The sequence below is a fragment of the Coregonus lavaretus genome (genome assembly GCF_964263955.1).
Source record: "Coregonus lavaretus genome assembly, chromosome: 18".
NCBI classification, from domain to species: Eukaryota; Metazoa; Chordata; class Actinopteri; order Salmoniformes; family Salmonidae; genus Coregonus; species Coregonus lavaretus.
Genome location: NC_140005.1, coordinates 6,862,400 through 6,982,286, shown reverse-complemented (window position 1 = coordinate 6,982,286; position 119,887 = coordinate 6,862,400). Strand labels below are relative to the sequence as shown.

Genomic DNA, 119,887 nt, shown 5'->3' with positions numbered 1-119,887 from the left:
ATGTGATGAAAGAAATAAAAGCTGTTTGGTTTAGCACCAGGTCCCTCAGATGTTTAAACCCAGCTATGCATCCACACCACAGGTGGCCAGAATAAAGTGGATGAAAATATTTCAAGAACAAAATGTTTCTCACCCTCACAAAAAATACAAAGGTTACTCCCATATATGCACAAATAGACATGATACTATTCTAAAATGTATTTGTGGTGCCTTGTGAATGATAAACATATTTACAGTGACTGAAGAAAACGGAAATTGATAAGCAGTTAATTTAGTTGATGGGCAGTCCTTTGTTGTCAATAACGGAAGTATTTGCAGATTTGAATTTTGCTATTGTTGATTTCTAGAAGTAGGAAGTTGCCCCGATGTGAGATGATTGAACAGATTGCTTGTGCCAAATTCTTCACTTATATTTGACACATTTAGTATTTTAGACGGTATTTATTAATGATGCTCTCATATTGTCCGATTTTCTAGCTTGTGCTGCGAATGATCTGTGACCTTGTTGTTACCATTTATGTCTGTGTTAATGTTGTCTTTTAAAGAGCTCAATAGAAGAAGAAAAAAATGCAGAATAAGGCCAATAAAGTCAACTGATAAATCAGCGCTGTGGGGTTATCTGAACAACAACAGTCATTTCCATTCTCGTCTGCCTCATGTTGTGAAGACATTTTGTCTCGTGACAACCCCACAGAGTGATGGATGGTTTGACCTAGCTGAATGCTAAATATTTCAGAGCTTCAATAAACCGTGAAACTCAGAGAGGGGATTGAGCCACATTACATTCAACCCCTGTGAAACAGAAACTAATTACCCTTACAATGAACTTTTTAACTAAGACGTCGAGAGAGTAGAAGCCCATCTGAAGAGGGCGTTCATCTTCTGAGTGTGCGTTTAAACAGCACAGTGCTTGTTTGCTTCTATCAAACTGAGTGGAACTACGCGTTTCAGATAAGATTCTAGGTTCAATTCAAGGTTATGGGTTGAATTCCCACAGGGATCACAGACTCATACTAAAAATGTATGCACCATTTGCTAAGTGGTATACATTAGTGTTATAAGATCATTCTAAACAGACTGAGAGCAACATTGCATTCTAAAAGAGTGTCAGTACTTTATGCCCAAATAGTCAGAATGATGACTGCGTGCTGTAGGCAAATGCATCCCAACTTCTGATCACAATGGCACATTGTGGTAGGGTAAACTACACGTGGTCCTCTGTAGCTCTATTGGTAGAGCATGGCGCTTGTAACGCCAGGGTAGTGGGTTCGATCCCCGGGACCACCCATACGTAAAAATGTATGCACACGACTGTAAGTCGCTGTTACGGATACAGGTATCCTGTGTCTTTTTGTGTTTTTCCTCTCCTTCTGCCCTAATCACAGGTGTCCTGTATGTTCCTGATTGGTGGTCGTTGAGGTGTCTGCTGATTGCTAAGGTGGACCAATCAGTGAACATTCCTCTGCATTGCACCACCTGTTGCTGGTTTTTCAATCACACATCCCATTGTTAAAAAGCCGGTCAGTTGTGTTTGTTGTTAGAGACTATTTTCGTATGGATACTGTGGTGTCCTGTGTTTTGTTTACTCACTAAGTTGCTGGTTACTCTGTTTGGTAACTTTGTGTGTTTCTGGGAAAAGGGGAGTTTAAGCAAGTTGCCCTTGGGCGTACATTACCCGTAGGAAGAAATCTGTCTAAAAACACTAGTTAGACCTGAGCGGACCACCCACTGTATTTTTGTATGATTAGCAGTAGCTTAGCGGTTCTTGAGGCAGGCAAGATCAGTTTAGGGGTGTTTTACACTATTGTTTCATTTCTTGGGTCCTGCTCAGCCCTTTTCCCAAACCTTTACCGTGTGTTCAGCAATAAACCTTTTATGTTTGACGGTAGTTTATGGTTGTTGTGTAGTTTTTGTTCTCACTGTTCCATGTCACGATTCTAATTTGCATGAATTATGTTACGGGTCTCTTCTCCATCCACCCTAGACGTTTAAAGCCACGGGGTTCGTAACAGTCGCTTTGGATAAAAGCGTCTGCTAAATGGCATATTATTTATATTTTACATCTGTGGGTGGCAACAAAGGTATCAAACGAGAAGTGTGCATACATTTGTCCTTCATTTTCACTTTAAGGCACTTCCTACTTCCACACAGGTGGGATATGTGGAAGGGGTATGCAGCTTTCGAAATGCATCTCTCTGGACCATCACAAAGATAGCAAGGCAATGTGCTCCAACAGGCTACAGGAAATGATTGACTGACCGACTCTTTGCCATGTGTGTACTGCCCTCTTGAGGCAACTCAGTAGAAGACGGGATGAGATATGTGATCACTGGAGACTCAACACATCAGTTCATGCCGTAATAGTAGTGTTCAACCACAGAGAAAGCTTTCAGTAGTGCAACTATAATATGGTTCTTTAATCAATCTTAAAACTGATAATCAGCTAATTTTATTGTCAATTGTATTGTCTTTCGTCAAAAAATGTTTTGTTATTGCCAGTAGGAAAATGTATGCACTCACTAACTGTAAGTCGCTCTGGATAAGAGCGTCTGCTAAATGACTAAAATGTAAAAATGTTGTTTTTGTGCACAATCATTTATTCTGTTCAACCCAATCAAGCGTACACAAGATTCAAACAAAAAATATTGTATAAAATGTCTAATTCTGAATTTGTTCCTGTGTTCTGAACTGTTTGTTTCCCTGTTCTATACACATTCTGTTGACCCCTGACCTCACAGAGGTATTGACTTACTAAATATCCTCATAATTTCAGCTGTTTCCTTATTTGGCATCAGCCAAGTTGGCATCGCAAACGTACCTCAAATGATGACCATTTCAACACGTGCTGTTGAAAACATGGGCTACAGTCTACCAGTGTTCACTTCCTCTTAGTGGTTATGTTAGTAGTGAGTACAGTAGCAGCCTGTGGGATCTCTCAGGCCCCGAGAATGGATGATTTGGGTGCTGTGGTTGGTCAGGACCTGCAGCTTGTGGATCAGCTGCAGAAGGTGAGGACTTTGTGCATCCAGGATCTCTAACCGCTCCAAATGCTTCAACTGTTGGAGGCTCAAGAACTCCCTCTCTGGTACATTGTAGTGTCTGAAAAAGTAGAATAGAAAAGTATATCAGTATACAGTGGGGGGAAAAAAGTATTTAGTCAGCCACCAATTGTGCAAGTTCTCCCACTTAAAAAGATGAGAGAGGCCTGTAATTTTCATCATAGGTACACGTCAACTATGACAGACAAAATGAGGAGAAAAAATCCAGAAAATCACATTGTAGGATTTTTTATGAATTTATTTGCAAATTATGGTGGAAAATAAGTATTTGGTCAATAACAAAAGTTTCTCAATACTTTGTTATATACCCTTTGTTGGCAATGACACAGGTCAAACGTTTTCTGTAAGTCTTCACAAGGTTTTCACACACTGTTGCTGGTATTTTGGCCCATTCCTCCATGCAGATCTCCTCTAGAGCAGTGATGGTTTGGGGCTGTCGCTGGGCAACACAGACTTTCAACTCCCTCCAAAGATTTTCTATGGGGTTGAGATCTGGAGACTGGCTAGGCCACTCCAGGACCTTGAAATGCTTCTTACGAAGCCACTCCTTCGTTGCCCGGGCGGTGTGTTTGGGATCATTGTCATGCTGAAAGACCCAGCCACGTTTAATCTTTAATGCCCTTGCTGATGGAAGGAGGTTTTCACTCAAAATCTCACGATACATGGCCCCATTCATTCTTTCCTTTACACGGATCAGTCGTCCTGGTCCCTTTGCAGAAAAACAGCCCCAAAGCATGATGTTTCCACCCCCATGCTTCACAGTAGGTCTGGTTTTCTTTGGATGCAACTCAGCATTCTTTGTCCTCCAAACACGAACGAGTTGAGTTTTTACCAAAAAGTTATATTTTGGTTTCATCTAACATTCTCCCAATCCTCTTCTGGATCATCCAAATGCACTCTAGCAAACTTCAGACGGGCTTGGACATGTACTGGCTTAAGCAGGGGGACACGTCTGGCACTGCAGGATTTGAGTCCCTGGCGGCGTAGTGTGTTACTGATGGTAGGCTTTGTTACTTTGGTCCCAGCTCTCTGCAGGTCATTCACTAGGTCCCCCCCGTGTGGTTCTGGGATTTTTGCTCACCGTTCTTGTGATCATTTTGACCCCACGGGGTGAGATCTTGCGTGATCGAGGGAGATTATCAGTGGTCTTGTATGTCTTCCATTTCCTAATAATTGCTCCCACAGTTGATTTCTTCAAACCAAGCTGCTTACCTATTGCAGATTCAGTCTTCCCAGCCTGGTGCAGGTCTACAATTTTGTTTCTGGTGTCCTTTGACAGCTCTTTGGTCTTGGCCATAGTGGAGTTTGGAGTGTGACTGTTTGAGGTTGTGGACAGGTGTCTTTTATACTGATAACAAGTTCAAACAGGTGCCATTAATACAGGTAACGAGTGGAGGACAGAGGAGCCACTTAAAGAAGAAGTTACAGGTCTGTGAGAGCCTGAAATCTTGCTTGTTTGTAGGTGACCAAATACTTATTTTCCACCATAATTTGCAAATAAATTCATTAAAAATCCTACAATGTGATTTTCTGGAGAGAAAAATTCTCAATTTGTCTGTCATAGTTGACGTGTACCTATGATGAAAATTACAGGCCTCTCTCATCTTTTTAAGTGGGAGAACTTGCACAATTGGTGGCTGACTAAATACTTTTTTCCCCCCACTGTATCTGCTTGGCTTAGATTAATGAGTTAAACCTTTGGAAAAGGTTAACATGTAGACACTTAATTATGATTTCACCAGTAATGTATTACTACATCTGGGTTCGTACCACAACACAGAAGTCAGTTACGGTTTTGTCAATTATGCCAATGTTAATATCTCACCGCATTTTAAGGGTCATGAGCTGGGGGAATAGTTTGGGGATCTCTCCGATGCTGCTGCCGCTTTTATAGCTGCATGGGTCAAAGTGCAGATGCAAGAGGCCTGAAGCCTGTTTCCCTAGAGTCTTCATGTCCTTCTGCTCCACCATCACCCGCTGCAGAGTCAAACTGGTCACTGTGCCGGGAATGGAGTGTGCATAAGCACTGACAGGATGGCCTTCTGGGAAACAAAACATACGACAGTCAGACATCCCCAATAGATGCCATAGGACAGTCAGGACGTGGGGTGCACTGGGGGATAAAAAAATGCACAGAACTGTCAGACTCCATACTGCTGCCCTGTAACCCCACCAACTGTCAGACTCCATACTGCTGCCCCGTAACCCCACCAACTGTCAGACTCCATACTGCTGCCCTGTAACCCCACCAACTGTCAGACTCCATACTGCTGCCCTGTAACCCCACCAACTGTCAGACTCCATACTGCTGCCCTGTAACCCCACCAACTGTCAGACTCCATACTGCTGCCCTGTAACCCCACCAACTGTCAGACTCCATACTGCTGCCCTGTAACCCCACCAACTGTCAGACTCCATACTGCTGCCCTGTAACCCCACCAACTGTCAGACTCCATACTGCTGCCCCGTAACCCCACCAACTGTCAGACTCCATACTGCTGCCCCGTAACCCCACCAACTGTCAGACTCCATACTGCTGCCCAGTAACCCCACCAACTGTCAGACTCCATACTGCTGCCCCGTAACCCCACCAACTGTCAGACTCCATACTGCTGCCCCGTAACCCCACCAACTGTCAGACTCCATACTGCTGCCCCGTAACCCCACCAACTGTCAGACTCCATACTGCTGCCCTGTAACCCCACCAACTGTCAGACTCCATACTGCTGCCCCGTAACCCCACCAACTGTCAGACTCCATACTGCTGCCCCGTAACCCCACCAACTGTCAGACTCCATACTGCTGCCCCGTAACCCCACCAACTGTCAGACTCCATACTGCTGCCCCGTAACCCCACCAACTGTCAGACTCCATACTGCTGCCCCGTAACCCCACCAACTGTCAGACTCCATACTGCTGCCCTGTAACCCCACCAACTGTCAGACTCCATACTGCTGCCCCGTAACCCCACCAACTGTCAGACTCCATACTGCTGCCCTGTAACCCCACCAACTGTCAGACTCCATACTGCTGCCCTGTAACCCCACCAACTGTCAGACTCCATACTGCTGCCCCGTAACCCCACCAACTGTGTAACCCGACCAACAGCGCACGACATGGAAAATGCGAGTTTACCAGCTGGCGAATCACATACTCACTTGCAATGTTGAGAACTGCCAGTTGAGGGAGTTCCCTCAGCCATGTTTTTAGGTGGCACCTGCTGGGATCTACGTCCCTGTCTCTGTAGACCACAGCTAGGCTCTGCAGGGAGGGGAGGCACTTCAGCGCCTCTTCAGATAAGGTGGGGTCCATGTAGTCAAGAAGCTCCAGACTGGTCAAGCCAGGTTGCCCGACCTGCGGATCTTCTAAAGACAGATTTAGTCATTATTGCTGAATTTAATAACATGCAATTTATGATGATATAGGCTAGTACAGACATATAACCATATTTCAACATGGACTTCACACACTAGCTATCTAGAACATAGTAGCCTAATCAGCTCGTGAAAACCATGTGGTAGGCTATGCTTACCTAATCATTAATTGTTTCAACAATGTTTTGTATGAGTTGTAAAAAAAAACTCAGGTTACAACCCAAGCTGTTGTCTTGGGTTGTAACTGTGTAAAGTGCCTCACCTGGAAAGCCATTTATTGTTTTAGAAATTTTAAAATAATCATCTGGGAGAGAGCCATGTTGTGTTCCCATTTTCAAAGACAGATGCTTCAGATGTGGCAAGCGGTTAAGCATTATGTGGAATGTCTGTCTTGGGATAGGATGATTGCCTTCGTGATAGAGTAGAGATGTCAGATGGGAGAGCTTTGAGACAAAACTAATAATATCTGATCTTGGAGCACAGTGCATCTCGCACACACTAAAATGAGTCACTTGCTGCAGAGGCACAATTGCATCAGACAGTCCCTGGCCACAGCGACAGCTGCGAATAGCCAGCCTCTTCAAGTTATGAAATTGCTTGAGAATTTCAAAGGCTTTCACGTCGAAACAATGCTCCACGGCTATTGTGGTGAGCCACGGGAGGGATAGGGCAAGCTGTTTCCATTCTTTCAAACTCGCCCTCTGTACAACAACTGAGCTGATTTTCCTGCGGCGAAGAGTTGTCCAGAACTGCGTGGTGTAGGCACACAGCTTTTTAAGCACCACCGTGTTGCCTTTCCAAAGGGCCCAGTGGTCAACCATTTTTTTGAAATATTTGCAGCATGATCTAATGTTTAGTTTGTCTGTTGTTGACAGAAATCCAAACACGTGGACCCATACCTCCGATGGTAGTTGTGCAGCTCCCACCGTATGAAGTGCCATATCTAAGCAGTTGCTGCTATTTTTCGTTTCTTCTTTCCTGCAGGCATTCGCATTAAAAATAGTTTAACAGCAAACGACTATATGCGCACATCTTTCATTTTCTTTTTTACCGCATGATCTAGGCCATCTCGGTGAACGGAAGTTCTTGGCGGAAGTGACGCATTTGAAAATGCCGTCCAATCACACGACATTCGAGGGAAGTTCAAATTACGGATCTCTGCGGTGAGTAACGCTAGGTCGCTAATTGTTTGCTATTTTACAGTTTATAATTAATGCATGAATTCACAAATAGTATGTCATATAGAATACATATATTGAGTAAATCAGGAATAAGCGCCAACCAAATAATTTACCTTTGAAACGACATAACGTTATGTCATTGTAGCAGCAAGCTGGCTAATGTTAGCTGGTTATCCAGTCGTTGGCTTTCCGTTTTTAGTACCGCGTAATTCAACGCTAGTACGATGTAAGCTATAGCAGCCAGCTAGCCTAGTAAAACCAGATTCCAGCAAATAAATAATTGTATTCTGTTCCCCTCATAGAAACCAGCAAACAATGGACCATTTTGAAATGATCAGATCGTGGTTGCATGTCGCTTGCTAGTTTATTTCAGTGGCTCCAGTTAAGATTTCTCTACGTGTCGTCCAAAATCGTGAAAAACATGTTTACTCCGTCAAGATACAACAGAGAAGCAACTTATTTTTATGAAGAAGACCCAGTTGGTGGAGACCGAACTTTTTTCCCTGCATTGAAGGCTTTGAGGACAAGCGAGCCGATAACCAGGGAACTCGTTGAAAGCCCAGCCAAGGTATTTGCGAGGATGAAATCTAGAGTTCAGGCAGAGAGAATACCGGTTGAGAACGAGAGGACCAAAACACCTAAACCCGTGAGAGAAAAACAGGTCAGAGAAAAGCGAGTCCAAGAAGAACATGGTGGAGTAATGAACTCGCCAAGAAAACAACATCAGCCTTGGGTGAACTATGAACAAAAGGAAAACGAGGACCTTGAATTCACTTACGAGGCAGAGGCTATGACCCTTTCACCAGTTCAATCGCCAAGCAAGGGTTTGACATATTCACACTTTATGGTCCACACACAAGACCTTCAACGACCGTCACCCTTGAAAGACATGGGTAGTAGTGCGTTCAAGCAAACCAACAGAAATACACAAAATAAAGGCCCAGCTCTGGATGCTTTCTCAACAAAGTCCCAAAGGAAAGCTTTGTCATACCCGCACACTCTGCTCAGCTCAAATGACATCCAACAACCAGCACCCCTCAAAGACTTCGAAAGTGCCTCCCAGACAACCAACAGAAGGTCAAAGCATAGGTCGAAGTCAACGGAAGATTGCAATGGGGCACACAACATTGTACATGATGAATCAGTTTACAGTAAGTTGAGTTGTTTCTCTTATCCTCAATTATTGTCAATCAAGGTTGCTCGGTTGTCAGAAATACTTTTAATTTAAGACTTTGAGAAGCAAAATGATTTGTTTCTGTTTTCTGCACAGGGTCACAAGTTGTTTTGGATAGACTGCCATGCCTGGATTCTCTAGCAAATAGGTTTTCTCTTCTGAAAGAGGGAAGGCGAAAGCGGGACCAACAAGACGGTTATCAAGTGAGCAGCCCACAGGATCCCATGAAAGGAGGTGAGGGCTAGAAATGTAGAGTAGGGACTGTTCTTCCATTATTCTGGTCCTAATTACCCAAACACCATAAGTCAACTGTTATCAACATGTGATGTCGACTCAACAAACAAAGCAATCTTTCATAACCGCTTTCTCTTTACAGGATGTACCCGTGTGCGCAGCATGTCGACCCCGGCACATGCCGCCGGGGGCACCGAAGAGGACGCCAGTGTGAACGTGACCTGTAGTGTAACCTCAGTGCCCACTGGCCTATCAGAGACCAGCGTTCCGTCGAGTCCAGATGCCGGCCTCAGCCAGTGTGGGTTCTACCGTGATGAGCCTCCCCCCAAGCCCCTCCCAGACCTGGTGCACGACCCCCTCCTGCAGGTCTCACCGAAGATCTCCATCCCCAAGAAGCGGGAGGCTGTATTCCAAGCCAAGCACCTAGCAGAGTCCACTGGATCCAATGTAAGTAGATGGTCTTGATGACGCTGCTTCCTTTGGATTTATAGGCTGATGACTGGTGCTGTTTCCTCTGAGTTTGTTGCTGTTAGCTTTGTATTTTTGCTTGGAAGTAATGTTCTCTTGTATGGCACTTCATTTTTCTATCAGGACGTGCATATCCATAGATATCTACCTAATATAACTATTAATGTCTATTGCTTGGTAGGCTACAGGGATTCACCTTAGACACTGGCTCCTGAAGAGTAGGAGAGGCCGGTTGTATGTGGATGGTGTCCGTGCGTAAGTAGAATTTGATTGTTTCTCGGAATCATATGAAGTGGTACCACAGGTTCACTAACACGCCATTATTTTTGTAAAAGCAAACATTGATTCATTTACTTAGACTGCCTCTATGCTTTCCACCAAGGGACAACAAGATGCCCTGGCACAGCAACCTCATCGCAGAGCGAATCTCAACCAACGTCCTGAAGACCGCTTCTGGCAGCATTTACATCCTGGTGGGAAAGATGACCCCGGATTTCAGCGGAACTCGTAAGTCAGAAATAATCAGCCATTTTGGAATATACAGTGAGCTCCAAAAATATTGGGGCAGTGACACATTTTTTGTTGTGGCTCTGTACTCCAGCACTTTGGATTTGAAATGAGATAATGACTGAGGTTAAAGTGCAGACTCAGCTTTAGTTTGAGGGCTATTTTCATCCATATAGGGTGAACCGTTTAGAAATTATAGCAATTTTTGTACATAGTCGCCCAGTTTTAGGGGACCAAAAGTATTGGGACAAATTCACTTATGTGCATTAAAGTAGTCAAAAGTTTAGTATTTGGTCCCATATTCCTAGCACACAATGTTTACATCAAGCTTGTGACTCTACACACTTGTTGGTTGCATTTGCTGTTTGTTTTGGTTGTGTTTTTGAAATAAATTAGGCCCTAATCTATGGATTTCGCATGACTGGACAGGGGCGCAGCCATGGGTGGGCCTGGGAAGGCATAGGCCCACCCACTCAGAATTAGTTTTATTACAGGGCTTTATTACAGACAGAAATACTCCTCAGTTTCATCGGGTGGCTGGTCTCAGACGATCCCGCAGTTGAAGAAGCGGGGTCTGGAGGTCCTGGGCTGGCGTGGTTACACATGGTCTGTGGTTGTGAGACCGATCGGACGTACTGCCACATTTTCTAAAACGACGTTGGAGGTGGCTTATGGTAGAGAAATTAACATTGAATGGCAAAATTTGATATAAATAAGCTTTTTGTGTGTATGGAACATTTCTGGAATCTTTCATTTCAGCTCATGAAACATGGGAGCAACACTTTACATGTTGGGTTTATATTTTTGTTCAGTATACAATGAAAGTGACTCTAAAATGACACAATACATTATTTACCATTCATTTCAATTGGGCACAAAATAATCTGAAACACAACCAAAACAAACAGCAAATGCATCCAACAAGTGTGTAGAGTCACAAGCTTGACGTAATCATTGTGTGCTAGGAATATGGGACCAAATACTAAACCTTTGACTACTTTAATGCACATAAGTGAATTTGTCCCAATACATTTGGTCCTCTAAAACAGGTAGACTATGTACAAAAAGTGCTGTAATTTCTAAACGGTTCACACGATATGGATGAAAATTACCCTCAAATTAAAGCTGACAGTCTGCACTTTAACTTCATAGTCAGGGCGGCGCACAATTGGCCCAGCGTCGTCCGGGTTTGGCCGGTGTAGGCCGTCATTGTAAATAAGAATTTGTTCTTAACTGACTTGCCTAGTTAAATTAAAGGTAAAATAAATAAAGATAAAATAGTAATTGTATCATTTCAAATCCAAAGTGCTGGAGCACAGAGCCAAAACAACAACAAAATGTGTCACTGTCCCAATACTTTTGGAGCTCACTGTATTGTCCTGTGTTAATCATGCACAGCCATAATACAGCTCATTATGAAGCTATTTTCTACTATACAATCCACCTGCAGTGAAGCCGCTCAACTATCCAAGACCCCCCCCCTCCGAACCACCATCCCCGCCCAATCCAAACAAACTTGCCAACAAATGAGAGAATAAAGAGACAGGAACAACAACATAACAATGGAAAACAAAAGCCATCAAAGATCAATCAAATGTAAAACAGCAAGGCTAACTGTGTGTCTGCATGTGTGGCACTATGTACGTGTGTGCCAGCGAGTGTCATAATGTCGTTTTACCCCTCACTCCCACTAATCTCCGGTTCCAAATTCCAACCCTTGGTTTCCCTCAGGTCATCCCACCTATTTCTGCTGGCCACCCTCTTAGGATTTCCACGCCTCATATCTTTCATCTATGCTGTGATGTTTAACATACAATTTGAATCTTATCTAATCAAATAGAATCCACCGATTTTACGAATTGAAGATAAATACTTAATAGTATTAATATTTTATCTATTTACTGACCAGGTCTCTCCAAATCTCCCAACAATGCTATTTCTAGGGTTCATTTTAGATTAATGTTATGCTTTTCAGCCATTCCTGAACCTGATACCAGAAGCAGGCAACCTGTGGGAAATACCAAAACAAATGGTCTATTGATTATGTATCCTCACAACAAGAGCTGCAATGGTTGTATTTGAGCTGAAAAGCAGAAAGTGTGAAATCTTGCGTCATTTTATATATCCGCTCATACAGTGCCTTCAGAAAGTATTCATACCCCTTGACTTTTTCCAAATGGTGGTGTTAGTCTTAATTCAAAATTGATAGATTTTTTCTCTCTCACCCATCTACACACAATACCCCATAATGACAAAGTGAAAACATGTTTTTAGAATTTTTAGCAAATGTATTGAAAATGAAATACATAAATACCTCATTTACATAAGGATTCACACCCCTGAGTCAATACATGTTAGAATCATCTTTGGCAGCGATTTCAGCTTTTTGGGTAAGTCTCTGTTCATTTTTTCAAATTCTTCAAGCTGTGGAAAGTTGGTTGTTGACCATTGCTAGACAGCCATTTTCAAGTCTTGCCATAGATCAACATTTTAAAGAATAAAGTTGCAGTTATATTTCAAGATTAAAGTAGGGGATTTGGTTAACCTCATGTCTCATGGTAGAGCACGGCGCTTGTAACGCCAAGGTAGTGGGTTCGATTCCCCGGGACCACCCATACACAAAAAAATAATAATGTGTGCACGCATAAATGTAAGTCGCTTTTGATAAAAGCGTCTGCTAAATGGCATATTATTATTTATTTTCATGTCTCACTTGCTCCCTGTTGCTGTGCGTGCCACCATTGAAATGCCTGCAGTTAGATGACCTGGTGAAACTATACTTTAGAATTGGCTTTAGTAACAAGGACATACTTTCTCTTTGAGCACAAAATAACCATATTATTATAAGTAGGCCTATTAGGACCTGGAAGATGTTGTGCCACAGATTATTTTCAGAAGGAGGAACCACTCGGATGAGGTAGAGACAGGTGAGGTGGGGGGGGGGGGTCTAATACACTCGTTCAAACAGGCGTCACACACACACACACTGTATCCCCAAAGCAATACCATTCTAACGTTCATGGCGCGTTGTCAGACTGCAAAGAGACATGGAGTTGTGTGTATCAAAATGAAATCACATTTTGATTGTCACATACGTCGAATACAACAGGTGTAGACCTTACCGTGAAATGCTTACTTACAAGCCCTCAAACAACAATGCCGTTCAAGAAATGTGTTGCCAAAATATTTACTAAATAAACTAAAGTATAAAATAAAAAGTAACACAGTAAAATGAAATAACAATAACGAGGCTATATACAGGGGGTACCGGTACTGAGTCAATGTGCGGGGGTACAGGTTAGTCGAGGTAATTTGTACATGTAGGTAGGGGTAAAGTGACTATGCATAGATAATAAACAGCGAGTAGCAGCAGTGTAAAAATAAACGGGGGGGTCAATGTAAATAGTCTGGGTGGCCATTTAATTAATTGTTCTTATAGCTGTTAAGGAGCTTTTTTGACCTAGACATGGCGCTCCGGTACCGCTTGCCGTGCGGTAGCAGAGAGAACAGTCTATGACTAGGGTGGCTGGAGTCTTTGACAATTTTTAGGTCCTTCCTCTGACACCGCCTGGTATAGAGGTCCTGGATGGCAGGAAGCTTGGCCCCAGTGATGTACTGGGCCGTACGCACTACCCTCTGTAGCGCCTTACGGTCGGATGCCGAGCAGTTTCCATACCAGGCGGTGATGCAACCGGTCAGGATGCTCTCTGGTGCAGCTGTAGAACTTTTTGAGGATCTGGGGACCCATGCCAAATATTTTCAGTCTCCTAAGGGGGAAAAGGTGCTGTCGTGCCCTCTTCACGACTGTCTTGGTGTGTTTGGACCATGATACTTTGGTGATGTGGACACCAAGGAACTTGAAACTCTCGACCCGCTCCACTACAGCCCCGTCGATGTTAATGAGGCCTACTTCCAATGAAGTAGCCTCATAAGCCTGTGTTTTATTGTCTTGTGAATGTAGGTCACGGATTGTGTGGAGAAGGATTGCACGTCCCTGTGGGGCTCAAGGACTGCCCCCAAACCCTTGTCATGGACCTTGCATAGCCACAGGGCAGGGGTTTGGATAAAGCCCCGTCTGAAAACTATTGCTATTACTTCATTGTTGGTTAAGGGCTTGTAAGTAAGTGTTTCACTGTAAGGTCTACACCTGTTGTATTCGGCGCGTGTGGCAAATAACATTTGATTTGAGACAGTAATTTTACATTCCATTATTTTAACCTAACAGCCATCCAGTCTAGCCATTATCCTCTATAAGGTGAACCAGTGGGAGCCTAAATTAGCGGTATAGCCGAGACAAATAGCCTGTAACGGAGACGATGCCCCTGTTTTGGGAAAACCTCCTTCATTCCTCCCATCCTTGAAGACATCACCGATAGATTGTTAGCTTTTTCAAACAGAAATTTGCATCCTGTAGCACTAACTCCAAAAAGTTTTGGGACACTGTAAAGTCCATGGAAAATAAGAGCACTTCCTCCAAGCTGCCCACTGCACTGAGGCTAGGTAACACTGTCACCACCGATAAATCTACGATAATCGAGAATTTCAATAAGCATTTTGCTATGGCTGGTCATGCTTTCCACCTGGCTACCCCTACCCCGGCCACCAGCTCTGCACCCTCTGCTGCAACTTGCCCATGCCCCCCCTGCTTCTCCTTCACCCAAATTCAGATAGCTGATGTCCTGAAAGAGCTGCTAAATCTGGACCCCTACAAATCAGATGGGCTAGACAATCTGGACCCTTTCTTTCTAAAATTAGCCGCCGAAATTGTCGCAACCTCTATTACTAGCCTGTTCAACCTCTCTTTCGTATCGTCTGAGATCCCCAGAGATTGGAAAGCTGCCGCGGTCATCCCCTCCTAGATTCAAACTGTTACAGACCTATATCCATCCTGCCTTTAAAATGTATTTGAAAGCCAAGTTAACAAACAGATCACCAACCATTTCGAATCCCACCGTACCTTCTCCGCTATGCAATCTGGTTTCCGAGCTGGTCATGGGTGCACCTCAGCCACGCTCAAGGTCCTAAACGATATAAAAACCGCGATCAATAAAAGACAGTACTGTGCAGCCGTCTTCATCGACCTGGCCAAGGCTTTTGACTCTGTCAATCACCGCATTCTTATTGGCAGACTAAATAGCCTTGGTTTCTCAAATGACTGCCTCGCCTGGTTCACCAACTACTTCTCAGATAGAGTTCAATGTGTCAAATTGGAGGGCCTGTTGTCTGGACCTCTGGCAGTCTCTATGGGGGTGCCACAGGGTTCAATTCTCGGGCAGACTCTATTCTCTGTCTATATCAATGATGTCGCTCTTGCTGCTGGTGACTCTCAGATCCACCTCTACGCAGACGACACCATTTTGTATACATCTGGCCCTTCATTGGACACTGTGTTAACAAACCTCCAAACGAGCTTCAATGCCATACAACACTCCTTCCGTGGCCTCCAACTGCTCTTAAACACTAGTAAAACTAAATGCATGCTCTTCAATCGAACGCTGCTTGCACCAGCCTGCCCGACTAGAATCACTACTCTCGGCGGGTCTGACTTAGAATATGTGAACAACTACAAATACCTAGGTGTCTGGTTAGACTGTAAACTCTCCTTCCAGACTCACATTAAGCATCTCCAATCCAAAGTTAAATCTAGAATCGGCTTCCTATTTCGCAACAAAGCCTCCTTCACTCATGCTGCTAAACATGCCCTCGTAAAACTGACTATCCTACCGATCCTTGACTTCGGCGATGTAATTTACAAAATAGCCTCCAACACTCTACTCAGCAAATTGGATGTAGTCTATCACAGTGCCATCCGTTTTGTCACCAAAGCCCCATATACTACCCACCATTGTGACCTGTACGCTCTCGTTGGCTGGCCCTCACTACATATTCGTCGCCAAACACACTGGCTCCAGGTCATCTATAAATCACTTCTAGGCAAATCCCCGCCTTATCTTAGATCATTGGTCACCATAGCAACACCCACCCGTAGTATGCGCTCCAGCAGGTATATCTCACTGGTCATCCCCAAAGCCAACACCTCCTTTGGCCGCCATTCCTTCCAGTTCTCTGCTGCCAATGACTGGAACGAACTGCAAAAATCTCTGAAGCTGGAGACACTTATCTCCCTCACTAACTTTAAGCATAAGTTGTCAGAGCACCTTACCGATCACTGCACCTGTACACAGCACATCTGTAATTAGCCCACCCAACTACCTCATCCCCATATTGTTATTTACATTATTTATTTTGCTCATTTGCACCCCAGTATCTCTATTTGCACATCATCTTCTGCACATCTATCACTCCAGTGTTAATACTAAATTATAATTATTTTGCACTATGGCCTATTTATTGCCTTACCTCCATAACTTACAACATTTTGCACACACTGTATATAGATTTTCTATTGTGTTATTGACTGTACGTTTTTGTTTATTCCATACGTAACTCTGTGTTGTTGTTTTTTTTTTACCGCACTGCTTTGCTTTATCTTGGCCAGGTCGCAGTTGTAAATGAGAACTTGTTCTCAACTGGCTTACCTGGTTAAATAAAGGTGAAATAAAAGTCATGTCAGATCAGTGATTATTTCTTTATAGCCTATCATCATTTATCTAATAGACCTGTATTTAGACCAACCATGAATATATTCAAACAGCGCCTCAGATTAGCTGGTTTGCGCCTGCAGGGAGTGGTCCTTGAGTTGCCTTCTCCCACAGACACTTGTGTAAAACCCTTGCTTTCATTGTTCATTCCTCCCGCAGCGGTTGGATAGGTACTTTCACTTGACCACTGTGTAACGTAAGATTAGCCTACAGGTTTAAGGTACTCAATCTAGTGGGCCGCTATTTGGTTTATAGTGTGCTGAAAATAGCGTTGTTGCAGCTAATTTGGAGAGCAGTTTGACATGTGATACATACACACGCATAGCCAGGATCCAAAAGATAATTTCCATTACGCACAGATTTTTTTTGCAAGGTGTTCAACTAGGCTACGCAGCAGAACTTTGTAGCGAATTCGGAGGGCAGACTGACAGGGACTCAACCCAAGCTCTTTGCGTTCAGTGCCAATAAAGTTTTTGTTTTGTTTGTGATCATACCACACCATGGCCGTTAGAGGAGTGCATGCCTAGTCTGAAATTGCCAGGGGGAAACCTGGTGGTGTACGTGCAAGTTATTAGATTGATAAGCGTGAGTGCACAGTGACGCCTGTTTTGAATGAGTTTATTAGATCATTACGTCGATAGCCATTTGTTTGTTTTGCCCATACGTTAGTTTATTCTCAAAAAAAGAATGCCTCTTTATTGTCAAAATATTGCAATTTTTTTTAAGGCACTAGCATAAAAAAAAAAAATGATCCAAGTACCGCCACCCCTTGCTGTTTAAAAAAAATGTATTTTATAATACTCTTCAGTATTATTGTGTGTAGGCCAGTGACACAAATCTCAATTTAATCCATTTTAAATTCAGGCTGTAACACAACAAGATCTCGAAACAGTCGAGGGGTATGAATACTTTCGGAAGTCACTACACCCTGTGCCATGGAATCGGTACATCAAAAATCTCTGTATGGCACAGCTGTCAACATCCTGGTCCTCAAATGAAACTGCTATACTTTCCTATTTATGTTATTTGTATTCCTCTGCCAGTTTTGATCCTTTATATTGGGCAGACAGACCAGTTCCCTACCTCCTCCCACTGCCACCTGCCTCCTCCATTTTTGGGGTAATGCTGTAATCAATTGGTTGAAATCTTGTATTGAGCAGACCTTCCCATACATATCCGATAGCTCCATGTAAGACAACTCTACCATTCCAATTTACAATTTAATTTAAAAAACAAAACTCCCCTTTCAAACACATTTTCCATAAATACAGGTATTTTATCAACCAGTACATTTGAGTTCAACCATAATATTAGTTGTAATGTTTATTGTATTTTCTGGGGGATAACAATTATTTTGTCACCATCTCTGTATTGCCTGTTTGACAAAGAGATACTTTAAACAAGGTTTCATTTTCAATTAACCGAAAATGAGTTAAATAAATAAATTATTTATTCTTGTTTTTGTGCCTTTCTCCTCGTCCAGAACTCCCAACATGGCTGTTGAAGAAGTTTCTCTTTGGCTTCCCAAAGAATTGGAAGGAATACCTTGAGCGCTTTTTGTCAGAGCCGAATGGGTAAGTTGTGTCTCTGTGGTCAGGGCCGATTAGGATCGGGTCCCCATGTGACCGAAAAGGCCAAACTGATCCTAGATCCGCGCTCCTAATCTGAGATGCTTGATACAAATGGCTAGTGATGGGGGGGGGGGGGGGGGTCGATAAGTTACATAGGATGTTATTTTCAACAGTATCCACTATTATTTTTGCGCTAGTCAACTGTACCTGCACCAAAACTGTGAGTAGGACCTTTAAACAGGTCAACATTCACAAAGCCCCAGGACCAGATGGATTTCCAGGACGCGTACTCAGAGCATGTAGTAAGACCTTTAAACCAGTTAACATTCAGAAGGCCCCAGGACCAGATGGATTACCAGGACGCGTACTCAGAGCATGTAGTAAGACCTTTAAACCAGTTAACATTCAGAAGGCCCCAGGACCAGATGGATTTCCAGGACGCGTACTCCGAGCATGTAGTAAGACCTTTAAACCAGTTAACATTCAGAAGGCCCCAGGACCAGATGGATTACCAGGACGCGTACTCCGAGCATGTAGTAAGACCTTTAAACCAGTTAACATTCAGAAGGCCCCAGGACCAGATGGATTACCAGGACGCGTACTCCGAGCATGTAGTAAGACCTTTAAACCAGTTAACATTCAGAAGGCCCCAGGACCAGATGGATTACGAGGACGCGTACTCAGAGCATGTAGTAAGACCTTTAAACCAGTTAACATTCAGAAGGCCCCAGGACCAGATGGATTACCAGGACGCGTACTCAGAGCATGCGCTACCAGCTGGAAAGTGTCTTCACTGACATTTTCAACCTGTCCCTGACTGAGTCTGTAATACCTACATGTTTCAAGCAGACCACCATAGTCCCTGTGCCCAGAAACGCCAAGGTAACCTGTCTAAATGACTATCGCCCCGTAGCACATACATCTGTAGCCATCCAATGCTTTGAAAGACTGGTCATGGCTCACCTCAACACCATCATCCCAGACTCCCTGGACCCACTCAAATTCGGATACCGCACCAAAAGATCCACAGATGACGCAATCTCTATCGCACTCCACACTGCCCTTTCCCACCTGGACAAAAGGAACAGCTACGTGAGAATGCTATTCATTGACTACAGCTCAGCGTTCAACAGCATAGTGCCCTCAAAGCTCATTACTAAGCTAAGGACCCTGGGACTGAACATCTCCGTCAGCAACTGGATCTTGTACTTCCTGACGGGCCACCCCCCAGCTGGTGAGGGTAGGTAACAACACATCTGCCACACTGACCCTCAACACGGGGGCCCCTCAGGTGCATGCTTAATCCCCTCCTGTACTCCCTGTTCACCCACGACTGCATGGCCACGCACGAATCCAACACCATCAAGTTAGCAGACGACACAACGGTGGTAAGCCTGATCACCGACGACAATGAGACCTGGCAGTGTGGACAACAACCTCTCCCTCAATATTAGCAAGACAAAGCAGCTGAGCAGCTTCGAGTTCCTTGGTGTCCACATCACTAAGGCCCTATCATGGTCCAAACACACCAACAGTCATGAAGAGGGCATGGCTGAAAATGTTTGGCATGGGTCCTCAGATCCTCAAAAAGTTATACAGCTGCACCATCGAGAACATCCTGACTGGTTGCATCACCGCTTGGTATGGCAACTGCTTGGCATTCGACCGCAAGGCACTACAGAGGGTAGTGCGTATGGCCCAGTACATTACTGGGACAGAGCTTCATGCCATCCAGGACCTCTATACCAGGCGGTGTCAGAGGTAGGCCCTAAAAATTGTCCGACTCCAGCCACCAAAGTCATAGACTGTTCTCTCTGGTACCGGAGCGCCAAGTCTGGGACCAAAAGGCTCCTGAACAAGCCATAAGACTGCTGAACACTTAATCAAATTTGCTACCCGGACTATTTGCATTGACCCCATTATTGTATTATAATTTTTCGCACTGACTCTCTTTCACCGTCTCAGTGTACACTCACTAGACTCTAACCACACACTCACACATACTACAACACACACACGTGGACACCCACACAAAACAGATACACACATTCACATTCCTTCACACTCTTCACATACACTGCTGCTACTTTTTGTTTATTATCAATGCATAGTCACTTTACCCCGACCTACATAAACACTGCTCCAAAAAATAAAGGGAACACTTAAACAACACAATGTAACTCCAAGTCAATCACACTTCTGTGAAATCAAACTGTCCACTTAGGAAGCAACACTGATTGACAATACATTTCACATGCTGTTGTGCAAATGGAATAGACAACAGGTGGAAATTATAGGCAATTAGCAAGACGATCTCTCTCTGTTCGGCTACTCGGCTTTAGCTAAGTGTTGTAGTCATATCTGTTGTGTTAACATCCAGTGTTTCTGCTTTGTCTTCAATTGTTTTTAATGACAAATGCAGTTCAGAAGCTGAACATTCTAAAAAGGGGAGTAAGGACCTGGCAACACCCCAGAACCAAAAACACCTCTCCACCAAGAAGCAGTCTTCCACATCCCAAATGCCAAACGCCACGAAGACACGTGAGTCCAAAAGTTGGCATCACAAATGCTCACTGTATTTATACTGGTAGTACTCATGTCTCTTGTTTTATCAAAGATTTGATTGGTTGGTATTTCTCTGTAAAGGTAGCGATAACCATCCTGTTTTATGTTTAATCTACCTTGTCCTACAGCTGCTCCTTGCAGTGCCACCAGTGCGGTGAGCAGTGCTAAGGTTTCCCGGAGTGGCCGGCTTCTCAAAGCCCCTCTGGAGTACTGGAAAGGGGCCAGAGTCATCTTGGATTGCGACATGAACGTCACCATTCATGGGGGTTATGACCAGTCGTCTATGCTTTACTCTGTAAGCTGCTGCTCCGTGGTGCTCTGCTTCGTTTAGTTTTCTATTGTAGAGCACTGTATCCCCAGCCATTCCACTTATTTCATGTATTGCTGTTCTAACACAACTGAATCCACTAATCACCAAGCCCTTCGTTAGTTGAATCAGGTGTTCTAGTTGTGGAATACATCCAACAAGCGGAACGGCTGGGCGAAATCAGAGGTTTGGGACACAATGTTGTAGAGTGATACCAGCAGCAGACCACCCTGCATCCCACTGCTGCCTTGCCTCTGAAGCTAAGCAGGGTTGGTCCTGGTCGGTCCCTGGATGGGAGACCAGACCACCCTGCATCCCACTGCTGCCTTGCCTCTGAAGCTAAGCAGGGTTGGTCCTGGTCGGTCCCTGGATGGGAGACCAGACCACCCTGCATCCCACTGCTGCCTTGCCTCTGAAGCTAAGCAGGGTTGGTCCTGGTCGGTCCCTGGATGAGGGCCTGTAGGAGGCACTCTTTCCTCTGGTATAATAATAATATCCCATTGCCCCAGGGCAGTGATTGGGGACAATGCCCCAGGGCAGTGATTGGGGACAATGCCCTGTGCAGGATGCCGTCTTTTGGATGGGACGTTAAACAGGTGTCCTGACTCTCTGTGGTCACTAAAGATCCCATGGCACTTGTTGTAAGAGTAGGGGTGTTAACGTAGGTGTCCTGGCTAAATTCCCAATCTGGCCCTCATACCATCATGGCCTCCTAATCATCCCCAGCTTCCAATTGGCTCATTCATCCCCTCTCCTCTCCCCTGTAACTATTCCCCAGGTCGTTGCTGTAAATGAGAATGTGTTCTCAGTCAACTTACCTGGTCAAATAATTAATTGATATGCTATTTCCCTACTTTCTCAGCAAGTCAGTACACCTGTAGCCAGAGCATTGTTAGACGGACCACCAAAACCGGCCAAGGTGTTCTTACCTCCAGCGGAAGGTATGTTGTTTTTCTATACATAAGCTTGGGAATGCATTTATCCTCATATTCCAGCTGCAACAAAGATGGGGACTACATTGTATTTGACAGTGTGATGTTCTACAGAGAGGCTGCGAGGTGACACCAGTGACGAGGAGACTGTGCCACTGAGAAAGGTGAAGGCTCATCACAGGCCTCTGAGGTCGAAGCCAGAGGAGAACCCCCCTCACACGGCCCCTGAGTCTTGGCGGTGTAAGGCTGAAGACAACGCCCTTTCCAGGGGCCCCGAAAGGCCCAAGAAGGCCAGCCCAGAGCCTCACAGGTCCATGTCTTTGGAGAACTCCTCTCACAGGGGCAGAGGAAGACCCAAGAAAGCCAGTCCAAACTCTCAGTGGTCTATGCCAGAGAACCCCTCTCACAGGGGCAGAGGAAGACCCAAGAGGGTGAGCCCAGCATCTCAGAGGTCCAAGTCTGATGTGATCCTCTCTCCCAAGCACCGGGGACGGCCCAGGAAGACCAGCCCAATGTTTCAGGGTGCAGCAGCGCCGGCCGCGTACGCAGACCCTGCCCCACAATTCCCGACCCGTCCACGTCGCTCTCGCCAGGGCGCTAACAAACAGAGCGCCGATAACAACTCGGACAACGCCAATACATCCTCAGAGCTGTTACCAGGGAAACGAGTCAAGGGTTCAAAAAAAGTAGGCCCTCCGAGAGTGCTTGATATGTCAAAGAATAGGGTCAGTCCTCAGAAGAAGCTCCCAGCGAAACTCTGGGATGACATCGTGATGGAAAGGAAAGACACAGGGAAACCTGCGCCCACAAAGACCGTTTCAGCCTCCGTGGGTAGGAGTAGGAACGTTCAGGACGGTGGTCGCGGTACTGCCGGAGAGTCCCAGTCCGATGACGACTTCACACAGAAGAAAAAACCCAAGGCATTCAAATCGGGACCCATAAAGCCACGGGGTAAGAGGACACGTGGAAGGGTTCCGGAAGACTCCAAGGCAGCATCGAGTGATTCGTCGACTTCCCAGGACGACTGGAAGAGTGAATTGAGTAAAAGGGCCGGCCCGCAGACACTGAGGGGAAAGGGCAGCAAATTCCTCAGGGTTCAGCAGAGAGAAAACGAAGGAAATGGAGATCAGTGGACAGAGACACAACTGTTGAGACTACATGAGTAAGTTTGCTACAATTGTCTACATATTGGCATTTTGTACAAGCAAATGGCAGTGAGCAGCCAAATAACCATAATATTTGAAGTAGATGAGAAAGTATGTTATCCAATGCATTGCGTGCGTCACATGCATCACTCGGTTTACTCAACTCTGGTTAAACAATAGCCTCCTTTTTTATAATGCACAATGTTGAAGAAAAGTTTCAAATTAGCTAGCACGTTTAAATGTGTGGCAATTGCCTTGTTTATACAGAAACACGAGTGTATGTCAACTTCTTGTGCGTACGTTTGGCTTTCAGGGCTGTGACGTCACTTCCCAAACACACAAATGACTTCTGGGTGAACGTTGCCATGGTGGTGGGCAGCCGTTCAGCTGAGGAGTGTCAGAAGCGGTACAACGGTCAGGCCCCCACCTCGCTGCCACCTACCAAGGCCACCAAGAAAAGAGAAGTTCTGCACAAGAGGGATCCATGTAAGTTACCTTGTCTAGCATTTCTATCCATAATAAATCTGTAGAGGGATCTTGATGTCTTAGTGTAGGTCTCCCATCCAAGCTCTAACCAAGTGTTCGTGGCTGTTACCATTGTGGTACCGCATCTTTGGTCTTTGAATAGAACTCTATGACAGAACACGTTGGGCTCTCATTGATTTACACATTTTTAAATGGTGAACTTTCAAAAAAAAAAATGGGGGGGGGGGGGTCACATCTATACAATCTGTACATTCAATAAGAATTACAGAGAATGTATGTATTTGTATTTATTATGGATCCCCATCAGCTACTCTTCCTGTGGTCCAGCATAATTAAGGCAGTTATAACATTACAATACATTCATTACAGAAATCCCAACCCATTAAGTGTGTGCCCTCAGGCCCGTACTCCACTACCACATATCTACAACACAAAATCCGTGTGTACGTGTGTGTGTGTGTGTGTGTGTGTGTGTGTGTGTGTGTGTGTGTGTGTGTAGTGCGTATATTTGTATGCATGCGTCTGTGCCTATGTTTGTGTTGCTTCCCAGTCCCCGCTGTGACAATGTAATATATTATATTTGAACTGTAGTGGTGGAACCGCCTCGGATAACCGCGAAAAAGGGCACACTGAAGCGGAAGCAGCAGGTGCGGAACCTCCTGGAACACATGCCCAAGGATGACCACGATGACATCTTCAACAGCTCGCCCATGCAGAACAAGCGGGTCAAGGTGCGTTTCCCCCCGGGCTGCGCCGTTTCAACCACTCAGCAATGTTGCCGGGTTTGAGTTTCTTTAGGAAAATATTGCATTTTTTTTTTTTCTTCATATATGTACATTATGTGGTGCTGGAGGTCAAAGAATACAGGTCAAAGAATACATTCAGCAAAATTCAAAGAAGTCTCCGCACACTGCAGTTTTGTATTCTTCCGACAGCTGTGTCGTTAAACATATAGAGATAGATTGTCATGTTGCTCACATGTGCAAAATGTATATTTAACAACAGCTGATAGATTGCTTCTCTCCCATGTCTAAAAGCTTGGGTACCAAATTGATATTTCAAGATGGCTGACCGCTTAACAACAATCTTGTAGCAATCAGAAATGGGGTGCCCCGAACTGAATGGGGTGCCCCGAACTGAATGGGGTGCCCCGAACTGAATGGGGTGCCCCGAACTGAATGGGGTGCCCCGAACTGAATGGGGTGCCCCGAACTGAATGGGGTGCCCCGAACTGAATGGGGTGCCCCGAACTGAATGGGGTGCCCTGAACTGAATGGGGTGCCCTGAACTGAATGGGGATGGCCCTGAACTGAATGGGGTGCCCCGAACTGAATGTGCTCTCTTGTGAATCAGTTGCCCACAGTGTCTCCCAAAGGGAAAGAGGATGTGTTCATGCGCTCTGAGCAAGACCCACAAACCCCCAGCTCATCACGCTTCCCATCGGTGAAAACTCCTCAGTGTCTCCACATCACCCCAGGCATGATGGGCTCGGTGAACAGGTAAATGCAACTATCCCACTGACATGGTGGTCCTCTATAGCTCAGTTGGTAGAGCATGGCACTTGCAATGCCAGGATAGTGGGTTCGATTCCCGGGACCACCCGTACGTAAGATGCATGCATGACTAAGTTGCTTTGGATAAAAGCGTCTGCTAAAATGGCATATATTCTGAAAGGAAAGGTTAACCCAATCACTGCTTATAGTAATGAGCGATTTGAATACTGCATTTCATTTGTAATGTGCGCTGTTATGTTCATTGAGCACGGTTACATGCACAACAATATGATTATTGTGGATAGTCAGATTAATATTATAGTTGGTTTAAACGTTTACATGCGCAACTCAATATTAGGAAGGTGTAACTCCATATTAGGAAGGTGTAACTCCATATTAGGAAGGTGTAACTCCATATTAGGAAGGTGTAACTCCATATTAGGAAGGTGTAACTCCATATTAGGAAGGTGTAACTCCATATTAGGAAGGTGTAACTCCCTATTAGGAAGGTGTAACTCCCTATTAGGAAGGTGTAACTCCCTATTAGGAAGGTGTAACTCCCTATTAGGAAGGTGTAACTCCCTATTAGGAAGGTGTAACTCCATATTAGGAAGGTACCGGTGCTAGCACATATACAGATCAAATACACTGCTGGAACGGCGATTAAGCTCTTTATGTCCTAATAGTTGGAAAGGTTATGTCCTAATAGTTGGAAAGGTCATGTCCTAATAGTTGGAAAGGTCATGTCCTAATAGATGGAAAGGTCATGTCCTAATAGTTGGAAAGGTCATGTCCTAATTGTTGGAAAGGTCATGTCCTAATAGATGGAAAGGTCATGTCCTAATAGTTGGAAAGGTCATGTCCTAATAGATGGAAAGGTCATGTCCTAATAGTTGGAAAGGTCATGTCCTAATAGTTGGAAAGGTCATGTCCTAATAGATGGAAAGGTCATGTCCTAATAGTTGGAAAGGTCATGTCCTAATAGATGGAAAGGTCATGTCCTAATAGTTGGAAAGGTCATGTCCTAATAGTTGGAAAGGTCATGTCCTAATAGTTGGAAAGGTCATGTCCTAATAGATGGAAAGGTCATGTCCTAATAGTTGGAAAGGTCATGTCCTAATTGATGGAAAGGTCATGTCCTAATAGTTGGAAAGGTCATGTCCTAATAGTTGGAAAGGTCATGTCCTAATAGTTGGAAAGGTCATGTCCTAATAGTTGGAAAGGTCATGTCCTAATAGTTGGAAAGGTCATGTCCTAATAGATGGAAAGGTCATGTCCTAATAGTTGGAAAGGTCATGTCCTAATAGTTGGAAAGGTCATGTCCTAATAGTTGGAAAGGTCATGTCCTAATAGTGTGAAAGGTCATGTCCTAATAGTGTGAAAGGTCATGTCCTAATAGTGTGAAAGGTCATGTCCTAATAGTTGGAAAGGTCATGTCCTAATAGTTGGAAAGGTCATGTCCTAATAGTTGGAAAGGTCATGTCCTAATAGTTGGAAAGGTCATGTCCTAATAGTTGGAAAGGTCATGTCCTAATAGTTGGAAAGGTCATGTCCTAATAGTTGGAAAGGTTATGTCCTAATAGTTGGAAAGGTTATGTCCTAATAGTTGGAAAGGTCATGTCCTAATAGTTGGAAAGGTTATGTCCTAATAGTTGGAAAGGTCATGTCCTAATAGTTGGAAAGGTTATGTCCTAATAGTTGGAAAGGTTATGTCCTAATAGTTGGAAAGGTCATGTCCTAATAGTTGGAAAGGTCATGTCCTAATAGTTGGAAAGGTCATGTCCTAATAGTTGGAAAGGTCATGTCCTAATAGTTGGAAAGGTCATGTCCTAATAGTTGGAAAGGTCATGTCCTAATAGTTGGAAAGGTCATGTCCTAATAGTTGGAAAGGTCATGTCCTAATAGTTGGAAAGGTTGCTCAGAAAACCAGGTGTTTTAATCTGCGTATGCTTACTTCGATTATGACCTTACGCCGAGTAAGGTAAGCAGAGTAAGGTAAGCAGAGTAAGGTAAGCAGAGTAAGATGTTTACATGACTGATGCCATACTTGGCCTTCTGCTATAATCAGTTTAATATTAAATTATTAGTGTGCTTGTAAACGTACTCATTGACATGTTTGTTTGTTTGTTTTTTAAATCAGTCACTCATAGTAGACTGTTATTACAAGACAGGTGGTACTACCGGTAAATATGTTGGTTTTCTCACACCATTGTAAAATCAGAAACTTTTCATAAACATTTTCAGAGACAACGATGACAAGTATATCTACCAACTTCAAAAAAGAATGAAAAAAGGCCAAGCGAATCTGCATAAATTGGGGGCCGCTTCAAAGGTAGGCTGTTCCTGAGGAGCTTATCGACAAAAGAAGGGCTCAGTCATATATACAGTGTGTCTGGGGCCATTGTGAAAATGAACTCGTCTCAAGGATGTAGCTCAATTGGTAGAGCATGGCGTTTGCAACGCCAGGGTTGTGGGTTCGATTCCCACGGGGGGGCCAGTATGAAAAAAATTATAATGTATGCACTCACTTAACTGTAAGTCGCTCTGGATAAGAGCGTCTGCTAAAATGACTAAAAATGTAAAAAAAATGTAAAGGATGCCAGGAACAACTGTCTAGTGCAGTGCTCTGGGGAAAAGGTGATCGTCAGGAGGGGAGATCTTTTTAAAGTCGTTCACTGTTTTATTGTTTTGTCATATGAATATGCCAATATAATTATTATTGTTAAACAGGATGTATATACCACAGGAGGTTGGTGCCACCTTAATTAGGGAGGATGGGCTCGTGGTAATAGCTGGAGCGGAATGGTATCAAACACATGGTTTCCATGGTTTCCGTGCGTTTGAATCCATTCCATCCGCTCCGTTCCAGCCATTACTATGAGCCGTCCTCCCCTCAGCAGCCTCCACTGGTATGTACAGAATGTTATTAAATGTTTTTCTGCGTTTTCCATCTAGTACACGCCAACGCCATCAGCCAAACGTGTTTTGAAGAGATGCAACACCGGTCAGTGTTCTTTTTTTTGAATGAAGATTTTGTATTGATGTATTTTACACTTGCAGAACTTGAGAATTTGGAAACCTTATTCACTCAATAATATGTTTACTTGTGTTTCAGCAGAGAATGATTCTTCTTTTGTGGTGTGGGAAATGTTCCCTGACAAGGAGGACCATTCAGTGGAAAGTGGGGAAGAAGAGGACTATTATTTTATGGATGATGACTGAGCTGCAGATTTATGGGTCTCTTTACTCCAAGCAGGCCGGAAAGGGGAGGGACATATCTGAGTTTGTCTAATAAGAAACGCTAGTTTTTGTTGCAAAACATTTAGCTATGGTTTGTACTTATACACCCTGTTTGGATGATTACGTTTTAAAACAGGAAATGAAATGCTGTAACAGTGTCAATATTTTTATATCTATATACACTGTGTAGTTGTCAATTACGTTCTGTGATTCAATCCCCACTGCTGTTGTTTTAAAATGGGTTTAAAATGTTTTGTTTATATATTGTGCCCCCTGAATGCAGAGCCTTTTTACAATAAATGTTAAGACGACAATTTTGTTCATGGTGGTTGTTTCCGTATACTTTTTCACAGAGTACAGGCAAAGATAAAAAAAAAACTCTGGTGTTCTGTAATGCTTGAGTTTCAGAATTAATTTACTTGGCTTATTGCGATCTAGCGACCCCTTGTGGCGGGCCGGGGCGCCTGCAGGGTGACATCGGTCGTCAGTTGAACGGTGTTTCTGGGTTAAGCAGGTGGGTGTTAAGAAGCGCGGTCTGACAATGACAAACCAGAGTGTGTATGTAGCCTGTCACAAAAAGGCTTTTTGCATGTTAATAATTTGGCAGGCACGACTTGTAAGTGCATTAAACTAAGGTAGGGGAGACGACCACATATCATCATCGTAAGTAGGCTAAAACCTTTTCTAAAAACAGCAGCTCGAAGCAGCCACAAAGCTAGTGAGTGAGGTACCTAATACCAGTGCTACAGTATGTGGTCCTCTGTAGCTCAGCTGGTAGAGCACGGCGCTTGAAACGCCAAGGTAGTGGGTTCGATCCCCGGGACCACCCATACACAAAAAAATGTATGCACGCATGACTGTAAGTCGCTTTGGATAAAAGCGTCTGCTAAATGGCATATTATTATTATTATTATTATATACTACCAGCGGTTCATCTTTGGCTACTAACATACCACTTAGAATGCATTTGTAAGTAGTACGCTAGTGTGGATATTGGAACAAATTGTACGATATTTGTTTGATATTGGAACAAATTGTACGATATTTGTTTGATATTGGAACAAATTGTACGATATTTGTTTGATATTGGAACAAATTGTACGATATTTGTTTGATATTGGAACAAATTGTACGATATTTGTTTGATATTGGAACAAATTGTACGATATTTGTTTGATCATAGAGATGAAGACCATGTCAAAGATATATTTGTATCTAGCTCTATGGCTTTGATAATGACTTCTCAGGTCGCCACGAGTCCCAGGAGCGCTTCCTCCAGTGGATGCTCAGCAACATGATGGACATCCCGTGGGTCCACACCATCAGCTACAAGGACGACGAGGACAGCCACCTACATGATGCGCATCACCACTGAGTTCATGAAGGACGGTGTCCGGTAATTTATACTTTTAATAACTTTTACAAATATATTCATATATATAGTATTCTTTGTTTATATCTGTGTCCATATTCTCTAAAGTTTCTAGAGGATAGACCATATTTCATTATTTCATTTTAACTGTAACTCTTCCAACTATTTACTTTTTTCACAACCCCAACCAGTTTGGCGTCAAAACAGTTACAACAAAGTCATATTGACATAGTAAAACAAATGTGTAACAAAATAATATACATGGTATTCACTAAGTTGATGGTTTATATTTAAGATAATGTTTTACAGGTTTGTCATTCAATTTTTTTTATTTTTTTTTATCATCTTATTTGATTATTTGATATAGTTTAAATGTGCTAAGGCCACACAGAGGTTCGTCACTAGTTACCACAGTCATAAAGCCTGCCTATTTCTACTATTGATCTTCTTAAAATCTGATTCTAAACCTGAACTTAACCACACTGCTAACCTTAAATTCAGACCAAAAAGCTCATTTTAGTTAATGCATTTTTACGATAAATCCAATTTTGACTTTGTGGCTTTGCTATCTAGTGGAAAATTAGACACGTGATAATCTGAAGTACACCCAAAAGGCCACGTTACAAAATTCAAATCAAAGGAGCTAGAAATAGGGTGACCGTATCGGTTGGCGCCATCTTGTTGTAAATTACTCCCCCAAAAAGTTTACTTTGAACGTTTCCAGTAATATACCCACCCTTTGCAACCCTATCTAGACTACTTGAATAGTGTAAACCCAAGCAGGTGTGGATGTTGTAAGAGGTGAGGTGGCCTTGGTGTCTGTGGTGATGTCATTTGTTACTCTGGTAACGTGTGTGTAGAATCATATGAGTCAGGCAGGCCTATGAAACATTAACACTGCACCATGTTTAACTGAGTAAACTGAAGCCGTGGTGAGTGGATAAATTGCCTCTATCCTCCGTTCTATTGGTGAATGTGCAATCACTGGAGAATAAACTGGATGAGCTCCGTTCGAGACTATATTATCAACGTAATCTGAACTGTAATTTCCTATGTTTCTCTGAGTCATGGCTGAACAAGGACGGGAAATATACATTTAGCTGTTTTTTCTATACATCGGCAAGACAGAACGGTGGCGTCGGGAAGCTCAGGGGAGGTGGTGTGTCTCTGTCAACAACAACTGGTGCGTGATCTCGAATATTAAGGAAGTCTCGAGGTTCTGCTCGCCTGTTAGAATGCCTCATGAGAAGCTGTAGGTACTATTTACCAAGAGAGTTTTGATATATATTTTTCATGGCTGTCTATTTACCACCACAAACCGATGCTGGCACTAAGACCACACAACGAGCTGTATAGGGCCATAAGCAAACAAGAAAATGCTCACCCATAGGCGGCGCTCCTAGTGGCCAGTGACTTTAATGCAGGAAAACTGAAAACTGTTTTACCTCAATTCTAACGGCATGACACCTGTGCAACTAGAGACGAAAAAACTAGATCACCTTTACTCCACACACAGAGCATACAAAGCTCTCCCTCGCCATCCATTTGGCAAATCTGACCATAACTCTATCCTGCCTCCCGAGTGGCGTAGCGGCCTAAGGCCTGGGTTCGATCCCGGGCTGTGTCGCAGCCGGCCATGACACGAAAAAGGGGTAAAAGGTTATAAAAAATAATACATTTCAAAAAGGCTATCCTCCTGTATTGAGTGCGTCCCTGGTACTTCCTGTGAGTTTTTGCTTGTAAGCAGGAATCAGAAGTGGTCTGATGAAGTGGATGCTACTCTACAGGACTGTTTTGCTAGCACAGACTGGAATATGTTCTGGGATTCATCCGATGGCATTGAGGAGTTTACCACATCAGTCACTTGCTTCATTAATAAGTGCATCGATGACGTCGTCCCCACAGTGACTGTACGTACATATCCCAACCAGAAGCCATGGTTTTCAGGCAACATCCGCACTGAGCTAAAGGCTAGAGCTGCCGCTTTCAAGGAGCAGGACACTAATCCGGACTCTTATAAGAAATCCCTCTATGCCCTCAGACAAACTATCAAACAGGCAAAGCGTCAATACAGGCCCAAGATCGAATCCTACTACACTGGTTCTGACGCTCGTCGAATGTGGCAGGGCTTGGAAACTATCACAGATTACAAAGGGAAACCCAGCCGCGAACTGTCCAGTGACGCAAGCCTACCAGATGAGCTAAATACCTTCTATGCTCGCGTCGAGGCTTGCAACACTGAACCATGCATGAGAGCAACAGCTGTTCCAGACGACCATAGTCCCTGTGCCCAGGAACGCCAAGGTAACCTGTCTAAATGACTATCGCCCCGTAGCACATACATCTGTAGCCATGAAATGCTTTGAAAGACTGGTTATGGCTCACATCAACACCATCATCCCAGACACCCTGGACCCACTCCAATTCACATACCGCCCCAACAGATCCACAGATGACGCAATCTGTATTGTACTCCTCACTGCCCTTTCCCATCTGGACAAAAGGAACACCTACGTGAGTGAGAATGCTGTTCATTGACTACAGCTCAGTGTTCAACACCATAGTGCCATCCAAGCTCATCACTAAGCTAAGGACCCTGGGACTGAACACCTCCCTTTGAAACTGGATCCTGGTCTTCTTGACGTGCCACCCCCAAGAGGTGAGGGTAGGCAACAACACATCCACCACACTGACCGTCTACACGGGGGCCCCTCAGTGGTGCATGCTTAATCCCCTTCTGTACTCCGTGTTCACCCACGACTGCATGGCCATGCACGACTCCAACACCATTACGTTTGCAGACGACACGTCAGTGGTAGGGCTGATCACTGATGACAATGAGACTGCCTACAGGTAGGAGGTGAGATCTGGCAGTGTTGTGCCGGGACAAAAACCTCTCCCTCAACGTCAGCAAGACAATGGAGCTGATCGTGTACTACAGGAAAGAGCGGGCCGAGCACGCCCCCATCCACATCGACGGGGCTGTAGTTGAGCAGGTCGAGAACTTCAAGTTCCTCTGTGTCCACATCACTAAGAAATTATCATGGTCCACACACACCAACACAGTCGTGAAGAGGGCATGACAACGCCTCTTCCCCATAAGGAGGCTGAAAAGATTTGGCATGGGTCCTCAGATCCTCAAAAAGTTCTACAGCTGCACCATTGAGAGCATCTTGACTGGTTACTTCACCGCCTGGTATGGCAACTGCTTGGCATCCGACCGCAAGGCGCTACAGAGGGTAGTGCGTACGGCCCAATACATCACTGGGGCCGAGCTCCCAGCCATCCAGGACCTCTACCAGGCGGTGTCAGAGAAATGCCCTAAAAATTGTCAAACTCCAGCCACCCTCTCTCTATCTGCATTGACACCTTTTGCAGTAACTCTTGACTCATCACATACGCTGCTGTTACTGTTTATCTATCCTTTTGCCTAGTCACTTTATTCTTACCCATATGTACATAACTACCTCAATTACCTCCTACCCCTGCACATCTACTCAGTACTGGTACCCTGTGTATATAGGCAAGTTATCATTACTCATTGTGTATTCATTCCTTGTTATTCATTTTCTATTCTTTCTCTCTGCATTGTGGGTAAGGGCCTGTCAGTAAGCATTTCCCTGTTAGTCTACACCTGTTGTTTACGAACGTTGTGACGAATAAAATCTGATTTGATGGTTTGTCACCTGAGCGAGTCATCGATACTGCATACATGGAGTGTCTGAAAGTAGGCGTGTCAACAGAAGTGGGTGTATGGAAAGCGAATCTGCTAATTGGGCAAATTTGTTGCCATTCAAGACCGTTTTGCATGGCTGATTGGGCTGCACGACGAGTCGATTGTTGACAACTGTAGCATTTTTGCTAAGTCTAACCCTTTTTCTAACCTTAACCTTGTTCTCCTAACCTGCTATGTTAAACATTAAGCTGACCCGGTTGCACCTGGCTATCGCCGATCTAACCAGTAATGGAGCACTGGTGTTACACCTATCGCTGTTGATCCAACCACTTCTTTTGATACGCCCACTTTCAGACACATGCCAAGTATGCAGTTACCCATACTTGGAGTGAGCAGGTCCAGGGGAAGTGTTTCTGCGCGACACCCAGTCACCAGATGGGTAACGCCTAACTACCCTGCTGGTGGAGAAAAGAACACCTGGGGGGGGGGGTTCTGTTTAGACAAATGGAACAATGTTCAGATAGAAATAGTGTCAGCTCTATTAGCTACATTTCTATCTGCAACGTTTAAACTTCTGAATACACACCTGCCTGCTGATATGGTGCAAGCAAAGTCTCCTTTCTCCCATTGTAAATGTCACCGGACAACAAAAATGTCTCAGGTTGTTTTAAGGACAGACTAATTTAAGATGGTCAATTATGTACATTTCTGCATGTTCTGAGATATTTCTGCTCAAAGAGTGGTAAAGTTAGGCCTGTGCTCTACATTTCTCACCTGCATCTTGGACAAAGAGTTTTACACGAGGAGAGAAGAAGCATCTCCCATGTTGTAATTGAGTTCAATCACGTTCTAGTGTTCTGCTGTGGTTGCACAAAGGCCTATACCAAATACGTAACGATGAGTCTTGATGCGCTCATTGAGTAAATTGATTCTGCACTTGTTTTTTCTTTAATACATTTTAGGGAAATGTGTTGAACACTGGGAGAAAAAAAAAAAAGTGCATTGATTGTAAACATTGAATAGATTTTTATTTTGAAATATAGGGTCCACTCTTCCTGTCAGTGCGTATTAACTTGAATTTGATTATTGGTCTTTAGGAAATTAACTATGTACTGGTGAGTCGCTCTGGATAAGAGCGTCTGCTAAATGACTAAAATGTAAATGTAATGTAAATTTTATTTCCATATCTGCTGTACAGAACTGAAATTAAACTAAAGAATGACATGACCAAGCACAAAGGGATGGACATCGGACTAAAGAGCAAAAATCCACACGGACCATTTACTGAAAATACCGGTCATATATTTTTTACATGGTACAACATTTTACAAGTTCCTGTCAACCATTTTATTAAAATGTTGGTACCAATTTGGAACAGTCTCTACCAATGGGTAAATGTCACATTCAAAATGACTTTAATCAATTACAACTTAACACTACATAAAATATGAATTCTGAAACAAAATTCTAATAAGTGCTTGCTAATGGGCAGGTTTGTATTGGCAACTTATTGGGAAGGTACATTTTAGCAAAAGTTAATGCTGCCTGTACAATACATTCTAATGATGCAACTGAGCACCACTTCTGGTTGTATTGTGTGTTCAACTAAACAAAGGATTTGATGGACATGACACGATGTGCTCTCTGGCCGTGCAGGGGGGAAAATAAAACTGTTTAATCCGTTAACACTACTTAAATTACATTGCTATTATCTACACAATTCCAATATATCTGTCCGTAACAATTATACAAAATGAATACCCCCCCCCCCCCCAAAAAAAAAACTAAACATTTTACAAGGGAAAAAGCAGGGAGGTACAATAAACAGCAAATTCTCCATGTAAGAGTTATCACAGATTTCTCTGGGAAAACACACATAAAACAGCTCAGCCAGAGAAAGTGTACAACATGCACACTTAGAAAAAACGTACAAAATTAAAAAGCTATTCTTTCGAGATGCTGATGGAGAAGAACTTTTAACTTTAAATGTCGATTCTTTCTCTTTGGGTGCTGCAGTTCTTAAATAACTTTTTCTTTTCGGGTACAGGTCCAAGAAATCAACATCTTCCCAAGGAGAAACTTTATGCTTTTCCTTCAGGATCGTGCCAAGATAAAAGGGTAGGAGGGGGGAGTGAAGCATCTTTAGAGTTCCTAATCATCTCTGTACATATCAAAAAGTCAGTAAGGTCATTCTCTCAAAACATTTTCCTAGAAACAATACAAAGGGGATTTCATAGCTCTTAGGGGGTGTGACGCTTCTGCCGTGGTGAAGATATGATATGGGGGGGGTATCCTCACGGTGGTTGGTTGGTTCAGTCACTGATTGTTTTTAGCTTTAGCGTGTGTGAGGATGTGAGACTTGAGGTTGGTGGATTGGGCAAACTTCTTGTTGCAGCCGTCGAATGGACAGACGTAGGGTCGGTCTCCAGTGTGAATCCGCACATGCGTGCGTAAGTTAAAGTCCAGGGAGAACCGCTTTCCGCAGCCCTCAAATGTGCACTAAAAGAAAGAGATTTTATTACGAGGCTGCATTGCTGGTTGACAACCTGGGCCCCTATGGGTGTCTGGGCAGATACAGTTGAAGTCTGGAGTTTACATACACCTTGGCCAAATACATTTTAAACTCAGTTTTTCACAATTCCTGACATTTAATCCTAGTAAAAATTCCATGTCTTAGGTCAGTTAGGATCACCACTTATTTTAAGAATGTGAAATATCAGAATAATAGTAGTGATTTTATTTCAGCTTTTATTTCTTTCATCACATTCCCAGTGGGTCAGAAGTTTACATACACTCAATTAGTATTTGGTAGCATTGCCTTTAAATTGTTTAACTTGGGTCAAACGTTTCGGGTAGCCTTCCACACGCTTCCCACAATAAGTTGGGTGAATTTTGGCCCATTCCTCCTGACAGAGCTGGTGTAACTGAGTCAGGTTTGTAGGCCTCCTTGCTCACACACACTTCAGTTCTGTCCACATTTTCTATAGGATTGAGTTCAGGGCTTTGTGATGGCCACTCCAATACCTTGACTTTGTTGTCCTTAAGCCATTTTGCCACAACTTTGGAAGTATGCTTGGGGTCGTTGTCCATTTGGAAGACCCATTTGCGACCAAGCTTTAACTTCCTGACTGATGTCTTGAGATGTTGCTTCAATATATCCTCATGATTTTCCTTTCTCATGATGCCATCTATTTTGTGAAGTGCACCAGTCCCTCCTGCAGCAAAGCACCCCCACAGCATGATGCTGCCACCCCCGTGCTTCACGGTTGGGATGGTGTTCTTTGGCTTGCAAGCGACCCCCCTTTTCCTCCAAACATAACAATGGCCAAACAGTTCTATTTTTGTTTCATCAGACCAGAGGACATTTCTCCAAAAAGTACGATCTTTGTCCCCATGTGCAGTTGCAAACCGTAGTCTGGCTTTTTGATGCCGGTTTTGGAGCAGTGGCTTCTTCCTTGCTGAGCAGCTTTTCAGGTTATGTTGATATATGACTTGTTTTACTGTGGATATAGATACTTTTGAATTGTTTCCTCCAGCATCTTCACAAGGTCCTTTGCTGTTGTTCTGGGATTGATTTGCACTTTTCACACCAAAGTACGTTCATCTCTAGGAGACAGAACGCGTCTCCTTCCTGAGCGGTATGACGGCTGCGTGGTCCCATGGTGTTTATACTTGCGTACTATTGTTTGTACAGATGAACGTGGTACCTTCAGGCGTTTGGAAATTGCTCCCAAGGATGAACCAGACTTGTGGAGGTCTACAATTATTGGCTGATTTCTTTTGATTTTCCCATAATGTCAAGCAAAGAGGCACTGAGTTTGAAGGTAGGCCTTGAAATACATCCACAGGTACACCTCCAATTGACTCAAATTATGTCAATTAGCCTATCAGAAGCTTCTAAAGCCATGACATCATTTTCTGGAATTTCCCAAGCTGTTTAAAGGCACAGTAAACAGTGTATAAACTTCTGACCCACTGGAATTGTGATACAGTGAATAAGTGAAATAATCTGTCTGTAAACAATTGTTGGAAAAATTACTTGTGTCATGCACAAAGTAGATGTCCTAACCGACTTGCCAAAACTATAATTTGTTAACAAGACATTTGTGGAGCGGTTGAAAAACAAATTTTAATGACTCCAACCTAAGTGCATGTAAACTTCCGACTCCAACTGTACGTGCCATGTAGACATTAAGCTGGAAGTGTTGTGATTCAAACTAAATGTATACAGTGAAACTAATTGTTTAGACAAGTACATCTCTCAATATGAAGCCATTTTGAAAGGGGTTGGGGGGAAACATACTTGGAAAGGCTTCTCTCCGGTATGAACAAGTTGATGCCTCTTCAGTTTGGAGCTTTCGACAAAGGCCTTTCCACATTCGGCGCAGACGTGAACACGTGGTCCGTGCGTGTGTAAGTGCTTCCTCATCGCAGAGTTATCCCTGAACATTTTAGTGCATCCCTGCAGAGGCAAAGGTAGCAATAAATCACTTGTAACTTCAGAAATGACTAAACCAATTGGTCCACATCAGAGCACTTAATAAGCTATAGGCAACCTCAGAGCATTGCGGCTAATTGACTACCATTATTCACCCAAACAACTGTTCTAGTCTTACCATTGTGTACTAGTGGCTGCGTTACCATTGTGTTCTAGTGGCTGCGTTACCATTGTGTTCTAGTGGCTGCGTTACCATTGTGTTCTAGTGGCTGCGTTACCATTGTGTTCTAGTGGCTGCGTTACCATTGTGTTCTAGTGGCTGCGTTACCATTGTGTTCTAGTGGCTGCGTTACCATTGTGTTCTAGTGGCTGCGTTACCATTGTGTTCTAGTGGCTGCGTTACCATTGTATTCTAGTGGCTGCGTTACCATTGTGTTCTAGTGGCTGCGTTACCATTGTGTTCTAGTGGCTGCGTTACCATTGTGTTCTAGTGACTGCGTTACCATTGTGTTCTAGTGGCTGCGTTACCATTGTATTCTAGTGGCTGCGTTACCATTGTGTTCTAGTGACTGCGTTACCATTGTGTTCTAGTGGCTGCGTTACCATTGTGTTCTAGTGGCTGCGTTACCATTGTGTTCTAGTGGCTGCGTTACCATTGTGTTCTAGTGGCTGCGTTACCATTGTGTTCTAGTGGCTGTGTTACCATTGTGTTACCATTCTCTCTAATGCCAGTTAGACTAGTAGAGCATACGTACTTTGTGGGGGCAAGCTATCGTCCTGGGAGAGTCGTCCTCCTTTATTTTCCGTGGCTTCATCCTGCAAGATATGACAGATCGTGCTCCACTGTAGATCAGTTGGCAGAGCATGGCGCTTGCAATGCCAGAATAGTGGGTTTGATTCTGGGACCACCCATGACTAAGTCGCTTCGGATAAGTGTCTGCTAAATGGCATATATTATACACTGTATAAAATTGAGCACACAGACATGCAATCTTCATAGACAAACATTGGCAGTAGAATGGCCTTACTGAAGAGCTCAGTGACTTTCAACGTGGCACCGTCATAGGATGCCACCTTTCTAACAAGTCAGTTCGTCAAATTTCTGCCCTGCTAGAGCTGCCCCCGCTCAACTAAATGTTGTTATTGTGAAGTGAAAATGCCTAGGAGCCACAACGGCTCAGCCGCGAAGTGGTAGGCCACACAAACTAGAATCCACTAATTTAAAGGGGTGTCCACATACTTATGTATAAATTGAACAAACAAAACAGGCTTTGCCAAAACGTGAGTCTGTATGTCCCCTCAACAAATCTCAGATCAAAGCAGACAGAGTGCTCCTTTCACTTTATTTTCCTAGGTAGTCACCCATTGAAGTGTCCTGGAGTAAGGAATGTTTTGGGGGATGTTCAAGTGCCTCAGCTGAGCAACTGAACAATTGTTTTGTTCAAGCTGAGCTGAAGCGCATTTGGGAACACTTTCTTTCCATACTTGTGGAGAGTTCAACAAGAAACAGTTCTAATAGTACATAGGCCTACATGGGGACGCAACGGGAAATGTTTTTCAACAGAAAACAAAAAAAATATTTAAATATAAGCCTTCCACAACCATAAAACCCACTAATAATTTATTTTATCTAAGTAGTTTAACCTGTTTTTTGCAATAATCACTTATCTGGCTTTCAAGTCGGTCTATGAAAATGGCATTTTTGTTACACATTTCACCAGAACCATGCATAATGCACATTCACTTCTTGTAGCAGGCACTATAGAAAATGAACACAAGACTCATAAACCTTCTCTCAAGCCCACATGCTAGTGAGTAGCTAGCTAATATTTATATTTCGAGTTTAGCCAACTTGGATCTATTTGCTAGCTAAGAAGGCAGAGCAGTTGGATTGTTATGAACACACCCTTCTATCCATCCCCAACTGTTTGAACAGCATGCTAGCCTGTCCACTTTGTTCAGATGTTGAAATAAATTCTCAGAATGAGAATGAATTGTCAATTCCTTATAAGTGTTTTATGCTTATTGCACATTTATAAAACACATACTAGACAGCTAGTATAACAGTCTTTGGCTAAAATGCTGCTAGTGGTACCCCAATGCCACGCATGACAAATTGAGCATACATTTTCCAGAATCAATGTTAATTGAACTCCCGTTTTAGTAGCGTCTGCTCTGCGCACAATTTAAGCAGTTGAGATATAAGGGTATCGTTAGAAAAGTTAAGTTCTCCTCTATTACAGTAAAAACATGTCTCAATGTGTTTCGGTGTACATATGACCGATTCTGTTGGACCAAACCTCAAATGCAAATAGCGAGTTAAAACTCAGGAAGAAGTGATCTCTCATCTTTGTTGTTGTGAGTGGCAGGGGGAGGGGCTTGGTGCGTGTAGCAGAGAGGAAGAGATGAAGGAGAGGTTTCACTCTTGCCAAAATCTATTCAAAATAATCCAGTTTCTATGGACTTATTTTGGACCTAAGCTTGTCGCCTGCCTTCCAGCCTTTGGGACAACGACTCCCATTGTTAGGGCGGAGACGTGAGCATCTTGACATACACAGATCTCTGGTGTAAATGAAAAGGTGCACAGCACAAGCGGACAAACACTCATAAAATAATTATTGTGAATATCGCGCAAAAACATATGGGACAGTTTTATGCAATAATATTGAGATGATCTGACTGTTTAATGCTGAAATAGTGCGGTGATTGGTCAAATTTGCAAGCCTTCGCATGATATGATATAATATGCCATTTAGCAGACGCTTTTATCCAAAGCGACTTACAGTCATGCGTGCATACATTTGTGTATGGGTGGTCCCGGGGATCGAACCCACTACCTTGGCGTTACAAGCGCCGTGCTCTACCAGCTTATATGCAGGGAATAGTTGATTTTGCACACAAAAAATGTGATCCTGGAGTGACTGACAAATGAACATGTCTCTGTAACTCACCTAGCGAACTCTGCCAGCTGTTTGGGGTCTGACAGGTCGATCCCTGGGATGCCCCCGGGCGGGAGCTTCTTCCCTGTCATGTACTCTGAGTAATCGGGAGGGGAATTATCCCCAATGACGTGCTCCTCCACCATAGTGTCATGGTCAATGTCCTTCTTGTCATCTGAGATGGAGCACAGGAGCAGAGTTAAAACAGATCAACAGGCATATGTTTTGTGATGTCTGACCCAAATGGTCAATTAGAATACCAATCTTTCAACCATGCTGCACAATCACCAGGAAAATGTATAAAGGCTGGGAGCTTAATTGTGTTCAAGCACAAGGTCTGCACAGCTGAACAGAAAGTGAATGCACATTTTGGGTAGTTTCATTTGAAGGGCCCTATTTTTTTTATGGAATGTGAGAATAGCCCTAGTTTTTGATTTTTTTTTTATGTTTGACGTCGGAACTCCGGTCCGCCCACTCTAGTTGCTACTGAACTCCATCGTAAATCGTTGAGTTGGTTAGTTTACTAAACTAGCTAAATAACTGGTCAACAAACGTAGTAACCATTTTAATACCACTTCTATTCGCTAAATTTCCAGACTAGTCGCCGCTCAACGCCATCGTAAATTGTTGTTTAGTCGGGCTACAGTCAGTATGGCTAATCAAATTAGCTAGCTAGCTAACGTTAACTGTCTGACGAAAGCCAATCTTCTCAGGTCTGTCGGTCTCAAATGTAACAATGTAAACTTTGCTAAAAATGTAATGACTAAAATATCTATTGAGATGCCATTCTTGCAACTCTTCCCCAACGATTAGAAAACTAACTAGCAGTAACACATCCACACAGTCTTGTGACATCTTGCTAGTTGTTACCCTCCCCCCGCTCTTCGAGCAGAGGCCCGGTGCTGAACTGCGCCACAGCGGCCTACTCCGGGGCCAGCAGCAGCGCCCTGGCTCCCACCCGCCGCCATCTTTCCCCGGCCAAATCAACGCCATTTTTTCGGTCCGCCATACTGGTCCAGGGGAACATGGCGGCGCCCATCAACACATAAAACATGGCTTCCCATAAAAACAAAAACATTTCGAATACAGTGCATGCAATTCGGACTTGGAAAAACAGTGCGGAATTCTACTGAAATTAGCCAGAGGCCAGCGTCCGTACGAGGCCTAGTTCTAGGGAATGCACAGTGAGAACAATGCAGGTGGCAAGCTTGCAAGAACACAATTTCGACAGAACTCTAAACTTACCCGATGCCCACATCGTCACCGAAAACTCTCCTTCCAAAGTCTTTATCTGGACTTGTTTCTGTTCCCATTTTCTACCACTGGACTCCGGTGCACCCAAGTAGCTCTTTTTATTTCTCTTCCCGCTTCCCCCCTTCTTCATCCGCCCCGAGCTCTTCCCAGCGACAGTCACCAGAGTCTGTTCGATGTATTCCTCTTCCGCGGCAGGGACTGGGACAGGTATAAGAATTTGGTCCTCGTAATCATCGTCCCCGTGCATGTCCGAATCATCTTCACCAACCACCTCTTCTCGGGTTTGCACCAATATTACCTCCTGGTGATGCATTGAGTGTGGATCATCTGAGTCGAGGGGCTGTAACGCGATCATAGGCTGTTCATCGTCGTCCTCTCCAACAACTGTTGTCTCGATTGTCTCCACTTCGATTTCATGAAGTTCCACTATTTCGGCTGGCATCTCCGAGCCGTCCGTTTCGATGTACAGGGTATCATCTGAGGCCATGTTGAAAACCCCTAAATTCCTCACAGTTATGTTTTCAATAGCAGTTCCCCCCCTCTACACTGCCTTCCTCCCCTCTACACTGCCTTCCTCCTTCTTCGACAACAAACTCCACTCTGTTCTACTCCCGTCGCCACTACGCTTTAGCTACATAGTCTCGCGAGACTTCATGGGTTACAGACTTATGCTGCATTCATGTCATGTCGAAAACTCGGAATTTCCCACTGGCTAACCTATGAGGAAGTATCAGATCTCGAGTTTCCAATTGGGAGGCACCAGAATCAACCAATATGAAGCACTACGCAAATAACTTACGTTCATTTGAACTCGGAGGTCCCGAGTTTCTGACATGAAGTGAACGCTGCATTAGGTTAGGTTCCCGTGCTCAGACGTTGTATGCGTCATTAACCAATGGTTGCGTGCGACGTAATCGATTGACAGATTGCTATAACATATGTGGTTAGCTGATACTTAAAATACCTATCCAGGCGTTGTAAGATCTGGCAGGCATCAGCAACTCCTGGGCATAGGAGCGCGCCCATTTACAGCCATTGGGCTTGTTCGACATTGCGGATGATCAGCGAGGTGACTGCCGACTGACTGATCTACAATCACCTTGCATCATAAATAACTACCATTATTTGTAGATCAGTCAAATCAAATTGTATTTGCCACATGCGCCGAATACAACAGGTGTAGACATTACAGTGAAACGCTTACTTACAGCCCTTAACCAACAATGCAGTTAAGTAAGTGCAAATAGTCCGGGTAGCCATGATTAGCTGTTCAGGAGTCTTATGGCTTGGGAGTAGAAGCTGTTGAGAAGCCTTTTGGACCTAGTCATTCAACATTTACCCACTATGCATCATATGTATCATATGCACAAACAAATTGACATTTAATATAGTTTAATTTATTGTCACAATATCGACAATGTAAATGTATTGGGTTGTTAATGTGTTTGTTTGTGCAATAAAGGATTCGTGAAAATGTATTCAGATCAATGTGTATAATCAACTCATGCATCTTGTTGAGATTAATTTACAAAGTCTAAATTATGCAACAATATTCTGTTATATCTATAATTGAAGGAGTTAAAAAATAAATAAAATCTATTAGCCTAATGTCACAGGCTATCATTGATATGGAAGGTTTTCACTGTGGAACCCCTTTTAAACACTGCGAACTAAACATGGGTAGTTAATATAACGTTGACTTTTCCTCATAGCCTATGCTTGTATTTTTTTTATCAATTCTTGCTGTTCTGTGTTTTGGCTTATGAATACAGACTACATTAATATTGCCTGCTGAATTCGATCACCTCAGTTAAAAGTGTATTTAAACTTGACAAACGCAGGAATTACTATCGGCTAGGGAGGAGCTTTTTTGGTCACACACCTTTCACCTTTACCTTTGATAGGGTGTGTTTTTAAAGACGTGTGTGTAGGTGAGGCACACATAGCCGCTGCGCTCCCGCGGGCTTGAAGAGCATCGAAATGGGAAAGACAGGTGAACGGGGAGACTTTGAATGGGTCTACAATGATCAGCCTCATACTTCACGAAGAAAAGAAATATTAGGTAAGCTGGTGTCTTAAAACGTAAACGAAATAACTACGGTTTAAAGTAAAGTTGTACTGCTTATACAAAGTCATACTGTTCCTTTTTTATTTTACTTCTTTTTAAAATCGTATCCGGTTTTACCTGTTTTCAAATGGACAACTTACGTCTTACCTGTCAGAAATGTCGCAACCTGGAGTTTAACAACCTGGAAGTATATGATTTATTGGAGTAGCCCAGTTCATTCACCATGAAATGAGACTACAGTACTAGGCTATTTGCCAATGCTGAAACTTAAGGGAATATGGACTCCTATTTTTTCACAAGCAAAGCAGCCTACTAGATTTGCCAAACAAAACCACCTGTCCTACTTTTAGCTTCTTATGAATTCATATTGTAATATTATCTTGTGAATTAAAAACAGCTTATTTTTTATTTGTATTTTATTATTTAACCTTTATTTAACCAGGTAAGCCAGTTGAGAACAAGTTCTCATTTACAACTGCGACCTGGCCAAGATAAAGCAAAGCAGTGCGATAAAAACAACAACACAGAGTTACATATGGAATAAACAAAACGTACAGTGTGTGCAAATGTAGTAAGTTCTGGAGGTAAGGCAATAAATAGGCCATAGTGCAAAATAATTACAATTTAGTATTAAGTGATTGGTAAGATGCTGTGACAACTGATGCTTAAAGTTAGTGAGGGAGATAAGTGTCTCCAGCTTCAGAGATTTTTGCAGTTCGTTCCAGTCATTTGCAGCAGAGAACTGGAAGGAATGGGGGCCAAAGGAGGTGTTGGCTTTGGGGATGACCAGTGAGATATACCTGCTGGAACGCATACTACGGGTGGGTGTTGCTATGGTGACCAATGATCTAAGATAAGGCGGGGATTTGCCTAGAAGTGATTTATAGATGACCTGGAGCCAGTGGGTTTGGCGACGAATATGTAGTGAGGGCCAGCCAACGAGAGCGTACAGGTCACAATGGTGGGTAGTATATGGGGCTTTGGTGACAAAATGGATGGCACTGTGATCGACTACATCCAATTTGCTGAGTAGAGTGTTGGAAGCTATTTTGTAAATGACATCGCCAAAGTCAAGGATCGGTAGGATAGTCAGTTTTACGAGGGCATGTTTAGCAGCATGCGTGAAGGAGGCTTTGTTGCGAAATAGGAAGCCGATTCTAGATTTAACTTTGGATTGGAGATGCTTAATGTGAGTCTGGAAGGAGAGTTTACGGTCTAACCAAACACCTAGGTATTTGTAGTTGTCCACATATTCTAAGTCAGACCCGCCGAGAGTAGTGATTCTAGTCGGGCGGGCGGGTGCAAGCAGCGTTCGATTGAAGAGCATGCATTTAGTTTTACTAGCGTTTAAGAGCAGTTGGAGGCCACGGAAGGAGTGTTGTATGGCATTGAAGCTCGTTTGGAGGTTTGTTAACACAGTGCCCAATGAAGGACCAGATGTATACAAAATGGTGTCGTCTGCGTAGAGGTGGATCTGAGAGTCACCAGCAGCAAGAGCGACACCATTGATATACACAGAGAATAGAGTCGGCCCGAGAATTTAACCCTGTGGCACCCCCATAGAGGCTGCCAGAGGTCCAGACAACAGGCCCTCCGATTTGACACATTGAACTCTATCTGAGAAGTAGTTGGTGAACCAGGCGAGGCAGTCATTTGAGAAACCAAGGATATTTAGTCTGCCAATAAGAATGCGTGATTGACAGAGTCAAAAGCCTTGGCCAGGTCGATGAAGACGGCTGCACAGTACTGTCTTTTATCGATCGCGGTTATTATATCGTTTAGGACCTTGAGCGTGGCTGAGGTGCACCCATGACCAGCTCGGAAACCAGATTGCATAGCAGAGAAGGTACGGTGGGATTCGAAATGGTCGGTGATCTGTTTGTTAACATGGCTTTCAAATACTTTCGAAAGGCAGGGCAGGATGGATATAGGTCTGTAACAGTTTGGATCTAGAGTGTCACCCCCTTTGAAGAGGGGGATGACCGCGGCAGCTTTCCAATCTCTGGGGATCTCAGACGGTACGAAAGAGAGGTTTAACAGGCTAGTAATAGGGGTTGCGACAATTTGCAGCGAAGGGTGCAGAGCTGGTGGCCGGGGTAGGGGTAGCCAGGTGGAAAGCATGGCCAGCCATAGCAAAATGCTTATTGAAATTCTCGATTATCGTCGATTTATCGGTGGTGACAGTGTTTCCAAGCCTCAGTGCAGTGGGTAGCTGGGAGGAGGTGCTCTTATTCTCCATGGACTTTACAGTGTCCCAAAACTTTTTTGAGTTAGTGCTACAGGATGCACATTTCTGTTTGAAAAAGCTAGCCTTTGCTTTCCTAACTGATTGTGTATATTGTTTCCTGACTTCCCTGAAAAGCTGCATATCGCGGGGGCTGTTCGATGCTAATGCAGTACGCCACAGGATGTTTTTGTGCTGGTCAAGGGCAGTCAAGTCTGGGGTGAACCAGGGGCTATATATGTTCTTAGTTCTGAATTGTTTGAATGGGGCATGCTTATTTAAGATGGAGAGGAAAGTACTTTTGAAGAACATCCAGGCATCCTCTACTGACGGAATGAGGTCAATATCCATCCAGGATACCCGGGCCAGGTCAATTAGAAAGGCCTGCTCGCTGAAGTGTTTTAGGGAGTGTTTGACAGTGATGAGGGGTGGTTGTTTGACCGCGGATCCATTACGGACGCAGGCAATGAGGCAGTGATCGCTGAGATCCTGGTTGAAGACAGCGGAGGTGTATTTAGAGGGTAAATTAGTCAGGATGATATCTATGAGGGTGCCCATGTTTATGGATTTAGGGATGATATAATTTGTGAGATTGAGGGCATTTAGTTTTGATTGTAGGATGGCCGGGGTGTTAAGCATATCCCAGTTTAGGTCACCAAGCAGTACGAATTCTGAGGATAGATGGGGGGCAAGCAATTCACATATGGTGTCCAGGGCACAGCTGGGGGCTGAGGGGGGTCTGTAGCAAGCGGAAACAGTGAGAGACTTATTTCTGGAAAGGTGGATTTTTAGAAGTAGAAGCTCAAACTGTTTGGGCACAGACCTGGATAGTATGATAGAGCTCTGCAGGCTCTCTCTACAGTAGATTGCAACTCCGCCCCCTTTGGCAGTTCTATCTAGACGGAAAATGTTGTAGTTCGGAATGGAAATGTCTGAATTTTTGGTGGCCTTCCTAAGCCAAGATTCAGACACTGCTAGAACATCAGGGTTGGCAGAGTGTGCTAACACAGTGAATAACTCAAACTTGGGGAGGAGACTTCTGATGTTAACATGCAAGAAACCGATGGCTTTCACGGTTACAGAAGTCAACAAACGATAGCGCCTGGGGGGTAGGAGTGATACTGGGGGCTACAGGGCCTGGGTTAACCTCTACATCACCAGAGGAACAGAGGAGGAATATAATAAGGATACGGCTAAAGGCTTTAAGAACTGGTCTTCTAGTGCTTTGTGTGCAAAGAAAAGGGGCAGATTTCCGGGCGTTGTAGAATAGATTCAGGGTATTATGTACAGACAAGGATATGGAAGGATATGAGTACAGTGGAGGTACACCTAAGCATTGGGTAACTATGAAAGAGATAGGCTCAATCGGTACCTCCAGTGATGCTGTCTCCGCGTGTATGGGGGGTGGGACAAAGGAGCTCTCTGTGGCTGGTTGAGCTGAACTTGGGGCTCTACAGTGAAATTGTATAGTAAGAACTAACCCAAACAACAGTAGGCTAGGCATATTGACATGGGAGAGAGGCATAACGCAATCACAGGTGTTATTGGAGAGGGCTAAGACAACAACTGGTAATGGCGACAAAAGTTTGGGCTGAGGCTAAACAGATCAACAGGATGGGGTACCGTGTAAAGGAACAGTCCAGCAGACATCAGCTGTGTAGCTGAGTGATCATAAGGTCCAGTGAACAGCACTAAGTAAGTCCGGGAGCAGATCATTGGCTGCTAAAGCACAGGCGAGCAGGAGGCACGGCTGTTGATTGCGTGTGCTAGCGGGCTGGGGCTAGCAGATGGATCTTCGTGGTCGTCGCAACGGGAAGCCTGTTGAAACCACATCAGACGATTACGTCAGCAGACCAGTCGTGATGGATCGGCGGGGCTCCGTGTCGACACTAGGAGATCCCGTTCGGTTGACAGAGAGGTAGATAGCCGGGAGATGGGCCTGGCTCGAGGCTAGCTCAAGGCTAACTGGTACGTCGGTAAGTGGTGATTAGCCAACAACAGCCATTCGGTTGCAGCTAGCTAGTTGCGATGGTCTGGTGTCAAGGTCCAGTGATTCAGTGATTCCGGCAGAAAATCCGATATGCTCTGGGTCGATAGCACGCTGTGCAGACTGGCCGATAATTGTCCAGGCTAGAGCTGGCTGGTAGGTAGTGCAGGCCATGGACAGTGGTGAAGACCGCTAACGGTGGCTAATAGCAAGTAGCTAGTAAGCTGGCTAGTTTCAGCCGTAGGTGCTTGATAAAAATAAAGAAATAATAGAATCCGTTCCACATTGGGTGAGGTGGGTTGCAGGAAAGTATATTTAGTTAAAGTGAGACAGAGGTGTGTGATGACAAGCACAACAGAAGCAAATGAACGCCAGTATTGTCATTATGACAAAATCGAAGCTGACCGTGATCAACAGTGGATCTCTTTCTTAAGACACATAATAAACGTTACATAAAATGGTTGACATTCGGAGGATGGGGTCCTACCATTCATATGTAAACCAGTGGAGGCTGCTGAGGGGAGGACAGCTCATAATAATGCCTGGAATGGAGCTAATGGAATGGCATCAAACACATGGAAATCATGTTTTGAAGTATTTTTAACCATTCCGCTCCAGCCATTAGCACAAGCCCCTTCTCCCCAATTAAGATGCCACCAACCTCCTGTGATGGAAACTGATTCCCTGTTTTTATCTTTTGGACATGTAGAACAATGGGCAACATGTTGCTAACAGGTGCAGCTGACTAGGACCATTGGCTTTGCTAGGTAACAAGACACATTCCCCTCTAATGGCCCAACGTCAAAGACCGATGCAAAGGATAGCACGACAGTCACCAACCATTAAGTCACAGGGTCAGACCCTCAGAGGAGCCATAAAGAAAATGAATAGGTTAATGAGTAATTCTATTTCTATGAGAGGAGCTCGCTATTCGTTCTATCCAGAATGCTCTATCATTATACAACAGCCGTAATGCCCACATTGTGGTAACGCTTTAGGCTCCACAAGCCTGGTTTTTCAAGAGGGTAATTCCATGTTGTTTGATCAAGCCGTGACACCCACCGTCTCAGATTGTTCGGAAATCGTTTCTGTATTTAGAAAAAGATGGGATTAGCATTACTGCAACATTATTTAGTTGAAATATAATTTTATATCTGAGAAGATAAGGTAATTGATTGCACCCAAATTGGCAATTTTTTATTTATAGGATTCATATAATATTCAATCAATATAGTACCTTACATCCGATTTGGACCTAACTTTTTTTCTAACAATGAGTAAGACAAGATATGAGGAATCCAAATAAATTGTCAAAGTTAGTGTTTGAAACAGTGGCCAACAAAACCAAAGCATGGGTTGTTGTCATACCTTGTTGGGGATTCCTCATGTCTTGTCTTACTCATTGTTAGTAAAAAGTTTGGTCCCCTCCAAATCAAATGTTAGGTACTATATTTATTGAATATTATATGAATCCTATAAATTTCATTTCCCAATTTGGATGCAATCAGTTAGCTTAATTTCTCCAAGATCAACTTATATTTCAACAAAATAATGTTGCAGGAATACTAATCTTATCTGTTTCTAACAACAGAAATGATTTCAGTTCAATCTGAGATGGTGGGTCAAACCTCTTTCTTGTGCTTTTTGAGGTGGAACGAAACCCAAGACATACTTTTATTGTAGTGTCTTACTTGGTCTAATATCTGAGCAATCAACATTTTCTTAAGCTCATCCTTGAAAACATATTTTTGCAATAATTCATATGTGTATTTAATGTGGCCCATGGCCATCCCCTTTATCGTTCCCCGTGAATGAAAAGGCCAAATGGTGATCCATCCGTTGCTAGGCTCCTAAATTATTAAAAGCTTTTGGTTTTTATGATCCAACAGGACTGAGGAAATTAGGCTCACAATGAGAGAGGTGGCCAGCCGTCTGCTGGTGCTTGTGGTATTGTATCTTAGCCAGGGTGTTTTGGCTCCATCACACCATACTGTTACATACATTCATAGACGTACTTTTCTGTTTCATGAAATTATGTTGTTTATCGATCAAGTTCTCATTTGGGTATTTATTGAAATCAATAAAAGTATTTTTTTTAAATTTAATTTTAGTTTAGTCAATTAAGTTTATTTAAAAATCTGGTCCTGGTTTCCCAATAGTAATGGAATGTAGGCTTAAGAGTGTTTTTAACGATGCGTCTTTCCTACAACGGCCGAATATGTAACATCCGTTTCCCAAAACACCACGCGGAGAAAACGGTCGCTAAGGGCATGGTTGGTGCATTCAAATCTTACCTTAACATTATTTCACAATACTGAGGACGGATCCACTCCTAGACAAATATTACCACCTACGGCTGCAAATATTGACAAGGCTTATTCTAATGCTAACCCAATAAAATGCATTAAATCACCGATTGGGCACATCATGTTAGGCTACCTCATCCCTATATTCATCATGTTAGGCTACCTCATCCCTATATTGTTATTTATTTTGCTCTTTTGCACCCCAGTATCTCTATTTGCACATAATCTCTTGCACATCTAGCATTCCAGTGTTAATACTATTGTAATTATTCTGCACTATAGCCTATTTATTGCCTTACCTCCATAACTTGCTACATTTGCACACACTGTAGGCCTATATATATTTTCTGTTGTATTTCTGACTTTATGTTTTTTTTTTACCCCATATGTAACTCTGTGTTGTTTTTATTGCACTACTTTGCTTTATCTTGGCCAGGTCGCAGTTGTAAATGAGAACCTGTTCTCAACTGGCTTACCTGGTTAAATAAAAAAATAAAAGGCTACACATCATAACAAATTACAGACAGTAGCCTAGCCTACAAGTAACAAAATATAACTCAATTGATTGAACATGAAATGTCTTTCAATATGATTAAAATACATTTACATTTTTAGTCATTTAGCAGACGCTCTTATCCAGAGCGACTTACAGGAGCAATTAGGGTTAAGTGCCTTGCTTAAGGGCACATCGACAGATTTTTCACCCAGTCGGCTCGGGGATTAGAACCAGCGACCTTTCGATTACTGGCACAACGCTCTTACCCACTAAATAGGCCTATATAGCCTACTGTTTATATTTTAATGCGGTCATCTCGGTTTTCATTTTAATCATATTTTTATATGTCGCTTGTTTATCAATATTACCCATATACTGCATGTACACTAAGTGTACAAAACATTATGAACACCCGCTCTTTCCATGACACTGACCAGGTGAATCCAGATGAAAGCTATGATCCCTTATTGATGTCACCTGTTGAATCCACTTCAATCAGTGTAGATGAAGGGGAAGAGACAGGTTAAAGAAGGATTTTTAAGCTTTTAGACAATTGAGACATGGATTGTGTACGTGTGTCATTCACAGGGTGAATGGATTACGAAAGATAGTGTGCCCTTTGAACGAGGTATGGTAGTAGGTACCGGTTTGTGTCTGGCAAGAACTGCAACACTGCTGGGTTTTTCATGCTCAACAGTTTCCCGTGTGTATCAAGAACGGTCCACAGATAATGGTCCACAGACTAAATTAAACGGGCCTATTTATATAATGAATATGAATTCGGAGGACGGATATTATTAAATATGAAAGCATTAGACCTATCACTAAAAGCTTCAGTCATACAAAAGTTATACTTAAATCCGAACTGGTTCTCTACCAAATTAGTAAAATTGTCTCACCCCATGTTCAAGAATGGCCCTTTTCCCTTTATTCAGATTACAACCTCTCACTTTCAGTTATTTTAAAAGGAAATCGTCTCCCAAATATCACTATTTCTTAAACAAGCCATAGAAAGTTGGTTGTAATTTCAATTTAATCCTCCAGAAACGACAGAACAAATAATGCAACAAATATTGTGGGTAAACTCAAATATACTAATTGATAATAAAAAAAGGATAATCTTCGTTAATGATGTCATAGGTAAGACTGGTGGAGTTATGTCGCACATGCAGCTAACAAAAACATATGGAAATGTCTGCTCTACCCAAAATTACAACCAAATAATTGCAGCATTACCGCAAAAATGGAAGAGGAAGGGGGGAAAAGTAAGGAACTAGTCTGTCGGCACTGCATTAAAGACCATCATTGGTTAAAGAAAATGAGTGATAAATAAAAAAAAGTATACCAGTTTCATTTAAGGACCAAAGGATTGACAGCCGTCCCATATAGATTGCAAAATAGTTCGGAAGAGATTTTTGACGTACCGATTCCATGGCATAGTGTTTATGAACTGAATTTTTCAATTTAAATTATGATATAAAATTCTTGCTACCAATAGAATGTTATTTATATGGAGGATACAACCTTCCCAGCTCTGCAGATTTTGCTGCGAAGAGACAGAATCATTAGATAATTTGTTTTGGTACTGTCCATTTGTAGCTTGTTTTTGGTCACAGGTCCAGGAATGGCTGAAGGATTGCAATATTTACCTGGAGCTAACCCTGCAGATGGCACTACTTGGTTATCTGAAAAGTCATAGTCAATCGATCAATAATATAATTATACTTTTAGCAAAAAGTTTATTTTCAATTTACAATCTGTAGAAACAATGAGAATAGAAGGGTACAGAACGTTTGAAATATCACAGTACAGTTGAAAAATATATGGCAAATAGAAATCCAATATGGATGGTGTTAAGAGATAGATGGGAGGTGTTGAATGGAGCTGAAGGATGGGACTAATAACAAGGAACAACAACTAATAACAACAACATAACTAATGTAAAGCATACGGTGTCCATAATAAGTATATAGGTTGAGAGCGTTTGTGAATGAGCACAGTTAGAAAGATATGGCATATAGAAGCAAACATGAAAATGATCAGAGAGGTTGAGGGTAGAGGAAGTTCAGGAGTAAAAACAAACAAAATATAATTATTGTAAAATTGACTGCGTCCATAAAATGTATATAGTATGTATAAACTGGAAGTAGAGGCCTAAGCGTTATTGTTCACTAGTTTACTCCAATTAGGGGAGGGGTGGTGGGGTTGGAAAGTAATAAAAGGAAATATATATTTTTAAAAGGACGTGTGTGTACACTACCGTTCAAAAGTTTGGGTTCACTTAGAAATGTCCTTGTTTTCCATGAAAACATACATGAAATTAGTTTGAATAGGAAATATAGCAAAATGAATAGGAAATGTAGTCATTGACAAGGTTAGAAATAATGGTTTTTTAATTGAAATAATTGTGTCCTTCAAACTTTGCTTTCGTCAAAGAATCCTCCATTTGCAGCAATTACAGCCTTGCAGACCTTTGGCATTCTAGTTGTCAATTTGTTGAGGTAATCTGAAGAGATTTCACCCCATGCTTCCTGAAGCACCTCCCACAAGTTGGATTGGCTTGGTGGGCACTTCTTACGTACCATACGGTCAAGCTGCTCCCCCAACAGCTCAATAGGGTTGAGATCCGGTGACTGTGCTGGCCACTCCATTATAGACAGAATACCAGCTGACTGCTTCTTCCCTAAATAGTTATTGCATAGTTTGGAGCTGTGCTTTGGGTCATTGTCCTGTTGTAGGAGGACATTGGCACCAATCAAGTGCCGTCCACAGGGTATGGCATGGCGTTGCAAAATGGAGTGATAGCCTTCCTTCTTCAAGATCCCTTTTACCCTGTACAAACCTCCCACTTTACCACCACCAAAGCACCCCCAGACCATCACATTGCCTCCACCATGCATGACAGATGGCGTCAAGCACTCCTCCAGCATCTTTTCATTTGGTCTGCGTCTCACCAATGTTCTTCTTTGTGATCCGAACACCTCAAACTGCGATTCGTCTGTCCCTAACACTTTTTTCCAATCTTCCTCTGTCCAGTGTTCTTTTGCCCATCTTAATCTTTTATTTTTATTGGCCAGTCTGAGATATGGCTTTTTCTTTGCAACTCTGCCTAGAAGGTCAGCATCCCGGAGTCGCCTCTTCACTGTTGACGTTGAGACTGGTGTTTTGCGGGTACTATTTAATGAAGCTGCCAGTTGAGGACCTGTGAGGCGTCTGTTTCTCAAACTAGACACTAATGTATTTGTCCTCTTGCTCAGTTGTGCACCGGGGCCTCCCACTCCTCTTTCTATTCTGGTTAGAGCCAGTTTGCGCTGTTCTGTGAAGGGAGTAGTACACAGCGTTGTACGAGATCTTCAGTTTCTTGGCAATTTCTCGCATGGAATAGCCTTCATTTCTAAGAACAAGAATAGACTGACGAGTTTCAGAAGAAAGTTATTTGTTTCTGGCCATTTTGATCCTGTAATCGAACCCACAATTGCTTATGCTCCAGATACTCAACTAGTCTCAAGAAGGCCCGTTTTATTGCTTCTTTAATCAGCACAACAGTTTTCAGCTGTGCTAACATAATTGCAAAAGGGTTTTCTAATGATCAATTAGCCTTTTAAAATGATAAACTTGGATTAGCAAACACAACATGCCATTGGAACACAGGACTGATGGTTGCTGATAATGGGCCTCTGTACGCCTATGTAGATATTCCATTAAAAATCAGCCGTTTCCAGCTACAATAGCCATTTACAACATTAACAATGTCTACATTGTATTTCTGATCAATTTGATGTTATTTTAATGGACAAAAAAAATCTTTCGAAAACAAGGACCCCAAACCTTTGAATGGTTGTGTATGTGTGTATATATATATGTATAAATCAATTGTGAGTTGGCAAACGAAAGGGAGAACCGTAGGTAGGTGAGACTATGGGTTTACTATGCCTTCAGAAAGTATTCACACCCCTTCACTTTTCACATTTTGCTGGATTACATCCAGAATTTAAAATTGATTAAATTGAGATTTTGTGTCACTGATCTACACACAATACACCATAATGTCAAAGTGGAATTATGTTTTTAGACATTTTTACTTTATAATAAATGAAAAGCTGAAAAGCTGAAATGTCTTGAGTCAATAGGTATTTTCTGTCAAGCCTAAATAACTTCAGGAGTAAAATTGTGCTTAACAAGTCAGATAAGTTGCATTGACTCACTCTGTGTGCAATAATGGTGTTTAACATAATTTTTGAATGACTACCCCATCTCTGTACCCCACACATACAATTATCTGTCAGGTCCCTCAATCGAGCAGTGAATTTCAAACACAGATTCAACCAAAGACCAGGGAGGTTTTCCAATGCCTCACAAAGAAGGGCACCTATTGGCAGATGGGTAAAAATAAAACAAAGCAGACATTGAATATCCCTTTGAGCATGGTGAAGTTATTAATTACACTTTGGATGGTGTATCAATACACCCAGTCACTACAAAGATACAGGCGTCCTTCCTAACTCAGTTGACCAGTTTAATGGCTGTGATAGGAGAACTGAGGATGGATCAACAACATTGTAGTTACTCCACAATACTAACCTAAATGACAGAGTGGAAAGGAAACCTGTACAAAATACAAATATTCCAAAACACACATCCTGTTTGCAACAAGGCACTAAAGTAAAACTTCATGTGGCAAAGAAATCAACTTTTTGTTCTGAATACAAAGCATTACGTTTACTAGTTACTGTTTTGACTTAAAATCGGCTTAAATCTATGGGAAGACTTGAATGTCTGTCTAGCAATGATCAACAACTAACTTGACAGAGCTTGAATAAATAAAATAAAAGAATAATGGGCAAATATTATTAAACAATCCAGAGACTTATCCAGAAAGACTCACAGCTGTAGTCGCTGCCAAATGTGATTGTAACGTATTGACTCATGGGGTTGAATGCTTATCTAATCAAACTATATTAGTGTTTTTTTTTTTTTTTTTTCATTAATAAAAAAATATATATAGTTTTTCTTCCAGTATTTTGTGTAGATCTTCGACAAAAAATGACAATTAAATCAATTTTAATCCCACTTTGTAACACAACTGTGGAAAATATCAAGGGGTGTGAATACTTTCTGAAGGCACCATACAATATTGTGTTCCAGTTTCCTTCTCTTCAGATCAGTTTTCATGCTGCGGTTACGCAAACGAGGTGAAAGCAATGTGACAGACCAAATTTGCATTAGCCAATGGGCTCCTCCAATTCTGGACAGCAGAAAATAAGTTTTACTTACAAGGGTCAGTGTAATGTGTTTACTGTTGAATGAGTCTCATTCTGTGATTTTTGTGTCCTCCTAAGCAAAGTACCCAGAGATTAAGTCCCTGATGGGGCCTGACCCACAGTTGAAGTGGGTGGTGACGGGGATGGTCCTCACCCAGCTTCTGGCCTGCTATATGGTCCATAGCCTCTCCTGGAAGTGGGTGTTCTTCTGGTCGTACGGCTTCGGCGGCTGCATCAACCACTCGCTGACCCTCGCCATCCACGACATCTCGCATAACGTGGCCTTCGGCAACAAGCTGGCACGCCTCAACCGCTGGTTCGCCATGTGGGCCAACCTCCCCATCGGACTGCCCTATTCGGCCTCGTTCAAGAAGTACCACATTGACCACCACCGTTACCTGGGTGGCGACGGCCTAGATGTGGACATCCCCACGGACGTTGAGGGCTGGTTCTTCTGCACACCCCTGCGCAAGGTCCTGTGGCTCTTTCTCCAGCCATTGTTCTACGCACTGCGCCCCCTAGTGGTGAACCCCAAGCCGGTCTCTAGACTAGAGATTATTAACGCTGCCGTTCAATTTGCAGTGAACTTCCTGATATTCTACCTGTGGGGGCTGAAGCCCATAGTTTACCTCATAGCCGGGTCCATTCTATGCATGGGCCTACACCCCATCTCTGGACACTTCATAGCGGAGCACTACATGTTCCTGAAGGGACACGAGACGTACTCCTACTATGGCCCACTGAACTGGATCACCTTCAACGTGGGCTACCACATGGAGCACCATGACTTCCCCAGTATACCTGGCAGTAAGCTGCCTCAGGTGAGTTGAAATCTCAAACACAGTGTTGATAGTGGACCACAATTCTAGGTCAACTATGATTTTAGGTCAACCCAATCTGAAATCTCAATGGACTACCATGATTTTAGGTCCAATATTAAATCTCAATAGTGTACCATGATTTTAGGTCCACCAATCCCCCCCCCCCCCCACAAAATTGTACCCCTGTATGTGGCTTACTTGATCAGTGGAAATTATCGCTGGTGGCAGATGTCTGTCTCAAGATAATGCTCTAAACAATGTCACCAATGGGAGAAGCATCAGATAGCAGATGAGAGAGGCGTTTCAACCACAGGAGGTTGGTGCCACCTTATTTGGGGAGGACAGGCTTATGGTAATGGTAGGAGTGGAATAAGTGGAATGGTATCAAATACATCAAACACATGGTTTGAATCCATTCCATTCACTCCTTTCCAGCCATTATTATGAGCCGTCCTCCCCTCAGCAGCCTCCACTGGTTTCAACTGCAAGTATTGATTAAAAGACTGGCCTGAATTTATAACTCATGAACTATTGGTGTAACGCCTGAGACCAATATGATTATTTTTACACTTTCTAACCTCTACAAATATGCACTCTAAAGTCAACTGTTGTGTGGTTTTTTTTTTCTTTGTCTTCAGAAAATGTGTGCACCTCCTATTAGTTTTGTCAGTTGTGGGGAAAGATGATTATTCTCCTTCTAAATGACAAGCCCTAGTGCTATTTGCTGTTATGTTACCTAGGAATACAAGTCATTATCAACCTCCAAATAATACCCTGACATGACTTCTGTTGGCTCCTCGTGCAGACAAAGCCCCCTCTAACTGCCCTGTTATCTGTCCCAGGTGAAGATGATAGCAGCAGAGTACTACGACTCCCTACCACAGCACACTTCCTGGACCCGGGTGTTGTGGGACTTTGTCTTTGATGACAGCATCGGTCCCTACACCAGGATCAAGCGGGAATATAAGCTGGTCAAGCAGGAGTAGGTGCCACAACAAAACACTTTCCCCCAATATTCAGTGCTACTGATTTGTCATAGTGAAACATCGGTTTTTGCCTCGTTTTAATCATGTGATTTACTTGACAATAGCATATGTGGGCAGGCGAAAGGCACAATGTCGATCCTAAAGTTGACCATACCATGAGTGTGCAGAACAGTGCAGAGATTGAAACATTGAAACTTACCTTGCAGTATGAGGAGCTGTTTTTTCAGTGAAGCTCTGTTTGATGCTCACCACACAAAAGTTTTTTTTTTTTTAATCAAGAAGATAAATATATAATATTGCTAACAATGTTCCTAACAAAAATGTAATTTAATAAAAAGTTATGTTATTACATGTGAGAGGATTCTGTGTGTGAATGTAAATGTGTATTGCCAGAACTATACAACGGGTATTTCTTTAGGAGAGCTATTTTAAGAACAAAAGCACATAACGTCTATATTAGGTTTTGTATAGCCTACACCGTAAATACTTGTACATTCAGTGTCTTTTTATTATTGTAACATCATCTGATGGAAAATGTTTTTTATTGTCATAATGATTGATGAATGAAACACACCACTCCATACTGTAGACAGGAGACAGGTCTATGGTTTGGTTTAAATTAATTTACTTTCCGTTTTGAAATTTAATTCAGAACTTAGTCAAAGTTAATGTCACAACCGATATTCAATCAAATATTTTCCCCCAATATTTTTTTTTCCTATCATCACAAAAAACTTTTGCACTGATTCATGTATACTTTTAATTTGCAAGAGCAACTGACTCCCATTTTCACATATCAAATTCAAGTTCAAACTTAAAGTAACTGTCCAGTGAAAATGTCACTTTTAAAAAACTTCATATTCTGTTAAATCATATCCAAATAATGTTGATGACTCATCCTATACTCGTCTTTGTGGCCAAAGCATAAATTGGAGAAAAAAAACACTTCAAAACCCCACCTCAAACTTGTATCTCAAACAGACCGATTCAGAAATGCTTGCTATTTCCTCATAGCGAATGATGTCACCCTGCCTCATTGGCTGAGCTGGCCAATCAGCAGTCTACTCGCATGAATATTTTTAATGACCAGTATATGCCCACACCATTCTGTTGGGGGTATGCCCACACCTTTCAATATAGAAAAGCTGCTTTTTAACATGCCTTTCCTTCCAAAAGATTGTAATTTAAGTATTTCACTCATATTGTAATTCATTATAGGTAATATTTAATCAATCTGGAAACACTGGACAGTTACTTTAAATAGCAAGGTAGATATTCACAAAAACTAACCACCATTGTAAATGTACCACCATTTTTGAAACCCAATAAAAAAATTCATAAAGATTAGATTCATGCATGGTTAATACACCGGACCAAACCATATATACCAGGGGTGTCAAACATAGGGGTTCCAATCCCATGAGGGGGTCCGATCTGGCCCGTGGGTGGTTTGAGTTAAAACAAATAATTTGTTTGCAATTTTTTTTTTTTTGGGGGGGCCAACTCAATATACTTTAAAATGACTAAAACCAAACTGTGTAAAAATGAAAATGGACCTACATTCATACAGTTTCTTGACTGTGTCCAACTCGCTAATAATCACCTAAAATGAAAGCTAGACAGTCAGTGAGCATCAAATTCCCAAAACGATGGATAGACCCTTTTTTTTAGCAAATTTTGACAGCAAGGAAATTTAACCAATTTTCAGTGCGGTCCTCCGGACCTCGTTTGACACCTCAGATATAGACTCTACTGTATAGTTCCTCTGGGTTTCGTAGGGACAGCCAAGGGATCATTTCATCTATTTTGGGAAAACATAGGTGGTGAATTTACAGTTGTGGGTACGTTTTGTGAATGATCCCCAAATTACAGTGATTTCATACACCGGGATTGTGTTCATTATGGCACAAAATGGAAAATATTTTCAAAACCATTTGCAATGGAGAATGGAAATGTGTATTTCTTATTGGACAGGTCCAGGTAGTCCCTCCCTGTTTATCAGTTTTCTTCCATTTCGGGCCCAATGAACACTGCCCTGTTACTGGTAAATAGATAAAAAGCTTTTTAAAAACTGAGGTCAGGTGACTAAAGCACAGTATGTGCCATATGTGCTGGTCAAACACCCAAGGGTAAAGTAAATCATATAAAATATAAAAGGCTGATGTAATGTAATTGGTGTACAAGTTTCCTCCAGGACCCACCAATGTAGAACAACAGTTTTGCCTTTTGTCTCTCTCTCTCTATAATAGTACAAATAATAAAATAATCACAGTTTAAAAAATAAAATTAATAAAATAAAATAAAACAGTAACTTAGAAAACAAAAATATTTTATTTTGTAAGACTTCGAACAGACTGAGAGCTGGACTGAGTCTCGAAATGCACAGAGGAAAAAAACGGAAAACGGTGCAAGCGTCCGTCCATCCTTCCGTCCGTCCATCCTTCCGTCCGCACATCCTTCCGTCTGCACATCCTTTGTTGATTTAACCAATCTTTTCTCTCTCATTCTCTTTCTTTCTCTGACTTTTTTTTTTTTTCTCCACCTCTCCGTTCTGCACAGCAGACTCAATGTTGGCTCAACCTTTCTGCAGCGTCACAGCAATATTTTCATAGCGTCACAGAAACGTTGAGAACATTCCTTCCGACCACATCTTCTTATCCTTCGTACTTCCAGCACATCCTGCTGTCCACAGATTAAGAGGTATGGATTCGACCAATTTCTTGTCTAATGGCTGAAAGAGAAGACAAAATGGAGAAAATGTTGCCGCGCGCGTGTGTGTGCGCGCGCGTGTGTGTGCGTGTGCGTGTGCGTGTGCGTGTGTGTGTGTGTGTGTGTGTTGGGTAGAGGATGGGGGACAGCATTATCACTGAACCTTTGTCTATTTCAAAAGGAATGGGGATTACTATGAATTAGTAAACAGGTGAACTGTATAGCTAGCATCCTCTCAGGACATACTTAATTAGGAGACCTTTGTTTGCTGTAACAGAAACTGAATTGGACTATAGAAAGTGGATGAATAAGAATGAATAAGAATGGCCTTAGTTGGTTTGCAGGTTAATTGCTCACTGATGCTGCGCGTGCCTTTTTATGAGTAACATAACACAATGCATTAACACTCTGTGTCCCCTACCATTAATGATCTCATCTTTCACCTTCTGCAATTCACGTACAACTTCATCCAAGATTTCCTGTGGGGTTAAAAAATACTTTTTACATTTCTTCCACAATACTTTTCTTCCATTGAACAATTTGAAGAACAGTTTTGGAATGAGTTTCATACCTGCTTCATCCTGTCAAAGTCTAGATCTCCCTCACTAGTGCAGCCCACTGGTCGCACCCTGCAAAACAACATCAAAAACATTAGGGATGATTTTAAATCATCGATAAATATACATTTGTTAGAACTTTCAGAGTAAATTACCTAGATTTACCCAAAATAGACAGTAGATAAAGTAGACCTTTTTATATATAAAATAGACAGTAGATAAAGTCATGTTTTCTCCAGCTAATTTACTGCTGCCATAGGGCTGTTTACATTTACTGATATCACAAGCTTCCTCAATGCAATAAGCAAACACTCCCACGGTTACTGTTTACCACAGAATAAGCTGATAAACCACACCCACATATTTTAGTGTATCTGTGTATTTAACGATGTCCATGATTCATTTGCTAAGCCTTTATCTTCTCACCGAATGGCCATTGCTATTGGGGTTCCCCCCCCCCCAGGCCTAGATCTTTTTAAAAGGTTTGGGAGCCTCTATGAAACGGATGGCGCTAACCTTGATACCAGTGAGGCCTTGTCTACAGAGTTGGCTCGGTCCCATGGATTCTTCCCTGCATCTATAGAGAGAGAGCATCACAATTATAAGATAATCATTTTATAAAGCACCCTGGCTCAATGCAGCCAATAACAAAGATAATGGTCAGAAAATGTGGAGGCAAGAGTGTGTTTACCTGTGGAGTTCTGCCCTGGCTTGGGATCCTCCTGTAATGGAAAATGAAAATGGATGATGTGTGTGTGTGTGTGTGTGTGTGTGTGTGTGTGTGTGTGTGTGTGTGTGTGTGTGTGTGTGTGCAATCATCTTTAGATTGATTGATTGAATGCAATTATTGTTGCTGGATAGACCCACCCTGTTGAATTTATAATTGATATTTTTCAAATAAGATCAAGTGAATTACCTCTTCAGGTTTCTCGGAGGCTTTCCGTCTGCAGGAAAAGTAAATTCAGGCAATTAGAGACGATCCAGAGCTAATGGAAAAGACAACTTCAGTCATGTTGCAAATCACTCGGGGTATTTCACAGGCTAGTAGTCTATCTACTTACATTCACATCAAGGAATACCTTTTTTTGTGATGATCTTCAATGAAAAATGTTCAACTCCAGAATATTCTTTATCAAAATGATACACTGGCCAAACCCTCCCCTAACCCGGACGATGCTGGGCCAATTGTGCACTGTCCTATGGGACTCCCGGCAACGGCCGGTTGTGGCACAGTCCGGGAATGAACCCGGGTCTGTAGTAACGCCTCTAGCACTGCGATGCAGTGCCTTAGACCGCTGCACCACTCGGGAGGCCCAGAATAGGGATTTTCAATTCAATTAAATTTGATTCATCGTTCTTTCACACACAGTTGTGTTCCTCTCACCTGCGTGCTAGAAGGGCGTTCATTTCCTGCATCAGCCCCTCCCCTCCACCACCACTACCTCCACTGGAGCGGTTGCCGTCGTTCTTGGCTCCACCTGTTCCTGGCGGACTGTTCTCATCCTGAGGACACAACAATGGCCACCATATGAGTTCCATCTCATAGAAGTCAACCAACAGGCAATGTGTATATGCAATGGTATGAATGTCCAAGCAGTTTCCACATAGGTGTGAATGGTCTTGTTCAGTGGGGCACACCATAGCAAAACATTTTAAAACGTATTGGAAAGGGAAACGTTGTAGAAGAATGTTTCTTATTGGAAATGTTCAGATAGTACCTCCCTGTTTCAAAACGTTTTCTTTCTACTCACCACGATCTGAGTCTAAGCTGAGATACTAACCCTTGCAACTTTGCGGAGTTTGGCTCCAGCCAGGGCGGCAGCCAGTCCTGAGAGTGGCTGCGCTAGCTCGTTCCCTGCCCCCTCTATCGGAGGCCCCCCGGGCCCTCCACCAACCGGTAGTGGGGGGGGCATGGGCGGTGGCACCGTGGCCGGAGGCGGGGGGCCCGGTGGAGGAGGGGGGGCCATGGGTGCCATAGGGGCAGGGGGGGCCATAGGCATGGGTGGGGCCACCGGTGGGGCCACAGCGAGCATGGTGGGGAGAGAAACCGGACCTGGGAGGAAACCAATAGACAGCATAGGTTCACATCAGGTGACATCATACTCCTCATTGGCTAACACTGCTGGCAAGCTCTGATTTGAATAAATAGTCCTCAGATAAGAGCAATTGGATTTAAAGTGAATCAAAAAGCAAAAGTACAGTAGCAGATGGCTGAATATGGGGACTGTTATTGTAGCAGATGGCTGTATATGGGGACTGTTATTGTAGCAGATGGCTGAATCTGGGGACTGTTATTGGATTCATAATAGGTATATACTTCCATCCACATAAGCCAGTGGAGTCCCCACTAGTTGTCCAAGTGCCTGTCTCTTTGAGCTCTGCATGTACTTACTGCAGCTGGCCGTGGCAGCCTGAGAGTTGGGAGAGGGCGTCTGCTTGGGTGAGCCCCCCTCTGATGGGGCTGTGGTGTATGAGGGGGGAAAGAATTGGGCTGCTGGTGGTGGTGGGGGCGCGGCCTGGGGGTGGTGGAAGGAGGAGGGGTACTGGGGTTGGTTGGAGGAGACAGGGACGGGGCCCTGGGCAGACTGACCAATCAGAGGGGGCAAGGAAGTAGCCTCACAGTAACCTAGCTGCTGCTGTTGCTGCTGCTGCTGAGCGAGGTCATAATAATCCTCTGATAGGCCATTGGCGTGGGGGTGGTGGGGCGGGATGTGGGGTTGGCCGGCCAGGTCCAGGTGGTGGAGCTTGACCCGGCTTTGGCGGGGCGGCAGAGGGAGGGCCACTGGGAGGACAGGCTGGGGCACGGGGGGCATGTGCACGGGCATCATGCCCACCACGGGGGGCGTGGAGGGCACGGGGCCGTAAATGTGGGCATGGGAGGCGGACCAGGTGCTGTGTTTGGGGGGCAGCACAGGGTCCTGCCGGGGGTCACCCTGGTGGAGGGCCCGCGCCGTGGGGGGAGAGAGGGGGATCTGGCGCACCTGCCGGGTCAGGGCCGTGGGCACCCCTGAATGGACAGGGGAGAGGGCCGAGGCCAGGGAGGTGGAGAGCTGGGCGGAGTTGTCACCAGCCCGTCCGCCCGCCACCTCTCTCTCCTGGGAGGAAGGGGAGGAGTTGGAGGCCACTCGGGCGTAGGAGGGCGGCAGTGTGGCGGCCCGGTAGTGTCTATACTCAGGAGGGGTGTTAGAGGGGTGAGAGGGGGGGGAGGACACCTTATACTGGAGGGTGGAAACAACTATAACACACCACAGAGGAGGAGGGGGGAAGAACACCACAGAGGAGGAGGAGGGGGGAGGGGGGGACACCACAGAGGAGGGGGGGGGGGACACCACAGAGGAGGGGGGGGGGGGACACCACAGAGGAGGAGGGGGGAAGAACACCACAGAGGAGGAGGAGGGGGGGACATCACAGAGGAGGGGGAGGGGGGGAACACCACAGAGGAGGAGGAGGAGGGGGGAGGGGGGGACACCACAGAGGAGGGGGAGGAGGAGGAGGAGGAGGAGGGACACCACAGAGGAGGTGGGGGGACAGCACAGAGGAAGAGGGGGGGGGAACACCACAGAGGAAGAGGAGGGGGGAACACCACAGAGGAGGAGGAGGGGGGGGGCACCACAGAGGAGGAGGAGGGGGGGAACACCACAGAGGAGGGAGGAGGGAGGAGGGGGGGAACACCACAGAGGAGGAGGAGGGGGGGACACCACAGAGGAGGGGGGGGGGGGACACCACAGAGGAGGGGGGGAAGAACACCACAGAGGAGGAGGAGGGGGGGACATCACAGAGGAGGGGGAGGGGGGGAACACCACAGAGGAGGAGGAGGGGGGGGGGGGGGAACACCACAGAGGAGGAGGAGGAGGGGGGGGAACACCACAGAGGAGGAGGAAGAGGAAGAGGTGGGGGGGGGAACACCACAGAGGAGGAGGAGGAGGGGGGAGGGGGGGACACCACAGAGGAGGGGGAGGAGGAGGAGGAGGAGGAGGAGGGACACCACAGAGGAGGTGGAGGGGGGGGGCACCACAGAGGAGGAGGAGGGGGGGAACACCACAGAGGAGGGAGGAGGGAGGAGGGGGGGGCACCACAGAGGAGGAGGAGGAGGAGGGGGGGGGGACACCACAGAGGAGGAGGAGGAGGGGGGGGGGACACCACAGAGGAGGAAGGGGGGGACACCACAGAGGAGGAAGGGGGGGACACCACAGAGGAGGAAGGGGGGGGGACACCACAGAGGAGGAAGGGGGGGGGACACCACAGAGGAGGAAGGGGGGGGGACACCACAGAGGAGGAGGGGGGGGGGACACCACAGAGGAGGAGGGGGGGGGACACCACAGAGGAGGAGGGGGGGGGGACACCACAGAGGAGGAGGGGGGGGGACACCACAGAGGAGGAGGGGGGGGGGGGGGGGACACCACAGAGGAGGAGGGGGGGTGGACACCACAGAGGAGGAAAGGGGGGGGGGGCACCACAGAGGAGGAGGAGGGGGGGACACCACAGAGGAGGAAGGGGGGGGGGACACCACAGAGGAGGAAGGGGGGGGGACACCACAGAGGAGGAGGGGGGGGGGGGACACCACAGAGGAGGAAGGGGGGGGGGGACACCACAGAGGAGGAGGAAGGGGGGGGGACACCACAGAGGAGGAAGGGGGGGGGACACCACAGAGGAGGAGGGGGGGGGGGACACCACAGAGGAGGAGGAGGGGGGGACACCACAGAGGAGGAAGGGGGGGGGACACCACAGAGGAGGAAGGGGGGGGGACACCACAGAGGAGGAGGGGGGGGGGACACCACAGAGGAGGAAGGGGGGGGGACACCACAGAGGAGGAAAGGGGGGGGGGCACCACAGAGGAGGAGGGGGGGGGACACCACAGAGGAGGAGGGGGGGGGGACACCACAGAGGAGGAGGGGGGGGGGGACACCACAGAGGAGGAGGGGGGGGGGACACCACAGAGGAGGAAGGGGGGGTGGAAGACAAATGAAAAAAAAAGAGAGAGAATAATGAGAAACCAAGCAAAGATGATAAATCACAAACGGAGAACACAATCACAGAGAAGAAAAAGAAGCAGAATGCAACATGACCAAACTCTCTGTCACATTGTCACCCAGCTGCCGGTAACGTGCTGGCAGAATGAGTGTCTCTATGGCCCAACATGACCAAACTCTCTGTCACATTGTCCCCCAGCTGCCGGTAACGCGCTGGCAGAATGAGTGTCTCTATGGCCCAACATGACCAAACTCTCTGTCACATTGTCCCCCAGCTGCCGGTAACGCGCTGGCAGAATGAGTGTCTCTATGGCCCAACATGACCAAACTCTCTGTCACATTGTCCCCCAGCTGCCGGTAACGCGCTGGCAGAATGAGTGTCTCTATGGCCCAACATGACCAAACTCTCTGTCACATTGTCCCCCAGCTGCCGGTAACGCGCTGGCAGAATGAGTGTCTCTATGGCCCAACATGACCAAACTCTCTGTCACATTGTCCCCCAGCTGCCGGTAACGCGCTGGCAGAATGAGTGTCTCTATGGCCCAACATGACCAAACTCTCTGTCACATTGTCCCCCAGCTGCCGGTAACGCGCTGGCAGAATGAGTGTCTCTATGGCCCAACATGACCAAACTCTCTGTCACATTGTCCCCCAGCTGCCGGTAACGCACTGGCAGAATGAGTGTCTCTATGGCCCAACATGACCAAACTCTCTGTCACATTGTCCCCCAGCTGCCGGTAACGCGCTGGCAGAATGAGTGTCTCTATGGCCCTGGGGAATGTTGATGTTTGTGTATGGATAAGCATGAGTAAACGGAGGGCAGGAGGGAGGGGGATTCAACACAAACACAGATGTGTCCGAGGTAACGCTATATCTATGGTCGTAGTCATTAGGGCACACTGTAGCAAAACGCTTTGCAGCCGAAAACAATCATGAGCGTATCTTATTGGCCAAGTTCAGGTAGTCCCTCCCTGTTTCAGTCAGTTTTTCTTCCATTTGGAGCCTAATGAACACAACCAACATGCGCTACACTGGGCTATTTGGTTACCATGATTACCATGCTATCCCCATGGAGAGAATAGACGTTATCTGTGAGATGGTGTATTGACGTGGGCGAAACGTATTGTGGCTTGTGTGTTGACAGACCCTGCCTTGCCTGACATGATAGTGTTTGTCCACAGTAGGTGTGTTTGTCCACAGTAGGTGTGTTTGTCCACAGTAGGTGTGTTTGTCCACAGTAGGTGTGTTTGTCGGCAGGCCTTACCCGAGCCAGACGTCCGTCGCTCCCTCTCTTTGTGGGCCACTCCCTGCATCGGATGCGGCTCCATCATTTGTCTGCAGATACAAAGAGGGCACAGACACATGTTTTAGCCTCTCCCTATAGCCAGCCTTTCAATCTGTGCCCATGAATACATTGCTGCTTGACATTGCCTCTAATTTTCTACTGCTTGAGTACTGGCTCCACTTATAAAAAAGGGTAAACAAATATTAAGCCAGAGGGGCATACTACAAAGCAGGATCAATGAGTTAGCCAGCTAACATGCTTCACTGTTCAGAAATAACTTCACATGTTTTAGGAATATATGTCCTACAATGGATTGATTCAATTGTTTCAACAAACAACCAATATTCAAGTCTAGATTCATTAATGAACCAGAAACTATTTTTATTTCTGAATGTTCATCAAAGTTAGCTGGCTAACTCGTTGATCCTGCTAACTCATTGATCATGTTAAGTAAAAAAATAGATATACAAATTAAAATGACAAATAATTAAAGAGCAGCAGTAAAATAAAATAACAGTAGGGAGGCTATATACAGGGGGGTACCGGTACAGAGTCAATGTGCGTGGGCACAGCTACCGGTCTGAGCGCACTACCTCGGCAACACCGGAATGGAAACCCAACGCACCCTAATCACCTCCAGCGCACCTGCACCTCATCATCTCATCACTACCCCTATACAGCCCTGGACTGTTCAGCGTTGTGTTGTGTGATTGTTAGTGTCATGTCGTGTACTCGCTCTTTGTTGTTCTCTTGCTCAGTGTTAAGGAAACCTTTACATTGTTGATTCCTGCGTCTGCGTCCTGCCTCTTCGTATCCTCAGTACTCGTCACAGTAATATGTACATGTGGGTAGAGTTAAAGTGACTATGCATAGATAATAAACGTAGTAGCAGCAGCGTAAAAAAGGGGGTGGGGTAGGATGGGGTGGGGGGAACAATGCAAATAGTCCGGGTAGCCATGATTAGCTGTTCAGGAGTCTAATGGCTTGGGGGTAAAAGCTGTTAAGAAGCCTTTTGGACCTAGACTTGGCGCTCCGGTACCGCTTGCCGTGCGGTAGCAGAGAGAACAGTCTATGACTAGGGTGGCTGGAGTCTTTGACAATTTTTAGGGCCTTCCTCTGACACCGCCTGGTATAGAGGTCCTGGATGGCAGGAAGCTTGGCCCCAGTGATGTACTGGGCCGTACGCACTACCCTCTGTAGTGCCTTGCGGTCAGAGGCCAAGCAGTTGCCATACCAGGCGGTGATGCAACCAGTCAGGATGCTCTTGATGGTGCAGCTGTTGAACTTTTTGAGGATCTGAGGACCCATGCCAAATCTTTTCAGTCTCCTGAGGGCGAATAGGCTTTGTCGTGCCCTCTTCACGACTGTCTTGGTGTGTTTGGACCATGATAGTTTGTTGGTGATGTGGACACCAAGGAACTTGAAGCTCTCAACCTGTTCCACTACAGCCCCGTTGATGAGAATGGGGGTGTGCTCAGTGCTCTTTTTTTTCCTGTAGTCCACAATCATCCCCTTTGTCTTGATCACATTGAGGGAGAGGTTGTTGTCCTGGCACCACACAGCCAGGTCTCTGACCTCCTCCCTATAGGCTGTCTCATCGCTGTCGGTGATCAGGCCTACCACTGTTGTGTCATCGGCAAACTTAATGATGGTGTTGGAGTCGTGCCTGGCCATGCAGTCATGGGTGAACAGGGAGTACAGGAGGGGACTGAGCACGCACCCCTGAGGGGCCCCCGTGTTGAGGATCAGCGTGGCAGATGTGTTGTCCCCTACCCTTCCCACCTGGGGGCGGCCCGTCAGGAAGTCCAGGATCCAGTTGCAGAGGGAGGTGTTTAGTCCCAGGGTCCTTAGCTTAGTGATGAGCTTTGAGGGCACTATGGTGTTGAATGCTGAGCTGTAGTCAATTAATAGCATTCTCACGTAGGTGTTCCTCTTGTCCAGGTGGGAAAGGGCAGTGTGGAGTGCAATAGAGATTGCATCATCTGTGGATCTGTTGGGGCGGTATGCAAATTGGAGTGGGTGTAGAGTTTCTGGGATAATGGTGTTGATGTGAGCCATGACCAGCCTTTCAAAGCACTTCATGGCTACAGATGTGGTATGGGATATGTGATAGGCCTGATATGGTTTGGGATATGTGTTAGGCCTGATGTGGTATGGAATATGTGGTAGGCCTGATGCGGTAGGGGATACGTGGTAGGTCTGATGTGGTAAGGGTTATGTTGTAGGGGATATGTGGTAGGCCTGATGTGGTTGATGTGGTAAGGGATATGTGGTAGGCCTGATGTGGTAGGGGATATGTGGTAGGCCTGATGTGGTAAGGGATATGTGGTAGGGGATATGTGGTAGGCCTGATGTGGTAAGGGATATGTGGTAGGGGATATGTGGTAGGCCTGATGTGGTAAGGGATATGTGGTAGGGGATATGTGGTAGGCCTGATGTGGTAAGGGATATGTGGTAGGGGATATGTGGTAGGCCTGATGTGGTAAGGGATATGTGGTAGGGGATATGTGGTAGGCCTGATGTGTTTTGTACCCTCAAACAAACTACTTTCAGACAAATTAAATAAGGGAACACGTTTGATGATGGATTCTAGCAAGTTTTACCAGACTTGAAGTCACTGGTTTGAGATACTTTGGATGCTCTTTTACAAACCAGTTCTTTATCTACCGTGTGTTCTACTGTGTGTTCTACTGTGTGTTCTGCTGTGTGTTCTACTGTGTGTTCTACTGTGTGTTCTACTGTGTGTTCTGCTGTGTGTTCTGCTGTGTGTTCTACTGTGTGTTCTGCCGTGTGTTCTGCTGTGTGTTCTACTGTGTGTTCTGCTGTGTGTTCTGCTGTGTGTTCTACTGTGTGTTCTACTGTGTGTTCTACTGTGTGTTCTGCTGTGTGTTCTGCTGTGTGTTCTGCTGTGTGTTCTACTGTGTGTTCTACTGTGTGTTCTGCTGTGTGTTCTGCTGTGTGTTCTGCTGTGTGTTCTGCTGTGTGTTCTACTGTGTGTTCTGCTGTGTGTTCTACTGTGTGTTCTACTGTGTGTTCTACTGTGTGTTCTACTGTGTGTTCTGCTGTGTGTTCTACTGTGTGTTCTACTGTGTGTTCTGCTGTGTGTTCTGCTGTGTGTTCTACTGTGTGTTCTGCTGTGTGTTCTACTGTGTGTTCTGCTGTGTGTTCTACTGTGTGTTCTACCGTGTGTTCTACCGTGTGTTCTACCGTGTGTTCTACCGTGTGTTCTACCGTGTGTTCTGCCGTGTGTTCTACTGTGTGTTCTGCTGTGTGTTCTACTGTGTGTTCTACTGTGTGTTCTACTGTGTGTTCTGCTGTGTGTTCTGCTGTGTGTTCTGCTGTGTGTTCTGCTGTGTGTTCTACTGTGTGTTCTGCTGTGTGTTCTGCTGTGTGTTCTACTGTGTGTTCTGCTGTGTGTTCTGCTGTGTGTTCTGCTGTGGGTTCTACTGTGTGTTCTGCTGTGTGTTCTGCTGTGTGTTCTACTGTGTGTTCTACCGTGTGTTCTGCCGTGTGTTCTACCGTGTGTTCTACCGTGTGTTCTACCGTGTGTTCTACCGTGTGTTCTGCCGTGTGTTCTGCTGTGTGTTCTACTGTGTGTTCTGCTGTGTGTTCTGCTGTGTGTTCTACTGTGTGTTCTACTGTGTGTTCTGCTGTGTGTTCTGCTGTGTGTTCTGCTGTGTGTTCTACTGTGTGTTCTACTGTGTGTTCTACCGTGTGTTCTACCGTGTGTTCTACTGTACACTGAGCTTGATTTATATCACTATTTGGTGTCTTTCTGAAGGTTGGATGTTCTTACCTCCTCTGTGCATCGGGGTCGTCTGAGGAGGGCCCATTTTGGCGTTGGACAGCAGGGCCTGAGGTGGGGAACAGAAACAGGTGAACGTATTTAGCTAGGTATGAAATGACCTATATCTTTGGTGTTTGTGAATAGTTTTTTCATATGCCACACCCTCCCCTGCAGTAGTAGAGGTACATTCAACATGCTAAATATGACTGAGGCTACATACAGTATAACAATACCAGTGCCCTCTGTAATTATTGGGACAGTGAAGCATTTTTTCTTATTTTGGCTCTTTACTCCATAACAATGACTATGAGGTTGTGCAGACGGTCGGCTTTCATTTTACGGTATTTTCATCCATATCGAGTGAACCATTTAGAAATGACAGCACTTTTTGTACATAGTCCCCAGATTTTAGGGGGTCAAAAGTATTGGGACAAATCCACTTATACAGTATGTGTATTAAAGTAGTAAAACGTTTAGTATCCATATTCATAGCAAGCAATAACTACATTAAGCTTGTGACTACAAATTTGTTGGATGTATTTTCTGTTGTTACATTATTGTAGAAGTGTTTAGAAGCACATTCTATTCTTATTTACAATAAAAGTGACACAATACATTATTTACCATTAATTTCTATTGGGTACAAAATAATCTGCAACACAACCAAAATGAACAGCAAATGCATCCAACAAATTGGTAGAGTCACAACCTTGATGTAGTCATTGCGTGCTATGAATATGGGTCCAAATACTACACTTTTTACTGCTTTAATACACATATAAGTGAATTTGTCCCAATACTTTTGGTCTCCTAAAATGGGGGGGGGGACAATGTAAAATAAAAAAAGTCTTAATTTCTAATTGGTTCAACCAATATGGATGAAAATACCCTCATATTAAAGCTGACCGTCTGCACTTTAACCTCGTAGTCATTGTTTTGGAGTAAAGAGCCAAAATAAGAAAAAATGCTTCACTGTCCCAATAATTACGGAGGGCACTGTACATGATGATGCACAGGCCTGGTTCGCCACTAGCGTTAGTCACCACAACTTTCATGTTTCATGCACCCCCTCACCACACTATTCAAGTATATGCTGTTATCTGTTAAATAGACTTCGGTAGCAGTGTCTATTTTGCCCGTGGTGGTATTTTTTTTATAACATTCATATTTGTACAGTATGTCGTTGCTGGCTGATGAAAACCTTTATTTAAAGATTTTTTTATTTTTTATTACTTGTATTGAAAGTAGTAACTCCCCTTAATGCACTGTGAACATTTCATGACTCTAGGACCAAGTAAATATATCTAAAATATCTACTGAAGTATCATAATTGTATGTTTGTTAATGGGAAAATATGGCCGTTATTCTTTTCCATTTCCAGTTTTGGAGATGAGAGGTTTTCATCAGACCGCGACGATGTGCTCACAGACACGTAGTGAGCCTTGTCAATTTAGTTTAACAAGAAACCACTATTGCTCACTTAGCTACATCTATGGCTGCCTTTTACTTTGGCAGCTACAAAAGGGTATCAAAGAAAAGCGCAGTAGTTGAACGTAGCAAAAATAATGACCATGTGACCTAACATCCAAAATAACCGCCTCAAATGCAGGCAGGGGCTTTGACAGAGAGCCAGTTAATTCCATAAATTGCATGCTGGGTCAAATGGCATGTGTCATCTCACAAGCGAAGCGTGTCCCTCCCCCTGTCCCCCCCTCTGGCTGCTGCTGTGTGTCCTCACGCTCTCCTCTCCTCTAGATTCTCCTGAGCTACACACTCGATTAGCCACGGCATGTCTTGTTTGTATACATTCAGATTTTAGCATTAGCACGGTGTTTATAGCATTAGCACTAGACGTTAGCACGGTGTTTATAGCATTAGCACTAGACATTAGCACGGTGTTTATTGCATTAGCACTAGACATTAGAACGGTGTTTATTGCATTAGCACTAGACATTAGCACGGTGTTTATTGCATTAGCACTAGACATTAGCACGGTGTTTATAGCATTAGCACTAGACATTAGCACTGTGTTTATTGCATTAGCACTAGACATTAGCACGGTGTTTATAGCATTAGCACTAGACGTTAGCACGGTGTTTATAGCATTAGCACTAGACATTAGCACGGTGTTTATAGCATTAGCACTAGACGTTAGCATGGTGTTTCCCAGATCTGTTTGTACTGTCTTGTCAACTCCTTTGTAGTCATTGGCATGATGACCATAGTTGGCTATCCAGCACAAGCAGATCTGGGACCAGGCTATGCGGGGTGGGAACCACACCAGGCATCACATGAGGTTCTACGCTTCTGCCTAGAGAAACACACTGTGGTTTTTTTTCTCCCACAGCATGATTGATGCAAACCACAGGCATTTCCACAGGAAACCGCAACAAAACAGGGCCAGCAGACTGTAGACCAGAATAGACCTGACCTGCCCTCCCCTCCTTCCCACATCTGTGTACAGCTCCTACAGTGCATTCTGCATTCAACACAACAAATGCATGAACCAAACCATCCTTGATCGCCAATCCTGAACCAGATTGGATGGAATGTAATATTCCTCATTTCCATTGGAACAACGTCTAACTTCACCAGTCTTTGTCAAGAGATATTCAACAACAACAGGATCAACAAATAAAGTACATGGAGACAATGGCCCGGTGCAGAAACCCCCAACCCAGCAGACAAAACTGTCATTATGCCATCATGGTAAGGTATACTAGACGTTTTTTTAACATATTTTTACTGACCACATAACAACCAAAATATGACGTCTTTATGACGTACCTTGACGTCACTGGGGTGCTGCACAGAGGTGTGTGTGAAGGGGTGACTGTGAGACATACTCTAGTGCCCCAGCTAACTGAGGAGGAGAGCCTATTCTGAGAGACGCCTGTTATAAAAGGCCATCTGGGAGACCACGTATTGCATATCAGGAATGCCAACCAATAAACCCTTGATGCCCCTTTGCAACACTAGACCGCCCTTGGGTGTCATTTCCGCTGGGTGTGGTCGGCATGAGGGACACATGGAGCATCTTTATATGGACACTGCTTACCCAGTCAGCGCAAGGCATTGAAAATACGTATTTTCAACATCCTTTCAACCAAAAATACGTTTTTACCAACGTCTTTTCAACGTCTTTTTCTCATAGGGTAACTGGAGTTCTGCCTCAGAAACAGAGAGGATTCCTCTGTCCTACCGTATCCAACCATCTGGAGGGTTTCTAAACTTGGTGACATCATAATGAATTCATCTCATTCACAATGAGCAACTAAGGCGAGGTTGTTGGCTGAGTTGTTTTGGAATAAAGTACTGTGGTTTTGGAATATAGTGCTGTAACACTTTCTAAAACTAGATTCATTCCCAACCCCAAACCGTCTCATGTTTCATCTCTCACAGTCATCATCTCATGAAGGGGAAATATGTTATTATTATCCTCTAAACTCCCCTTCTTAGCAGCTGATCGTTATCTGCACGTCTCCTCTAAACTCCTCTTCTTAGCAGCTGATCGTTATCTGCACGTCTCCTCTAAACTCCCCTTCTTAGCAGCTGATCGTTATCCGCACGTCTCCTCTAAACTCCCCTTCTTAGCAGCTGATCGTTATCCGCACGTCTCCTCTAAACTCCCCTTCTTAGCAGCTGATCGTTATCCGCACGTCTCCTCTAAACTCCCCTTCTTAGCAGCTGATCGTTATCTGCACGTCTCCTCTAAACTCCCCTTCTTAGCAGCTGATCGTTATCTGCACGTCTCCTCTAAACTCCCCTTCTTAGCAGCTGATCGTTATCTGCACGTCTCCTCTAAACTCCTCTTCTTAGCAGCTGATCGTTATCCGCACGTCTCCTCTAAACTCCCCTTCTTAGCAGCTGATCGTTATCCGCACGTCTCCTCTAAACTCCCCTTCTTAGCAGCTGATCGTTATCTGCACGTCTCCTCTAAACTCCCCTTCTTAGCAGCTGATCGTTATCTGCACGTCTCCTCTAAACTCCCCTTCTTAGCAGCTGATCGTTATCTGCACGTCTCCTCTAAACTCCCCTTCTTAGCAGCTGATCGTTATCTGCACGTCTCCTCTAAACTCCCCTTCTTAGCAGCTGATCGTTATCCGCACGTCTCCTCTAAACTCCCCTTCTTAGCAGCTGATCGTTATCCGCACGTCTCCTCTAAACTCCCCTTCTTAGCAGCTGATCGTTATCTGCACGTCTCCTCTAAACTCCCCTTCTTAGCAGCTGATCGTTTTCTGCACGTCTCCTCTAAACTCCCCTTCTTAGCAGCTGATCGTTATCCGCACGTCTCCTCTAAACTCCCCTTCTTAGCAGCTGATCGTTATCTGCACGTCTCCTCTAAACTCCCCTTCTTAGCAGCTGATCGTTATCCGCACGTCTCCTCTAAACTCCCCTTCTTAGCAGCTGATCGTTATCCGCACGTCTCCTCTAAACTCCCCTTCTTAGCAGCTGATCGTTATCCGCACGTCTCCTCTAAACTCCCCTTCTTAGCAGCTGATCGTTATCTGCACGTCTCCTCTAAACTCCCCTTCTTAGCAGCTGATCGTTATCCGCACGTCTCCTCTAAACTCCCCTTCTTAGCAGCTGATCGTTATCTGCACGTCTCCTCTAAACTCCCCTTCTTAGCAGCTAATCTATTACTTTAATATACTATTTGCCAGCAAATTAAACCATTGCAAAGCTAATATGCAATTTTATGCTTTCTTTTGGTAGACATATTTCCAGATCCGGACACAACAAAGTAACTAAATGTTAGATAGGGTCTAGGTTATTATTGGACAGGTAAAGTATTTCCTAATATTTTAAAGGAAATGATCAACTATTAAAATACAACAATGTGGACCACTCTAGTCAATACCACTTACCAACTGCAGCCTCACAGCCTAGTGACTGCACAATTAAATGCTTTTAGATTAGTGACACAACAGCCAACACCATTAACACAATCAGTGGTTATTATGAACGCTACACAACACATCTACAGACGTTAACAGGAAGGTTGTGTACGTGCCGAATTAGCTTGGCTGGTGCATGATGAAGCACAGAGGCCTGACATATGGGGTCCTGGCTGTTGCCATGGTGAGGTGAGAGAAGTAGTGCCCCAGGGGAGTGCTAGGGCTTGATCAGGCCTGTCACAGTAAGGATGGAAGCCCTCAAGGAACAAAACAAGGCCTACTTTCTCTCTAACTCAGATGGTGATTACTTAATTGCCTAAATGGGGGTTATTGAGCTAAATATGATGCTATTAAAGAGTATTTCAAACCTCAGGAGCCACAGCTAAACACCCTGTGGGGCTGTAGCCCCAAAACATGACATGTAACAGCTACTTTGACCCATTAGGGCCCCTTGGGGCCACAGTTGTGTTTGAATGGAAAACCTTAATTTGCAGTCAACAGAAATGCATACAGCTTAAGCTTACACGTCAACATAGGCATTTTCCGGAACACCACCTCCCTATTTTAGCCCTACAATGAAAGAGGTGAGAGAGGTGTTGCCAATACCACCAGCCTCACATTGTCAGCTGCACCATCGTTCAATAGATAGCCCTGATCCCGCCCCCTCCCTCTATCACCTACTCCTGCATCAACTATCATCACGGGAACATTCATCAGTACTTACTGAGGGTGATCTTCGCAGAAGTGCACCTTCTGATAGTGGCCGGTGACATCTCTGGAGTAAGACTCATCGTGAGACCCTCTCTGCAGTCCCTACAGTGTCTTTAGCAAAGCTATTACTGTATGGTACTAACTAAGGCTTCTAGTCAGGCACCTGTCCAGGCTACTGGAATAGCATTAGCCACGAGCCGGGTGATCCAACATGGGACCCCAGTAGCAGGTATAAAGCAGTAGAATGCCTGCGTCTGCGTTCCCTGGACAGAAGAAGCACCTTGGGTCTGCGTGTGGAGCCCCATAGCTCAGCTCACATCCAACACCTCCCTCTTGTTCCCCAAAAGATTTCCCCCCCAAAAAAAGGAGAGTGCCATGTGAGATTTGGCAGTCTAAAACAGTTTAGCTCCATGGGTATTTTAGCCAGGCTGTGCACCAATAGGAAGGCTCGTGTATGGAATGGGGCCACCACCGGACTCCCCATCCCAACAGCTTATAAGTAGCAGCAACTCGTAACAGGAGAGGCCCATGTGCTATTTCTTAAGAGTAAGGATTCATATACAGTCTATTTTATGTTGCCATAAACTAGACAGCACCATGCATCTCCTCTAACACAGGTCTTTACAAGTGTCTGTCCTGGCGGTGTAGTGGTAATGGTTGTAAGGATTAACTGTAATGGTTGGTTTGGATAGTGTCGCTTCCCGGCATACAGTGTATCGTCACGAGTGTCTGCAATCGGCCCTCATATTTGATGCTTAGATGACCAATTGCCAGGCCACTGAACGTATCCAAGTCTGGCAGCCTGGGCTCTAGAGTTGTGTTCAGTAGATCTTTTTTATTAACTAAGTGAAATAGGGAGGTACTATTTGAACTATTAAGAAATGCTTGTTTTCATTTTCTGTTTCATAACAATTTTAAATGTTTTGCTACAATGTGCCCTACTGAACACAATTTAGGTCACTGAGTTTATAGTCTGGCAGGGTTCTATGGTTTGTTTTTTATTCCCAGTTTCCCACACACTGCTGAAAGCTTTCACCCAGAGCCATAGAGATGCCATATGTCTGGCTGTGTTTTCGCTCCAGAGCTTGATGTCCAGCAGAGGGAGGTAGAACTCAGTGGAGATCGACTCAGCAACCAGGCTGACTGGCACCTGCAGCCCTAACATCATTGGCTGGACCAAGTGTAAACTGAACAGGTTGAGAGCGTTTCTGAAAATAGATTATTCTTATTACAACCTAAACACGTTCAACCAAATATTATGTTCATCCAACAATCCTTAAAATATCGTTGAGCTATACTGGCCACAACAATCCTTAAAATATAGGGGAGCTATACTGGCCACAAATGACTGGATAAAAACATCTGCACTTCGACTGACAATTAGTAGCTGGCGTGCCGAGATTAACTGATAATTGGTATACATCAGTTTCAGCTACAGTCCAGCTAAGCCTGACTGTGACATAAAAAGACAGGTGGACGAACGGACGGGCAGACGGACAGGCAGACAGATGGACAGACTGATTATTTCCACACGGGAAAGGGTCCCACCTCCGTCTTGCGAGCTGAGCGTGTTGAGGGCGAACATCATGGCGTTGGAGAAGGTGGTGGCCTCCTCTTTGCTGGCGAAGTTGAGGCCGTACACCTGCCTGGCATCGCGCCACTGGTGAAAGGTGGGCGTGGCCTGGTTATACTTCAGCCCCTTCACTATGGAGTAGTTGATCACCACCTGAGAGACAGACAGCCAATCACTCATTCATTCATTATTCACCAATTACTATGGTCAGCTTAGGTCAATGTACTGTAACTATAGAGATAACTATGTTTTGCATAACTATAGAGATAACTACACTACCAGTCAAGTTTGGACACACCTACACTCATTCAAGGGTTTTTCTTTATTTTTTAAATTGTAGAATAATAGTGAAGACATCAAAACTATAATATAACACACATGGAATCAGGTAGTAACCAAAAAAGTGTTAAACAAATCAGAATATATGTTATATGTGAGATTCTTCAAAGTAGCCACCCTTTGCCTTGATGACAGCTTTGCACACTCTTGGCATTCTCTCAACCAGCTTCATGAGGTAGTCACCTGGAATGCATTTCAATTAACAGGTGTGCCTTCTTAAAAGTTAATTTGTGGAATTTCTTTCCTTCTTAATGCGTTTGAGCCAATCAGTTGTGTTGTGACAAGGTAGGGAGGGTCTACAGAAGTTAGCCCTATTTGGTAAAAGACCAAGTCCATATTATGGCAAGAACAGCTCAAATAAGCAAAGCGAAACGACAGTCCATCATTACTTTAAGACACGAAGGTCAGTCAATACGGAACATTTCCAAGAACTTTGAACGTTTCTTCAAGTGCAGTCGCAAAAACCATCAAGCGCTATGATGAAACTGGCTCTCATGAGGACCGCCACAGGAATGGAAGACCCAGAGTTACCTCTGCTGCAGAGGATAAGTTCATTAGAGTTACCAGCCTCAGAAATTGCAGCCCAAATAAAAGCTTCACAGAGTTCAAGTAACAGACACATCTCAACATCAACTGTTCAGAGGGGACTGAGTGAATCAGGCCTTCATGGTCGAATTGCTGCAAAGAAACCACTACTAAAGGACACCAAAAAGAAGAAGAGACCTGCTTGGGCCAAAAAACATGAGAAATGGACATTAGACCGGTGGAAATGTGTCCTTTGGTCTGGAGTCAAAATTTGAGATTTTTGGTTCAAACCACTGTGTCTTTGTGAGACGCGGTGTGGGTGAACGGATGATCTCCGCATGTGTAGTTCCCACCGTAAAGCATGGAGGAGGTGTTATGGTGTGGGGGTGCTTTGCTGGTGACACTGTCTGTGATTTATTTAGAATTCAAGGCACACTTAACCAGCATGGCTACCACAGCATTCTGCAGCAATACGCCATCCCATCTGGTTGGGCTTAGTGGGACTATCATTTGTTTTTCAACAGGACAATGACCCAACACACCTCCAGGCTGTGTAAGGGCTATTTGACCAAGAAGGAGAGTGATGGAGTGCTGCATCAGATGACTTGGCCTCCACAATCCCCCGACCTCAACCCAATTGAGATGGTTTGGGATGAGTTGGACCGCAGAGTGAAGGAAAAGCAGCCAACAAGTGCTAAGCCTATGTGGGAACTCCTTCAAGAGTTGTTGAAGAAGCATTCCAGGTGAAGCTGGTTGAGAGAATGCCAAGAGTGTGCAAAGCTGTCATCAAGGCAAAGGGTGGCTATTTGAAGAATATCAAATATAACATATATTTTGATTTGTTTAACACTTTTTTGGTTACTAAATAATTCTGTATGTGTTATTTCATAAGAAAGTCCCTTGAATGAGTAGGTGTGTCCAAACTTTTGACTGGTACTGTATGTCTTGCATAACTATAGAGATAACTATGTCTTGCAAACTATAGAGATAACTAGTAACTAATGTGTGTGATGGAGATGATCTCTATAACTAAAGCCAGTGTGTGATGGAGATGATCTCTATAACTAAAGCCAGTGTGTGTGATGGAGATGATCTCTATAACTAAAGCCAGTGTGTGTGATGGAGATGATCTCTATAACTAAAGCCAGTGTGTGTGATGGAGATGATCTCTATAACTAAAGCCAGTGTGTGTGATGGAGATGATCTCTATAACTAAAGCCAGTGTGTGTGATGGAGATGATCTCTATAACTAAAGCCAGTGTGTGTGATGGAGATGATCTCTATAACTAAAGCCAGTGTGTGTGATGGAGATGATCTCTATAACTAAAGCCAGTGTGTGTGATGGAGATGATCTCTATAACTAAAGCCAGTGTGTGTGATGGAGATGATCTCTATAACTAAAGCCAGTGTGTGTGATGGAGATGATCTCTATAACTAAAGCCAGTGTGTGTGATGGAGATGATCTCTATAACTAAAGCCAGTGTGTGATGGAGTTGATCTCTATAACTAAAGCCAGTGTGTGTGATGGAGATGATCTCTATAACTAAAGCCAGTGTGTGATGGAGATGATCTCTATAACTACAGCCAGTGTGTGTGATGGAGATGATCTCTATAACTAAAGCCAGTGTGTGTGATGGAGATGATCTCTATAACTAAAGCCAGTGTGTGTGATGGAGATGATCTCTATAACTAAAGCCAGTGTGTGTGATGGAGATGATCTCTATAACTAAAGCCAGTGTGTGTGATGGAGATGATCTCTATAACTAAAGCCAGTGTGTGTGATGGAGATGATCTCTATAACTAAAGCCAGTGTGTGTGATGGAGATGATCTCTATAACTAAAGCCAGTGTGTGTGATGGAGATGATCTCTATAACTAAAGCCAGTGTGTGTGATGGAGATGATCTCTATAACTAAAGCCAGTGTGTGTGATGGAGATGATCTCTATAACTAAAGCCAGTGTGTGTGATGGAGATGATCTCTATAACTAAAGCCAGTGTGTGTGATGGAGATGATCTCTATAACTAAAGCCAGTGTGTGTGATGGAGATGATCTCTATAACTAAAGCCAGTGTGTGTGATGGAGATGATCTCTATAACTAAAGCCAGTGTGTGTGATGGAGATGATCTCTATAACTAAAGCCAGTGTGTGTGATGGAGATGATCTCTATAACTAAAGCCAGTGTGTGTGATGGAGATGATCTCTATAACTAAAGCCAGTGTGTGTGATGGAGATGATCTCTATAACTAAAGCCAGTGTGTGTGATGGAGATGATCTCTATAACTAAAGCCAGTGTGTGTGATGGAGATGATCTCTATAACTAAAGCCAGTGTGTGTGATGGAGATGTAATGGCTTGCATTGTGACTAGTCTTCCACCAGATCTACATCAGATTTGTAGGTCCATAGAAATTACTAACATTACTAGAACAGACAAATTCCCTCAGACAATGGCAGTTGGGGTGTATGTGTACCTGCTGGTCCTGTAGTTTGACCCCGACCACGCGGAAGGTGTTGTTGGCCGTGTTGTGGTAGATGTTGATCCGGCTGAAGCCCTGCTGGCCCGGCTTGATTGGAACCCACTTCTTACTGGCATCATCATACACCACTTACTGGCATCATCATACACCATGACAGAGGCGCGGGCTTGGCAGATACTCTGTTCACTGTGGAGGAGGACGACACAGGGGTTTAGAGGTCACCATGACAGAGGCGCGGGCTTGGCAGATACTCTGTTCACTGTGGAGGAGGACGACACAGGGGTTTAGAGGTCACCATGACAGAGGCGCGGGCTTGGCAGATACTCTGTTCACTGTGGAGGAGGACGACACAGGGGTTTAGAGGTCACCATGACAGAGGCGCGGGCTTGGCAGATACTCTGTTCACTGTGGAGGAGGACGACATAGGGGTTTAGAGGTCACCATGACTGAGGCGCGGGCTTGGCAGATACTCTGTTCACTGTGGAGGAGGACGACACAGGGGTTTAGAGGTCACCATGACAGAGGGGTTAGAGGTCAACAATAAGGACATAGGGTGAATCTCAAACATATTTCCTCGATTCCTTGCATCCTCTCCTCCCCTCCTTCTCGAAACGGATTGGAGGAGAACCTAGAATCTCCAATGAGTTTTGAGAAGGAGGTGAGGAGAGAAGATGCAATACTTTATGTAGGTACCTCCCACTACAGGTGGATGTGGTGCTGTGTAGTACTGTACTGTTAGCCAGCTTGTTCAGTAGTGGAACACTCAAAGGAGCCACACCTCTCTAATGGTACCATTTTGAATTTGACAGTGTGTCCCTGAGAAGAAGGGGGGACGGCTAACACTAACCCAAACTAACCCCAACCCTCCAACAATGTCTCTCCCTGTGTTGTGCTTTGCTGTGGTATCATAATTGCATATTTCAGAATGTTTGGAGACATGGGCAGAAGGGTATGTGTCGCTGATCTATGATAATAACACAGTGAGAGAAAACAGAAGTGTCTAATTAACTACAGTGAGGGAAAAAAGTGTATTTGATCCCCTGCTGATTTTGTACGTTTGCCCACTGACAAATACATGATCAGTCTATAATTTTAATGGTAGGTTTATTTGAACAGTGAGAGACAGAATAACAACAAAAAATCCAGAAAAACGCATGTCAAAAATGTTATATATTGATTTGCATTTTAATGAGGGAAATAAGTATTTGACCCCTCTGCAAAACATGACTTAGTACTTGGTGGCAAAACCCTTATTGGCAATCACAGAGGTCAAATGTTTCTTGTAGTTGGCCATCAGGTTTGCACACATCTCAGGAGGGATTTTGTTCCACTCCTCTTTGCAGATCTTCTCCAAGTCATTAGGGTTTCGAGGCTGACGTTTGGCAACTCGAACCTTCAGCTCCCTCCACAGATTTTCTTTGGGATTAAGGTCTGGAGACTGGCTAGGCCACTCCAGGACCTTAATGTGCTTCTTCTTGAGCCACTCCTTTGTTGCCTTGGCCGTGTGTTTCGGGTCATTGTCATGCTGGAATACCCATCCACAACCCATTTTCAATGCCCTGGCTGAGGGAAGGAGGTTCTCACCCAAGATTTGACGGTACATGGCCCCGTCCATCGTCCCTTTGATGCAGTGAAGTTGTCCTGTCCCCTTAACAGAAAAACACCCCCAAAGCATAATGTTTCCACCTCCATGTTTGACGGTGGGGATGGTGTTCTTGGGGTCATAGGCAGCATTCCTCCTCCTCCAAATACGGCGAGTTGAGTTGATGCCAAAGAGCTCGATTTTGGTCTCATCTGACCACAACACTTTCACCCAGTTCTCCTCTGAATCATTCAGATGTTCATTGGCAAACTTCAGACGGGCCTGTATATGTGCTTTCTTGAGCAGGGGGACCTTGCGGGCGCTGCAGGATTTCAGTCCTTCACGGCATAGTGTGTTACCAATTGTTTTCTTGGTGACTATGGTCCCAGCTGCCTTGAGATCATTGACAAGATCCTCCTGTGTAGTTCTGGGCTGATTCCTCACCGGTCTCATGATCATTGCAACTCCACGAGGTGAGATCTTGCATGGAGCCCCAGGCCGAGGGAGATTGACAGTTCTTTTGTGTTTCGTCCATTTGAGAATAATCGCACCAACTGTTGTCACCTTCTCACCAAGCTGCTTGGCGATGGTCTTGTAGCCCATTCTAGCCTTGTGTAGGTCTACAATCTTGTCCCTGACATCCTTGGAGAGCTCTTTGGTCTTGGCCATGGTGGAGAGTTTGGAATCTGATTGATTGATTGCTTCTGTGGACAGGTGTCTTTTATACAGGTAACAAACTGAGATTAGGAGCACTCCCTTTAAGTGTGTGCTCCTAATCTCAGCTCGTTACCTGTATAAAAGACACCTGGGAGCCAGAAATCTTTCTGATTGAGAGGGGGTCAAATACTTATTTCCCTCATTAAAATGCAAATCAATTTATAACATTTTTGACATGCGTTTTTCTGGATTTTTTTGTTGATATTCTGTCTCTCACTGTTCAAATAAACCTTCCATTAAAATTATAGACTGATCATTTCTTTGTCAGTGGGTAAACGTACAAAATCAGCAGGGGATCAAATACTTTTTTCCCTCACTGTATCTGATCACCAGATGGGAGGGATTTATCTGTCAAACCAGATACATTGTGAATTTCCATCCACATCTTGGTTTTGGTCCAGGCACAGACTAGACTGACTTGATTCCAAACTCTCCATTCCTTTCGACAACAACAATGAAACTATTGAATTATGTGGTGAACATGTACAACCATAGTACACCTATAGTACATTTCAAAGCACTAATGCGCACTCCTCAGAAGTGGAGAAACCTCCATGCTTCACCTTTACAATACATGGAGGCGGTGACGTCTTTCAATTTATATAAAGACAAAATCCACATCAACAAAAATTGAGATACAAGGTTTTTTCAGTATACCGACGAAGGGTAAGATATCTAAGGGTATGAATAACAATATGGTGTGATATGGTGTAATATGGCATGATATGGTGTAATATGGTGTAATATGGCGTAATATGGCGTGATATGGTGTAAAATGGCGTGATATGGTGTGATATGGCTTGATATGGTGTAATATGGTGTAAGATGGTGTGATATGGCATGATATGGCATGATATAGTGTAATAGGGTGTGATATGGCATGATATGGTGTAATATGGTGTAATATGGCATGATATGGTGTAAGATGGTGTGATATGGCATGATATGGTGTAATATGGTGTAAATGGTGTGATATGGCATGATATAGTGTAATAGGGTATAATATGGCGTGATATGGTGTAATATGGCGTGATATGGTATAATATGGTGTGATATGGCATGATATGGTGTAATATGGTGTAATATGGCATGCTATGGTGTAATATGCGCCCGAGTGGCGCAGTGGTCTAAGGCACTGCATCGCAGTGCTAGCTGTGCCACTAGAGATCCTGGTTCGAATCCAGGCTCTGTCGCAGCCGGCCGCGACCGGGAGACCCATGAGGCGGCGCGCAATTGGCCCAGCGTCGTCCAGGGTAGGGGAGGGAATGGCCGGCAGGGATGTAGCTCAGTTGATAGAGCATGGCGTTTGCAACGCCAGGGTTGTGGGTTCGATTCCCACAGGAAAAAAAAAAATATATATATATATATATATAGTATAATAATAATGTGACTAAACTGTATGTCGCTCTGGATAAGAGCGTCTGCTAAATGACTAAAATGTAATGTAAATCTAATATGGCATGATATGGTGTAATATGGTGTAATATGGTGTGATATGGTGTAATATGGCGTGATATAATAATAATAATAATAATAATAATAATAATAATAATAATAATAATAATATGCCATTTAGCAGACGCTTTTATCCAAAGCGACTTAGTCGTGCGTGCATACATTTTTTTTTGTGTATGGGTGGTCCCGGGGATCGAACCCACTACCTTGGCGTTACAAGCGCCGTGCTCTACCAGCTGAGCTACAGAGGACCACATGGTGTAATATGGCGTGATATGGTGTAATATGGTGTAATATGATGTAATATGGCGTGATATGGCATGAAATGGTGTAAAATGGCGTGATATGGTGTAATATGGCATGATATGGTGTAATATGGTGTGATATGGCATGATATGGTGTAATATGGTGTAATATGGCATGATATGGTGTAATATGGCGTGATATGGTGTAATATGGCGTGATATGGTGTAATATGGTGTAATATGATGTAATATGGCGTGATATGGCATGAAATGGTGTAAAATGGCGTGATATGGTGTAATATGGCATGATATGGTGTAATATGGCGTGATATGGCATGATATGGTGTAATATGGCGTGATATGGTGTAATATGGCATGATATGGTGTAATATGGCGTGATATGGTTTAATATGCCTGACAGCATGACAGACTATAGCTGCTTCACTCATAGAGGTCTAGGAGGTGAGATTGACTTACGCCCTCAGGGGACTGTGAAGCGACAAAGTTTCTTAACGTTCACACCATGACTACCACAGGGACATCTCTGCTCGAACGGCTTTAAATACTCAGCTACTCAACATTCTCAGTCTTTATTGTACGGACTGTCAAATTAGCACTGTGCATTCACAGCTGTCATTTCTAGACAGCAATTCTTAGAAATAGAAAGCAAAATAAGTCTATTGTGGAAGTCTTTTTGATATCCCCAAAAAGCTGTATCAATATCCCAACTAAATAAAGATTCCACCACAGAGACAGACAGTGGGTTGTTTTTGGCTCCAAGGTCCCTAGGGCATCACTATCCTTCAAATGCCAGGATGTGACCGTCCTCTTCGATCTGCTTCCTCCTTACGAGATGGAGAACATGGAGGCTGACACTTCAGCCATGTCTCAGCGCAGCACAGTGTATGGGTGAGGCAGTATCAGTGCAGGATTCGGAACATCCTCTACCAACATATCTTACCAGCAGATGTGCACTACTACAACAATTTTAGAGGGTCAGGAGGGACCCACAGCTGTCCCTCCTCGATTACTACCCTACTGTAAGCCTCACAAGCCTGGCACTGACTGACACATTCTCACCACTCCTCAGTATCCATCAGACAACCATCATTGAACCATCATATCCTTGCAAGTGCTTTTCAAATTCAATTGAAGCGCGGTCTGGTATGTTTTTAGAGTAAATCTGTAAGCGCAAATCAATCAATTACAGATACACATTTTAAAAAATCCAATCATTGTACAGTAAGCCCTTGAGGACGCACTGAACATGCAATCGGATATAGAAAGTTTGGTTTAGGCCTACCCTTTTACATTACAGCTCTGCCAGTTAGGTGCAGAAGAGGACAGTGTGTGTTGTGCTTCATTTGAGGTGTTGAGTGAGGATTAGTTTGACACAGTAGGTGAAATAGTATCTCAGCAGAAGGAAACAAAGGCTAACGGCTAACAGCTAAACGCTAACAGTTAAAGGCTATCAGTTAAAGGCTAACGGCTAAAGGTTAAAGGCTAACGGCTAATGGCTAACAGTGATAAATGAAGCAGAAGGTGCGAGTGCATCTTAATTTCAATGTAAAGACATTACTGGGACTGTAATTAGATTTGCTATCTGGTTCTCAATCGAGTTGGGCTCAATCTAACCACATAACAGGCGCTTCTACACAGCACAGAGACCACCCATGTCCCTGAGAAGATCCTCAGCTCTTTAGTGTCTGACAGATCCGCTTACAAAAACAAGCCCTATTTCTGGAGCCATTTGGGGTCGAGGGTTAACATGCCTTCTCTGTGAAGCATTGGTTTCATTCAAATGCTTCGCAGTCACTGGGGCCGGAAAAATAACTTAAGGGCGGCGTGACAAACACAACTAAGGGTCAAGTCATGCAGATTACAAATCATGCACTGCCCCTATGAGCGTCACATTTCTGAGTGATGGTTCACCAGCATGTGAACTGCTACACATACAAAGGCCTAGTCATACAACTGCAGCACATCTTTAAAGCGTTCTACCCTGAGTATACACAACATTAGGAACACCTGGTCTTTCCATGACATAGACTGACCAGGTGACTCCAGGTGAAAGCTTATGATCCCTTATTGATGTCCCCTGTTAAATCCACTTCAATCAGTGTAGATGAAGGGGAGGAGACAGGTTAAAGAAGGACTTTTAAGCCTTGAGACAATTGAGACATGGATTGTGTATGTGTGCCATTCAGAGGGTGAAGGGGCAAGACAAAATATTTAAGTGCCTTTGAACGGGGTATGGTAGTATGTGCCAGGTCTGTCAAGAACTGCAACACTGCTGGGTTTTTCACGCTAAACAGTTTCCCGTGTGTATCAAGAATGGTCCACCACCCAAAGGACATCCAGCCAACTTGACACAACTGTGGGAAGCATTGGAGTCAACATGGGCCAGCATCCCTGTGGAAGGCTTTCGACACCTTGTGCAGACCATGCCCCGACGAATTGAGGCTGTTCTGTGGGCAAAAGGGGGTGCAACAATATTAGGAAGGTGTTCCTAATGTTTTGTACATTCAGTGTGTATTGGGGTAGACTACAATGACTTGTATTGGTTTGTGGTTAGAGAATGCTAATATTAGCACTTGGTGGTAGTGGTAAACAAACACCATCTTTCTGGTTCAAGATTGGTTCTCGTAGGTTGCAGCACACTGCACCTTTAAAGAATCAATACAAACCTAAAAAGGTTGTAAATTAATAGGCCTAACCAATAATAAATGGGAGTTGTGTCACGACTTCCGCAGAGGCTGCCTCCCCTCCTTGTTCGGGCAGGTTTCGGCGTTCGTCGTCACCGGCTTACTAGCTGCTGCCGATCCATTTATCATCACTCCACTTGTCTTCTCTAATTAATCACACACACCTGGTCCTTATCCCCAATTAGTCATTGTATAAGTGTTCCCTCTGCTTCCTTGTCTGTGTGGGTGATTGTTTGTAGTGAGCTGTGTGTAGCTCGGTTGAGCTACCCTTACCTTGTTGTTGCCAGGGTAGATATTTCCCCTGTGCCTGAGTGGTGTTGTCGCATACTTGCCCAACTGTTTATTGACGGAATAAACTCTTTGGACGCGTATTACTCTCCTGAGCCTGACTCCTTCTATCACACGCATCACAAGTGGATCCTAGATCCACTGTCCAAACGATCCAAATATTAGAATACAACATGAGATGACATACAGCATGTAGCTACAGTTAAAGAAGGAATCAGCAGTTGGGGGTAACAACGCGACTGTCTGCCCCAAAGCCCTTCTATTGTTTTTGTTTAGTTGACGTCAAGATAAAATATGCTGCTGTTCTATCGCGCGTGCAATGATGTCAGACGGGAAAAAAACAGTGTTCGTTGTTTGATGTAACTTCCTTTGTTGATGTAATATCGCAAGCGGACGTGGCAGTTTGACCATTACGGATACCAGCTTTAATTGAGGACGTGAGCAGCGACTGTTGCTCCCCTTGGCAATCACTCTGGGCTTAAACCCTGTCGGTCTTCCTTATATCCTAGACTACACCTTTAAAAAACACAGAAGTACTTTTATGGCCAATAAAATATAAAAATGATCCCTGAATAATTCAATGGCCGTGGACAGGCTATGTGTATGTGACCAATAACATTTGATTTGATATCTATTTGAGACTTTTGTGTAAATTATTTAGTTTTAAGGAACATCCATTCAATATAACCAGTCAATAACCCAGTAGTTAAACAACATGACTCACCCCTGTACGTGTGTAAGTGAGTTATTTCAACCAGTTTTGCTATTTAAATTACATCTTTAAAACCAGTTTCTGCTCACTGGGATTGGACAGGAGTGCTCAAACACATCACCATTTTAATCCGGGATTAGCTTTTGCTTTGGGGATACCTTGAAATTCTCCCCCAAATGACTCATGTCACACAAGGCCTCTCCTCTGATTGATTGTTTCATTGGACAATCTCAATAATTACACAGAGAGAGGTAGTACACAATCCATTACAGGCTTAGAAGGATATAGAAGCGGAAGTTGAGAGAAATGCCTCCAGTGACAGACTGCAAATGCGTTCTAGCTAGAATAGTGCCAGTGGGATTGAGAGGCTGGATGGGGGCTTCTGTTACACTGAGTGCTTAACCATGTCAAATAAGTCCCATAGGCGAGCTGGAGAAAGTAGGCCACCAGCCACCATGTTTCTAGCCTTTTGAATTAAGCAAGCCTCTGCCCCTACACACGCGCACGCGCACACGCACACGCACACGCACGCACACACACACACACACACACACACACACACACACACACACACACACACACACACACACACACACACACACACACACACACACACACACACACACACACACACACACACACACACACACACACATTAAGCAAGCCTGTGTCAATCACTGACAGTCACTAAATTAGACAAGTTAGTCTAGCCAGCTATCTAAACTTGGCCGGATTACCGACCAGGCACGTGCCCAGGGGCCCTGACCTCCAGGGGCCCTGACCTCCAGGGGGCCCCCATTGATTTTGTTAGTCACTCCCTGATATATTAACCTGGCAGAAGTAATAAGTAACGGCAAAATGGGTAGAATTGCTGAAAAATTTATGTAAAACTAAAAAAAAAAAAAAAAAGCATTCTGTAAAGCAAACGTATTTGTTTACCATTTGTTAATCAAATACTTTTCCTGCTAACAGATCCCTCAGTATGTATTCAATTATAGTTTTTAATCCCTGTGCTGAGTTAATGTGAGTTAATGTGTAGCGGCTAATTGTATAGCTAATAGGCTATGTGTTTGTAGATAGACTGAGGTGAATGAAGCTACAGAAACCAATGTGATAATGTCTGGGGTCATTTTTGCTGTTCTCCAAATAGCATTTTAGAGTTTTTAAATTGTATAGAAATGCAGTAAATGAGCTTGAACTTTCTAAACATTTCTTTTGGGATTTTTTGTTTTTAGTTGCTAAATGTTTTGCTACTGCGTGCAACAACCCTGGTTTACTGGCCTTGTCCAGGACTACTAAAATGGGGGAGATGGTAAATGAACAGTTGGGTAAGGGGGCAGCCTTTTTCTAAAACAGGCTGCCAGTTTGGCACAGCAGTTGTAGGCCTAATTTCCCCATCAACACAACTAAATTACATGTTGCCTGGGAAAGAGTCAGGGTTTCCATGGGAACCCTGGAGGCAGAGTAGGCTTCAGGCAGTGAGAGGGTGGTGCCCAGCCAGCCAGCGGGCAGAGCCTTTGTTGCCGGGCAGGGTAATTGTTGAATGCTGCTGGTTCAGTGGAACGTACCTGAAATAATAGGCCACAACACAGCATCACACACTCTGTTCGCCGCATCATGTGAGCTATTTGATTGGTAAGACCTTTCTCTATCACTCCCTGTTTTCTGGTTACCAATGACATGTCTGCTAGTCTGCTAATTGTAGTTCAGATATCAGTCACTTCAAGTGCAAGGCCAAAAATAGAGTACGACACCACTAATGAAAAACATGTAAGGCAGATGATGAGGAAATCCCACCTCTGCCACCAAAAGTAAGGCTGATGATAAAATGTAAAGATCCAGGGACACTGTGACTTTGACAGTTTTAGACTTCAAGGTTTAATTAGAGACTACCCAACTCAAATACAAATAGTATAAGCAGAGAGCTAGGACCTGCAGTGGCACCAGACTCTGAACTGGAGATCTCCCAGAAACCCCTGGTCTATACTTCAGAGTGTATGCGTCTCTCGGTACAGGTCCCACACATGCATGCTGTGGAACATAGCAGTCATTGTCTCTTGTCTTGCACAGACAGGTAGCCACATCCTCCGGCGTAGTAGAGACCAGTGAGAAGGAAACCAGAGCTGCCAGTGCCAGCAGCAGTAGAGAGGGACTCCCATTAGAACAGAAGACGTAATTAAAGCTACCTCCCCATTCAGCTCCAGTCTATACCCTCCCTGCCTCCTCACTCCTCTCCCATTCAGCTCCAGTCTATACCCTCCCTACCTCCTCACTCCTCTCCCATTCAGCTCCAGTCTATACCCTCCCTGCCTCCTCCCTCCTCTCCCATTCAGCTCCAGTCTATACCCTCCCTGCCTCCTCACTCCTCTCCCATTCAGCTCCAGTCTATACCCTCCCTGCCTCCTCACTCCTCTCCCATTCAGCTCCAGTCTCTACCCTCCCTGCCTCCTCACTCCTCTCCCATTCAGCTCCAGTCTATACCCTCCCTGCCTTCTCACTCCTCTCCCATTCAGCTCCAGTCTATACCCTCCCTGCCTCCTCACTCCTCTCCCATTCAGCTCCAGTCTATACCCTCCCAGCCTCCTCACTCCTCTCCCATTCAGCTCCAGTCTATACCCTCCCTGCCTCCTCACTCCTCTCCCATTCAGCTCCAGTCTATACCCTCCCTGCCTCCTCACTCCTCTCCCATTCAGCTCCAGTCTATACCCTCCCTGCCTCCTCACTCCTCTCCCATTCAGCTCCAGTCTATACCCTCCCTGCCTCCTCACTCCTCTCCCATTCAGCTCCAGTCTATACCATCCCAGCCTCCTCACTCCTCTCCCATTCAGCTCCAGTCTATACCCTCCCTGCCTCCTCACTCCTCTCCCATTCAGCTCCAATCTATACCCTCCCAGCCTCCTCACTCCTCTCCCATTCAGCTCCAGTCTATACCCTCCCTGCCTCCTCACTCCTCTCCCATTCAGCTCCAGTCTATACCCTCCCTGCCTCCGCACTCCTCTCCCATTCAGCTCCAGTCTATACCCTCCCAGCCTCCTCACTCCTCTCCCATTCAGCTCCAGTCTATACCCTCCCTGCCTCCTCACTCCTCTCCCATTCAGCTCCAGTCTATACCCTCCCTGCCTCCTCACTCCTCTCCCATTCAGCTCCAGTCTCTACCCTCCCTGCCTCCTCACTCCTCTCCCATTCAGCTCCAGTCTATACCCTCCCTGCCTCCTCACTCCTCTCCCATTCAGCTCCAGTCTATACCCTCCCTGCCTCCTCACTCCTCTCCCATTCAGCTCCAGTCTATACCCTCCCTGCCTCCTCACTCCTCTCCCATTCAGCTCCAGTCTATACCCTCCCTGCCTCCTCACTCCTCTCCCATTCAGCTCCAGTCTATACCCTCCCTGCCTCCTCACTCCTCTACAATTCAGCTCCAGTCTATACCCTCCCTGCCTCCTCACTCCTCTCCCATTAAGCTCCAGTCTATACCCTCCCTGCCTCCTCACTCCTCTACAATTCAGCTCCAGTCTATACCCTCCCTGCCTCCTCACTCCTCTCCCATTCAGCTCCAGTCTATACCCTCCCTGCCTCCTCACTCCTCTCCCATTCAGCTCGTCTATACCCTCCCTGCCTCCTCACTCCTCTCCCATTCAGCTCCAGTCTATACCCTCCCTGCCTCCTCACTCCTCTCCCATTCAGCTCCAGTCTATACCCTCCCAGCCTCCTCACTCCTCTCCCATTCAGCTCCAGTCTATACCCTCCCTGCCTCCTCACTCCTCTCCCATTCAGCTCCAGTCTATACCCTCCCTGCCTCCTCACTCCTCTCCCATTCAGCTCCAGTCTATACCCTCCCTGCCTCCTCACTCCTCTCCCATTCAGCTCCAGTCTATACCCTCCCTGCCTCCTCACTCCTCTCCCATTCAGCTCCAGTCTATACCCTCCCCGCCTCCTCACTCCTCTCCCATTCAGCTCCAGTCTATACCCTCCCTGCCTCCTCACTCCTTTCCCATTCAGCTCCAGTCTATACCCTCCCTGCCTCCTCCCTCCTCTCCCATTCAGCTCCAGTCTATACCCTCCCTGCCTCCTCACTCCTCTCCCATTCAGCTCCAGTCTATACCCTCCCTGCCTCCTCACTCCTTTCCCATTCAGCTCCAGTCTATACCCTCCCTGCCTCCTCCCTCCTCTCCCATTCAGCTCCAGTCTATACCCTCCCTGCCTCCTCCCTCCTCTCCCATTCAGCTCCAGTCTATACCCTCCCTGCCTCCTCACTCCTCTCCCATTCAGCTCCAGTCTATACCCTCCCAGCCTCCTCACTCCTCTCCCATTCAGCTCCAGTCTATACCCTCCCTGCCTCCTCACTCCTCTCCCATTCAGCTCCAGTCTATACCCTCCCTGCCTCCTCACTCCTCTCCCATTCAGCTCCAGTCTCTACCCTCCCTGCCTCCTCACTCCTCTCCCATTCAGCTCCAGTCTATACCCTCCCTGCCTCCTCACTCCTCTCCCATTCAGCTCCAGTCTATACCCTCCCTGCCTCCTCACTCCTCTCCCATTCAGCTCCAGTCTATACCCTCCCTGCTTCCTCACTCCTCTCCCATTCAGCTCCAGTCTATACCCTCCCTGCCTCCTCACTCCTCTCCCATTCAGCTCCAGTCTATACCCTCCCTGCCTTCTCACTCCTCTCCCATTCAGCTCCAGTCTATACCCTCCCTGCCTCCTCACTCCTCTCCCATTCAGCTCCAGTCTATACCCTCCCTGCCTCCTCACTCCTCTCCCATTCAGCTCCAGTCTATACCCTCCCTGCCTCCTCACTCCTCTCCCATTCAGCTCCAGTCTATACCCTCCCTGCCTCCTCACTCCTCTCCCATTCAGCTCCAGTCTATACCCTCCCTGCCTCCTCACTCCTCTCCCATTCAGCTCCAGTCTATACCCTCCCTGCCTTCTCACTCCTCTCCCATTCAGCTCCAGTCTATACCCTCCCTGCCTCCTCACTCCTCTCCCATTCAGCTCCAGTCTATACCCTCCCTGCCTCCTCACTTCTCTCCCATTCAGCTCCAGTCTATACCCTCCCTGCCTCCTCACTCCTCTCCCATTCAGCTCCAGTCTATACCCTCCCTGCCTCCTCACTCCTCTACAATTCAGCTCCAGTCTCTACCCTCCCTGCCTCCTGCCTCCTCACTCCTCTCCCATTCAGCTCCAGTCTCTACCCTCCCTGCATCCTCACTCCTCTCCCATTCAGCTCCAGTCTATACCCTCCCTGCCTCCTCACTCCTCTCCCATTCAGCTCCAGTCTATACCCTCCCTGTCTCCTCACTCCTCTCCCATTCAGCTCCAGTCTATACCCTCCCTGCCTCCTCACTCCTCTACAATTCAGCTCCAGTCTCTACCCTCCCTGCCTCCTGCCTCCTCACTCCTCTCCCATTCAGCTCCAGTCTCTACCCTCCCTGCATCCTCACTCCTCTCCCATTCAGCTCCAGTCTATACCCTCCCTGCCTCCTCACTCCTCTCCCATTCAGCTCCAGTCTATACCCTCCCTGCCTCCTCACTCCTCTCCCATTCAGCTCCAGTCTATACCCTCCCTGCCTCCTCACTCCTCTCCCATTCAGCTCCAGTCTATACCCTCCCTGCCTCCTCACTCCTCTCCCATTCAGCTCCAGTCTATACCCTCCCTGCCTCCTCACTCCTCTCCCATTCAGCTCCAGTCTATACCCTCCCTGCCTCCTCACTCCTCTCCCATTCAGCTCCAGTCTATACCCTCCCTGCCTCCTCACTCCTCTCCCATTCAGCTCCAGTCTATACCCTCCCTGCCTTCTCACTCCTCTCCCATTCAGCTCCAGTCTATACCCTCCCTGCCTCCTCACTCCTCTCCCATTCAGCTCCAGTCTATACCCTCCCTGCCTCCTCACTCCTCTCCCATTCAGCTCCAGTCTCTACCCTCCCTGCCTCCTCACTCCTCTCCCATTCAGCTCCAGTCTATACCCTCCCTGCCTCCTCACTCCTCTCCCATTCAGCTCCAGTCTATACACTCCCTGCCTCCTCACTCCTCTCCCATTCAGCTCCAGTCTATACCCTCCCTGCCTCCTCACTCCTCTCCCATTCAGCTCCAGTCTATACCCTCCCTTCCTCCTCACTCCTCTCCCATTCAGCTCCAGTTTATACCCTCCCAGCCTCCTCACTCCTCTCCAATTCAGCTCCAGTCTATACCCTCCCTGCCTCCTCACTCCTCTCCCATTCAGCTCCAGTCTATACCCTCCCTGCCTCCTCACTCCTCTCCCATTCAGCTCCAGTCTATACCCTCCCTGCCTCCTCACTCCTCTCCCATTCAGCTCCAGTCTATACCCTCCCTGCCTCCTCACTGCTCTCCCATTCTGCTCCAGTCTCTACCCTCCCTGCCTTCTCACTCCTCTCCCATTCAGCTCCAGTCTATACCCTCCCTGCCTCCTCACCCCTCTCCCATTCAGCTCCAGTCTATACCCTCCCTGCCTCCTCACTCCTCTCCCATTCAGCTCCAGTCTCTACCCTCCCTGCCTCCTCGCTCCTCTCCCATTCAGCTCCAGTCTCTACCCTCCCTGCCTCCTCGCTCCTCTCCCATTCAGCTCCAGTCTCTACCCTCCCTGCCTCCTCGCTCCTCTCCCATTCAGCTCCAGTCTATACCCTCCCTGCCTCCTCGCTCCTCTCCCATTCAGCTCCAGTCTCTACCCTCCCTGCCTCCTCACTCCTCTCCCATTCAGCTCCAGTCTATACCCTCCCTGCCTCCTCACTCCTCTCCCATTCAGCTCCAGTCTATACCCTCCCTGCCTCCTCACTCCTCTCCCATTCAGCTCCAGTCTCTACCCTCCCTGCCTCCTCACTCCTCTCCCATTCAGCTCCAGTCTATACCCTCCCTGCCTCCTCACTCCTCTCCCATTCAGCTCCAGTCTCTACCCTCCCTGCCTCCTCACTCCTCTCCCATTCAGCTCCAGTCTATACCCTCCCTGCCTCCTCACTCCTCTCCCATTCAGCTCCAGTCTATACCCTCCCTGCCTTCTCACTCCTCTCCCATTCAGCTCCAGTCTATACCCTCCCTGCCTCCTCACTCCTCTCCCATTCAGCTCCAGTCTATACCCTCCCTGCCTCCTCACTCCTCTCCCATTCAGCTCCAGTCTCTACCCTCCCTGCCTCCTCACTCCTCTCCCATTCAGCTCCAGTCTATACCCTCCCTGCCTCCTCACTCCTCTCCCATTCAGCTCCAGTCTATACCCTCCCTGCCTCCTCACTCCTCTCCCATTCAGCTCCAGTCTATACCCTCCCTGCCTCCTCACTCCTCTCCCATTCAGCTCCAGTCTATACCCTCCCTGCCTCCTCACTCCTCTCCCATTCAGCTCCAGTCTATACCCTCCCTGCCTCCTCACTCCTCTCCCATTCAGCTCCAGTCTATACCCTCCCTGCCTCCTCACTCCTCTACAATTCAGCTCCAGTCTATACCCTCCCTGCCTCCTCACTCCTCTCCCATTCAGCTCCAGTCTATACCCTCCCTGCCTCCTCACTCCTCTACAATTCAGCTCCAGTCTATACCCTCCCTGCCTCCTCACTCCTCTCCCATTCAGCTCCAGTCTATACCCTCCCTGCCTCCTCACTCCTCTCCCATTCAGCTCGTCTATACCCTCCCTGCCTCCTCACTCCTCTCCCATTCAGCTCCAGTCTATACCCTCCCTGCCTCCTCACTCCTCTCCCATTCAGCTCCAGTCTATACCCTCCCAGCCTCCTCACTCCTCTCCCATTCAGCTCCAGTCTATACCCTCCCTGCCTCCTCACTCCTCTCCCATTCAGCTCCAGTCTATACCCTCCCTGCCTCCTCACTCCTCTCCCATTCAGCTCCAGTCTATACCCTCCCTGCCTCCTCACTCCTCTCCCATTCAGCTCCAGTCTATACCCTCCCTGCCTCCTCACTCCTCTCCCATTCAGCTCCAGTCTATACCCTCCCCGCCTCCTCACTCCTCTCCCATTCAGCTCCAGTCTATACCCTCCCTGCCTCCTCACTCCTTTCCCATTCAGCTCCAGTCTATACCCTCCCCGCCTCCTCCCTCCTCTCCCATTCAGCTCCAGTCTATACCCTCCCTGCCTCCTCACTCCTCTCCCATTCAGCTCCAGTCTATACCCTCCCTGCCTCCTCACTCCTTTCCCATTCAGCTCCAGTCTATACCCTCCCTGCCTCCTCCCTCCTCTCCCATTCAGCTCCAGTCTATACCCTCCCTGCCTCCTCCCTCCTCTCCCATTCAGCTCCAGTCTATACCCTCCCTGCCTCCTCACTCCTCTCCCATTCAGCTCCAGTCTATACCCTCCCAGCCTCCTCACTCCTCTCCCATTCAGCTCCAGTCTATACCCTCCCTGCCTCCTCACTCCTCTCCCATTCAGCTCCAGTCTATACCCTCCCTGCCTCCTCACTCCTCTCCCATTCAGCTCCAGTCTCTACCCTCCCTGCCTCCTCACTCCTCTCCCATTCAGCTCCAGTCTATACCCTCCCTGCCTCCTCACTCCTCTCCCATTCAGCTCCAGTCTATACCCTCCCTGCCTCCTCACTCCTCTCCCATTCAGCTCCAGTCTATACCCTCCCTGCTTCCTCACTCCTCTCCCATTCAGCTCCAGTCTATACCCTCCCTGCCTCCTCACTCCTCTCCCATTCAGCTCCAGTCTATACCCTCCCTGCCTTCTCACTCCTCTCCCATTCAGCTCCAGTCTATACCCTCCCTGCCTCCTCACTCCTCTCCCATTCAGCTCCAGTCTATACCCTCCCTGCCTCCTCACTCCTCTCCCATTCAGCTCCAGTCTATACCCTCCCTGCCTCCTCACTCCTCTCCCATTCAGCTCCAGTCTATACCCTCCCTGCCTCCTCACTCCTCTCCCATTCAGCTCCAGTCTATACCCTCCCTGCCTCCTCACTCCTCTCCCATTCAGCTCCAGTCTATACCCTCCCTGCCTCCTCACTCCTCTCCCATTCAGCTCCAGTCTATACCCTCCCTGCCTCCTCACTCCTCTCCCATTCAGCTCCAGTCTATACCCTCCCTGCCTCCTCACTCCTCTCCCATTCAGCTCCAGTCTATACCCTCCCTGCCTCCTCACTCCTCTCCCATTCAGCTCCAGTCTATACCCTCCCTGCCTTCTCACTCCTCTCCCATTCAGCTCCAGTCTATACCCTCCCTGCCTCCTCACTCCTCTCCCATTCAGCTCCAGTCTATACCCTCCCTGCCTCCTCACTTCTCTCCCATTCAGCTCCAGTCTATACCCTCCCTGCCTCCTCACTCCTCTCCCATTCAGCTCCAGTCTATACCCTCCCTGCCTCCTCACTCCTCTACAATTCAGCTCCAGTCTCTACCCTCCCTGCCTCCTGCCTCCTCACTCCTCTCCCATTCAGCTCCAGTCTCTACCCTCCCTGCCTTCTCACTCCTCTCCCATTCAGCTCCAGTCTATACCCTCCCTGCCTCCTCACTCCTCTCCCATTCAGCTCCAGTCTATACCCTCCCTGCCTCCTCACTCCTCTCCCATTCAGCTCCAGTCTCTACCCTCCCTGCCTCCTCACTCCTCTCCCATTCAGCTCCAGTCTATACCCTCCCTGCCTCCTCACTCCTCTCCCATTCAGCTCCAGTCTATACACTCCCTGCCTCCTCACTCCTCTCCCATTCAGCTCCAGTCTATACCCTCCCTGCCTCCTCACTCCTCTCCCATTCAGCTCCAGTCTATACCCTCCCTTCCTCCTCACTCCTCTCCCATTCAGCTCCAGTTTATACCCTCCCAGCCTCCTCACTCCTCTCCCATTCAGCTCCAGTCTATACCCTCCCTGCCTCCTCACTCCTCTCCCATTCAGCTCCAGTCTATACCCTCCCTGCCTCCTCACTCCTCTCCCATTCAGCTCCAGTCTATACCCTCCCTGCCTCCTCACTCCTCTCCCATTCAGCTCCAGTCTATACCCTCCCTGCCTCCTCACTGCTCTCCCATTCTGCTCCAGTCTCTACCCTCCCTGCCTTCTCACTCCTCTCCCATTCAGCTCCAGTCTATACCCTCCCTGCCTCCTCACCCCTCTCCCATTCAGCTCCAGTCTATACCCTCCCTGCCTCCTCACTCCTCTCCCATTCAGCTCCAGTCTCTACCCTCCCTGCCTCCTCGCTCCTCTCCCATTCAGCTCCAGTCTCTACCCTCCCTGCCTCCTCGCTCCTCTCCCATTCAGCTCCAGTCTCTACCCTCCCTGCCTCCTCGCTCCTCTCCCATTCAGCTCCAGTCTATACCCTCCCTGCCTCCTCGCTCCTCTCCCATTCAGCTCCAGTCTCTACCCTCCCTGCCTCCTCACTCCTCTCCCATTCAGCTCCAGTCTATACCCTCCCTGCCTCCTCACTCCTCTCCCATTCAGCTCCAGTCTATACCCTCCCTGCCTCCTCACTCCTCTCCCATTCAGCTCCAGTCTCTACCCTCCCTGCCTCCTCACTCCTCTCCCATTCAGCTCCAGTCTATACCCTCCCTGCCTCCTCACTCCTCTCCCATTCAGCTCCAGTCTCTACCCTCCCTGCCTCCTCACTCCTCTCCCATTCAGCTCCAGTCTATACCCTCCCTGCCTCCTCACTCCTCTCCCATTCAGCTCCAGTCTATACCCTCCCTGCCTTCTCACTCCTCTCCCATTCAGCTCCAGTCTATACCCTCCCTGCCTTCTCACTCCTCTCCCATTCAGCTCCAGTCTATACCCCCCCTGCCTCCTCACTCCTCTCCCATTCAGCTCCAGTCTATACCCTCCCTGCCTCCTCACTCCTCTCCCATTCAGCTCCAGTCTATACCCTCCCTGCCTCCTCACTCCTCTACAATTCAGCTCCAGTCTATACCCTCCCTGCCTCCTCACTCCTCTCCCATTCAGCTCCAGTCTATACCCTCCCTGCCTCCTCACTCCTCTCCCATTCAGCTCCAGTCTCTACCCTCCCTGCCTCCTCACTCCTCTCCCATTCAGCTCCAGTCTATACCCTCCCTGCCTCCTCACTCCTCTCCCATTCAGCTCGTCTATACCCTCCCTGCCTCCTCACTCCTCTCCCATTCAGCTCCAGTCTCTACCCTCCCTGCCTCCTCACTCCTCTCCCATTCAGCTCCAGTCTATACCCTCCCTGTCTCCTCACTCCTCTCCCATTCAGCTCCAGTCTATACCCTCCCTGCCTTCTCACTCCTCTCCCATTCAGCTCCAGTCTATACCCTCCCTGCCTCCACACTCCTCTCCCATTCAGCTCCAGTCTCTACCCTCCCTGCCTCCTCACTCCTCTCCCATTCAGCTCCAGTCTATACCCTCCCTGCCTCCTCACTCCTCTCCCATTCAGCTCCAGTCTATACCCTCCCTGCCTCCTCACTCCTCTCCCATTCAGCTCCAGTCTATACCCTCCCTGCCTTCTCACTCCTCTCCCATTCAGCTCCAGTCTATACCCTCCCTGCCTCCTCACTCCTCTCCCATTCAGCTCCAGTCTATACCCTCCCTGCCTCCTCACTCCTCTCCCATTCAGCTCCAGTCTATACCCTCCCTGCCTCCTCACTCCTCTCCCATTCAGCTCCAGTCTATACCCTCCCTGCCTCCTCACTCCTCTCCCATTCAGCTCCAGTCTCTACCCTCCCTGCCTCCTCACTCCTCTCCCATTCAGCTCCAGTCTCTACCCTCCCTGCCTCCTCACTCCTCTCCCATTCAGCTCCAGTCTATACCCTCCCTGCCTCCTCACTCCTCTCCCATTCAGCTCCAGTCTATACCCTCCCTGCCTCCTCACTCCTCTCCCATTCAGCTCCAGTCTATACCCTCCCTGCCTCCTCACTCCTCTCCCATTCAGCTCCAGTCTATACCCTCCCTGCCTCCTCACTCCTCTCCCATTCAGCTCCAGTCTATACCCTCCCTGCCTCCTCACTCCTCTCCCATTCAGCTCCAGTCTATACCCTCCCTGCCTCCTCACTCCTCTCCCATTCAGCTCCAGTCTATACCCTCCCTGCCTCCTCACTCCTCTCCCATTCAGCTCCAGTCTCTACCCTCCCTGCCTCCTCACTCCTCTCCCATTCAGCTCCAGTCTATACCCTCCCTGCCTCCTCACTCCTCTCCCATTCAGCTCCAGTCTCTACCCTCCCTGCCTCCTCACTCCTCTCCCATTCAGCTCCAGTCTCTACCCTCCCTGCCTCCTCACTCCTCTCCCATTCAGCTCCAGTCTATACCCTCCCTGCCTCCTCACTCCTCTCCCATTCAGCTCCAGTCTCTACCCTCCCTGCCTCCTCACTCCTCTCCCATTCAGCTCCAGTCTATACCCTCCCTGCCTCCTCACTCCTCTCCCATTAAGCTCCAGTCTATACCCTCCCTGCCTCCTCACTCCTCTACAATTCAGCTCCAGTCTCTACCCTCCCTGCCTCCTGCCTCCTCACTCCTCTCCCATTCAGCTCCAGTCTCTACCCTCCCTGCCTCCTCACTCCTCTCCCATTCAGCTCCAGTCTATACCCTCCCTGTCTCCTCACTCCTCTCCCATTCAGCTCCAGTCTATACCCTCCCTGCCTCCTCACTCCTCTACAATTCAGCTCCAGTCTCTACCCTCCCTGCCTCCTGCCTCCTCACTCCTCTCCCATTCAGCTCCAGTCTATACCCTCCCTGCCTCCTCACTCCTCTCCCATTCAGCTCCAGTCTATACCCTCCCTGCCTCCTCACTCCTCTCCCATTCAGCTCCAGTCTATACCCTCCCTGCCTCCTCACTCCTCTCCCATTCAGCTCCAGTCTATACCCTCCCTGCCTCCTCACTCCTCTCCCATTCAGCTCCAGTCTATACCCTCCCTGCCTCCTCACTCCTCTCCCATTCAGCTCCAGTCTATACCCTCCCTGCCTCCTCACTCCTCTCCCATTCAGCTCCAGTCTCTACCCTCCCTGCCTCCTCACTCCTCTCCCATTCAGCTCCAGTCTCTACCCTCCCTGCCTCCTCACTCCTCTCCCATTCAGCTCCAGTCTATACCCTCCCTGCCTCCTCACTCCTCTCCCATTCAGCTCCAGTCTATACCCTCCCTGCCTCCTCACTCCTCTCCCATTCAGCTTCAGTCTATACCCTCCCTGCCTCCTCACTCCTCTCCCATTCAGCTCCAGTCTCTACCCTCCCTGCCTCCTCACTCCTCTCCCATTCAGCTCCAGTCTCTACCCTCCCTGCCTCCTCACTCCTCTCCCATTCAGCTCCAGTCTATACCCTCCCTGCCTCCTCACTCCTCTCCCATTCAGCTCCAGTCTATACCCTCCCTGCCTCCTCACTCCTCTCCCATTCAGCTCCAGTCTCTACCCTCCCTGCCTCCTCACTCCTCTCCCATTCAGCTCCAGTCTATACCCTCCCTGCCTCCTCACTCCTCTCCCATTCAGCTCCAGTCTATACCCTCCCTACCTCCTCACTCCTCTCCCATTCAGCTCCAGTCTATACCCTCCCTGCCTCCTCGCTCCTCTCCCATTCAGCTCCAGTCTCTACCCTCCCTGCCTCCTCGCTCCACGCACCAACAATCACAAAGATGAGTCTGTAACCCAATCCCAGGGCTCTATGGTGGATAAGAGATGTCTCCACAGAGCTCTATGGTGGATAAGAGACGTCTCCACAGAGCTCTATGGTGGATAAGAGACGTCTCCACAGAGCTCTATGGTGGATAAGAGATGTCTCCACAGAGCTCTATGGTAGATAAGAGATGTCTCCACAGAGCTCTATGGTGGATAAGAGACGTCTCCACAGAGCTCTATGGTGGATAAGAGATGTCTCCACAGAGCTCTATGGTGGATAAGAGATGTCTCCACAGAGCTCTATGGTGGATAAGAGATGTCTCCACAGAGCTCTATGGTGGATAAGAGATGTCTCCACAGAGCTCTATGGTGGATAAGAGATGTCTCCACAGAGCTCTATGGTGGATAAGAGATGTCTCCACAGGGCTCTATGGTGGATAAGAGATGTCTCCACAGAGCTCTATGGTGGATAAGAGATGTCTCCACAGAGCTCTATGGTGGATAATAGATGTCTCCACAGAGCTCTATGGTGGATAAGATATGTCTCCACAGAGCTCTATGGTGGATAAGAGATGTCTCCACAGAGCTCTATGGTGGATAAGAGATGTCTCCACAGAGCTCTATGGTGGATAAGATATGTCTCCACAGAGCTCTATGGTGGATAAGAGATGTCTCCACAGGGCTCTATGGTGGATAAGAGATGTCTCCACAGGGCAGACTCCACTCATTCTTGTCTCAAGTAACTGGCTCGGACATCAATTTGTCACACAGGTCAAGGTTAACGACTGCATCCAACTAGTTTCTCCATTTTCATTTATAATACAAGTTTCCTTCTGCCCAGCACCCCTTAACAAGTGATGTGCGTTTGACTATACAGACAATTTTCTCTATCCTGCGAGCCACTTTTTTCACGTTCCTTTCTTGGGTAGTTTGTTTTGTTAATGATTGGACAAGGATATTTGTGTGGAATTGTGAGTTGCTATCAAGAGATGTTGGTAAAAGTCAGAAGTGTTAAGGTGCGTACAGTCATGAGCTCCCTACAAATTGCAATAAAACATAGGCTTCTAACTGAACCGCCATGTCTTGCTATGGCATAGAACACTAAGCTCCTGAACATACAGCTGATGTATGGCATAAACTCTAAATAACGGCGAGGACCCTGCACATTTTGGTGAATGAGTTGAAAAAGGAGAAGTTTAGTTCCTTCCCTGTTATTAGAAATATGGCAGCAGGGAGGGGATAGAGTGGATTATGCACTCTAGTGTTTTTCCCAGAGTGCAGTGCAGTATAATCATTTTGAGGGCGGCTCCACCACACACTCGCGTGCACACACACCAGCTGTGAGAGAACGTCTCAGTGGATTACAGGCGACTTCAGAGGAAACCGTTACCTCACATCCGTCTTAAAGCTAAATGATCTAGGCTTTAACTCTCACACAAGCACAAGGCTGTAATCTCAGCACAGAGGAAGTCAGGCTGGAAGGGAGTTTTGTAAAAACAGTGGACAGAGGACTACAGTAACTGTGCAGCCAGCTGGAAGGGTCTGGGTGGTATTCATAAAGCAGCAAACTGTAGAAATTGACAGAAACAGGGAGGGAATTTGGCCAATAAGAAACACTTGTTTTCCTTTTAAGTTGCAAAACATTTTGTTACGGTGTAAGCTTATTAACGCCACTCTGGTGGAAGACCGGGTGGCCAGTGTGGTTATATCAAAGGACAGACAGACTGTCAGGACCATATATAAAATGGACAGACAGACTGTCAGGACCATATATAAAATGGACAGACAGACTGTCAGGACCATATATAAAATGGACAGACAGTTTGTCAGGACCATTTTCAGACAATGATGTGTGAACTGCTTACAAGCAAAAACTCAAACAGGAAGTACTAGTTGCATGCTCAATTCGGAAGTGGTCCGATTAAGCGGATGCTAAGCTATAGGACTGTTTCATTAGCACAGACTGGAATATGTTCCGGGATTCATCCGATGGTATTGAGGAGTTTACCACATCAGTCACCGGCTTCATTAATAAGTGCATCGACGATGTCGTCCCCACAGTGACCGTACGTACATATCCCAAAGCCATGAATTACAGGCAACATCGGCACTGAGCTAAAGGCTAGAGCTGCCACTTTTAAGGAGTGGGACACTAATCTGGATGCTTATAAGAAATCCCGCTACGCCCTCCGACGAACCATCAAACAAGTAAAGCATCAATACAGGACTTGATCAAATCCTACTACACCGGCTCTGACGCTCGTCAGATTACAAAGGGAAATCCAGTCGCGAGCTGCCCAGTGATGTGAGCCTTCCAGACAAGCTAAATTACTTCTATGTTCGCTTTGAGGCTAGCAACACTGAACCATGCATGAGAGCACCAGCTGTTCCGGATGACCGTGTGATCATGCTCTCCGTAGCCGATGTTAGTAAGACCTTTAAACAGGTCAACATTCACAAGGCCGCAGGGCCAGACGGATTACCAGGACGCATACTCAGAGCATGAGCTGATCAGCTGACAAGTGTCTTCACTGACATTTTCAACCTCTTCCTGACCCAGTCTGTAATACTTACAGTGGGGAGAACAAGTATTTGATACACTACCAATTTTGCAGGTTTTCCTACTTACAAAGCATGTAGAGGTCTGTAATTTTTATCATAGGTACACTTCAACTGTGAGAGACGGAATCTAAAACAAAAATCCAGAAAATCACATTGTATGATTTTTAAGTAATTCATTTGCATTTTATTGCATGACATAAGTATTTGATACATCAGAAAAGCAGGACTTAATATTTGGTACAGAAACCTTTGTTTGCAATTACAGAGATCATACGTTTCCTGTAGGTCTTAACCAGGTTTGCACACACTGCAGCAGGGATTTTGGCCCACTCCTCCATACAGACCTTCTCCAGATCCTTCAGGTTTTGGGGCTGTCGCTGGGCAATATGGACTTTCAGCTCCCTCCAAAGATTTTCTATTGGGTTCAGGTCTGGAGACTGGCTAGGCCACTCCAGGACCTTGAGATGCTTCTTATGGAGCCACTCCTTAGTTGCCCTGGCTGTGTGTTTTGGGTCGTTGTCATGCTGGAAGACCCAGCCACGACCCATCTTCAATGCTCTTACTGGGGGAAGGAGGTTGTTGGCCAAGATCTTGCGATACATGGCCCCATCCATCCTCCCCTCAATACGGTGCAGTCGTCGTGTCCCCTTTGCAGAAAAGCATCCCCAAAGAATGATGTTTCCACCTCCATGCTTCACGGTTGGGATGGTGTTCTTGGGGTTGTACTCATCCTTCTTCTTCCTCCAAACACGGCGAGTGGAGTTTAGACCAAAAAACTATATTTTTGTCTCATCAGACCACATGACCTTCTCCCATTCCTCCTCTGGATCATCCAGATGGTCATTGGCAAACTTCAGACGGGCCTGGACATGCACTGGCTTGAGCAGGGGGACCTTGCGTGCGCTGCAGGATTTTTAATCCATGACGGCGTAGTGTGTTACTAATGGTTTTCTTTGAGACTGTGGTCCCAGCTCTCTTCAGGTCATTGACCAGGTCCTGCCATGCAGTTCTGGGCTGATCCCTCACCTTCCTCATGATCATTGATGCCCCACGAGATGAGATCTTGCATGGAGCCCCAGACCGAGGGTGATTGACCGTCATCTTGAACTTCTTCCATTTTCTAATAATTGCGCCAACAGTTGTTGCCTTCTCACCAAGCTGCTTGCCTATTGTCCTGTAGCCCATCCCAGCCTTGTGCAGGTCTACAATTTTATCCCTGATGTCCTTACACAGCTCTCTGGTCTTGGCCATTGTGGAGAGGTTGGAGTCTGTTTGATTGAGTGTGTGGTCAGGTGTCTTTTATACAGGTAACGAGTTCAAACAGGTGCAGTTAATACAGGTAATGAGTGGAGAACAGGAGGGCTTCTTAAAGAAAAACTAAAAGGTCTGTGAGAGCTGTAATTCTTACTGGTTGGTAGGTGATCAAATACTTATGTCATGCAATAAAATGCAAATTAATTACTTAAAATCATACAATGTGATTTTCTGGATTTTTGTTTTAGATTCCGTCTCTCACAGTTGAAGTGTACCTATGATAAAAATTACAGACCTCTACATGCTTTGTAAGTAGAAAAACCTGCAAAATCGGCAGTGTATCAAATACTTGTTCTCCCCACTGTATATGTTTCAAGCAGACCACAATAGTCTCTGTGCCCAACAACGCCAAGGTAACCTTTTTACTATTTATGCATAGTCACTTTTTAACTCTACCCACATGTACATATGACCTCAATTACCTCGACTAGCCGGTGCCCCCGCACATTGACTCTGTACCGGTACCCTCCTGTATATAGCCTCCCTACTGCTATTTTATTTTACTGCTGCTCTTTAGCTATTTGCTTTTATTTTATTGTTTTCTTAATTAACACTTTTTTATTTTACATTTTTCTTTAGAAAACTGCATTGTTGATTAAGGGCTTGTAAGCAAGCATTTCACTGTAATGTCTACACCTGTTATATTCGGCACATGTGGCAAATACAATTTGATTTGATTTGATTTGAACGTAACCTGTCTAAATTACTACCGCCCCGTAGCACACACGTCTGTAGCCATGAAATGCCTTAAAAGGCTGGTCATGGCTCACCTCAACACCATCATCCCAGACACCCAGGACCCACTCCAATTCGCATACCGCCCCAACAGATCGACAGATGACGAAATCTCTATTGCACTCCACACTGCCCTTTCCCACCTACACAAAAGGAACAGCTACGTGAGAATGCTGTTCATTGACTACAGCTCAGCGTTCAACACCATAGTGCCCTCAAAGCTCATCACTAAGCTAAGGACCCTGGGACTGAACACCTCCCTCTGCAACTGGATCCTGGACTTCCTTGACTGGTCGCCCCCAGGTGGTGAGGGTAGGCAGCAACACGTCCGCCATGTTGACCCTCAACACGGGGGCCCCTCAGGAGTGCGTGCTCAGTCCCCTCCTGTACTCCCTGTTCACCCACGACTGTGTGGCCGTGCACGACTCCAACATCATCATTAAGTTTGCAGACGAAACAACAGTGGTAGGCCTGATCACCGACAATGAAGAGACAGCCTATAGGGAGGAGGTCAGAGACCTGGCAGTGTGGTGCCAGGACAAACAACTTTTCCCTCAACGTCAGCAAGACAAAGAAGCTGATCGTTGACTACAGGAAACTGAGGCCCGAGCGAGTCCGCCCCCATTCACATCGACAGGGATGTAGTGGAGCAGATCGAGATCTTTAAGTTCTCCCTAACAGTTGCCAAATGGCCACAGTAAAACCAGTGGGTTACACTTCATAATCCGTTTTATGAATAACCATTATAAATGCATATACGTGTGTTTAAATTCGGATGAACGCTTATGAATGGCTTGTGAACCGTTTATAAAACATTTATTAATGCTTATTCATTAAAAGTTATTATGAAGCGTTAACAAATAAATGTACAACCGACCTGGCTGAGTAGTTGTTGTAGAAGAGTCCAGAGCCGCTGACACTGGGGCATTTAGAAGCGCTGCGCTTGGAGGTGGTGGATGTCCATGTTGATGGAGAAAAAACACTTCTATTGTTGCAAAACTGTCTCTGTCTTACATTACTGGGTGTGTTTCTTCCCAGCGCTTTGAAAATTAAGTCTACCGCTCAGATGTTTGACCCTGGGAGATTAGCCCATATCCCACTCCAACCCCCAGCTGTGACAGGGGGCAGACCACACACACACACACACACACACACACACACACACTCATAAATATACTCACACATGCGCACAGACACACACACACACACTGAGAACGTATAGATCACACACACACACACACACACACTCATACATATACTCACACATGCGCACAGACACACACACACACACACACACTGAGAACGTATAGATCACACACACACACACACACACACACACACACACACACACACACACACACACACACACACAGGGTTCTAGCTGGTCCCATAAAGCCTGCTGATTAAGGCAGGGGGTGGGTGGGTACACGCCCCTCTCTCTCTCTCAGTCCCCCACCCTACTGTCTACTATAGCCCCTACCTTAAACCAGCCAGCTGTTGCCATGACCGCACGTGTGCAGCCTGTCCTCATAGACCGCATTGATTGGGCTGCCCTGTGCTGTGCCCTCCAGCAGTGGCTCTGGATTTACACTGAAGTCAATGAGACTATGGTGGAGGTGACGAGTGTTTGCACATTGCACTTGACAACTTGTGGAAGGGCTCCGTCTGAATAAGGTCAAATACTTATAGTTGATCTGTCTATGGCACACAAGTCAGTTATGAGCTTACATACACACAAACACATACACGCAAACACATACACACAAAAACACAAACACACACACATATACACAAACACACTCTCAGCAGACGTACAATACCATGACATATCATTAGAAATGGAATGTAGTGATTTGAGTAATGGTGGGTGGTTGACTTGAGCCAGAGTGCAGTCTCTAAACCACACTGTGTGAATGATCTGTCCCATGCTCCGTCCCCCAACCCTGAACACCCTCAATAACACTAATGATCTGTCCCATGCTCCGTCCCCCAACCCTGAACACCCTCAATAACACTAATGATCTGGCCCATGCTCCGTCCCCCAACCCTGAACACCCTCAATAACACTACTGATCTGTCCCATGCTCCGTCCCCCAACCCTGAACACCCTCAATAACACTACTGATCTGTCCCATGCTCTGTCCCCCAACCCTGAACACCCTCAATAACACTACTGATCTGTCCCATGCTCCGTCCCCCAACCCTGAACACCCTCAATAACACTAATGATCTGTCCCATGCTCCGTCCCCCAACCCTGAACACCCTCAATAACACTACTGATCTGTCCCATGCTCCGTCCCCCAACCCTGAACACCCTCAATAACACTAATGATCTGTCCCATGCTCTGTCCCCCAACCCTGAACACCCTCAATAACACTAATGATCTGTCCCATGCTCTGTCCCCCAACCCTGAACACCCTCAATAACACTAATGATCTGTCCCATGCTCTGTCCCCCAACCCTGAACACCCTCAATAACACTAATGATCTGTCCCATGCTCTGTCCCCCAACCCTGAACACCCTCAATAACACTAATGATCTGTCCCATGCTCCGTCCCCCAACCCTGAACACCCTCAATAACACTAATGATCTGTCCCATGCTCTGTCCCCCAACCCTGAACACCCTCAATAACACTAATGATCTGTCCCATGCTCTGTCCCCCAACCCTGAACACCCTCAATAACACTACTGATCTGTCCCATGCTCTGTCCCCCAACCCTGAACACCCTCAATAACACTAATGATCTGTCCCATGCTCTGTCCCCCAACCCTGAACACCCTCAATAACACTAATGATCTGTCCCATGCTCCGCCCCCCAACCCTGAACACCCTCAATAACACTAATGATCTGTCCCATGCTCCGTCCCCCAACCCTGAACACCCTCAATAACACTAATGATCTGTCCCATGCTCTGTCCCCCAACCCTGAACACCCTCAATAACACTAATGCTTGTTGTGTCAGATAAAAAGGGGAACAAAATGTAATGATGATAGTTACAGTACGCTATACTCATTATGATAGTTACAGTACGCTATACTCATTATGATAGTTACAGTACGCTATACTCATGATGATAGTTACAGTACGCTATACTCATGATGATAGTTACAGTACGATATACTCATTATGATAGTTATAGTAAGCTATACTCATGATGAAAGTTACAGTACGCTATACTCATTATGATAGTTACAGTACGCTATACTCATTATGATAGTTACAGTACACTGTACTCAGTAATGACGTGGTCTGTGGTCGCCAAGGCGACGCGAGGGGTAAGGAAGTAGTAGACACATGGCTTCAGCCCCTCCCCCCACCTCCATCCCAAGCCCTCTGTACAGGCAGGTCCCTGTCTGTCACTAATCCTTATCCTTAAAGGGAAATGCAGTCATTGTGGTACTGTAGCAGCTGGCTAGTTATGGGTCCGAGGAAGCACTCCCACTGGGGAGTTAGGATAGCAGCTAGGACAATTTTGATCCGTTTGATGTTAAGGGGCAGTCGTCAACTGAAAGGTAAGGAGGATAGCAGATGTGGTGAGAGAGAGAGAGAGGGTTAGAGAGAGAGAGAGGGTTAGAGAGAGAGAGAGGGTTAGAGAGAGAGAGAGGGTTAGAGAGAGAGAGAGGGTTAGAGAGAGAGAGAGGGTTAGAGAGAGAGAAAGTGAGAGAGAGAGGGTTAGAGAGAGAGAGAGGGTTAGAGAGAGAGAAAGTGAGAGAGAGAGGGTTAGAGAGAGAGAGAGGGTTAGAGAGAAGCCAGGGGGAGTGAGATTTAGAGAGAGAGAGGGAAGTGAGGGAAGTGAGGGGAGAGAGAGAGGGAAGAGAGAGAGAGGCTGAGGTAGTTTAAAAGCCAATAAATGCAGGTTCAGCAACAGCAAAGCTCCCCAAGGATGCCAGGCGCTGTTGTACCTCCAGAATGCACAGGAAAATGGCTGCCGAGGTAAACAGAATCCTGACCAGAGTGAAAACGATATGCTTGTCATTCTATAAGGACTTTTATTACATTTTATTTTCACACGCTCATAAGCATATTATAAGCTTGCTATTACAGCATTAAACCGTTGAGCGGTCTCCAACTGGGTTCACTTTGGGGGTAAATACATTTAGTTTGTCAAGTGACAATGTTCCTAAAGCTCTCACTCCCTCCGAAGATAAGTTATGTCATCATTGTGCCTACAGTCAGTTGTAAGCTCCACACACGGACAGAAAGCATTTGTCCACAGTCCTGTGTGTGAAACCTGGTATTGGCCCTTAGCTAGAGAGTCATTAAAAACAGCTAAATTCCCCTCAGTCCCAGTCAGGGCCAATCACATTTCAATTCGGGGAGGGGGGGGGGTAGGAATGACCGTTGAGAAAAAGCTAGTGTGGAAAGAGCTTTTACTGACACAAACAGAGACCAACTGGTTTCTTACGGAGTTGAAGACATAGTTTCAGTTTAGCATAAGAACTACCTAGCAACACCATTAACCTTTTATATTACTGTCATTGTTGTCCAATCACATCTCTGATTTATACAGTTCCCACCTGAATAGTCAAATTCCCAACAACGGCAACATCAGTTTTGTATCTAAGAACTAGCTACCAATACCATTTCTCATCTATCCTGAACATATAGTATACTACTGTATCAACAGAAAATTCTGAGGCAGATGGACAAGGCAAAAGCAACACAGTGAGAAAGGCATTATCCTTTCCCGAAATCGTCAAAGGAATACATGGTTGGCAGATGGTTTCAATGGAGGAGGCAGAAGTGGATACTTTTGCATGAGACGAAAAGGTGGGAGGGATTACACGGAAGGGAAAGCATCAGTGAGAGTGGAGAGGTGGCGAAAACCAAGAGCATTCTCAAGGAGCCTAATGTAGGGTTTAGGTTTGCTCTGTTGTAGGGTTTAGGTTTCCTAATGTAGGGTTTAGGTTTACTCTGTTGTAGGGTTTAGGTTTCCTAATGTAGGGTTTAGGTTTACGCATTGAAGAGTATGTATGGGGACGGCTACTACAACGAAACAATATGCTGGTGGGAGTCTATGGTCAAACAGGAAGCCAGATAGGACCCAAATCGGGGTGTATTGGGTCTGTTCTGATGATGAGCTTGACACACACACACACACACACACACACACACACACACACACATAAACTGAGTGTACAAAACATTAAGGACACCTAATCTTTCCATGACATAGACTGACCAGGTGAATCCAGGTGAAAACTATGATCCCTTATTGATGTCACCTGTTAAATCCACTTCAATCAGGGTAGATGAAGGGGAGTGGACAGGTTAAAGAAGGATTTGTAAGCCTTGAGACAACTGAGACATGGATTGTGTATGTGTGCCATTCAGAGGGTGAAGGGGCAAGACAAAACATTTAAGTGCCTTTGAACAGGGTTTGGTAGTAGATGCCAGGCGCACTGGTTAGTGTCAAGAACTGCAACGCTGCTGGGTTTTTCACGCTCAAGTTTCCTGTGTGTATCAAGAATGGTCCACCACCCAAAGGACAACCAGCCAACTTGACACAACAGTGGGAAGCATTGGAGTCAACATGGGCAAGCATCCCTTTGCAAAGCTTTCGACACCTTGTAGAGTCCATGCCCCGACGAATTGAGGCTGTTCTAAGGGGAAAAGGGGGGGTGCAACTCAATATTAGGAAGGTGTTCCTAATGTTTTGTACACTCAGTGTATACACACACACATACACACAGACTGCAAAGAACATGCCAAATAAGGATTCCTTTTATTTTCTAGAGCTGAGATTTAGAGTAATTTGATACTACATGGTTGGTTGGTTTGGTTTCTGAGTGAGAATACAAGAAGCAGACTGTCTCTTCATCAATAAACTGCAGAGGACATCTTAGTAGAATATGATAGGGTTAGAGGTCATCGAGCTGTATCACACGAACCACCACTGATCTGAGAAGCCTGAAGAAAAACGCATAACTTAGCGTTTTCAGAGCGCGTTCTACCTTTTTTCGGTGGATGAGTCACCACGGCAATCGCGTTAACGTTTCCCAGGAGATTTCTCCATATGCAATGACTGAGTATGGCTGGCCGGGAGAATACAGATGAATCATAGCATGATAAAACACTTATGCTAAAGCTATAAATAGCCCTGCATAGGAAAGTTGTGGATTGCAGTGGCTGCAATGGCAGTACTGAGGTTGAATAAATAATTTCATTGAATCTGTTCCCCGGTTTCCAGTCACCTTGTGTCCTTCTGATGATTTAAGACTCCCCTTTAAGACTCCCCTTTAAGAATCCCCTTTAAGACTCCCCTTTAAGACTCCTCTTTAAGACTCCCCTTTAAGACTCCCCTTTAAGACTCCCCTTTAACACTCCCCTTTAAAACTCCCCTTTAAGACTCCCCTTTAAGACTCCCCTTTGTCCCCTTTAAGACTGCCCTTTACGACTCCCCTTTAAGACTGCCCTTTAAGACTGCCCTTTAAGACTCCCCTTTAAGACTGCCCTTTACGACTCCCCTTTAAGACTGCCCTTTAAGACTGCCCTTTAAGACTGCCATTTAACACTCCCCTTTAAGACTCCCATTTAACACTCCCCTTTAAGACTCCCCTTTGTCCCCTTTAAGACTGCCCTTTACGACTCCCCTTTAAGACTGCCCTTTACGACTCCCCTTTAAGACTGCCCTTTAAGACTGCCCTTTAAGACTCCCCTTTAAGACTCCCCTTTAAGACTCCCCTTTAAGACTCCCCTTTAAGACTCCTCTTTAAGACTCCCCTTTTGCTTCCTGGCTGAAAGAACAGCCTCTGGACAGACATAGGCTACAGGACACACAGAGAGCTTCGAAGAGCAAGATATAGGACACACACATTCATCCCTTCATACAATGAGACAATATATGAATCGTACATGTACACTGAGTGTACAAAACATTAGGAACACCTTTCATAATATTGAGTTGCACCCCCCCCCCCCCCCCCCCCTCTTTTTCCCTCAGAACAGCCTCAATTCGTTGGGGCATGGACTCTACAAGGTGTCGAAAGCTTTACACAGGGATGCTGGCCCATCATGACTCCAATGCTTCCCACAGTTGTGTCAAACTGGCTGGATGTCCTTTGGGTGGTGGACCATTCTTGATACACATGGGAAACTGTTGGACGTGAAAAACCCAGCAGCGTTGCAGTTCTTGACAGACTAAAACCGGTGCAGTGAGGGAAAAAAGTATTTGATCCCCTGCTGATTTTGTACGTTTGCCCACTGACAAAGACATGATCAGTCTATAATTTTCATGGTAGGTTTATTTGAACAGTGAGAGACAGAATAACAACAAAAAAATCCAGAAAAACGCATGTCAAAAATGTTATAAATTGATTTGCATTTTAATGAGGGGAAATAAGTATTTGACCCCTCTGCAAAACATGACTTAGTACTTGGTGGAAAAACCCTTGTTGGCAATCACAGAGGTCAGACGTTTCTTGTAGTTGGCCACCAGGTTTGCACACATCTCAGGAGGGATTTTGTCCCACTCCTCTTTGCAGATCTTCTCCAAGTCATTAAGGTTTCGAGCCTGACGTTTGGCAACTCGAACCTTCAGCTCCCTCCACAGATTTTCTATGGGATTAAGGTCTGGAGACTGGCTAGGCCACTCCAGGACCTTAATGTGCTTCTTCTTGAGCCACTCCTTTGTTGCCTTGGCCGTGTGTTTTGGGTCATTGTCATGCTGGAATACCCATCCACAACCCATTTTCAATGCCCTGGCTGAGGGAAGGAGGTTCTCACCCAAGATTTGACGGTACATGGCCCCGTCCATCGTCCCTTTGATGCGGTGAAGTTGTCCTGTCCCCTTAGCAGAAAAACACCCCCAAAGCATAATGTTTCCACCTCCATGTTTGACGGTGGGGATGGTGTTCTTGGGGTCATAGGCAGCATTCCTCCTCCTCCAAACACGGCGAGTTGAGTTGATGCCAAAGAGCTCGATTTTGGTCTCATCTGACCACAACACTTTCACCCAGTTCTCCTCTGAATCATTCAGATGTTCATTGGCAAACTTCAGATGGCCCTGTATATGTGCTTTCTTGAGCAGGGGGACCTTGCGGGCGCTGCAGGATTTCAGTCCTTCACGGCGTAGTGTGTTACCAATTGTTTCATTGGTGACTATGGTCCCAGCTGCCTTGAGATCATTGACAAGATCCTCCCGTGTAGTTCTGGGCTGATTCCTCACCGTTCTCATGATCATTGCAACTCCACGAGGTGAGATCTTGCATGGAGCCCCAGGCCGAGGGAGATTGACAGTTCTTTTGTGTTTCTTCCATTTGCGAATAATTGCACCAACTGTTGTCACCTTCTCACCAAGCTGCTTGGCGATGGTCTTGTAGCCCATTCCAGCCTTGTGTAGGACTACAATCTTGTCCCTGACATCCTTGGAGAGCTCTTTGGTCTTGGCCATGGTGGAGAGTTTGGAATCTGATTGATTGATTGCTTCTGTGGACAGGTGTCTTTTATACAGGTAACAAGCTGAGATTAGGAGCACTCCCTTTAAGAGTGTGCTCCTAATCTCAGCTCGTTACCTGTATAAAAGATACCTGGGAGCCAGAAATCTTTCTGATTGAGAGGGGGTCAAATACTTATTTCCCTCATTAAAATGCAAATCAATAAAAAAAAATTTTTACATGGGTTTTTCTGGATTGTTTTGTTGTTATTCTGTCTCTCACTGTTCAAATAAACCTACCATTAAAATTATAGACTGATAATTTCTTTGTCAGTGGGCAAACGTACATAATCAGCAGGGGATCAAATACTTTTTTCCTTCACTGTACTACCATACCCCATTCAAAGGCACTTCAATATTTTGTCTTGCCCATTCACCCTCTGAATGGCACACATACACAATCCATGTCTCAACTGTCTCAAGGCTTAAAAATCATTCTTTAACCTGTCTCTTCCCCTTCATCGACACTGATTTAAGTGGATTTAACAAGTGACATCAATAAGGGATCATAGCTTTCACCTGGTCAGTCTACGCTCAGTGTTTACCAAGGTGTTATATGAGACACATCAACTTGTCAAGCATGTAGAAACTGTGTTTCAGTGATGTTACACTCAAGCAGATTTTGATGACATGGGGATGTATCCTTGGCACAGTGTAATATTGTTCTGTGTAGTGTGTCTCCAAGATATAGCTACAGACGTAGGATCTTAATTTGATCACCTTTTTGTTGCTGAGAATTTTCCTGCACTGCAGGACATGTAGATGAGCTTTGTGATTTACATAAATTCACTCAAACCCACACTAACACACGTTACTGAAAACCCACACTAACACACGTTTATATTAAGAGTATTTAACTTTTCATGTAGCCTACTTTTGTTCAGCTAATAGCCTAACCACCGATCAACATTATGGACTAAACGTAAAAATCCTGTTGCTGCAGGATTATTTTTGCTGTGACAATACAGGTGAAATTAAGATCCTACATTTGTATCTCTCTATCTTTCATAATTTGGTGTAAATGGAAAAATGAGCCTTAGGCCTATAACAACACCATAGTGGTGCTAAACATGGCTTCAAACAAAGTGTGTGTGTGTGTGTGTGTGTGTGTGTGTGTGTGTGTGTGTGTGTGTGTGTGTGTGTGTGTGTGTGTGTGTGTGTGTGTGTGTGTGTGTGTGTGTGTGTGTGTGTGTGTGTGTGTGTGTGTGTGTGTGTGTGTGTGTGTGTGTGTGTACACACACTAGTATTAGTCTCATAGCTACCAGTGGTTAATAGACTGATGTACTTGGTGAGAATATAACATTGGGCGGCTGTAGCACATTATAGCGTGGAAACATGAAGCCATTCCTCTCTATACAGCTCATACACAGACATATAGCAACCACTGTCACCATGAAGACAATCTCGTGTCCAACCACAAATAGTTCCCACCCAAAACATCAGCCCTCTGCTGATGAGCTAATATCTACAAACAAAGAGCATAGGGCAATGACCTACACCTGTGTCTAGCTGTCAGAGAAAATCCAAATCTCTTTACACTCTTATCCAGAGCAATTAAGGGTTATGTGCCTTGCTCAAGGGCAAATCAACAGATTTTTCACTTAGTCAGGTTGGGGATTTGAACCAGCAACCTTTCAGTTACTGATTAAACCCTCTTAACCACTAGGGTACCAAATTGTTGTTTTGAATTTGACACCTCGACGGGGACAGATAAAGTGAATGCACACATAGAATCACAGAGACTCCCTACTGTATTTCTCCGTATTCAGGTAGGGTGTTCAGGCCTTGGTGTAGCCCTATAGGCCGTTGCATACCAACAGAACCGAAGGTCCCAAAATACAATTGACCAACAGGGCACAGGATTTATTTGACACTTACACCTAGTTATTTTCAACACACGAAGGCCATAGCCTTACAATATTCCTCATCCGCCCATGAAAGCGCTTTGAGCTGAGAACTGTCATTTGTGTGTCAGAGCTCCCAATAATTTTTTTGTCTTCGCTATTCTGTTGTTGTTGTTGACTGATCTATCATAATAATGCAGCGAGACCAGTCAATAATAGGCTAAGTATATGGCCTGTACAGGAATATGTGTGTGTGGTCTCGTTTCCATGACAACATTGCTATTTAATGCAGGCCATCTAATAAAGGAAATGGATAGGTGTGTACAGAATGAGAATTAATAGGATAGAGTAGAAGGAAAAACACGTATGGATTCTATAGTGCTATATTCTGTATTATTCTATAGAATACCCTACCGATGCTCATTTTTACGAGTTTATAATGGCGGTGATCCTTCACAAATAACTGATTTGTCTATTGTGTAAATTATCTAATGCATAAACGAGGCCACACATGTATATTACATGGATATTACTCTGGAAAAGTAGCATACCATGCTGTGATTAGGCCTATTCATATATAATATTTCGTCTAGATATTTCGTCTACATCGTGAATTTATTCCCGTCCACATTATTCTAAAGCCAACATCATGTCGCGTTCTGACAAATGACGCGGCATTGCAAACCCAACACATGCTCAATAGCTTACCTCATTGTTTTTCTCCTATTCAATTAGACGATGACATGAAGAAATTGATATATAGCGGTGTTTCCCTCTCAGACCGTTTGTAAAGCAGAACGTTCAAATTCAATATAACTAAAAGATAATACGCCAATGTTCACCGATTATGTATGGCTGTCGGCAATGCAGTCAGTCTGCTGCTGAAATACAATGCGAGGATCCGAACGTTTTCACTTTCTCTCTCAAAAGCTTTTCACTCCGTTTATTCTCTTGCATCCTTAATTCCATGTTCAAATGATGGTCGCGGTTGTCTCAAGAAGACGGGAGATTGTGGCTGACAGCAGCCTCCGAGTTGCCATATTTCCACCGTATTCGTGGTGTTTTGGCAAGGTGGAGATTTTATGAAATAGTTGACAACAGCATGCGACCGGTCCAATGCTGCCCCCTTGAGATGACCACCTAGAACAGCATCACCATCTCCCTCTATACCAGAACAATGGAATTATATAATAAAATCACTTATAGTCTACCCTGCATAAATCGCATTTATATCATACACCTTTTCTTTCTCCGAATCATTACATAATTTCAACACACCCAAAATAAACTTTGGAATTTCAAAATGTCAATCGAAAAGAGGACAAAAAGTCAGTCTCAAAGATTTGAAGGATTTTCAGTCTTTACTGTCAAAGAAATTAGTACTGTATTCATAAGTGTTGTGACGAACTAAAACATGTTACATTCACGCTGAATGGTTGTGTTCTGCGTCAGTTTTCATACACTCAAACAAAGACTCAAACAAGGATAACAACTTATTATTTTAAGAATTTTTTATTTGAATATTATTCCATCATGGTTACACTGTTATGGTCAAACATCTGCATATAATCCAATCATTAGGTTTGGAGCTGCAAAGAAAAGGGCTACGTTCAGGAGGCAAACGTTTTGGAATGTTGCTGATATAAATGTAATGAATAGTGCTGACACAATTCTTTATCCTACATGTCAGAAAGGTCTGATTGTTCTACATAGTATATTTCTATCTGAACGTTCCACAATGTTGTGCCCTGCTGAATGCAGCCCAGGTATAACAATGTCATGCATGCTCTGGACACTTTTTAAATAACTTTTTTATTACTAT

The 119,887-nt window shown here is 45.5% G+C and overlaps 4 protein-coding genes and 1 pseudogene across 8 annotated transcripts; 2 read left to right on the top strand and 3 right to left on the bottom strand.

Annotated features, from left to right (window-relative positions):
• Positions 1 to 2,397: 2,397 nt before the first annotated feature.
• LOC311145968 (uncharacterized protein) lies at positions 2,398 to 7,769 on the bottom strand. 4 transcript variants are annotated; one of them, XM_084182374.1, is made up of 4 exons: positions 6,696 to 7,764; positions 6,218 to 6,424; positions 4,885 to 5,101; positions 2,398 to 3,099 (listed from the first exon to the last, which is right to left on the bottom strand). In XM_084182374.1, exons 1-4 carry the CDS (start codon positions 7,372 to 7,374, stop codon positions 2,901 to 2,903), a joined length of 1,302 nt encoding a protein of 433 aa, XP_084038500.1. In that variant the 5' UTR covers positions 7,375 to 7,764; the 3' UTR covers positions 2,398 to 2,900. The 4 variants fall into 4 exon arrangements, with proteins under 4 accessions (XP_084038500.1, XP_084038499.1, XP_084038498.1 ...); XM_084182373.1 differs by having other exon boundaries at positions 2,421 to 3,099; positions 4,885 to 5,098; positions 6,696 to 7,769; XM_084182372.1 differs by having other exon boundaries at positions 2,421 to 3,099; positions 6,218 to 6,421; positions 6,696 to 7,762.
• On the top strand, positions 7,557 to 28,650 carry LOC311145959 (uncharacterized protein). The gene is made up of 17 exons (XM_084182362.1): positions 7,557 to 7,596; positions 7,917 to 8,765; positions 8,885 to 9,022; positions 9,165 to 9,469; positions 9,672 to 9,745; positions 9,873 to 9,997; positions 18,083 to 18,173; positions 20,593 to 20,711; positions 20,864 to 21,030; positions 21,905 to 21,983; positions 22,089 to 23,136; positions 23,433 to 23,605; positions 24,197 to 24,336; positions 24,959 to 25,104; positions 27,343 to 27,430; positions 28,054 to 28,102; positions 28,214 to 28,650. Exons 2-17 carry the CDS (start codon positions 7,964 to 7,966, stop codon positions 28,318 to 28,320), a joined length of 3,651 nt encoding a protein of 1,216 aa, XP_084038488.1. The 5' UTR covers positions 7,557 to 7,596; positions 7,917 to 7,963; the 3' UTR covers positions 28,321 to 28,650.
• A 5,898-nt stretch (positions 28,651 to 34,548) lies between these two features.
• LOC311145971 (transcriptional repressor protein YY1-like) lies at positions 34,549 to 42,619 on the bottom strand. Its single transcript, XM_084182378.1, has 5 exons — positions 42,009 to 42,619; positions 40,776 to 40,938; positions 38,580 to 38,640; positions 37,690 to 37,848; positions 34,549 to 35,885 (listed from the first exon to the last, which is right to left on the bottom strand). The coding sequence occupies exons 1-5, from the start codon at positions 42,502 to 42,504 to the stop codon at positions 35,703 to 35,705; spliced, it is 1,062 nt and encodes a 353-aa protein (XP_084038504.1). The 5' UTR covers positions 42,505 to 42,619; the 3' UTR covers positions 34,549 to 35,702.
• A 1,305-nt stretch (positions 42,620 to 43,924) lies between these two features.
• On the top strand, positions 43,925 to 60,394 carry degs2 (delta(4)-desaturase, sphingolipid 2). The gene is made up of 3 exons (XM_084182383.1): positions 43,925 to 44,079; positions 56,438 to 57,180; positions 58,023 to 60,394. The coding sequence occupies exons 1-3, from the start codon at positions 43,998 to 44,000 to the stop codon at positions 58,164 to 58,166; spliced, it is 969 nt and encodes a 322-aa protein (XP_084038509.1). The 5' UTR covers positions 43,925 to 43,997; the 3' UTR covers positions 58,167 to 60,394.
• Positions 60,395 to 60,595: 201 nt separating this feature from the next.
• Positions 60,596 to 108,743, bottom strand: LOC311145964 (ena/VASP-like protein; annotated as a pseudogene). The gene is made up of 14 exons: positions 108,657 to 108,743; positions 81,991 to 82,182; positions 78,632 to 78,809; positions 71,484 to 71,541; positions 67,667 to 67,737; positions 63,825 to 64,667; positions 63,214 to 63,485; positions 62,817 to 62,935; positions 62,349 to 62,376; positions 62,124 to 62,154; positions 61,949 to 62,009; positions 61,447 to 61,504; positions 61,297 to 61,354; positions 60,596 to 60,897 (listed from the first exon to the last, which is right to left on the bottom strand). The product of its transcript is annotated as an ena/VASP-like protein (transcript).
• Between the last annotated feature and the right edge of the window lie 11,144 nt (positions 108,744 to 119,887).

What these genes read in the sequence shown, in the direction of transcription:
- LOC311145968 (XM_084182374.1), bottom strand. Translation starts at nt 7,374, where the DNA reads ATGGCACTTCATACGGTGGGAGCTGCACAACTACCATCGGAGGTATGG. An exon ending in AACAATAAATGGCTTTCCAG is followed by an intron (nt 6,425 to 6,695) that starts GTGAGGCACTTT and finishes ATCTGTCTTTAG; the next exon opens with AAGATCCGCAGGTCGGGCAA. An exon ending in CTCATGACCCTTAAAATGCG is followed by an intron (nt 3,100 to 4,884) that starts GTGAGATATTAA and finishes CTACTTTTTCAG; the next exon opens with ACACTACAATGTACCAGAGA.
- LOC311145959 (XM_084182362.1), top strand. Translation starts at nt 7,964, where the DNA reads ATGTCGCTTGCTAGTTTATTTCAGTGGCTCCAGTTAAGATTTCTCTAC. An exon ending in CAGAGTCCACTGGATCCAAT is followed by an intron (nt 9,470 to 9,671) that starts GTAAGTAGATGG and finishes ATTGCTTGGTAG; the next exon opens with GCTACAGGGATTCACCTTAG. An exon ending in CAACTGTTGAGACTACATGA is followed by an intron (nt 23,137 to 23,432) that starts GTAAGTTTGCTA and finishes TTTGGCTTTCAG; the next exon opens with GGCTGTGACGTCACTTCCCA.
- LOC311145971 (XM_084182378.1), bottom strand. Translation starts at nt 42,504, where the DNA reads ATGGCCTCAGATGATACCCTGTACATCGAAACGGACGGCTCGGAGATG. An exon ending in GGTGACGATGTGGGCATCGG is followed by an intron (nt 40,939 to 42,008) that starts GTAAGTTTAGAG and finishes GCTCCATCTCAG; the next exon opens with ATGACAAGAAGGACATTGAC. An exon ending in CGATAGCTTGCCCCCACAAA is followed by an intron (nt 37,849 to 38,579) that starts GTACGTATGCTC and finishes TTGCCTCTGCAG; the next exon opens with GGATGCACTAAAATGTTCAG.
- degs2 (XM_084182383.1), top strand. Translation starts at nt 43,998, where the DNA reads ATGGGAAAGACAGGTGAACGGGGAGACTTTGAATGGGTCTACAATGAT. An exon ending in ACGAAGAAAAGAAATATTAG is followed by an intron (nt 44,080 to 56,437) that starts GTAAGCTGGTGT and finishes TGTCCTCCTAAG; the next exon opens with CAAAGTACCCAGAGATTAAG. An exon ending in CTGGCAGTAAGCTGCCTCAG is followed by an intron (nt 57,181 to 58,022) that starts GTGAGTTGAAAT and finishes TATCTGTCCCAG; the next exon opens with GTGAAGATGATAGCAGCAGA.